Source organism: Dermacentor andersoni, chromosome 6, assembly GCF_023375885.2.
Source record: "Dermacentor andersoni chromosome 6, qqDerAnde1_hic_scaffold, whole genome shotgun sequence".
Taxonomy (NCBI): Eukaryota; Metazoa; Arthropoda; class Arachnida; order Ixodida; family Ixodidae; genus Dermacentor; species Dermacentor andersoni.
The window spans coordinates 54,498,243-54,615,000 of NC_092819.1; the positions used below are offsets into that span (position 1 = coordinate 54,498,243).

The window sequence follows — 116,758 nt, forward strand, 5'->3', positions numbered from 1 at the left end:
CAATGAAGTCAGTTGCTAGGCCGGTTCTTCTATATACCCATGGCTAGACACGTCGCTCTCCACGTCGCAAGCTGCCGTCGCCGCGGCAGCTTGCGCTACGGTAATGTTTACCGGGAAGCGTATGCGGAGAGCACTATATTGTTAGCAGGAGCGCGCCACCATGAGTTATGTGGGTCGGATGCTTGTTTTGTGACCTAGCGCGTCTTTCTCGTGCTGCGTGCTTTTTTATCGTTTTGTGCTTGTTTCTTATTGAAACGAATGCTGTTCTGCATGTTGTATGCGCGATTCCAAAGAATGTACGCCCGCTTCACCTCCGCCGAGAGTCGGCCCGGTGTTACACAACCACCGAGATCGACCCACATTTCGACCCACGCCCTAAGGGACCTACGGACGCGGACACGAAAAAGGCCGACCGACGAGAGGCTAACAGCGCCGCTGTAAAAAAAAATATATGTGTAAAAAAAAAATAAAAGCGCCTCCGATTCACGCTGTGAAGGTGGTTGGACCGTGAAGCTGTAAAGGACAAGTGGAACGATTACGCGTTACGATGTAGCTTGAAGTTATTTACGTGGCGACATTCACGTGCACTTTACTTGTTTATTAGCCTAAGACGTTTTAACGGCCTGCGACTTGGCTTGCGCCGCTAATTTATGCGCCTACGAAGAGTGAGTAAAAGAGAAATGCACTTAAACCACACTTTAGCTGTACCTCGTAGGCACGCTGCTCTTCAGGAATTCCCACTCTCTCTCTCTCTCTCTCTCTCTCTCTCTCTATATATATATATATATATATATATATATATATACATATATATATATATATATATATATATATATATATATATATATATATTTATGTATGTATGTATGCGCGGCCTTCCCATAGCACCGTCGCAACACAAATCAGTTACTAGGCGGGTTCTTCTTTTACATGCGAACGTGTAGTTACGTCACTCCCTGCTTCGTATGCTACATTTTTCGCTTCCCGGCAACTGCAACATATGCAACCGTAATTTTCACCGGAAACGCTTGTGGCGAAGGCTATACGGGAAGGCGAGCTTTCTGGTTCATTTTTTTTCTTTCCCCAGCACGGCCGGCGACGCCGCTGTCGTGCATGCGCAGAGGCGAGCGCCATCTGCTGGTGCTGCAAGGAACCCAGCAGTGCACGCGACGCGTCCCTCCCGAGTTTTGCCTACGGACACGACAGACCCATTGGGAGGTAGGGCTGTACAGATTTCGCTGTAAAATGGAAATCAGTGTCCTCTCTTTCGTTGTTTCCTGCCCACGTCCTTGCGCTATTCGTTTTATAGTTACGTCATTATTTTGATGTGATTTTTGTTTGTTTGTTTGTTTTGATGTAATGTATAATTATGCCTGTGCTGCTGTGAATCCTTGTAGTGGGGTCAGCGGGGCTTGTCAAGCTGCGGAAGGGCTCTTATTCGCCGCTGCTTTGTCTGTTTGTGAAATAGACGAAATAAAATTGATTGATTGAAACTACATTGCGTACCAACAGTCAAGAAACCAAACTTTGCACAATTACTGGTACTTAAAATCGTTTTCTCCAGAGAAGAGTCGGGGAGAAATGGTTCCTTCGATGCTTTGACATGAAATTGTATTATGAGCAACGGACCCATTGGGATAATTAGGTGAACCTCTGGTGTAGCTTACTTCGTTTGCGTTTGAAAAAAAAAAAAAAGACAGGCAGCGGTAGACTTGTCCGAAACTGCAGAATTACGATTCGATTTTCAGCGATGTCTTTAATGTGACTAGTGCCCCTTCAAACCACCTTGAACCTTGAGCAATCTCCAGGAAACGGCTCAAGCAGCTGCCAACAGGGATTGACCAGCGCTCAATGTGGTTAGTGAAAACCTAGTTCCGCTGACGACATTGCAGAAAATTTGGACGACGCTGAAACTTCACCTTTAAGAGCGGAACTCGATAGCATTCAAATTGATTCTCACGTTTCACAGCAGCTGCAGCTCATGTAAGCGTAATGTTTTCCTAGAAACGTGCGGGCGGCGAACGCAATGCACAAATGGCTAGCTTTCAGGGGCGCATCGATCCTACTAGGACAAACCTCAAATGGCAGCTGCAAAATTGGTTTGTGTTTGAGTTTCCGCGTGACAGAATTATGTTCTCTCGCGTATTCGAATTACAATCCGACGATATCATGTCTGGAGGTTGTGTGCAAGTCATACTTTACGAATCTTCTGACGTATCTTACTTTGAGAAATTCAATTAGTTCAGTAACGCCTCTGCGCCACGCGGAGGGCCTGCGTGGATCGGGATGCGTGGTTCGGGATGATTTTTCTCATACGGACAACGACGCCGACGCCGGATTTTCTGCGACGCGGGGCCTATAATGCAGTCGCGTTAAAATTGAATTGTAATCCTGCTAGGTCGCACTATAGCCTGATGCAGTTCATCGGATGATTTTAAGTGAAGTGCAGTACAGAGTCATGTTGGGAAGCCTTAAGGTTTAGTTTTCGCAAACCCTTTCGTTTGCTCCTTAACAGCGATGGGCTAATGAACCGAGAATAAATTCGGTCGTACGTTTTTGACACTCAAACTTGGTGTTGATGTACTTTGATATGCATCGGCTGCCGAGGGGTCACAGCGTGCTGCCCCTGCTTTTACACACATTACTGCTAACGAGTGCCGGCTGCGCATTGGCAATTTGTACCCCTACTGCGGTAATTCATGGACATTACCCGCGCGTTTTTAAACAGCCAGCAGACTACATCGGCTCTATGCCGGTACCCGATACGCTGAGTGCAGTGTTGACATCCGCCGACCGGAGCAATGCTTCACAAGCTAACATCTTTTCGCGTACACGAGATGGGTATCATAAAGTTCTCGTCGATTGCACAAATAGATGATGGTGCGCTTCCTAATAACAGCTGACATGTGTTGCGTCTACGCACTTTAGCGTGTCTTTAGTTTCAGTGCTGTGCTGTGCTCGCCCTAATGGTTTTCCACGCTCTCTTCTTTTGCCTTTTACCGCCATCTCTATCTTCTACAGTGCAGGGTAAGAAACCGGCATTGTCTATTTGGTTAACTTTTCTTCCTTTTTTTTTTATCCCATTTCTCTCTATCACAGAAAGCACCTCCAAGGAACTGCAAACCATCTTCGACATTTAGACCTCCCCAACATGATGAGGTGTGAATTTGTTTATGAAAAGTACCTTCAGCGCTACCCTCGTAACTTGAGTGCGGAAAAACATCGTTCAACGCCTTCGTGATTGTACGATACACTCCTGCGGTGCCACTGCCTCGAGAACTGTCCTATTAACTCGTTCCCGGCAGCGCGCGAAGTGAGCTATAAACAAGCCTACTGAGGCGCAGCATCAGCGTCGCAGAAAAGGAGAACTAGAAACAGAACAGCAAAGTTCAGTGGGGATATCCTGCTCTGCAGCCACAAGGAAGGTCCAGCGCAACGAGCAACAAAACCTGTCCCCATGACGCGGAGGTGAGACTCACCTCAGGGTATTGTTATTGAGAGCAAGAAAAGATGGTGGGAGGGCGTGAGTAGAGACGCCCAACATTTATAGAATGAGAATCCCATGGGGAAGCAAACGATGTGTGACATATAAGGAGCAGGTTTGTGCGTGAAATTCTCCAGAAATAGTGCTCGAGTTTAGTACGTTTGGCACCGTCAAGGGACAGAAAAATAAAACAGTGCCGTCATATTGTTTTGCATGCTATACAAAAGACTTTCTGGCGTTTTTTTCTTTCTTATATATATCAAGTTTGAGTAACTTTTTTCCTAGCTCATCATAGTTTACACACGAAGTGCCTAAACTACGACCAAGTGCTGGATTTCTCAGCTGCATTTAGCACTTCACTCTTGCATTATAACAATGGCAAGGGCAATGACACTTACCGTCGGGTCCGGCCATGTCGTTCAAGCAGCTCCGGAAAATTTCGAGCACACCAAGCACACGAGCTGTCGTTCAGGCAGATTTCTGGGAGGCTCGTTGTTCTGGCTGTTTTCGAAGGTGGTACATATATCGTGTGGGTCTAACTAAATCATAAGACGAGACGAAGCTGAACACCACACGACGAAGCTGAACACCACAGTGCTCTTGGGGAAATTAAAAAAAAAAATTGCCCTTTAGCTATTTTGCGAACGGTGAAAACATTGTGACTTCCTACTCTGGGCCGTTTGACATTGGCTGACTCATAACTGCAACAGGTGCGCTTTCGCGTACACGTTACGTGCGGTGGTTGTACAACTGCGTAAGCCGGTGACAAACGAATGCTTACAACTCTATGGAGTAGGAAACCAAGAAAGTTGTGTGGAATGGAACACACAAAAAAAGATGCCTTTACGTGTCAGACAGCTGTCCCATGGCGAGACGGAATAAAGCAGCAGGGCTTCGGCACGGACATTATTGTAGTTTCAATACTGCGGCACATGTGTTTACCACGAGCAGGTATGGTTGTTTCCGTTGGCGCCGATATTAATGCATGTAACCTTTGTAAATTTTATCTATCTCTCGCGGTTAAAGATTTGGCATCTCACAGAGAATGCACACTCGACGATGCACTTCAAGTCCCGCACAGATATTCCGTGGGAAGTTGTACAGTGCTCACGGATTGAAATAGGACACGGAGCATTTAGTACAACCCTACATATGTGCAAAGTACGCGAGAGCACAATGTCATGTCGCTAGGAATTTGATCACCAAAGGTGACGAGGGCTCCGATGTAAGTGTACGCGCCATAATTACGTCGATGTGACACGAACTGCAGCAGGTTGAAGCGAAAGTATGCGCATTACTTAGCCCTAAATTGACGCGTTTCATTCCGTGAGCACTGTACACGCGTCCAAGTAGGTAAGTCGATGCTCGTTTATTTAAACGCAGTTTTCTTCGTAAAACAAATTACACCACCAAAACCAACGTCATAATCTAACAAAATTGTTTTAGCAGCGCACGCAATGTACACGCCGCTGCGGTTGGGTGCGCAGCGTTGTAAGCGAACTGCGCATGGCTCTTGCGAACAACAAGGACGCGTGATAAAGATCGCGCGGCCTTTCATGCGACGTATAAGCCTCTGCGCTCGCCGGAAATCCTGATTCATGCGGTGCTATATTAAGGCCAAAGCCGCAGTCTCGAGCTCGTAAAGTCTGTTTCGCGGGTCGCTATCGTGAAGCCGCTAATAGTATTTTAGCAATCGCGATTACCTTGTGCCTTTGTCTCGCTTGCACGAGAGCAACATCAACAATAAAATAAAGGAAACAGCCTGCCTTTCTCATGCCGAGTACCTTTCCAGTCACCTATATACTGAAATCAGCGAAATGTAAACGCGCCAGTGTTTCACTATAGGCAATACCTTTTATGGGAAAGACGAAATAAGGAAGCCGCGGGAATCAATTAAAATAATTCGAGCTGAGTGGATGTGATGCGTGCGTTGACTGTTTTATATGTGAGGCTACATTCGTGAAGCTTGCTTCGCAAAAAAGAAAACCAAATTGTTAATCTGGCTTTAAAATTAAGCGCTCACCAGCTGAAGCTTCAATCCCGCGTGACGACACTTCTCAGCTTAGTCAACGTGCGCAATGACAGCTGGATGGCTCATGCATGTATCATTCGATCGTACGTAAGGATGTCGCGTAAGTAACGACATTGCAGAAAGTATTTTTTTTTTCAGAAGGCCAGATCTGTAATATAATCTTGTGATTCCACGGACTTCCAAGATAATAACGTCATTCTACAACATGTAGATCACCCAACAAGAGAGAGAGAAAGATAGAAAGGTCACCCAGACGACCGTCCGGTTTGATACCCTGCATGGTAACGGAAAGGGGGGAGTATATTGAGAGAAAGAGGGAGAGAAAGAGGGATTGAGCACCGTGAGCACACAACAGGACACACGTCAATGTTAAAATTGGTCAGTGAGACCGGCGTTCCTCAATAACAGCAGCATAGCGCCCGAATAGCTCTCTGCGTCATCGACGCATGCGGCCAGGGTTCAAGAATGTTTGTTTCAGAGATCAAGCGAGATTGAAGCTTCGCGCGGATCACGTGCGGTGAAAGGGGACGCTTGACCAGCAACCTTCAAACAGAAGGCCTCCGCTACGTCGATCCCTCAACGGCCTTAGCAGAGAGCGAGTTATTTGAACGGGGGGCGCTGTTGCGTCGATGTTCGAAGACCGCATACAGTTCCCGATATGTGTGACAGTGGTTTACGTGGGTCAAGAGACTCAAAGAAAGACTTGTACCTTAGAGAGTGCAGCAAGTTGATTCGACACTGGAACTTCTTTTGCGTGCGTCTCGCCTCCCTTAAGGTCGTGGATGGACCGTCGTTCTGCACTACTTGTGAATGGCTTGGAACCGCTGCCATGCCGCTTCTAATTCAGAAAATTTAGGAGTAGGTCTAAAACTTTCGTGGCTTTTTGAGCAGCGTCGTTAGTTATCTTATCGATCTTTGCAGTTATACAGTGTTGAGTTTTTTGACACATATTTTCCATGAGCGACGTGTATTTCGGCCAGTCGATGCGTTGAAGAACTATGCTAGACTGTGATTTGCCTATGCCTTCGATTTTACCACATGTTGAACCGTGATCCCTACCATGCGTTTAGCTGTCCGTAAACCCCTTCACACTGGTACTGAGAAATCATGAAGGAAAAGTTGTCCAAGCAGCTGCGGTATTTCAATCCCCACCGAAACATGCATGGACTACCATCATTTATCCAACAGAGTTCATGGTCCGAATCGAAGGATAGTACGCGTCTTCGTAGGAAATTCATATTTAAGCTTCCCCATAGCGGATGATGCGCATTGAAATCGTCGGTAAAAATGCATGGTCCAGGTTTCCCTGCTAAAATTGCACTTAGTCTTGCGTTGTTAAACCTGCTCGAAGGTAAAGTGTAGGCACCTACGAGCGTGAGTGGGACATTCTTGCATTTTACAGTCAGGCATACTTACTTGTTGTCGTCATCAGGTGTTAGTGGGTGTAAAACATAAGTGAAATCCCATCTGGCGTAAACGATGACATTGCTGCGGTCGCTACAGGCGGAAAACAAAAGAAGCTTCATAAGCTAATAGGCGGATGGCGCTCTCAATGTTCGGCTCAAAGAGGGCGATGATTGGAAATTTGTTCTTGAAAACTAAGAAACGAAAGTCCGAAATGCGGGATTTATGGCCTCAGGCATTGCACTGGAAGGTAGACGCTTCCGTGACTTTAATGAACGTGCGCAGAGGAGCAGCCATGGTCCTTCTCATGACATAGATTGTACCGGATTCAGGGCATACACTAGAGACGTTTAGCGTGTCCGGTATTCGGGCAAGCGCGGGCGGTTTTCCGGTTTAGCGGGGGCGTCCACGTGAGCGGCCAGATTGGTGGCGCCAGCTGGTGGCGCAAAGCTCAACCACACAAACACAGAGCTAATTACTATATTCTGCTTAGCTGCTGGCGTAAATGTTCGACAGTGGCGTAGCCGTGTTCACAAATACGTCGCTGCCAAAAATTTGCACGGGTGGCGAAGCAGGATATGGTGAGTTACTGCAGTTTTAGCTATGCGTTTGTCTGGTTGAGCTCTACAACACCAGGCGGCTTCACCGCTCACGTTTACGCCCCGACCATCCGGTAATCCGCCCAAACCGCTCCCGTTTACCGGAATAGCGTACAAGCTAAACGTCTCTACTATTTGAAGCGCGCCTCGAATAGCCGGGATGTGTATGGCAGTCAGTAGTACTCGGAGCATGTTTGTAAGTGACCTTATCATGGTGACAACTTGTTTGTCGTCGTTTTGGATGCTGTCTGAAGGTTAAGCATGATTCGGCGAGCGCGCTATATGCTGCTGCTCCGCTGGCTGGCTTATCATTTGCAATAGTGGCCACTCCTCGCGTGAGATAATGATCTTAGAGACTTTCTGCTTTGGATTCTTGCTGCTGTGGCTAGTTGTCTGTGGAAGTGTGCGAACTGTCAGTGGACGCGGTGCATCCTTAGCAATCGCAGGGGATTTCCTAGATCTCGCGCGTGGTTAACGCCGACGAGCCACACCTTAGCGGCGGCCTCCATGAGCGACGAACCATCCCTGGCCATGTTGCCTCAAGTCTCTCATCTCCTTTTTCACATGCGGGCAATTCCTTGAAGATGCATCGTGAGAGCCTTGACTATTGGCACATTTTTGTTTCTTTCTATACGACGATGTCGGCGGTGTGTGACCCAGAGCATGTCGTGAGTACACGGCTGTATATGTGCAAAAAGCACTAACGTGCACTATCCTTTGACGCTTCCGGCACTGAAGTGGCTTTGGTTGCAACAGTCCGCGCTATACTTGTCGGAAGTGACCGACCATGACGTGCGATGGTAAGCCGTCTCTTTTAAACATTAGCTTCACGCAGTGCGAATTCCCTAGACGATGGGCGTGCGCTATTACAACTACCGCTGTCGCCGGCGTGATGAGTATGGGCAAGTAAGCATCGCTGATGGAATCGTTTCTTGAAATAGCCTCTTGACGTATCTTGACGTATACGATTGCATCGGCGAACGTAGACAAGTTCACTAGAACAACATTCTGGTGAACCATAGGAATACAGCAAAGGGACGTGATTATATGATGTGATTTCCGAGGGAAAACTTAAGTGCATTGGCAATCTGCTCGTCAGACTGGTCCGCCCGTGTTGAGCTGTTTGCGCTGCCGTTTACACGGTCATACGAATTCAGGCTCTACTCGCATATTAGGATGTGCCCAGCTAGCACTAGCCCGCTAATCTTCGTAGATTCATATGTGTAGGAGTGGTATAAATGATAGGGCAAAATAGCGTGAAGTATCTATCTGTAAGATCACGTGAACGCAAATGCACACGCTGTAGCGTGTGAATGCAATTCGTTGCTTAAACGAAAAGCGCAAATTTTTAACGAGTGCCGAGGAGTGGTGGCGTCTGAACTTCTTGAGATCTGTCACATTTAAAAAGAACTCTTAATGCCTTAGTCATACTTCAGTAACCTTTATGAGAGCGATGGCTTAGCGAAGGTCAGCTTTTTTACAACCCACGAGGGGTCGGTTGAGTTATTTTTCAGAACAGAGTCTTGTGAGCGTCTTGGTACATGTTCAAGTGTGTGTATATTCATGTATCCGATCAAGACTAAGGGTTCACGGGAAGATGGACAGCTGAAATTACCAGCAGTGGCCGAACTAGGGAAAGCATCCGAGGTCTGCTTCGACAACGCTTCGACAAGTCTCCCTGCTGGAACTTTGGTTCCAGACTGAGGCTTTCTTTTGTTCGGGCACTATTAATGTTTACTTATTTATTTATGATACTCTAATTCACACGAGGGTATTCGGCACATGGGTTGCAAAACAAAACTTATTATGAAACATGCAAACATAAAACAAACGTAGGCTCAATTCGCGGCATAGAAAACAAAATAACGCTGTTCTAACAGACAAGAGAAAAAAAAAGAAACTTGGTGACGTTAGTTTGCAAACAAAAACGACAACCCCCTGCTGAAGGACATCATTATTAGTTTGCCATTTCTACTCGTTAACACCTCTGGAGCAATTAACACGCGTGCGAAAGGGAGTTATTGTCAACTCATGCCTTTGTCTAGTGGCTTATGCACATGGGAAACAGTGTTTTTTTTATATCGGGTTAGTAGCACCCTTTTGTGTTGCTTAAAATGAAACGTAGTTTCAGAGTGTCGCGTGTCTGGCCACATTAGCAAGGCTCTGATCTCGCATATTTACTAAGTCTGCAGTGCTACTTAGAAGCACTGCAGGAAGGCGACAAGGTTTCCTTCCCATTGTCCCAGTTTGTGCATGCTTCCGCGTGGTATCCTTTGTATCATGATGTCGTACGACTCTTCGGTCGTGACAGTGTATTCTTGCACGGTGTAACCAAAGTCTGAAATTAACTGAAATTAAATTAAACTAAAATTAAATTTAAGAAATTAACGTCGATGTTTTCTATCAATCAATACGCCTTGCAGCTCTGAAAGCTGTAGTTAACTGCAAACTGTGTTTACGCATTGCAGTCCAGTAGAAGTATGAAACAATAATGCGTTTAGAACTACGATTGTTCATATTGCGAAGAACGTCTGCGACGAACACAAGTTCGTGATGCTCAAGCTCTGATAAAGTCCATAAACGCAAGTGATTTAAGGTAGCCGGCAATGTTTAAAATCCACCGCATGTTGAGAGAACATTGCTGTTTATTACTCGTCGCATGTCAGGAACTTTCTTAAAAGTTTGGCATACTTATTTTCAATTTGAAGATTTTGAATTTTTATTTCCTGATCACGCGTGATTCTTGGTCGAGCTCTTCATTGGATACGTGTACCGCAGTTCCCGAGGTCATCAGTACCATCATGTCACTTTGGAAAGCAATTAGCAGCGGAGTATCAGACTGGTTAAAACATATGTTTTGAGAACTTAAAAAGATCATATGTTCCGATAAAGACAAGAACGTTTATGATTGTTCCCATAAATTCACCGAGTACTGAAGCAAGGATGACCTCGGTCTACATTTTTGGTCGCGCTTTAGGTTAAGGGCATAAAAAGACGACTGGAAAATAGGGAATTAGGGTTTGATTTATTTTACATTCGTAATGGGCAAAGGGTGCAATAGTCTGTTTCTTGATTGATGTATGCGGGTGACATAGTGCTATTAGCGGATATTGCAAGATATTTACAGGGACTTGCGAACATGTATGACAATGCAGTGACAAATCTAGGTCTTAAGTCTGGCACATAAATGTCAGGAATTACGATCTTTAACGAAGAGACGAGTAATAACGTAGTATCTATTCAAAACCAAGTCATGCTTACAGTCAAGCAATATAAATACCTAGGCGTATACATAAACTAAGAAAGAGTAACTCAAGCACCCATCAAGATAATCTGAAAATAAAGGGGAAGCTTAATTCCGTAAAAATGAAACACAGAACACTATGGGTCTAAAATAAATATGATGTGGTCCGTGGAATCTTGAAGCAGTGATGGTGCAAGCGCCAACGTTCGCAAATGCCATTGTGTGCCTAAAATCGCATATCTTGTCGGCGTTGCAACTTAAGGAAAGATGGGTAGGCCGGTTGGCTTTGGGAGCCCACGGTGAAACCACAAACCCGGCAGTTCAGGGTGGCATGGGTTGGGCCTATTTTTAAGTCGAAGAAGCACAAAGCAAAATTAGTTTGGAAATAAAAAATCTCGTGAACATTGACAATAAATAAGCGGCTAAACTGCACAGGTATATGTACCTGAAGAGCGTGGACACAGAATGGACGAAGAGGTCAAGGAAGTTGGCAACCATGTGCAGCGTAATTGAAAGGGTAATTCGACAGCCAGGGGTCATCAAAAAAGAATGTGAGAGAAACGGAGACAGTAAAGTGGATGCAAAGGATGATTAACAGAAAAAACCACGGAGATGTATACAAGAATGGGAAGAAAGAAATTAGAAGAGAAAATCTGTAGGATGGCACAAAGGGAAGTGCCTTGCTCTTTCAGACTCGAGCTGGTGGCCTAAGGACAGTAACATAGCGGAACAAATATTCACAACAAGATGGAGTATGTGCCCGCTGCAGCTAAATTACGGAGTCCACTCGGCACATCCTAATGGAATGCGAAGGAATTCGCCCAGTGAGACCCTTAAGTAACGTACGCCTTCCAGAAGCGCTTGCATTGAAGGTAGATTGAAGCATTAAATGATCAGCAGTCGAGATAAGCAAGAGACATTTAGAGTATTGGTGGCAGAAAAGCAGGGAAGAGATTGATGCGACAGGATCCGTTGCAGAGGTAGAGAGACAAAAGGGGAGGAAAGACAGGGAGGTTAGCCAGTGAAGTACCAGCTGGCTACCCTGTGCTGGGGAAAGGGGTGAAGCGAATAAAAGGAGAAAGAAGAAAAAAAAAAGCTGAGATAAATTCACACAGTAACGCAATGCTACGTGATACAACATTCAAAGACGGTCGCACAATTCGCATGCCCTTAAACACTTCAGCAAAGCCTTTAAAGTCTTGAGTTCAGAAACCCGTGGGGACCAGTGTCTTAGAACATTTTTTTCTGTGAAGGGGCGATTGTCCAATTTTTCGAGCGCGGTCACGAGCACTTTTCTTGGCACATTTTAACAGGGGCAGCCACAAAGGAGGTGCTTGATCGCCTCCTCGCAGCCGCAGGTGTCGCAACTAGGGCTGTCGGCCATTGCAATGCGAAATGAATAGGAGTTCTTGAATGCCACGCCGAGCCACAGGCGGCACAGAAGTGTTGCTTCCGCTCGTGGTAACCCTGGTTCAAGACGGAGTTGCAGATGTGGATCCAATCCGTGGAGACGTGCGTTCGTGAATTTATTGGTGCTCCACATATCATTCGTAAGATCGCGTGCGAGAGAGCGAAGACTTGTGGCTACATCTGTTCTTGGACAGTAAGACTTGTGGCTGCATCTGTTCTTGGACAGTAAGCGTCATCCGCACTGTGATTTCCTGAAATTCCCCAGAGACAGTATCCACTGGTAGGTGATGTTTTGCCCCTTGTTAATTGCGTGATGGTGGAGTAGTCGGATGTCTGCGACTAATTGCACATTAGGTGCGTGGTTGAAAGGGGACAGCAGACACTGAAGAGCTGCCTTCGAGTCACAAAAGATGAACGATGAATGTGATGATTTGTGACCAATAAACTTCAGAGCAGCACGGATAGCGGCGAGTTCTGCAGCCGTCAGTGAGGTAATTTGAGACGTCTTTAATTTGATGGTAACAGATTCTGCGGGAATTACCACTGCTCCAGCTGAACTTTTAGAGGACATATACGTTACAGACATACGTAGTGGCACAAGGGAGATATAGAAGTTTTGAGGGAAAAAAAAGAAATAAGGAGATGTACAAAAAGATGTTATAATAAAAAGCACGTATAACATACCTGATTAACTCAAGCAGGCTAGGTAGTCATTTGTCACCGCCCAGTTTCAAAGGGGTTTCCAATAAATCATCATGATCATCATCATCATCACCATGTACACGCGAAAAATGGCGTATAAGTCTCGAAATCCTGGCCATGTGACGCTGACATCAACCCGGCCATCAGGCCGGTCTGTCGTGGTCAATGGACCGTTGGGCGGGTATATCGGTTCTTGAGCAAGAGCTTGGCAAGAAACCTGTCTCGATGCACGCGCTTGTATATCTAATAGTGCTGAAAATCAATCTAAACTAGCATCTTCAACTTTCACGTAGGAGCTTCTACACTTCTCAAGTGCATACGTGCGCATTTTCGCCGATGTCGCCGTCTCGCTATAGCCACGACCACTGTGTTTGCGTGCGTGTAACTGCCGCGCTTCGGGGTTCCTTTTCACTTCATCGGTTGTCACGGTAGATTTTTGAAATAGGCTGTTTTTTTTTAGTTCGCGGATAGCACACGCAGAAGGCACTGCCCGCGCGCTGTCAGTTAGCGTCAATAAGAGCTTTCTCTCTGCTAATTACGAAGTACAAGTCCCTGCTAGGCATGAAGGTGTGAGAAATAAAATACACGCAGTCACAAAATAGACGACAAAAATACAAATGGACAATGACACACAGCCACTGTACATACACCAGCGTACAGGCGCAAGCTCCCACTAAAGCTAATCATGTAGTCTCGTTAAGCGCCATATGTAGGTTTCAAGAGTACTAAAATCGCCTTTGATGGCACAAGGAACCATCGATGCTTCTCCGCGGTTTAAAGCGTCCCGCAATTCAAACCTTGGATCACGCTGCACGTGCAACGCATGTTGGAGAGACACTATAGCTTTGTCTGACGGGTGAGGAAAACACGTGACTGCAGTTGCAGAAGCGGGAAGAGCAACTACACGACAATTTACTGGAAAACCATTACTTGCTAGGAATCGGGTGATTGGTTAAACAGCACGCGCTATTTCTTCGCGCTAATTAAAAAAAAAAAAGACCAGAGAAAAAGAAAGACCCCAAAAAAAAAAGAAAGATTGAGGCTTCGATAATCTAAACGTTGATGGTTCGAGATCTCCGTTTCGAGAAATGACGTGTAGTGCCTATGGTTTTTTTGTTTATTCGCCCGGAACCAAACAGGCCGTTCTTGTGTGACGTTAATGATATCCTGGCTCTCATTTGGCATTTTCAACACCGTTATTTAGCACACGCGATATGACTCGCGTTTTGCAATCCTGCGATGCTCGGCTTCGTAGCACCGGTGCAAAGCGTCGTTGTTTAATGATGGTATTGCGGGTTGTAGCGGAAATCTTCACCGTGTGCCTTAACGACATGGGCACTCAACTTGACATATTGCGCAGACAGCGCAGGAAATTATTTCCCCTTTTTGAAATAGCTGGCGCGGCGCCAAACCCTCCGCCCCACCTCCTGTCTAGCGCTTGTTTTTTTTTTTATTGTTTTATTCAGTCTGATAAAAGCCAGTATATTCGTCTTAGCATGTTCCCTTGTCTACCTCAGGTCACATATACCAAACATAATTTCGGGCATGGCAGCCCTGAACTGAAAAGTTCACCTGAACCACTAATGTGAAATGTCATTCATCATTCGCAGAAGGCCTTACGCAAATGGTTTGCGCCATGCTAAATTGAAATCGCGGCGTGGAATATGCGCCTTTGATCTACGTACTTCGCGCGCACTTACCTTCAGGATGAAATGATAGAACCTAAACTACGATGAGTTCCAGTTGTAGATTACTTGACCGGAAGTGGTAGAGTATTCGCATCACGACTCTGATGTATTTAGCGCACATGGCATGTGATGGAGTCTTATCGAAGAGAACCAACTTTGGAAAACAATGTTTGGAGCTGCAGAATGTGAGGTATATGCGAGTTATGCCTTTATTTCGTACAAATCGGATCATGCCTGGACTGGGTATGTAAACGGCGTCCCATCGCGAAAGCGCTAAAAGGATAGTTAATAAGCGCAAAAAAAAAAATATGAGTACTCGCAGACAGAAAGACAGTGAAAAGGAGCGCCTGTGAGCGCTTGCCGCAGTTCGTTGCCCTTGTAACTTCCAGTGGTAAGTCGCAAGATGCATCTCCAACGATTCAGACCTTTCTGAAAGCACCAATTTTGATTGGAGATTTCGAACACCCGGTGAAGCCACCGAGCAGGTAACTTATTATGATAGCAAAGACTGCAGCTGGCATGGAGCCTTAGGGCTAAGTCGGCCTCAACCAACTTTCTTTGCGCGTTCAAGCCAAATTATAGTTCGTTTGGTCCTCCTACAGAACGTTTCTTTTTTGCCCCACAGAACTTGCCCAGAAACTTTCCCGAGTCATTGTTCATTTCTATAGCTTTACAAAAACTTTGTTGGATTCCTTGTATTAGTGTAAATTCTATTTTTCACAGGCTCCCTCTATATGTATATTTCCATTTACTCTCACGTTCTGTTGTACTTGAAGTTTCGTTGTTATATACCGATTCTTTTTTGTATATCGCATATTGTGGAAGGCAGAGCTATAAAGCAGCGGGTCGCGCAAGTCGTCCAGATGGCACTTGGGTTTGATGCTTTTGATGAACTCTGTGCTTTCTGTTTTATTTCACACTTCCGTTCTCAGTCAAAATCTATGCTTGTGTTACCTGTGCTTTAAAAACGTACTTTTGGACGTTGCCAACGCTCTGCAATATGCACACGTATCGGGAGCTCTTCAACCTTGATATAGAGCCTTTTCTTTCAGCGTATTCCTTCCAGTTTTTTTTTTCCTAGACACGACGTATAACGCTCATTTAACCTGTAAAAATTTACCAGAAGCATTTTTATGGCGAAGGAATAGAGTTTCACGTATGACAAGTATTAAAGAAATGAGAGGGCTGAAGCGTAAAGCACGCATACATGCATGCCAAGCGAGATGAATAATGGGATCCAGGGGGCTAGAGTGTTTGCCAGTTACAAGCATATAAAAATACATAGAAAACAAGAAACTGGTGACAAATCTAGAACACGAAAGAAATATTCAAGGTAAAAGGCAGCGGGCGTATTATAAGTAGGATGACAACACAATATATAGCTGACAATACATAAAGGAAAGAAACTCGAAAGAACAGACAGAAAGGTTTCAAAGTTTCAACACCAAAGAAATATTGAGGATAGAACAAAGTGTCATTAGCAAGCCGCAAAGCGTTGCTTCTGCATATGATAAAAGTACCAAGGAAGAAAGATAGCAGTTCGTATTTTATAACATGGACAAACTACGAAAAAGGAAATTCCTCCTTAGCTTCATTTACCACCTTCACGAAATCAGAGGTAGATTGAAAGCATACACGCGCATTTTCATAAGCATTGACATTTCAGTAGATGTAAGGTATCATCCTGTACTTGACGACGGAACAGTACTCCTTCCAATGGCGGCCGTACTTCTCCGCGCACAGTTTCTCGAATCGGTACGTCGTGTGCACCAACATGCAAGCGTGAAAGACGGTGCTCAAGTACGGCACCAGGCTTTGTCCTCCCGCTGGCAGCACCCAGGACAAGTGCGTGAGGATCTCAAGTACGTAGTCGGGTCGACGGCAAAACGACCAGAATCCCGACAACAGCAGCACGTCGGTCTTTTCTTTGCCAGCGCTGTCCCGGTACGTTGCCCGGATTACCCTCGCTGGAGATCGCCAGGTGGAGCAGTTGCCCTGAGATTCCCTGACCAGCTGCTTCTGGCGGTTGCACAAGTACGTCGACAGGCTCACAACCAGTCCCAGGGCCGTTATAAAAATTGCCGGGACCAAGCTCATGTGTGGGCAGTGCTCCACCATGTAGAAGTTCGAAATTGCGTATATCGGGCCCATGAAGGCGATAAAGCCCCAAGATAAGTAGTATCCTGCGTAAAAGAAGTGGCAGACGCGTACGAATCAGTTGAACCCGTTGGTGGAAAAGAGCATGGGCATTCCTAACTCGTGAAAGAAAGATTTTCTTTCGAGGAGATATTTCCCAAACTGCATGTTCCACGTTTGTCTTTACGGACGCATTAAGAGGCCTGTTTCTTACGAGAAACTTCTGCTAATTATTGCAATGAAACCTAATATCCTCAACATGTTGATTAAAAAGCCGCCAGGTGCACTATGAATGGGGCCAGACCAGTGTTTCAATAATGAACGTGTCGATTATCGCTATTGCATTCGGTGGCTAAAGCACTTTAAGATATGTTACTTCCATGAATGTGTACTCCTTTATTGGTTTTAGACCATTTTTGGACAAGTTAGGTTCCACATCTGCCGCCCGTGTACACAGAACATTGCATAGATGGCAAACGTCTCGACGTTCGCAGTGATATGCTTTCCTCCTTATTATATTTTTCAGTAATAAGTGCAGTGAGGCGCTCATAAGGCAAACACTTTAGTTTCTCGAAATCTGCAGTAAGGTCACCGAGAACTTATATATACTATGTTGACTTTGTTAGAAAGGTGTTAGCTTAGTTTACTAAATTACGAGCCGCATGACGAGCTTGTAAGCTTTACAGATAAGTAGCGTGGCTGACTCTGTGCATTAAGGCTATCATGGTACTCTGGCCAAGACACATAGTATATACACTTTGCCATGGCTCTACGTCGAGATCTGGACATGAAACTAGCTTTACCACTCACCTGATCTGTCCACTACGACGTCCTCGAACTGCATGTAAGACTCCTCTCGCCAAAAGAACTTCGCCGCATGCGCAGTCTGCAGGAAGCACACCACCGCCATCGCCCAGTTCCAGCCCGTGGTCTCCACCTGGGCCTTCCAGCTGACCAGCACGAGAAGCTGCCACAGCATCATCCCGAATCGGCTGTTCGTCCACAGCTTGACGTCGAACCTCTTGCCCACGCGAGGGTACAGCTCGAGTCCCCAGTAGAAGTCGAACACGGCGCTTCCGGAGGGACCGTGTTCTCCTGGAGAGGGACTCGTCAATCCTTTCACGTAAAGAAGCACCGAAACGATAAAACCCTCGATGGTCAGCACCACGACCAAAGACGGTATGGCCTTGTAGATCGGGTAACCCGGCAAGTCTTTCTCGACCAGGAAGTAGCCGGCGATCAACATAGACAGGACGTAGTAAGTGAATCCCGAGTTTCGGTAGACGGGCCTGAATCCCGAGGAGGTCGGTGGGCCGCGGTATGCTTTTCCGGCTAGTAGCGAGATCGAGAGTGCGCTGTACAGCGTGAAGGAGACCGCGAATGTCCAAGCCTCCCACGTGCCGAAGCCTTGGTCTGTGCATGAGCTGTAAACGAATTGCCCGAAGCCTGACTGGAAGGCGATGGATGGAGATGACTTGTGAATGATCACGAAGGAGATGGCGCACATTAGTGTGACGGGCATGCTCAGGATCAGGACCAGCGGTACCACCGTGTACCAGAAGAAATTTGGTGGCAGCGGTTTAGCCGCCATGCTGACACCTGCGCAGATAGAAGCGTAAATTATATACGAATAGTAACAGACATGTTTAATGTAATTGTATAATCGTAACCATGTCGTCAACACTAGCGTGCTTTTTTGTATTGCAAGGACAGATGTTACAGGCATTATTCGGTGCTTCTGAACTAATACTACCTAAGAGCTGGGGCGAATCGGTGCTTTCTATGCTTTGATATGAAACTCCTTGCCTTCTTTCTTTCTTTCCTCCTCCTCCTTGATACGAAATTAGTGTATTATGAGCAATGGGCCCGTTGACCCCCCCCCCCCCCCCCCCATTCGTTTACATTAGAAAAAAAAATGGCAGTTCCGCCCGAAAGGCGAAGCACCGATTGCGATAGCAAATTTATAGCTGTACGAAGTAAGGATAGTAGTTTTATCGGCCGCATAAATTTGTAAACATTCGCTTACTATCTTAATTAACAATGATAGAATGTGTAAGCGTGCCTCAAAGAGGACGTAGAAAGAAACAGACGCACAGAGACAGCGCTGTCTTTGTCTGCTTCTTTCTACGTCCTTGTTCAGTCGCGCTTAGACATTTTATCATGGATTCAAACCAGCTAGCCCGCCAACGTATATTCACTGAATTAACCAGCACGGTGTTACACGCACGCACAGGTAAACATGAACACATCTCGCTCGATGAGCGCGAAAACTCGCTGTGAAAATTCTGGAGCGAAGAAGCACGGCAGCAGCAAGCGAATTGACCTTCACACATCTCTCGCTTCAACGCGAACGGAATGTCGAAAGCACAGCGTATACGAAGCTACGGGCACTACGCGCACTCTGCAAACATCGGAGATCGCTTTGAAGACGAGGCCCGCGCGGGCGCGCACTTTGGCCACGTCGCAGATCGCTTTCAAGACATACGAGCGTCCGCAACGCGTGCCTACGGCATCCGCGAAAGGCGTCTGCTACGGCGTCCACAATTTGCGTGGCCAACGCCATAGTAGACGCGGCGGTTGTCTCTGTACGGAGCGGCGGGCTAGGAGGACGTCGAGTTTTAACGCGACAGCGTTAAGGAGCTCGTGTCGCAGAAAAGCCGGTGTCGTCGGTGTCGGCGTCTGCGGCGTTGGCCGTGAGCGATAAATCCCAGCAGGCACTTCATGAATAAAAAACAACTTGCAAGATGGGCTGGGGGGGAATCGAACCAGGGTCTCCAGAGTGTGAGACGGAGACGCTACCACTCAGCCACGAGTTCGATGCTTCAACGCGGTACAAAAGCGCCTCTAGTGAATGCGGTGTTGCCTTAGAAACGAGCTGTTTCTGGGGCTCAGGCGTGCGTCGCTTGCTCAGGCGCACATTTCGTTGCCGCGCCGAACGCTGCGTTGCTCGACGCTCACCGCGTCCTATGCGGGGCGCGTAGTCGCTGCGCCGTAGCCCATTGTCTTACACCCCTTGGCGGGTGGACGGGAACGCTGTCGCGTTCCACTCTTGAAGGCGAAGCTTAAGCGTCCTCCAATTTTTTTTTTTTTATAGGAGCCGCCGAAGAATATTATATAGAAAACCATTCACTCTAAAAAAGATACTTGGCCCATGGCCAACTGCGGGCCTTCAAAACAGAGCGTTTCTTGCTCTGAAAAAGTTTTTAGAGGACACCAACATTTTGGGAAAATATTAGGTATCAGATGATCCGAATACGCTAAATGAGGAACACAAACGTTGTTCGTGGTTCATAATTGGTTTATGTGGTGATCGCAACATTTACGCAATATGTATAATTCTGTTCTGTACTTGCAGTGCATTGCATGTGTTGTGTCTTTTGGCTGTTCAAAACATCTGACTTTATATAAGCGTATGTGGACTGAACTAATGCACAGAACTTTGCGACTCATGTACTGTTGGAATGTATATTTTTTATTCATCCAGTGTTCTATTGAGTGCCATATTTCGTGTCGCTATTCTCCCTTTTTACGCAAATTTGGTTCCTTTGCCAAATGACAAGGAGTAGCCGGTGCCACCATAAAGGCGCCAACCTCTCCTAATATTCATTTGAATAATAAAAAAAGAAGAACGCCCCTCCTCTCTCGCCTGACCGTTCTGCATCGCGCGCGACAGGAGACGCCACGCGCACGCGAGATTGAACCGCGTTCTCCGGCTCACCCTCCCACGCTTTCACTCATACGGAACCTCACGGCGACGCCGACGGCAGAAATGCGCCTGGAGTGTCCATATAATTGTTACCGCAATAAAAAAGAGCGGCGGTATATTTGTGTGAACTGCAGAATTGCGATCTGATTTTCAGCGATGCATTCAACGTGATTAGTCCCCTCTCGAACCAATTTCAACGCTGAGCAGTCCCAAAGAAACACTTCAAGCAACTGCAATCGTGGATTGAGCAGCGTTCAGTGGGGTTATAGTGGAAACCTTCTCGTACTGGCGGAAATCGAATTGCAATCCTGCTAGTTAACAGCATAGTGCGATGCAGTGGATCGGATGATCCTAAAAGCTGTGCAGTTCAGTCACGTTACGAGGCTTGAAGACGTGTTTTTCATGAACCCTTCGCATGGCGTTTTCCTTCTTTTTTTGTATCAAATTTGAGTAGCTCATTTCCTAGCTTATCATAGTTTTCTCATGGAGGGCCTAAATCACGGCCAAGTGCTGGCTTTTTCAGTTGCGTTTACCCCTTAACACAGACACTACAATGCAATATGACACTTACCGTCGCGTCCGACCATGTTGCTCAGCCACGAAACTTTTCGTGCACACCAAACACGCCAGCGGACGTTCAGGCAGATTTCTGGGACGTTCGTTGTCTAAGCTGTTTTCAGAGGTTGCGCATGTGTCCCGCGGGTTGAGCTAAATCACATAAGACTGCAAAACACACAGAAACGAAGCCGAATACCGCAGCGCTATAGGCTTGTGAAATTGAAAAAAAAAAACACTTCGCTTGCGTTATTTTAGGAAAAGTGCACACGTTGTTTGACACAATCTGACGCGAACGAGAAAAGAGTGCCGCACACCATGCGACGTGCGCGCAACAGCTACAGGTGCTGTGTCAGTAACGCTGCGTACAGGTTGAACAGCTGCGGGGCTTATGAGAAGTGAATGCTTGAAATTCGACGAGACGAAAAACAAAACAAGACAGAAAGGAAGTTGGCTGGAATGCAGAAAAATAAACGCGCTTGACGGGTCAAAAAACTGTCCCTGTAAAGACAGAATGAAGCAGCAGAGCTTCGGCACGGACATTATTGCAGTTTCAATACTGCCGAAGATGTGTTTAGAACGAGCAGGTACGGTATAGTGCATTGTTCCTGTTGGTCTCGATATTAAGGAGGTGTAGCTTTATGTCTCAACCGCTGTCCCATATTTATTGCGAAATCTCGCATGTTGATTGAAAATGCTTTTGGCCTTCACTTGGTGCATTTTTTTTTCACCGCAGCCCTTTCTATTCTTTTTGTATGTGAGAACCGAATTTTAGGCTGGGGTGTTATATTTTTGGTGTATACCTTTTCTCAGACACGAAAAATAGTATGACCGTGAAATTTCGCACAATAATTCCACATGATAGTAACTTTAATCCGGACTTAAAAGAATTGGGTCTGTACATTCACATCACAATATATATATATATTGCCTTCACTTGTCACGTACCATAAGAGAGACTTTCCACTTAATTTTTTTTCCCGTATTATAACTCAAAAGGCTTTGCGAAATTTTAGGTTCAGACTATTTGCAACGAATTTGAGTACATTCTTGAGAAAATTTCAGCGTAATCGGTCGGATAGTTTCCCAGAAAAGGTACATCAAGGTTCGAAAAATGTAAAAACAAAGTGATTTTGAGAAAAAAAGCAATTTTATGTTTATTTAATAAAATACAAGAGGGCGCTGTTTCTGGCGCCATACTTAAATGGCTTCGAGCGCTCCTGCGCGATCGCCACTGCACGGTTTTGCTCCGCGCAGCGTGTATTGTTTGTTCGTATCGAAATCGAAAAATCGGTATGCACATATCATTTGCAAATTGTAATTGCTCTCGTGCGTTTAGCGCTGTGGCACTTTGCAGAGCTTGCAGGTTCGATCGCAGCCTTCAAATCCGCACAGATCTTCTGCTGGATGTATATGCACGCATCCAAATATGGAAGTCAAGGCTCGGATAAATAAAGCACGGTTACTTGGTAAAACCAATTGTAGCACCAAACGCGCCCGTCACGTATTTACGAAATTGTTGTAGTGGCGCGGAAATACACGCGTCGCAGCGGTTGGGTGCGCACATGCTGTAGCCGAACTGCACGTAGCTTCTTGCGAACGACAAGGACGCGTGATAAAGATCGCGCAACTTTTCGTGCGGCGTATACGCCTCTGTGCACAACACGCAAATCCCGATTTATGTGGCAGTACATCGAGGACAAAGTCACAGTACTATAGGCTCGTAAAGGCTGTTTCACTGGTCGGTCGCGTGAATACCGTTTACAGTATTTTCGCAGTCGCGATTGCCTCGTGCCTATTTCTTGCTTGGACGAGAGCAACATCAACAACAAGAAAACAAAAAGGTAATAGTCCGCCTTTCCTATGTCGAGTCCCTGCCCAGTATCCTACTGAAATCAGCGAAATGTAAAGACGTCAGTTCTCTTCGCTATAGGCGACAACTTACATTTTAAAGACGCAAGAATTAAGCCCAGTGAATCAATTAAGATAGTCAAATTGAGCTGAGTGTACGAGGCCGGCTCGCCGGCTGTCTTATATGAGGGGGCTACATTCGTGAAATCCGCTTTGCGAAAAAAAAATTGTAAATTCGGATTTGAAAGTAAGCGCTCACCCGCGGTAACTTCGATCCCGTATTAGGACGCTCCTCAATTTCGCCGACGTGCGCAACAACGGCTGGATAGTTCATGCTTGTCGCATTAATGTCGCGTAAGGAATGCCATTGCAGAGTCCAAACATTTTTGTTTTTTGTTTTTCAGAAGGCCAAATCTGTAATATAATCTTTCAATGCCGGGGACTTCCAAACGAGTAGTGTCATTCAGCAACGTGTTGATTACCCACCAAGATTAGATACGAATCATATGTCGTAAGACTCATTGGCAAGGGTCAAAGATGCTTTACTAAATTTAAATTATTCATATGAGCTACGAAAGAAAGCTTCCGCGTGGACCTTTTGTCCAGCGCATATGTGCTATAAATGGTTGAGGATTCTTGCACAATTAAAGCTCTGCGTTGACTCAGTGAGTCAGCTTCTCTCTTCCATAGTTAACGAAGACATTTAGGCTAGTTGATGCATTTTCAAAGGCTGAAACATACGCGCAAGAAAAACAACAGGCAGGAAGAAACAGTCTAGACAGAATGCTATACACGTTATCATCGTCTTTCTCTTCTTTTCTTTTTTCTGTTCGCCTCTCCCCTTAATCATTACCCTGAGCAGCTATCTATAATAACACACCAATTCATTCATATGGATCTCTGCCTTTTCCTTGCAATACACATATTTGCCCCCATCAGGGTGCATTTCTCCATGCAGTAATGGTGGTTTCACTCTTAATGCAATAGTGTGCTGGTAGCTCCATTAGGAGGGGCTATAAGTGTTTATCCCATATTTGACTCTCCTGTTCAAGGGACCGTTCTTCGCGATTGGGCGCGTTTACCGTTGGTCCTGTCGGAGCAAATGCACCCCAAGAAGGATGCAAGAACTCTCTTTAAAGAGGAGTCAAATTCGAGAGAAGCAGTTACTGCGGCAAGGAGGTGTTTCTAGCACTCCCTCTAATCTTAGGGCGTAACTTGTGTGTTTACTGAATGGCGGCATTGGGAATCTCGGAGGCAGTGAAATTCGTAGCATAGAGATTCAGGGACCTTGGAGGCTGTGCAACAATAGTGCGGCCTCGCTTTCTTTGAGCTACAAGGCCGAACCGGCTGTCATCATTACAGTAAAGGTCTATGGCATGCAGACAATAAGTATAGTGCGGGGCTGTTCGGTTTCAATGCCAAAGTAAACAAAATCAGAAGCTGCGTCCGAGCATTATGGCCATTTGTATGGCTCCTCGAGCACGTGCATCATTAACTGTAGACAGGAACGCCGCCTACCAGTCCGGAAATAAGAATGATCCTGCAATATTGTATTTCTCATGTTGTGCTGTGACTATCACCATCTTTATATTACTTGCAATAATATGTAGGGGGCGAAATAAATGTTGGGGATTTACGTGTCAAAATCGCGATCTGATTACGAGGCACGCCGTAGTGGGGGACTCCGAAATAATTTTGACCCCCTGGGGTTCTTTAATGTGCTCCCATTGCATGGTATACACGGACGTTCCTTGCATCTCGCCCCCGTCGAAAAGTGGCCGCCGCTGCTGGGATTCGATCCCGCGACCTCGTGCTTATAGCAGTGAAACGCCACAGCCACTAAGCGACCACGGCCAGGTAATACATAGGGTGTCTCACAAAACAGTTTGGCTATGACTGGTTTCGCTCTCCACACCTTCGATGCCTTATACAAATTCTCGCACATCTATGCCAATTTGTGGGAGAAATGTCGCTTGTCTCAAAGGCTTGATTGCATTAATTTTGCTGAAATAACAAAGATATCTATCAGGATCTTACGTGGGTGCTACAGGCGTGAGATTCATAAAGCGAGCGCAGTATAACCGCTATGCTGAACTTAGGCTTCCATGATAGGAGGTGCCACACTCATTAAATGCGCAAACTGTTGACACCCTGATTGCAACTATTTTCTGAATTCCAGAAAAAATTCCAGATGTAGTTAACGAATAAAAGCAATAAACAGAGCGAAGACGCCATGACATTGCAATAGTTTTTGCAGAATAAATCATTTAACTTAGGGTGCATGTCAACCATTCTTTCAGTATATGTTGAGAGCGTCGTGTGTAATTACGGATTGCTTCGTGTGTCCATGCTTCGCGCTCTAAGTAGGGTGTGTCAGGTCAAGGGGAATGAAAAAAATTAAATGGTTCTAACACTTCAATTGCTGAAGATGTGATTGAAGGCTCAATGCGATGGGCACATTAGTTTCGATTCTTCAACTCCATTTGTTGCTGGGCTATAATTTGTTTATATACTAAAGGAAAGATACAGCGCAACATTTAACTTAAGAAAAGTTCGTGCTTATTCCTTAGTTCTAGCCGTTAGGTACTGCGTCTTTTCTTCGGCCACACTTTCGATTTCCCCGAATTGAACGCAGCCATCGGACGGAGCACCATCCGACGCGTGCATACGTTTCGACACGTGTGCCACGAACAGGTATACAAGGATAATGGTTTAAAGAAAAGGACAAGGTTATATGGGCCCAAAACGACTGCACCATCACCCTTTCCACGCCCCGCGTCCGATGAGCCCAGCGGAATACAAACGAGCACAAAAGGGGTAACAGCGGCAGGCGCTGCTAAGCCTAAAGGCAGCGCAAACGCGCCGCAGTTGATTGCGCGGCCACAATGCACATAGCTACACACAGCGCCCGCGCACTTGGCACACTTTTCCAGCGCATCGATAAAGCGCCGTCTTGCCGGTTAGCAACCAGACGACATGAAAGTACAAGCAAAAAAAAAAAAATGCAAACAGCCTGTCAGTCGTCTTCGGAAGGAAAGAAAAAGCGGGTGGTAATGGCCTTGGCGAACACTGTCTCAAGTCAGGCAAAACAACGCAGAGTGAATGTATTTATATTGCTCCGAAACGACATAAAGACGGCCCCGTCGGCGCACAAATTGACACAGAAGCGATGCTTACACCGCAGCCGACGGTAACCTTGACGATTGTCTCCTTGCGGCGCGCCTACATGCCCCGCGGCACCCTTCCTAACTTCACGCGCGGGGTCGCTGCTATCGCATCGAGAGAGGGCCTCGCGTTATTCGCATCTCTCTAGCTTCTTTTCTTTTTCCCTCAACCTGCCTCTGCACGTGTCCTTTGCGTATAACGTGGTGGATAAACGGCACGTAGTGAGGAGGAAATAAAAACGGCTTCCGAGGTGATTTCGCCCCGGTATATACACCCTGGAGCGAAGAAAAAAACGGCACTCGCTCGCGATCGCCATGTGCTGGAGGGTCTTGGTCCTGTCGACGACGTGCTGCGCGCTCTTCTTGGGCGCTGGAGCGCAGGTCAACGTGAGAGACCCCGAGCTGGGAGAATTTCAGGACGACGGCAAAGTGAGTTTCGCGATAGCGGATAAGTATCACTGTCACAATGAATGTCTATATATATATATATATATATATACCTGGCAGTGGCGAGTGACGAATGAGTCACTTTTCAAAGGCATAAGCGTCTGCTTGCAGTTGGGAAAGGGTATGTGTATCCGAGTCAAATAGTCACGGGGGGGGGGGTAATGGGGGCAGGAACTATGAGGGGAAAGTCTGCAGATGAATAGTAATCTTAAAAAAAAAACGGGTTGGAAATTATTCGGAATGAACGTTTAAGTCAGGGATGGCAGCCTATACCGCCATCCTTGGAATGTATCGTTCAATGGTGTCAGAACTCCCGGCGCACAACAAAGAAACTTAAACTGAAGTTACATATAACACCGCCTAATGAGTGATAGAAAGGAAAACAATAGATGTACCGTTTACCCTAAAGAAAGAAAGAAAGAAAGAAAGAAAGAAAGAAAGAAAGAAAGAAGCAACTGTAAGCGTTATATATATAAGAGTATCTTTATTGCTTTTGGAGACTTCATTTCGTTTCACGAAGTTTCTTTTTGCTGCAACCCTGGTGCATGTAAATTTCAGGATGGGATGGCGTTCTGTGGTGGGTTCACCTAATGTGGTAACAGCTCCAAAAGGACACCGTCGCCATAGCAACTGTTTCGCACTGAATTAAGTGACCTGCCACGAACACTTACGCTTGAAATGGCGCGACTGTAGTGGAGCAACTCACAATCCTGCAGGTCACTTGCGGTGGCAGCAGTATAAGCCTTTCCATTTTCACTTTTTTCCCCCTGATTATTCTCTGCAATCTAAAATTGTTTATTCACACGAAAGGCCAAGTTACGAGAATACATCGCGCGCGAGGTGAGTGACCTTCGAACACCAAAGCAGTACGCAGGTGTGTGTGCGCTATGAACCGTCTGTCCTTGGCACCTCCCTTATACCAATGACGAAAGTTATGCCTCACCCCGCAGTGTTTCCCGTTGAAGCAGCCATGGTTCATGGTGTACCGTAACTACGAAGCGGACCCTTTTTTCGGCCTGGCTGCGAAGTGCGTCCGCGTCAGCGCTACGGACGTCCCGTACGTCGACAACGCCACGCACGTCAAGGTCGAGTTCGGCGACCACGACAGCCTGTGAGCATCTGCCATCATTTTACAAATTGTTAGATAGGCACTTTGATGCATCTGCTTTGTATCGAGGTGACGACAAGTGTTACCCGTAAAGAAGAGCCATGTGGAACTCTAAGATATTCATCGAGCTAGAACCGTACAGGAATAACGTCCACCTTCCAGAAGCGCTGAAGTTGAGATACGGTGGGAACGCTATCTGGTCAGCGGTAAAGATAAGCAGGGGATGATTGGAGTATGCTTGGAAAAAAAAAAATAAAACGAGGCGGGGAGGCAGTGATGGGTAGGGGTTCGCCAGAGACAGGGTTAACTTCAGGAGATAATGCAGAAGGGGCAGCACTTTAGATTACGGCATGCTAACACGTAAGCAGCTCACACAGACTAGTTGTATATGTGCGTGCGTTTGAAAATTTATGTGCTTTTTATGTGTCTATGTGATCACTGTGCATGTCATATTTGTCTCACAGCAACTGGAGCAGCCTGTCAGGCGATCAGACAGGCCAACATCTCCAGAATATCGTTAAAGCTTATATTTCTCTCTATCTCTCTCTCACAGACTAGGTGGCTAGTTGTCGCCGTCTCTACTCAATTGGGACGACATAAGCGACAATCATCATCCGCACATGCACCTTGTATTTCTTTCTCTGTTCCTAACATCTGTTGTACAGCCTTCCTCTACCAATTATGCAGGTTCTTTCTTTTTTTGCTCTATTTCTTATTGGCTGCTTTTAATGGCATATGGATCCCTGTGCTTGCCTTGCTTAAACGAGGTTTAAAGCAAGTACGCTGCATTCATATGTGCTCAATCGTTCCCTTGACTTGCTTGCAGCGGCGTCAAATGTTACCCACATTGTAAAACATTCTGTTGTAGCTGAGCTGCATGTCGAAGTGTAGTTTTATTAGACCCCGTGGCAAATAGTGCTCTGCAAGGTTGTGACTATTAACAAATATTATGCATTCTAGTGACAGCGTATGACAGCGTACACTCTAATGACAACTAAACAGTGAGAATAAAAAAAAATCTGTTTGATAATGATTAGGATGTTGGGCACCGTGGATAAATTCTGAGCACACTGAAAAGGACAACTTAATATGCGTCCCGTCAAGAAAGATCAGCCGCGCAGACCTTTTCCTGAAAAAAAAATGTGCTTCTCTGCCGATTTGCCATTGATGCCAGAGATATAGTTCAATACGAGCAACCTGATAACTCGCTACATGTAAAACATCGCATTTCTAGGGATCTATCTCCAGGTAGTGAGCACTGCTGCCAAAGCGTGTATGTAGCATCAGTAGTCACTGAGTTTTCTAGATGTGAGCGCTTATGTTAATGTGATGGCTTAGTCACCGAATATTCACTGACATCCGTTAGTGATGCCGACGCATAACTCCCTGCGGGCCAATACCGGAGACAGTGTGACAAAAGTAAAGGGTATACGCTGATCCTTATGCGAGTTCGCGACACACGTTCTCGCAAGGGTTGCAATGCGACAGAGACAACAAAGGTTGTCAAATTGGTTGTGGTGTCGCCGCTATGCTTTAATAGTGAGCAGCAGCTGGGAGTGTGAGACTCTATACATGCGCTTAACACGTCGAACTGCAGTCGCTGTGCTGTTGCACTACTTTCAACTACGGACAACGGTGCGCAATAACCACTGCGGTAGGTAAGTATATCAGACGATGCATGACAAGCACAGAGTCAATAAAATCGTATAGATCGTAAAGTCGTGAGGATCGGATAAGCAGTAGATTGAGATCTGAAAGAGTTGTTAGACAGCTTCATCGGATCATCGGGTTGTGATGGCTCGCGCATAACTGTAGAGGGGGAGCAGGAAGTTAACGCGAATGTCGCTGGGTGATCATCGAATGATAAGACGCCATCACGCTATCGCGTCACAGTCATCCAAGTGAAGCGTGAGGGCAGCTGAATTTTTAAGAAACACGGGGTTTACGAAGGCGCCTGTGTTGGATGATCGTTGAATTAATACAAACAGGTGTGCTCATTTTCATTCGGGAACGAACCTATTAGTTAAAAGGGGTTCGGAAATAAAGCTTCTTTGTTAACAGTTATTTGCCAAGTTTGGCAATATTTATGTGTTTTGCGAACATATGTGTTTTGCACTTATTCTTGAATAAGTTTGATTTGATCAGATTTATTTATTTATTTATTTTATAGCCAAACGTTTCGAGAAGGCGAGTTTGTCTTCGACACGGACTTTTCATCGGCTTGACCAAGTCACCGTGTCGAAACGTTAATTCTAGCCTGACGCATCCCACGTCCTTACATGCAGTAAGGCAGCTCAGAACCCTAGCTGTCATTCATTTGTATTATAATGCAAAAAAAAATCTATGAGAGATAGAGCGCGTATTCGCGTCAAAGAGAGACCCCGAAGCACCAGGAAGGCCCAATGCGAATTTTTTAATACGAGATTATCGATTGATAGAATGTCCTACGTGCTATCGCCTACACCTCCATCAGATAATGACAGGAGGACCTTCATATATATATATATATATATATATATATATATATATATATCAACGTCATCAAATGACCAATTTTGTTAGCATTCTTGGAGTAGTCGCATTTTAAGAAGAGCATAAAGGACGTCCTGCTAAGTTTTCCTGTTACAAAAGAATTCGATAAAGGCACACTTGTGATGAAGCAATAACGAGCAACAATTTGCAATGCACAATAGTGAAGAAAGGCTTGCGTGTATCTAATGCTACAGATAACTCAATAATATGCTTCTGGATTTCTTTTTTATTGCCCAGTGACCTGAGCGTTCAGCTGGTTCCCACCAGTGGTTATCGGCACCAAAATGCCCTCCGTGTATCGCCGACAGGAGGTAAGCCTTGCCCTTCGCTATAAACTTCTGATATTTCAAAAGAAGTAAAAGCCGTACAATCGCTTCAGCAGTACAACATTAAACATCTAGATATTTAATCAATTGGCGGTAGTCTATATATTACTTCTTCAATATCTATCCCGACGATGAAGGCGAAGAATATTATAGCTGCTAAAAATTTACACATCCCGAGCGGTTACATCTTTGTGTACGAGCTCGGTGTTTTCTGTCATACTGGTCACAAGTGACGTCACACTCTATGTGCGGAGAACCTGCTGGGATATCTTGTTAGCTCCGGCGTTATTCGGCTGTGCATGATGTCATCAGTTCGGTTCCCGAATATTGAGGCCTCACCTCGATTGTGGCAGGATGCAAAAAAAAAAAAAAAAAACTTGTGCGCTGTGTTTTGAATGCAGGGTGTGTGGCCGAATTTGATACAAGGCGCCGCCCCGCCCCCCGGCTCCGTGGGAGCGGTCTTCATAAGCTAAGGATGCGCAGATTTGCAGCTGGAAGAGTTAGCCCGATGTGAAACGCTAATGATGGTTTATGTGCTCCCTTAGGGAAGTGCTCGAAAGCACTGTACAATATCCGCAATGTTTTCCCAGTACCCTGAGAGAACGATACGTGGCACTGAGCTCACATGTCGTGGAAAGGGGAGGGTCCTGTTGAGGGTAATAGGAGGCGAATGTTTATTAGCGCTGCTCCTTTGGCAAGTGGGCATTTAATATGGTGCTGGGACGCGTTTCGAAGGCAAGGACATAATTAGGCACGCTGTAGCACATACGCGAGGTACAGTTTTAGCGTGTCCGAAATATTAGAGAGGCTTAGCTTGTCCGGTATTCCGGTAAAACGCAGGCGGACGGTGCGTAGGGTCGGAGGCGTAAACGTGAGCGGTCTGCATGGGGCAGCCACCTGGTGGCGTAGTGCTCAAACAGACAGAAACACCTAATATTGCATTAACCGAGCGTATTCTTCTTCGCTCCTGGTGTGAATTTTTGGCAGCAACACGATTACGCCAGTGCCGAAAATTAGAGACTTTTAGCCTGTCCGCTATTCCGGTAAACGGGAGCGGTTTGGGCGGATTACCGGATTTGCGGGGGCGTAGCTAGATCGCTGCAGCCGCCTGGTAGCGTAGAGTTCAACCAGACAAACACAGAGCTAAAACTGCAGTAACCCACTATATCCTGCTTCGCTAGTGGTGCAAATTTTTGGCAGCGGCGTAATTGTGAACACGATTACGCCACTGTCGAATATTTACACCAGCAGCTAAGCAGAATATAGTAATTAGCTCTGTCTTTGTGTGGTTGAGCTTTGCACCACCAGTTGGCGCCACAAATCTGGCCGCTCACGTTTACGCCCCCGCTATACCGGCAAACCGCCCGCACTTGCCCGAATACCGGACACGCTAAACGTCTCTATTGCCTGCGTTTTACCGGAATACCGGACAAGCTAAACCTCTCTGTTGCCATTTGCGGTTTGTCGGGTTACCGGAGAGGTGTACGGCACCAAGAACGCTGGCAGCGACATCTCGAGACGCTTCGTGCCTTCGATATGTTTTGTATGTGTGTGTGTTACGTGAGCGTAATCGTCGAAAAGAAGCAACGTTTTAAAAGGCAGCGTGTTCGCGATTACGCCGCTGCCTAGGATTGGCGCCAGCACTGAAATAGAATGCACTTCGTTGCTGCAATAATAGCTGTGTGTTTGTCTGGTTGAGCTCTGCGCCGCCAGGTGGAGCCACCAACCCAGCCATCACGTTTACGTCTCCGGTAACCCGGAAATACGCAAAGGGTAAGATGTCTGCGGACAAGCTAGAACTCGCTCGCTCTGTCAGTGTCTCCACACGCGCATCGGCACAGAATAGAGAGTTCTAGCGTGTCCAGTATCCCGGTAAACGCAAGCGGACTGGGTGTTTTATCGCATGAGCGGAGGCGCAAACATGACCGTCACGCACCCATGCAGCCGCCGTCATGCAGCCACCTGATGACGCAGAGCTGAATAAAACACACAGCTAATATTGCGGTAACCAAGTGTATTATATTTGGCTGCTGGCGTGAATTTTCGGCAGCAACACGATTACGCCACTGCTCTGTGTTTGTCTGGTTGAGTTGTGCGCCACCAGGTGTCTGCACTGTGCAGGACGTTCACGTTTGCGCATCCGCTCATCCGGTAAAACACCCAGTCCACTTGCGTTTACCGGGATACCGTACACGCTAAAATCTCAAATGTTTAATGTTTCTCGCGTAAATATAAGATCTCGAAATAATCATTAAATACCCGTTTTCTCCATATTTGGAGGTCTTATTTGAAATACCTAGCACTTTACCGCTGTCCTCGGAGAACGGTGAGCGGCGGTCCCGACTTCATATTGGCAAATGGGGAAGCGCATTACATCTGACGCAAGCGTCAAGTTTAATGCGTGTGCGCACGTGGGTTAATTACGGCTCATATTAAAAAAGTAAAAGAAACATTGTTCGCTGGTTTTTCTAGCGTCCTGAGGGAACGAAATTTGACACCGAGCTTTTGCGCAATATCGGGCCCATGTCAGGAGTCATATGCGGGCAAAGTGTGCGGTTTAGTAAAAAGTGAAATTCTTAACGCAGCTACTTGAAAGAAGCAGCTTCGCTTAAACTTGGGTTCCGATACTGCAAAGTCGCGCAAATATGTCGTACTTTTATTTGAGTTCTCATTTCTTTTTTCATAGAAAGTAAGAAGAATTGCAAAATTATTTAGAATAACAAAAATAAGCATTTTTAACACAATAAAGCTTGACCTAACATCTTCAATGCAGCACTGACAACCGATATCATATTTGTGCAAACAGCGCCGTTCACAAAAATTAAGCTGGAAAAAATTGAAATGCGGGACTTAAATTTATTGCAAGCATTTTTAAACTAAATATGTCCTGGGACAACTTGCAGACAAAGAAAATATCGCTTACTCGTAAATATAAATTTTCGAAATGTTCAATGACGAAGTAACAACACTGCATGCGTAAATTTCAAGATAATATGCTATACTTTACTAGTCGGGTTCAGCTGTTGTGGCAAAATAACTTTACTGAAAGGGCGGTGTCTAACTTCTTTTCCAAGATATGGAGACGTGAACTTGGACCATGAAGTCGAGAATCTGACAAAATCTCGTGTGATGGAGAAAAATCATAAACAGAACAGATGCCGACCAGGACGAAGTAATCAGTAAATACTTGAGGTTTCGGCGTCCATTCGGGAGCCTTGTTCACAAGCCGGCTACTGAGGGGCGGGGGGGGGGGGGGGGCATTTTAGTCTACGTCTTTATTTTTCCCTTCCTTTCTTTCTTTCTTTTTAATTTTGAAACTTGGTGCTTCAACGTCCCTCTATGTGTCCCATAGGTGCGCAGGTGGAGCTTGACCTGCCGATTGATTACGTGGACTGCAACTCCTGCAAGATCCTCAGACATCCATACGCAGGAAGTAAGTCTCAGACGAAATATGCTTTTTGAAATCCGAACGTAATTAACAAATTAGGCAAACCAAGGTAGGTGAAAGGTGTGTGTGTGAAGTGATTTTAGAAAAGGAGACGGAAGAGATGAGTGCAGCGCCGTAACTGTCTCTCACAGGAGGACACCTCGAAAGCACTGCACGGGGAAGGGGGAATGGGAAGAAAAAGATGAAGGAGACAAAGACAGGACGAACGTGGCAAACGCTTTAACTGGGGTCATAATCAATATATACAGGGTGCTCCGGTTAACTACAGAGAAGGTTTAAAAATATGCCGAAGCACTGTAGGAATGCGCGAGCAAACGCGTGCTGTTGGTTATTGTATGAAGCAACTCCTACCGTTTTTCGTACTTTCTTAATCGCGTAATTAGTCAAGATTATTCATTAATTAGTCAAGTCCGACACTCGAACCCGCGACCACCGCCTTTCCGGGCGGGCAGCCGCTCTACCATTTGGGCTAACCAGGTGGTTAGCAGATGGCAGGGTTAGTCACTTGGAACTACGAGGCTACGACTGGGTGATTCGCCCTGCCATCTGCTAGCCTCGTGGTTAGCCCAAACGGTGGAGCGGCTGCCACGGAAAGGCGATGGTCCCAGGTTCGAGTCCCGGACCAGGACGATTCTTTCTTCAACTGCGAGGCCTTTCTTTCGAGGAACCCGTATGGGTTCCCTCAATGGCAATTGCTACGATTGGGTGGATGTCTCATTTTTCCTTAATGAATTACTTCTCTCCACCTTGCGGGTTCCCGCAGAACCATTGTCAAATCTCTTGATCTCTGTCCTATTCTTTGCAGAGGCAGCGTGCAGTTTGATGGTCACAGGCGAGCACGTCGCAAATCCTCCCAGCGCCTGTCACTTTATCTACAGGCTGCTCTGCGGCGCTACGAAAATTCCCATCTACGATGAAAGCTGCAAGAAACACCACTGATCAATCGAATCTCTGCCACACCCCCCCGGCACTGCCACGTGCGTGCCGGCTGTTTCATTCGGAAATAATACAATATCACCTATGGCATATCAGTCAATTCTTCTGATGATCCGAAGACTAGTGAATTCTCAAGGAGCGTCAACGTTTATTATTATTAATAAATAACGATCAAGTAACCATATAGTCACACCACAAAGCGAGGAAGAAAAGCGGGCTAGCAACTGTCTCCTAGAAGGGACAGCAGTGGGGGAGGGGGGAGGGGTATTCTGTAAGAGTCCACCTAGTGCACTGTTCATTTCGGCCGCTGCTGATTGCATACAGCTATACGAGAGAGGAGGAGATGAGCGGCCCCAGCCAATCCACTGGACAGTCCACTAGGTGGACTCCTACGGAATACCTCCCCTGGCCCACCCGCTTGAACAGGAGAGAAAAAAAAAAGACAGAGAGAGAAAAGGGGAACGGGAAAAGAAAGCGAACCAGAATACTCCACATCATCCACTTTTAATGAATATTGAAGATAACAGTCGTTTTGAGGTTAGGAGCAGTCAGTCTTGGTAAAAAGTGCTGTTATTCCACGTAGATTTTTTTTTAGAAGTAATGGTTAGTGAAACTGAATTGAAGCACCAATGCTTTTCATTTCATATATTGCGAATGAATACCCTGGAACTGACGGCAACCTCACAATTACATTTAGGCGCATATTCCTTGCCAACTTTCTGGCTCCATCACGAAAAATAGAGAATTTTTCGTGCCTTTGCTTTTTCTCTCGGTTATTCTTTCCGTCTTTCATTTCCCCTTACCATTCCCTAAGTGCAAGGTAGCAAACGAGAATCTTCTCCAGTTAACGTCCCTGCCTTTCCCTCCCCGTTTATCTATCTCTCTCTCTGGCTCCATTCATAATAAACTGTAATATGCACTTTTAATTTATTACCTATGAAGTTAACTAGTAAATATTTATTTCATTAGTTGATTGCAGATTTTGATGTCTAGCGAAGGTCATGTTCACCTCTTCGTGTAATCCGGCCCGACAAGTAGAATTGTGCCATCTGCCGTAAGCGATTTCTAGGATTTCTTTTTAACATTGTGAAAAGATAAGAAAGGAACGCATGGCAGACACGGCCAAGCATTTTTTTCTAACTCGTACAAACAGTAGGTACTTGATACTGGAGCCGAAATATACAGACACCTTTCGTGGTTGCTTAGTGGCTATGGTGTTGAGCTGCTAAGCACGAGGTCGCGGGATGGAATATCGGTTACGGGGGCCGCATTTCGGTGGCGGCGAAATGCGGTACCTAGATTTAGGTGTACTAGAATGTACCTAGACTTAGGTGCACGTTCAATTACCCCAGGTGGTTCAAATTTCCGGGGTCCCTCACTACGGCATGCCTTAAATCAGAAAGTGGTTTTCGCACGTTAAACTCCATAATTTAATGTTTAAATATACAGACACCAAATAAACCGCGCAAGATTAAATGTGCCCCCGTTAGCGTTCCTACTTAGTAGCGGACCTGCGTGAGCGTGCTCTTGATTGCATCATCGACAAGAGCATGTCACCTTTGACATTTTCTTATTAAATCATTGTACGGTGCGCGAGCCTCTGAGGGTACCCGGGAAGATTCTTGCACAGAATTCTAGCCTGTTCGGTAATTATTACTGTTTACGGAACACCATAAACGACAAACGCACACTCTTTTCTTCATTTGCAAACGCATGAAGCGTGGAAGGTTGCTCAAGTCGCTACAGCGTTTGCCCGCTATGTGTCAAGCGATGTATGGAGCACACTCAACTATAACTGCAAGCACCATGTCCAGCTTAGATGCCGCTGTAAAAAATGTCGGTGGCCACAGTCACTGGCGTGTAGCGATTCTTTTCTCCAAGGATACTCATGCAAATACGAAAGTCACCAGATGATACCGCCAACGCTTCTGTCATTCACGACTCCGGCATTCTGTAAACGGAAATAGTCTACGCACGGGGCGTTGAAACGCTCTTGTGTAAGCGGGTTGGATAAAACCACTCTGGAGACAAGCCACTGTGCATTAAATGTGTATTAAATAGCACCGATTTTCAGTACCTGAGATTCTCTTGACACAGCAGATGGTGTTCAACAAGAAAATTTGAAATTTCATTCAAGAGACTGCGTTGCCGGATACCAACGCTTAATTTTTATTCCGACAAGTCTGGTTTGGCACCTTCTCTTCAAAGGTTTTGTTGCAATGAACCTGAAACTATGGAACATTTTTTTATATAGAGTGTCGTAGGTTCGACGCGCACAGAAGGAGACTTCTAGAAGGTCTCCTTCGCCAGCTTGGATTGGTCATTACGCTTCCTGTGATACTGTCTCTTGGGGCGTGGGCACTGGGACAGACGCTGAAATAGGAACGTATGTGATGCCATATTTAACTTTGCAATTGAAACAAAGAGACTTCAATATGAACACAAAGATATTAACTTAAAATTTTTGGAATAATACAGCCTGAAATATATCATTTCTAAATTACAAAATTCCGAACACAAATTTGCTAAGGCCAGTCAGCCTTACGACTCTTTAGAATGTAGTGTATAGTCTATTTTTTTACGATTAAAAGTGAACTAGACTCTAGAAGTGCCAGTCAAAATTCAGTGGCAATGACGCCGTGGACGTAACGAGTGCAAGTAACAGTGGCAATGACGTCGTGACGTTACGAGTGCATTGCTACTCGTGACGACATTGCCGCTGCTATTACGTCACGAGTGGCGTCACGGCGCGCTGGTGCGGCCGCGAAGTCGGCGTCGCCAGTTTGTGTCTTTTTCGGCGTGTCAAGACTGCGTAACAATGGCGACAGTGGCTTTCCCGGTATTGTAGAAGCATAGCCTACTAACACAACACATTTTGTTGTCTCTTCAGCGTCTTTGCATTCCATGTGTAGAATTGCACACGCTCATAGAGAGGCGGATAGAGAATAGTTTATTGCTTCTCAGTGGTAGTTGACGAGCGCGCGCCTTCAGTCCATGCCGCTGACGTAGACAGCGCCTCGCACAAGAACTCCGTTCGACTTGACCCGCGTCGACCTTTGTCAGTTACTGAGGGTCCGTGTCCATCAAGATCAGTGCACCGTCGAAGCAGTGAGTGCACTGCAACCGCTTGTTTATAAAAGAACTCCGGCGTAAGTGATGAACGTTGACTGCACATCAACGTGTGTAATTGTGTGTTTCATACGAGAGTATGCGTGAAACACTCTTGTGTTAATTTTGACATCAGCGGACTTCGTTTCAAAGGCAACTTCTCGCGAAAGACTCCCTCCATTGCGTCGCTAAATTTTCCTTTGTTTTATTTCAGTATACTTTAATGAAGATTTCATATCTGTATTTAGTTGTTTATTATTCCATAACTAAGCGAAAGGAAGCAGCCATGGCTATCATGAGGCGGCAATGAATTCTATAGTTATTGCTTATTTCCATAAAAGGAAGGCACCCCTCTCTCAGCAAACTTCAGAACGAATGTTATGCATGCTGCACGGCGTCAGGTGTTCCTGAACGGGGTTAGGGTAACTTTAAACTACCGCCAAAGAATAACACACGTATACAGTATACACGTAACAGTCTTTTGAAGTTGAGACTGCATTGTCATCAGTGTAGCTGACCACAGACGTCGGCGTCGGTGGTCAGGACCGACGTTGCCGATGTCCTGAGTATTCCGGACCAGAAGATATCTGCCTGAACAGAGTCAAGCTCCTCCGTATTGTCGGATCAGCCACCTTGTCAGTTCTAATTGGTTCGCGGGGCTACCAAGGGCTCTCTGATTGGCTGAAAATGCCAGCATGGCGGAACTGGACAATGCAGCATAGTTTGACACTGTTTAGAAGCCTGCGCACGGGCCCCTTGTCATACGGCCCCTTCGGGAGCACCGACGCAGACTGCGTTACTGGCCCTTGTTTGATTGGCATGCGGTTGGATGGATGTTATGAGCGTCCCCTTTGGAACGGGGCGGTGGGTTGCGCCCCGTTCCATACTGCCTCGACGCCGCGACCACAGCACCACACGCCGGCTGTCACTGCCACCGCACGAAATCCATTGTGAATCTCGAGTTGACAGCTTCCTGGAAGAAGGAAACCTCCCGCAAAGTTCGACACAAAAGAAACAGCACACGTAGTTCTTGGCTTTACCAAAATAAACTGTTTTCGACATGTTGCGCTGCTAGTCATGTAGTACGTATTACGGGAGCTCTGCGCGCTCCCAGCAGCAGGAACACTAGCTGCGTGGAATGGTGCACATCTTGCAGCAACATGCGTTTATTTCGCAACACCGCAGTCGGCAAGCGATTGAAAGAGTGATTTATGAGGATTAATGCATAGCCCAAGAACGCGATAATTGTGTAATCATGGCAGGTTGCGTCGTTCAGATGGAAAAAATGCAGTCTTTGAACCCCAGTCAACTGGGCCAGTTCGTTAACCTTACTTCTGACAAGTCCTTAGAATAGACTTGAACCTTAACCAATAGAAAACAGAGAGAGAGAGAGAGAGAGAGGATGAGAGAGCAACACTTTGTTCAGAAAGCACTGTCAAGCCCTGCAACCCGCGCTGGCGATATGTCACATAGGGAGCAGACTTGCTCCATCAACAAATATGAAAGAGAGCGAGAAGGATTAAGACTTGCGTTAGAGCTAGCTGGAATGACGTAATTAAATAACAGCGCTGCAGAAATTAAGACGCACACACAAAACGCGAACGCGAGCACAGACGATGAAGCGCTTCAATCAACTGATTTATGAGAAAAGAACACACGGGGAGTGAAATTGTGAGCAGAAGCGCCAATGCGCAAGGAAGTAGACGCAGTACATGAAAGAAGGACAAATCACAAAGGAAAAGAAGAAAAAAAAACGTTTGTAGACAAAAGTATGGCTGACTTACACGAGAGCGCAGGAAGCTATGCTTGACAGCTTGACGCGTGCGCCTTTATCAATTAGCGCCTTGCCCAGGCTCCACTCACTTGAACCGACTACTCCAACTGTACGAATGGTCCGGATTTTTTGTGTACGCCCAGAAAAGACAATTGCCTGTCGGGGGAACGCGATCAATGGCGAACTTACGCCATGCTTTCCCGAAAGCACAGTGTACGCTTCTACAACAATTCTTCTTTATTTCCGCATGCCACCATGGATGTGTCCTTGAAATTCGTGGTACATTTACCCCGTGAGCAACGGAGAGCAAGGTTCCCCTTCACTGCCACTGTTTTACATAATTCGTTATGAGCCTTGGCACTTATTGGAGCATTGCCGCCCTTGGAGCATTGACGTTTCTGCTCACAACTGCACTCCCCGTGTGTGTTTTTTGTTTCTCTAATTATTCGGTCGGTGTAGAAGCGCTTTATCGTCTGTGTACTCGTGGTTCACATTTTGCGAGTGTTAACTTTTGCAGCGCTCTTTTGTAATTAAGAGGGAAAACAAAAAGGACTCTGCTTGAAAAGGGCAGGGCTAATCAATGTACCATCAACATTCACCGTCGTGACGAACCGGCATGCGTCGGCCAACCACGACTCCGCGTTCCGCGCATGCGCACTGCTTCCTTGTCTGCGTGCAAGATCTTCCCGGCGCGCGACGCCCCGTCTAAGGTGCACACACCTCGAAGCTCATAGTGAACCTGGAAGCTGCGGCGAGTCGGTGTACGGCGGCGGCTCGTCGTCGTCCTTACAACAGTCGCCGAAAATTCTGTACTGGGTGTTTCCGCAGAGCAGCAGGTAGATGAACTCGCATTGTGGGGGAGGGGGCCTGTAGTTGGGTGTCACCACAGAAGCCGGCGCGAAGAGGCTGCAGGAGTGAGAATCTCCTGCGGCACCGGAAGGGAAAGGATCATCATCATCATCATCATCATCATCATGTCATTATTATTATTATTATGATTATTATTATTATTATTATTATTATTATTATTATTATTATTATTATTATTATTATTATTATTATTATTACCTATATCCTTCCCTATATGTTCTCCGTCTCAATTGTGTATTATTGTTGCGTTGTTCCGTCACGTAGCTGTTTATCCAGTTCTTTTTTGTTCTTGCCTTTCATTTTTGTGCACTATAGTACCCAGACCTTAGCGTTTTTTCTGGCACGTTACATTATTGATAGATAGATAGATTGATTGATTGCGGAACAGCTTAGTACTGAATCAACATGGGTGTATACCGGGCCGTCCAACAACGACAAACCTCGACACATTTATGACCAACGCATTCGGAAGCGGTGGAAAACAGGAGTCAACTGGGCATTGTTTACTATGACTTACGTAGGGCGTTTGATGTTGTCCGCAGTCATGCTCTGTCGCTCCCAAAAACCTACGAAGCCAGTGTTTCCGCACCTTTGATGCCTTTGCAGCAAGACTACCTTTCAGCCGGACAATATTCTGTGTCACGTCGAACGGACAGTTCTGCTAGCACGATACCAGTGGTGAGCCACAGGGTCCTGTCCTTGGACCGCTTATTTGCTGGCTATTTGTAAATGATGTGTATCCAAAGCCATAAATAGGGGACGGCATGGAGATATTCAAAGAAATTCGCTACCTTCGACACTGCATTATACTTCAACAAGACGCATCCGCTTTTGCCGCTCGCTGCGTGCAAAGCAAACTGGCGTTAAAAGACCGAAAGACGAAAGTGGCGCCATATATAGACGCAAGACAGATGAGTAACGTACGCTTCCCCTACCACCTGGATAAAATCACACTCTCTCGATAGTGCGAAGATACTGACCTTGGAATCATCTGTGATTCGAAGCACACCTTCTCGCCCCCGCATTTATCACTAAGCGTGGCCCACTCGTCCTGGGCGCAGAAAGCGGAATCTCGAGAGAGGTTCATAAATGCATGTGTACATTCTGTACACGTCCTTCTGATTACCTCTGCCTGAATGCGCCGCTGTCGTTTGGAACAATACATTTACCGGTCTAGCAAGGATCGAGTAGACAGAGTTGAGATAAAATTTGTCACTGTACCGCGATATCGGAGCTCCAGGCAGGTAACTGTGAACAACAGACTCGCTCTCAGTCGTCGCTTAGTCTGGAAGACCTGGACTGCAGGCGCACCAAACCTGACTTCCTTATTCAAGCTTGCAAATGGTCTCGTTACGTGTACAGTTAGCGTTAGTATAGCGGGTAGCGTTAGTATAATGATTCCAAAAGGAATAACTAAGGCGGGACCTTTTCGTGTGTGTAATCGATTCATGAAACTGTATATATATATATATATATATATATATATATATATATATATCCCGAATGGCGACAGCGCTTTCTAGCGTATCGATCTTCCGGCTCCGAGAAACGCACGCGATGGCGACGGGACTTTCCAGTGCCATTCTTCTTCCTTACAGCATATGCAGGGTGTTTCAGCTAACTTTAGCCAGAGTTTAAAAATGTGCCGATTCAATCTGAAACGACGCGATCAAATGTATGTAGCTCACTTTTGTATGTAGTGCGTCACGCTATTTTTGTATATATTGCTTAATTAAATAATTAGTCAAGATTAATTAACCAACTTCTGAGGCAACGAAGCTAGGAAAAAAAAAATTCCAGTTAGAAATTTGCAGAGCGGTTTGCAAAACGTCCGAATAAGCAGCTTGTGTCTTTCTATCTATTAGGTATTAGTGTTTTTCAGCTTACTGCGGATGCCAGCGAAATACAAAGAAAAAAAAAAAAGAACAGCACGTGTCATGCCCGCTTGCGCGTCGTTGTGACATGCCGGCTTCCGTGCACAAACGAACATAGCATTTAGCCGGGTGTGCATCTGCTTAGCGCTATCATGAACCGCCACGAGGGAAGCACATCGATGGCGTAAATCGCGCAGCCAAGGCGGCCTTCGTCACAGCCCTGTCACCTTTTGAGCAACAGCCCGCCCTGCTACTATGTTCGTTTCTACGCGGAAAATTTGGGAGCGCAGCAATCACGGCCTGCAAGCGGGTCACGTGGCATTTTTTTTTTGTATTTCGCGAGCATCCGCAGTAAGCTGAAAAACACTAATACCTAATAGATAAAAAGTTAGAAACTGTCTAATCGGACGTTTTGCAAAACGCTCTGCAAGTTTCTAATTGGAATTTTTTGCCTAATTTGGTTGCTTCAGAAGTTGGTTAATTAATCTTGACTCATGATCCAATTAAGCAAAGTAAAAAAGATATTGTGACACACTACATACATATTGCGATTAACATGCATTTGCTCGCGTCGTCTTAGAGTACATCGGCATATTTTTGAACCATTGCTAAAGTTAGCTTTGACTAAAGTTAGCGTTTCTTTTTTAGTTGGATTTTTTCAAGATCAACTGTGAATAAAAGATCGCAATTCGGTTTGTTTAGGTGGACTATATAGCTATATGAAGAGGCGCACTTTCACGGCGAATTGAAATGGCCATGTAGATAATTAGAAAGATGACCTTACGATACATATAAATATACGTTTGTCTTGCTGAGCCGCGGTGAAGTCATATCCGTGTAGCCGAAATCCCGATAATCTATAGAATCACTTTCGAAATATCCGTCCCCGAAATGTGCTAAGGCATGTATTCGCGTTGCAGTTATTATCGTTTGGAAACCTTAGAAAGAGGCTCCTGCGTAACTGTGACAAAGATCGCCAGTGTATGTTATACTACATTTTGGAGACACAGAGGTCAAAATTGGTACTGGCGTTGAAATTTCCGCTAAGCAGGCATGACATCATCACAACTGCTCAATTTCACAATTTCAACATGTAACATGACGGGAACACATCAAGTAAAATATTAGTGCATCTGTTCAATTACAGCCACCTGGAAATTGCGACTTACATTGCAAGTAATGTCCGCATCGTCAGATAACCTATCTGAACAGGTCGAATCGCGCTTTCAAAGTGACTTAAAAAAGAATCTTCACTTATTAAAAAATCACCGCCCAGGCACTCCGTACATATGGTTAACCAGCGAAGCTGAAAGGTGCGGCCCCGGTGTTTATCACTGGGTTAATCCCGACGGTTCATTAAACGACGGCTTGGTGGACTGCCGGATCCTCGGTACACTGTCGCTGCTTGCGCTCGGCTGCACGAGCCTGTTGTCGTGCCCGGGCTGCAGCATCGATACGGCGTAGACGAGCTCATTCCGGTTCTGCTCGCGGCGTTGCTGATCGAAAGCTGCCTGCTCTTTCGGAGTACGTATGACGCGTGGCCTAGAAATTTCGGAGCCGGAAAGAAACTGCTGCGCGCGCGCTCCGCTGCGACGGGGATCAACGACGTCACTACTGGCGCAGCCAATCGCGCGCCTCCCTCTCTCTCTTTTTTTTTTCGCGCATGCACATGGAGTTGCATGCCCACGGACGGACAAACCAGCTAGACATATATAACTTCGCTGTAAAAATGAACCAAATGCGCCTGAATGTGCTGGCTACACTGTAATATAATTTACAGCTTTAAAGCCGGAATAGGGTGCAAATCAATCCATAAGTTACACCCTTACACCCACAAAAGGTTAAGTCTGTGAGTTACACATCGATTGACACCCATTTTTGCATTCAAGGGTGTGAGTTGTTTAACAGTGCGTATGACTTTACACCTAAAAAAGGACTAAAGCGTTATAACGAAGACTGTAAAGACAAAGCGGTACCATATTTCTTCTTGTTACATTTTCCGCGCAGTTCTTTTCTTTTTGTCCCGGACCCGGTGTATCTATACGTTAGGCACGTATTTTCATCGTGCCGTGGGCCTTAGGTCTCAGCATATGTGAGCATTCCACAAAAGAAAAGCAAACATTGTTGTGCCAACGCTGCCGGAACTGTTCGACTATACATTCGCTATGGCGCTGGAGGCTAGATAACCTACGGGTACATGCGATAGCCCCACGCAAACATTGTCTTTTTTTTATTCTTCGTTATGTTTAATTTTTTAGCGAAGGTGAGCTGCGAGCCACAGTCACGTGAGCAATTATGCCACGTCACGCCGACTGCAGCGCCAGTCTTTCTAGTGGTGGAACTCGCCCCGAATAACGGGTGGTTTTCTTGCATTTTTTTAAAGAATATACCGAATTAATCGCCTGTGGTATGTAGCACAATTCGAATTCTTGAACTGGATTGCTCGAAGAGGCCGACTTGTAATAAATCGAAATGCATAACTGACTAACAAAAATATAATAACGCAGTTTCTTACAGATTACTTTGTGGTAATTCATTTGTGCCAATTACGTTGGGGCAATTACTTCGTGGCTTATATCGCACATTACGAATTGTAGCTGACAGGTTGGCAAGTCATGTACAGTTGGAATTAATGCTAAGGGTGACACCAATCTTGAGATATGCCCTCCCAAAGTTTGGGACGAAATTCGTCGGTGTTCCACTAATTATTGACCTTCAATGCATGAAGAGGCGTTTTGTTAAAAAAAGTAAGTAAGGAACAGCAGTGATTTTTACCGCAAGCTTGTCAGCGCATACGTTAAATGTGGTGCTAGTTGGTAGGAAAATCTGGTGAAAAATTCCTTGCAAGTGGATGCGCCCTGTTATATTACTGGCTTCGAATTGTGTCTGCCAATACGTGCGCTAAAGTAATTAGTTAAAATGTTCATTAGTGATATTTCGTTAATTACTGTAGCGATGTCTGCTTGAATTACTAAAGCAATGTCTGCCTCTTCGAGTAATCCAGCTTAGTGAGTGGTTAAGCGCTATATTCCACAGGCGATTAAAAATTTAATGTAAATAAAAAGAACACTCTATTATACGTGTATATCATCTGCAAGCACATTATGCATGCTCACTTACCACTGTCTACATGCTTGAGCACCATGCACTCGTCACAGTTAGAGTATATGACGGATATCGATTGTGAGACTCTATTATCTGAAACAAAAGAAAGAAAAGAATAGAAAGCTTGACAATGGCAAGAGCGACCAGAGATCAAATGCGAGCGACATAAGCCATCTCGCGCACGGAATGATTTCACTTGCCCAGTGGGCAGCAGATGTCAGTCGTCTGTCCTTCGTGGGGTAAATGTGTGGGTAAAGAAACATGTAACCGATAACTTGCCGGGTTCAAAATGCCTCAAAATGTAATCGAGTATTGTTAAAGCAAATTTAATGCCATGCGCACCTGAGCCAAGCCGTTTTATGTTCTTTTTTTCCTTCCTTTTTTTACGACTAGAAGTGTGGTGTCCGAAACCGGGCGTCTATGACTTATTTCTAGCTCCCGCTATGGCTTCCGCCGCATGCGACCAGCAAAAGCATAGCCTTCAAGATTCGCATCTCTCTATCCAGACGGCTTCACCGCTGGGAGAGTCTGCAGAATGGTTTCGCTGCCCTAATAAAAAGCCCTGTGCGCGCTTAGGCTGTATGGGTTCGCTTGAGCCATGGTCGTGCTTTAACTCGTGCAACAATTCAACATTGGAGCGCATCTGACAACGTGGCGAACGTCTTCGTTTGCCAGCGTTTCCCGTACCATAGAAATCAATCAATCAAATCCACTTACCGTCGTCAGCATAGGTAACTTGCATGCCGTTGGCTCGGTCGGACGTGGCAGAATGGCTCCTTTGGAAGCGGATATGTATGTCTCTGCAAGAAAATATGGAAAAGCATTTTTTGGGTTGTATACGATTATTAAAATTTTGCGAATCCAATACGAACATGCGAAAAAAAAAATGTATTTAAGAACAGGCTCTTCAACGCATTTCTTTTTCTTCTCAAACCTTTGAACATATTGGAATGAGTGATATGCTGTTAAATGAATATGGTATTCACCAAGTAATTTTTTGACAGTACCAACTAATGACGAATATATAAACAGCGCCATGTTCAGTTCCCCCATTCCCCCTCGACTGAACGTTTAACCTCAGCTGTGGCTTCTTGTATTTCGCCTTTCCCACTTTGATTGCGATAGCTATCATACGGACATTCCATGCGAATTTCTGCCGCCGTCGTCGTAGGCGTTGTATATATATATATATATATATATATATATATATATATTAATCAGCCTATTTTCTGTCCACTCCAGTACGAAAGCCTCTCCCTCCGATCTCCAATTACCCCTGACCTAAGCCAGCCGATTCCAAATGTATGCGGCCGCGAATTTCCTAATTTCATCGCCCCACCTAGTCTTCTGCCGTCCTCGATTGCGCTTCCCTTCTCTTGGCACCCATTCTGTAACCCTAATGGCCCACCGGTTATCTAACCTACTCATTACGTGACCTGCCCAGCTCCATTTTTTTTCTCCTAATGCCAATTAGAATATCGGCTATCCCCGTTTGCTCTCTGATACAAACCGCTCTCTTTCTGTCTCTCAACGTTACGCCTAGCAATCTTCGTCCCATCGCTCCTTGCGCGGTCCTTGTTCTCAAGCTTCTTTGTCAGTCCCCAAGTTTATGCCCATATGTCAACACCTGTAAAATGCACTGATTGTACACCTTCCTTTTCAATGATAACGGTAAGCTTCCGGTCAGGAGCTGACTTAATGTCTGCCGTACACGCTCCAACCCATTTTTATTCTTCTGTAATTTTCCTTCTCATGATCAGGGTCCCCTGTGAGTAATTGACCTAGGTAAACGTACTCCTTCACAGACTCTAGAGGCTGACTGGCGATCCTGAACTATTGTTCCCTTGCCCAGCTATTCATGATTATCTTTGTTTTCTGCATATTAATCTTCAACCCCACTCTTCCACTCCCTCTGTTAATGTCCTCAATCATTTGTTGTAACTTGTATCCGGTGTTGCTGAACAGGACAATGTGATCTGCGAACCGAAGGTTGCTGACATAGTCCCGTTGATCCTTACTTTTATGTCTTCTATGTTTAACAGCTTGAATACTTCTTCCAAGCACGCAGTTAATAGCATTGGAGAGATTGTGTCTACTTGCTTGACCCCTTTCTTGATAGGTATCTTCCTACTTTTCTTGTGGAGAATTAAGGTAGCTGTAGAATTTATGCAGATATTTTTCAGGATATTTACGTAAGCGGTCTGTACTCCTTGATTGCGTAGTGCCTCTATGACTGCTGGTATTTCTTTTGAACGAAATGCCTTTTCGTAATCTATGAAAGCCATATATAAAGACTGAGAACACTTTGCGAATTTCTCGATTACCTGATTGATGACATGGATGTGATCCATTGTAGAATATCGCTTCACACACACACACACACACACACACACACACACACACACACACACACACACATATATATATATATATATATATACATACATACATGACATATATGAAAGATGGATTGCTAAACTATTCAACTACAAAAGTTGCTCCAACTAAGCTTGCTTTCTTGACTAAATTATTCCTCAGGATTTTTAGAGAATTGCGCTCCGCAAACAAGTCTTACGATACATAACCATTTCGGTACATGGCTTTTATCTGATGTCTACCCAGGCTATTATATATCAAAATAATAAAACAATATCGGTGTTGCAAACCTAAGAGTAACGTATACACTGTAAACAAAAGTTAGCCGACATTGGGGTTTTTGCGGCTCATGAGCTTTGAAGACTACCTTGCACCAGAAAATTACTCTGGCATGAGGCAGTAAAATGCGTTACATTACATCGTTTTACTACCATCTCTGAGAAACGTAGTAAAAGGATGTCATGAGCCGGCTTTACGACGTACGGAGTTTTAGATCACGTGACCAAAAACCATCTATTGAGAGTTTAAAACCACGTGATCTGGAACCAACCTGAAGATCACGTGATTAAATACTACCACTTTACTCCCCAAGGTCTCGATCATTGCAAGCTCCGCCCAATCCAGTTAAGCCTATGCTCGGCGACAGGCACGGCCGCGGCAGAAATAGCAAAGATCGATGCCGTGGCGGTGCATCCACCAGCGGAACGGCAGAACGTTGGAAACTTGGAACGTATGTACGTCGCGTAAGAGGTGCCTCAAGTGGACGCGGCTTCCTGCCGGCGCGCCGCCCGTTGCACGACCGACGAGCCAATCGACTGCATTGCGTCAGTGCGAACTCATCGAAAAATAATGTTCCGATTCCGCTCTGCACGGCGAACCGGCGTGGCCATGCTCGCATTCAGCGACAAAAATCGCCTCAAGAATCGTTCCTGGACCGATCCTCTCTACGGCAGGTAAATATCTTGCCGTTCGCGAGGGATACCGCCATCGGCCGGCAGCCTACAAACGGCGAGTTGTCGCGTCTGCTGCTCCGGCCGGAAGCAAGCGTGTCGGTCAAAGTTCATTGCCAAGCACAAGCCCACTTTTTCATGCTTCTACGAGCTAGAAAACGACTGTCTCTTGTCCACTTTGAAGCTGTGAACGGAATCGTCACGACCCACTGTAGCACAAAATAAACAAAACGTTGGTAAGTTGTAGTGACAGTCAATGGAAAGCCTCACGCACTAGAAATAGATGCGATCATGTCGAGCGGTCTCACCAATTCAAGATGAGGGCATATAATCTCGTAAACACGACAGCTAGCGCTGTAGGAAGCGTGTATACGAGCGGTGATCATGAATTTGTGCTCAGTAGGCGTCAAAGAAGCCCGTAGGCCATCCACTATTGCAAGCAGACGGAGCTGCACGGACGGCGCGCTGATGGGCTCGTGTTCGCCAGCTAAAGCGGGAGACACACGGCCCGATTCGGTGTCCGATCCGGCGTCCGACGCGCCTGAACGGCAGCCGGAATCGAGGTGTTTTGCCGTGCCGAACCGCCGGATCGGACGTCCGGCGTGCGACAAACCGGGCAAATTTTCATCGTCTGATGTGTCCGACAACCGCACTGACCGCACCGTCGTTTGGCCGCAGCTAATGTGACGTTCTCTGACGTTCCCTCCACGGAGGCGGCGCTGGCAGGCCGGTTTCTCGCCGTCTTTTTTTTTCCTTGCCTGCTGCAGTTTGTTGCCGACACGAAATAGTTACCAGTTCAATAAAGTTATCTCGAACGTGTGCTTATTATGCAAAACAGCGCCTAGTACACTAGCACTAAGGTACCGTCGAAATCGGGAGCCGCGACGCGAGGGCCTTTCCGTGGGCAAACAGCACACACCGACCGTCTGAGCGAGGCTGCTCGCTTCGCTTGCACGTTTGCCCTTCGCAACGACTGCGTCGAGTAAACCAATTGTATTTAATTACGGGCTACCTAAGTGCACAGCGTTAATTGTTTTGGCAAAAATAAGCCCTCTTCATCGAGCTTGGGCTGAATCAAGCGCCGTCGGCCGCAGCGTCCGCCTAGCTATGCCTGCCGGCCGTATCGCTGGCTGTCACCGAAGCCGTCAGTGGACAACGCGCCGTCGTGAAGTGTTCTGTCATTTGCAGGGGCATAATTTTATTGACAGTGTTCACGTAAAGCGAAGCAGTGTTGTGCAGAGTTGTTTATATTGCGTTTCTCGACGTGAATATGTACTCAAGCGGGGGGGGGGGGGGGGGGGGGGGCTGGATCTGGGCGGAGCTTACGCGCCGCTCGACCGTTCGGATACACGCACGTTGGATCGGACGCCAAATCGTACCGTGTGTCCCCTGCTTAAAGCTCGCTCATGGTTCGGCGTAAGTCCCTGTATATTCTTTATAAATAAGGAAGCCTACCTAGGCACTGTAAACCCAACAATTGGGGCCTAAATGCCTGCCCTCCTCCCAGCTGCGGCTTCGTTTGAGCGACAAAGTCCGATTTCGAAGGCCGTGCTTTTGTAAACTGCATGCCACTGAAGCGGTTGCGAATCTTGAAGGCGACATCCGCTTCATTTTTTTTTTAATATATACAGTACATTTTCTTAAACTTCGTATAAAAAAGTGCATATTTATACAGAGTTAACACTTTTGGACCCAAGAAATTTGTTAAAGTGTCCCTACCGATTGTTGTTAGGAAAAAACACGTAATTTTCTCATTTACGATACATTTTTCTAAAAACCGTAGAGTGGCGCCACTGCAGTATTTGTTTGGTCGACATACCACGTTGGTTGTAGTGAATGCACCTTGCAGTAAGGCGGTATTTGAGTTATATTTTAGAAGTGCCTAGACAAAATCTGCTCCTTGTCGTGTGCAGTAACCATCGCAAACCCTCCGGACTTGTGTAACGCCGTTAGTTCGCCGTGTGTTTCGTGCGATCTACCAGTGTCGACAGTGAGTGTCTTACTACAGCGCCCGTCCGAGCTGCCTTTGTTCTGCCGAGCTGCCTGCCCGCGCTCTCGTGAAATGTCTGGTACTGGAGCTTCGAATCGTAGTGTATGGAAGACTGTTGAAGGTTGTGCTTTTGTGGAGCTGGAGTTCATCGGAAGTTCTACAGTGCTTGCGCCAGAAAAACGTCGGTGCCTCGGTACCTTTGAGACGAAGGAGCGTTGGCCAAGTCTTTTTGAAAGGTAAGCAAGTTTGGCCCTTGCGCGCATTCTTGAACTTATGATTTACGTAATGAACGTTGTGTAACTAGCTAGAGCAACGCGCTTTCTGATCGTAGGTTGGCCGTCTTGCTGTGCACATTTAGCAAACAATTTCACGAAGGCTTCCTCTGATGTTACAGCGTACTTGCATTCTGCTGTAAAATATATGCTACCCGCCTTGATTGCTATGCCTGAATGGGCACACAATTATGAAAACACTGAAAGTTGCTGTTCGTTCGGTAGTTTTCTGGCAAGAAGTTATTCGTTATATATGCATTCCCGCAAGTACAGTACATGTGTAATGTATCCGTCGATGTATCATGGGCTTCGCGCGTTGGCACACGATTCCTATGTTTGACGCTTAAGCAGATAGAAGCTTGTATGAAGATTTTTCTATGTATACAGTTTGGTTTGGATGACCACGTCGCGAGAACCTGTGTATTGTTTATGTTCTTGAGTGTCATCGCGTATTTGTCTTCTATGTTGCAGACCCGACATAGGCCGCTATTACAGTAACGAAGTTTATTTTTAATCGAGACATTTCAGAGACCGGCCTTTAAGAAAGACATAGACCAACCAATTCTTACGAACGGGATGCCAGCTCTTGCAATCGTAGGTTATACGGCAGTGCGTAATAAAGTAAGGACTGCGATTTTGTAGCGATACTTACCCCTCGATTTTATACCACTCTTGTCGCCCACCGCAAACGGCCGGCTGTTCCAGTACGTAGCACGGGCCGGGGCGACGGTCAAACCACTAACGAATAACGAAAAGGAATAGCATCGCTACAAAATCGCGATCTAGCTTTCAGAATGCTTTTCATGTGCTTAATATTTTTGTTTAATCCAATGCGCCACGTTTTACTGCATATTTGAGTTTTGTTTTTGATTGTCCTGGTAGCCTGTTGTTGCTGATTTCGTTCCTTCCTGAAACTTCGCTTGTTACAAAATATCAGTGTAACCTCCTTAGATATAACAAAGAGACATTTGTGCAACCAGACGCAAATTCATGCAGCTGGCTGTGTGAGGCTCTCTTTGCAATTCCACATGACACTGGTAAATCACAAATTCCCAGGTTCACAACACAATAAATTAAACATTTCTTACTTTTGAAGGCTATGCGGATTCTGGAGGCATCCCTACATCAAGCAGGAACCTGCTGCACTGCTGGAAGCTGGACAGCACGACAATAAAGCACGTGATCTGTGTGCTTTCTCAAAGGTGCGTACAAAACTGGCGCTGCCTTTCGAGTTGTAGGACCCATTTGTGTAATATGCAATCATTTTACTGTATTGCCATTTTCAGGATTTCTAGTGGCTGATCACGAATTTTATGTTTTGGTGGAGTGCCCTCAGTTTAATGAATTTACCTAAAGTAGCCTCCTCTGAGTTAAATATAATTGGACGCTTGAGTAATTATGCCTTATATACTCTATATAGACTATATTAATCTAGCCAAAATGCCTTTTTAAGAACCATGAATTGAGGTTTCGTGTCTCGAAAAATGCGTTGTACCGCCTAAAGACATGGTTTAGGCAAAAGTGCCTTAAGCAATGCTTTCGCACAAAAGTTGTATCATCAAGAGCTTCATAGAAGCCTGTGTGGTCGGTATGAAACATGACAAAGAAAGACATAGACCAACCAAATACAACATTAAAAGCAATACATTTTGGCTTCCATATGGAAGCCTTGTTCACAATAAGGCTAAAAAAAGTGGAAGTGCATATTTAATTAAGTTAGTTTTAGCATAAGATGGGCGTGGGCTCCTTGGTTTCAGATAAACGTGTGTCCTGTTGATTGCATCTCCAGGGAATCCGGGTACAGGCATGGCTTCCAATTTCTTTCCTGGCCGATTATGCTAGACACTATCCAGTCACTATTGTGTTTAGTCATTGCTGCATGCTCTGCCAAAGCATTTGATGCCACTCTTTTCTCATCCACGTAGTTCTGATGTTGGCGTAGCCATTGTTTAAAGTTGCCCATTGCGCTAATGTAGATTGTATTCATATACACATGTTATGTTTCAAAGGTCAGAATTCATGTCAGTAAAATTTTTGATACGGGTTGTTACTGGGATGGCTACCTCGTTGGTTTAGCATGGCTTGTCACTGGGATTGCTCTCTTGTTTGTTTAGCTTCTTGTCGGGTTCTTATGGATTTGATTTTGTGCACAATGAGATGTTACACACACACCTTGCATATACATGAAAAAAAGGTTTACAGCAGAGATAACATATATGCATGGGCATATATATGTGTCAATAAAATACCCAAGCCTCATTTCTGCCTACAGAAAAAGAAGTTATTTCTCCTCGAGGGCATGACTGCTTCCAATAATGAACCTCCAAGGGAAGGTTTTCTCTAATCCCCATTTTTGATATCTACATGCTTATGTGGCATGTACAAACTGGACGAGTGGTCTAAATGTTAAATTTGAGTAATAATTGCAATAAATAACTCATTTCACCTGTCTTCTAATGACTCTAAAATTCTATGCTTCTACCTTGCCAAACCTTTTATGAAATTAGTTTGATGAGGCCCAATATACAGGGCTTTCTAAATTGAAGGTATCAGTACCTATTAAAGACTGTGCTAACTATGAAAATGCTGCTTGTGTATGTGGTTTATTCATTTCTCAGACAAAAGCTTTACACCCAAGTGCAGTCAGTAAATCGAAAACAATTGCGTCTTGTTCAATAGTTCTCGAGCACTTGTGCGTCACTATAGTCGGATACAACTTTAGAAAAAAGGGGAGGCCCCGCCCAGATGACTGAAGCGCGACGTCCGATTGCCTCCGCGACTAAAATAATCCCGCTCAAAAAATCGTGCTTCGGAAACGCGCAATTCTCGGTATAAATAAAGACTTTGATGACTGGATTAGTAGAGCTCTCATGTGCTACAGCACATGCCAGATCGCGACAGAAAAATAACCCCGTGCCTTCCACAACGCTGCCCGTCATCTGCTCTTTAGCTTCATTGCAAGTGGCAAAAGTAGAAAGAGCAACTCTGCATGGCATTTGTGCTTGTTTACATGTACACGGCAAATTTGCTACTCCTGTTCCGAGCTTCAAATGAATCAGTTGCTACTGAACAAGTACTTATATAAAACAATGCATTTATCGCAACCATTACAAACCCAAGATGCTCAGTGTCAGCGAAAGCACCGGGTTAAAGGTGAGGAGGGAGGTCAAAGCTTCGCATATTTCGGGTGGCAAACTGTCGACACCCTCGTGAAAACGCCCACAAAATGTGGAGAAAAGAAGAAGCAGCACGAAGTAGGACACATGTGCGCTGAGGTCGTGTGCACGATTTCTTTCACCACAACGAGATACCGACGATCGAGAAGATCACTAACGAGTTCTCGAAGCGTATGTGGTGTTATGTTTGTGCCCTGGGATTTGCCTGACGGAAGGCCAATGCTATGGTTTGTCGACCGTGGAGGCAGCATTCATCCCTGCATGGTGCCTGCCTGCTTCGGACACGACTACGTGCACGGCTCGGGTTTCCTCGCGGCTGCACGGCATCCACGACGGAAGCAGCCACCGGATCACGGACTGCTTTTCGGCCCCTCCCCGTCCCGGCAGCAATGCAACCCCCCCTCCCCCTCGTTTGTCCGGCGGCGCCCGCACCGCAAACGACTCCCGCTGTGTTGGGGACAGTTTCCAAAGGAGGGCTGTGTTTCGACCCAGTGCCTTGCAGTTGGTTCCCTTTGTCCTATGCGGGCCATAAAACTTGACCGGCGCACCATTCTGACCGACCGCCAAATCGTCCCGACGCCGCAGCGCGGTTCAAGGAAGCGCCGGCCACCGAGAGCGGCATTAGGACACCGGAGGCTGCCCGGACCCTCTCTCTCTCGACCTTGTTTCGTCCTTGGGGACTGTCTGGGGGATCTTTGGACTAAGGGGTGTTATTTAAGCAGCTTGCAGCTGCTCTGTTGGTCTCTGTCCTGATAACGACGACAACATGTAAACATTGTATAAAGAATTATTCGCAGAGAAAACTCTCCTCGTCTCTGACTCTGCGTGAAGCGAGGTCCAGACCTCCTGCCAGCCACACATACCTCGGCAAACGCAACAATGGATCTCCCATCACTGAAGCGGTGTACTGTGTGTCAAGCACAGCAGCCAAGCATTCTCCCGTGGCCTCTCAAATAAATAAGCAGTTCATTTGATGATATATTCCTTTTAATGGAAGCCCAATTCTGAAAAAGCAACGTCCTGCACAGATCATGCTCAATATAAGCGTTGGCATGGAAACGTGCTGAAATGCCGGAAAATCTGAATGCAAATGCAGTTATTAATCCTGAATAACTATGTGGGGTCCGAAATGCTCATTCGGGCATCCACTGTCCAGCTTGACACGAAAAAGCAGTAGTCAATGTGAATGAAATTGACAGCCACTCTTAGCAGCCTGCACGCCAAAGCACATTGTGCTTTGCGTGCAGTTGTGCTGCCCCTACTGTTTTTTCCAGCCCGTTGAGATGAATAATGCCAATGTCAGAAGGCCCAATACTCTATTGGGCAGCCACCTATGAGCATGACGGGCCCTGTGATGAAATAACAGTCATCAGGGCACGCTTCAAAGGCACCTTTAGCAGTCTGCACGTCAAAGCCCAGTCAAGCCGTCACCGCTGTTGGTGAAACGGCAGCAATCAATGCGAGAATGACAGCCACTGTTGGCAGCTTGCATGCAAACACACATTCATGTGGTGGCATTGTTTATTTTGGTTACCTGGCCTAGGCAAGTAATGCGAATATGACAACAATTATCAAACATCATTAGCTTAGTTAGGCCCAATATACTCAGTTGGGTGGCTATTAATAGCAGTAGTCGAGGGCACGCTTGAAAGGCACCATTAGCAGTCTGCACGTCAAAGCGCAGTCAATCCGTCGCCACTTTTGGGTGAAATGGCAGCAATCAATGGAGAATGACAGCCACTGTTGGCAGCTTGCATGCAAACACACATTCATGTGGTGGCATTGTTTATTTTGGTTACCTGGCCCAGGCAAGTAATGCGAATAAGAGAACAATTATCAAACATCATTAGCTTAGTTAGGCCCAATATACCCAGGCGGGTAGCTATTAATAGCAGTAGTCAAGGGCACGCTCAAAAGGCACCATTAGCAGTCTGCATGTCAAATCACAGTCATACCGCAGCCATTGTTGTATTTGTTTATCTGACCGGGCAAGTAACACCAATGTAAGCACAATTATTCACCCTGAATAGCTCTGCTAGCATTGTGCTAAAAAATGCTGAGTGAAGTTGAATGTGTTTTATTGAGGCAATTATTTAATTCACAAGCCATCGGCATGTCGATCAACGGCCAGGTTCAGACAATGTCATTTGTGAAGTAATAAAGGGTGAAAGTTGCAAAAGCTCTTAGTGCACTGCTTTGCTGGGCTCCATTCACTGAATAATGTCTTTGCAACGGCGAAAGCGTCAGACAGAAATCACACCCCACTGCACATTGTTATTCGTGCTGAAAATTTTCACCATCATATGTGATAGGCAGTGAAACCGTTTGTTTACTAAGACTGCATGCATGAAAAATTCAACAGCATAGCAAGGTGTTTCACAATATGCAGCCTTTCATGTGCACTTCTGGCTAGCTGCCACATGCACTGACGCATAAACATGAACAAAGGTAAGAGGCAAAGTTACTGTGCAACCCACATGACGCTTTTAAGAAAATGTATCTCTAAACCTTTCTGTTTTGATAGGCGATCAAAATTTGTTTTGAGCAAGTTGGTTAGTCACATTGCAGCAACAGCACAAGAAACAAGGACAGAAAACGCAGCGAGTAGAAGACGAGGTAGACCAGCGAGAAAGGTTTTAATGAGATGGAAGAGGCCAGTTGTGCAGTGTACAGGAGATAGTGCTTTGAATGAGATTGGCTAATGAAAATGTGTAAAGACTTTGCTGAAAGAAAACTAGCAAAAACAAATGCTAATATAAAATAAAAGGACAAATATGAGTAAGTGCAAACACGCATGGAAGCAGGAACGCTGGCAACACAACTTATGCGTGACTGTGCCACAGCACGCATTCTACAGCTTGCGTGCGCGGTGAGCACTGGTGGAAAGAAATCAATCGACGGTGCTATACACAACGCTCGAACACCGCTGTTAGACGCTCGGCTATCTCACTGTTGACAACAATCATTCACGCTAAGTTGACGGCGACAAATCTTTGCATTGGAGGCTTCTTTTGCAAATATTTTCTGTTGAGACGCTCGTAGGTTTGTTTCACGCACGCACGCTTTTCTAATTTCTCCTCAGAATGGTTTTGCTCCATCACTTTACCCCGTCCGACGGAAAATGCAGCGACACGGTACACGAACTCACCCACAGCTGACAGCAGGCACCAGACTTTGGCAAACTTTTCTTGTCCTAACTTCACTCGGGAGCGAAATAAAAAACATGGAACAAACAGGCAGGATGTGTGTATGCAGCAGTCACCGAGACATCCTGTTTTCAGGCAAAGCATAGCGCAGCATCAGCAGTGCTCGCTGCAATGTTTCTTCGCCGGATCACGGCTTAGAATACACGCACGCAGCACAGATGCCGCATCGTAAGCTCGCAGTAATATTTCCGGCATGATAGACAATGACAAACTGTTTGGGAATTCACTGTGACGAGGCATTGACGCGCACAGCTGACGCGACTTGGCCTAGTTCGAAGCCCGGGCGGCCATCTTCTCCGACGGCGGGCCACCGGCCGTCCGGCGCATGACATCAGTCCAGAGTGCGCAACCATTAGTGGATGCTCGTGTGCATCCGCCTCGGAGGAGTAAACGCCTCTGTTTTTCTAAAGTTGTATCCGACTATAATCGAGCACAGCTTGACCCTTGGCCTAATACTAAATCAGGCTTGAAGCTTTCAATGTCTGCTAATCGCTAGAACAGCACCAGATCTCATTCTGTGCCAAGGGGTGGAATGCATTCGCTTAGAGCTAGGCAGATGAATGTCTTTCTTTCGCATTGAAGTTCCCAATACTTTCTAGTCTTAGGTGAAAGTACACAGCTCAGCACAACGCACGTATGGTATACGTAAGGGTACTTTGTTCTTTAAACCATATCAACAAGAAGCAGCTACTTCCGTTTTTGCACACCTTACCCTATTTCCTAACCTTTCCTTGATCAAAAGTGTAGAAAATTAATCTGTGCTTGTTCTATTGTTTCACAGGTAGACATCGGCGACGGTGTTTATGTTGAAAAGTGCCTGCTGAAGAGGCTGCGCCTGGATGCTAACAACTCAGGCTTTCAGTTCGCGGGGGGCCTCCTTAAGGCTCCTTTTACAAAAGAAGAGGTTGAAGGGAAGCGCTACACATGGATGCGCAGCGATTGTTTGTGACATCGTCATTGCTGGCAGGCCTGGCCTGCCTTTTCGCTTCGTTCTGGGTCTTCCACGTTATCTACTCGAAAAGGCCCACAGGGTTTTGACATTTATTGAGCACTGCTTTCTGGATTTGAGCTACACAAAGCTGCAGAAAAAGCATTGGATTTAGTCAATATTTACAAGAACTATTGCTAGGCAAACAAATTTTCAGATGCATATCCTCAAGAAAGTTTCTGTAAAAATTATTTTGCCTAACAAAAGCACTCGTGGGTTCTGTGGCTGGCAGCTTGCCCAAGCCATGTAGCACAGTGCTTGCTTTAAAGGGACACGAAAGGGAAAATTTATTTGAGCGTTATTAAATCATTTTTCTACAACACCGAAAAAACAACTCCCTCTATGAGAATTGGCTTGATAAGCCAGATAACTTGCAAAAACGAAAACTGGTGTCGCCACCACCACCTTATAATTCCTTCACCAGCTCGCTGTGATATGGAATTTGACGGTGTCTGTTCGGGTCTAGCTAATGTTCTACTGGCCAATATTGATGAATTCTGTTGTAAAGGTGTCAAAGAATATACTTAGTTGAAGTATGACTCCACACTGATGGATGAGACATGCGGGCACTGCATAAAACTTGAAAGTTAAATCTTCATTTTCTCATCTATTAATCCGCTTATTGCCACAATGTTCATGAATACAGTTCTGAAAGATTGTTTTATCAGTCTAAAATGATTTATTGTTTCTCTTTAGTATCTCTGTAATGGACCTTTAGCAACAAAATGTGTGTTAGTTTGCGACAGGTATTCTCAGCGGGGGCAAGAGCACCAGCAGCATGCTCAGTGATTCTGTACCAACTGATAATTTGAAGGATGTCCTGTGCCGCTAGGGTTAGGCCAACATGGCTCTGTGTTAATCACCACAAGTGTATTATGCAAAACTTAATGGCCCAGAAATTGGTAATTCAGGGGGGAGTTGAATTAGCTGTTTATTTTTTTTTCTTTATCATGGACTTCTCACATTACACTTTGTCACAATGCATTCACTTTAAAGTAACTGGAGAATAAGGTGGTTTGGTATTCAGACATGCCTTCTGTGTGTAAACAGTGTTAGATGAGCAATACAAAGATACACCATAGATGCTGACTGGCAACATGAAGGGGTTTGAGGGCAGCTACGAATATACATCCTTGTAGTCGTACCTATAGCACTATGTTCAATTTGTCACACAAGCATATGGCATCCATCACAACTGCATGCCTAGAAAAAGACAAGGGCAACACACTCAATTACCTTTTATTCTATCTAAGAAGCACTACAATATTTAGGCAACGAAATTGACATCTGGCTTGTACCCATAAGTACTGCAATACAGTTGTATAACATGTTCCTCTTGTGTGGAAAAAGGGCTGCATACGTTTTCTTTGAGCACAAGGGGGAGTGGTATCAGTTAAAGCCCCTCCATCCACGCGCCACTGCCGCTTTCTTAAGTAGCGACAACCTTTGTTGTACGCCGCCTTTTCCCCTGACATCAAATCCGGTTCCAGCATTTCCAGTTTCAAAGTTTCCGGTTCCGGCGTTACCGCTTCCTGGAGTTGTGCTGCGGGAATTTCCACTTTGACTGCCGATGGTGAGATGCCCACGCGTGCTTAGCAGAGCTGTGGTAGTCACCATGAGAAGAATGCAAAGGCGACAAGCTGTTGTATTCCGCTGAAGTAGTAATTCGCGGTCGCTGTTTTCTAAATGCACGAAAAATGGCAGTGGTCTCCAAGCGCCCAGGCACTACATTCCACTGTACGTTGTCTCGTGGCACAACCCGTCGCAGGTTGACGCGAAACAGCGAACACGATCAGATCGCTGGTTACAATAGGCGGTGGTACTTGGATGGAATCGCATTCACAGTTTAAACCGCAGCTGGTGCAATTAAAGCCTCTCCATCGACGCGAAAGTAAACAACGTTAAGAAAAACATAGCGTTACTTCCACTCGGAACAGGAAGCTGCAGCTACGGAAGTTCCGCTTGACGCCGGAAGCTAAGGGGGCGAGTGGCAGAGGAACGTGGAGGAAGAGGGTAGGTTGGCGGTACTTAACCTGGTCGGCGGAAACGTGTATGGAGGGGCTTTAGTATCAGTTAATGGCTGTTTTCACATATATGTTTTGTCGTGTGTATTAGCAATCACCACTTTCCTTATCTGAGTGAGGTCATTTTTTAGAAAGTTTGAAAGTTTATAGAACATGTTGCTCATGGTTGTTGCAGTTTTCTTCCTAACTATCCATTCATTGCACTGTGCACCCATGTCTTGGGCAACTAGCTGTTTGAAGGTCAGCATGCTATCGATGGGTCTAATGATAATCTCTAGTGCCCTCTCATTTGCTTGTTGCAATACTTAAGAGTTAGATTTTGTATATTGTGTCACTTGTTTATTTTCACTGTACTTTAGTTTCACTACATCTTGAATGTGTTGTGATAGTTTTTCTTTTGCAATGAAAGATATGGTGGGCAGTTGCCGACACTAATGTTTCGCTGGGCAGTAATGGTCATTAGCAGCAGATGCTAGCTGCCCTTAAGTGCAATGTTTTTATGTTGCATAGTATTGTTCATGATCCATTGAATGCACTGCACGCGCATGTTGTGGACAACTGCCTGTTTGAAGAAATTATCTGCATATTCAGTGGGTCTAATGTGAACATCTCTACTACTGACTTAGCTTCACTACATCTTGAATGTGTTGTGATAGTTTTTATTTTGCCGTGACAGATGTGGTGGGCAGTTGCCGGCACTAATGTGATAGTACGAATGCTTGCTGTATTTACCACATGGTTGTTTCATTTCGTCTGAGGCAGTAGTGGCCGTTAGCAGCAGATGTCATTTGGCCTTAAGTGCAATATTTTTATGTTGCATAGTTTTGTCCATAATCATCCATTGAATGCACTGCAGACCCATGTTCTGGACAACTGCCTGTTTGAAGGAATGATCTGCATATTCAGTGTGTCTAATGTGAACATCTCTAGTACTGCCTGTGTATTTGTGAGTTAGATTTTGTATTGTGTGTCATTTTGTTTTCGCTGTGCTTTAGTTTCACTACATCGTGAATGGGTTGATAGTTTTCCTTTTGCAGTGAGAGATATGATGGGCAGTGGCCGGCACTAATGTGATAGTACGAATGCTTGCTGTATTTACCACATGGTTGTTTCATTTTGTCTGGCGCAGTAATGGCCGTTAGCAGCAGATGCCATTTGGCCTTAAGTGCAATATTTTTATGTTGCATAGTTATGTTCATACTAATCCATTGGATGCACAGCACACCCATGTTCTGGACAACTGCCTGTTTGAAGGAATGACCTGCATATTCAGTGGGTTTAATGTGAACGTCTCTAGTACTGACTGTATATTTATCAGTTAGGTTTTATATTGTATGTTGCTTGTTTTCACTGTACTTTAGTGGGATTGCACATTGAATGTGTTGTGATGTATTTTATTTTGCTATGAGAGATCTAATGGGCAGTTACCAGCCCCCAGTCTGTGTATTAGTACAAATATTTATTATGCTTATCACAGCATTTTGTAAGGCTATAGTTTTGTGATGATTAACTCATGCCTGACTTTTTTATGAGAAACATGTCACAACTAATAAACAATCACTCATGCTTGGGGTCCATGAAATCATCCTTGTAATCTTTCAATTGTCTTCGAACTACTTCCACATCAGGCCCAAGAAACTCCAGAACGCGCTTGAAGAATTACTCTCGGAAAGAACCGAGAAAACCTGATGAATGAGGTAAAAAAATACTCCGAGATCAGCTCCAAGAAACCACAGAATGGGCTTGAAAATTTCTCTCAGGTAGAGCTACGAAACCTTGATAACGAGGTAAGAAAATACCCCGACATCAGTACCAACAAACTCGAGAATAGGCCTGAAAATAACTCCCAGGAATAGCCTAGAAAACTGGATGAATGATGTAAAAAAGTAATCCCACATCACCTCCAAAAAACTCCAGAATGGGCTTGAAAAATTACTATCAGATAAAGCTGAGAAAAGTTAATGAAGGAGGTAAAAAAATACTCTCACATCAGACCCAAGAAACTCGCGAATGGGCTTGAAAAATAACTCTCAGGAATAGCCGCTAGAACTTCGTGATGGGAGTAAAAATATAGTCGCACTATCGTCCCTAAAAACCTTCCCACAGATTAAAAAATTACTCTCGTTTCTACATGCAAAAAACTTGGTCAGCATGGTAGTAAATTTTTACCTCGACTGGTACGTAGTAAAAAAAACCCAGAAACGGGAATGCGATACAGGACGAGCGGTTTACTCCCGTTTCGCGTTATTTTTGTTTAGTGTGATATGTTTACTGGCACGAGTCCTTACGGCCAACGTAGTGGCGCCGCGGTGCACCAACTACATGGAACGTTTCTGACAGATGTTTCAGCGCCGGCTGACGTCAGTCGGTTTCATGCTTTGCTAGGGCGCGTCGACGCTGTGATCTGGCATGGACATACTTCGCGGCGTCGACCGCGTGTCACCCACAACGTCGTGTTGCTCTTTCGACGACGTCGGCCGACGCCGGAAATTTGTCGGAAATGTGTTCCATGTGGTTGGGGCTTTACGGTAACCCTTCAACGCTGGCGTCCGACAAAACTGCCCGGGAGCAATGAAGGAGCGGTAACAGGACGGGCGGGACGCGTAAACGAACGCCGTGTCCCCGTTTGCTATAAGGCATATTCGATTCAGCCAAGTTTTTCTGCACCTATTCACGGTGCGCTGCACCTATAGGCCTTCGATTCCCCGAGTTGGAGCGGTGCACCCTGCACCCCCGTGCAGAACCGCCGTGGTTGCTCAGTGGCTATGGTGTTGGGCTGCTGAGCACGAGGTCGCGTGATCGAATCCCGGCTACGGCGGCTGCATTTCGATGGGGGCGAAAGGCGAAAACACCCGTGTAGTTAGATTTAGGTGCACGTTAAAGAACCCCAGGTGGTAAAAATTTCCGGAGTCCTCCACTACGGCGTGCCTCATCATCAGAAAGTGGTTTTGGCACGTAAAATCCCATAATTAATTTCCCCCGTGCACGATTGAACGGGGTGCAAGGCAAGGTGCCGCCGTGGTTCAGTGCACCCTGCGAGTGGGTGCGGCCCGGCACACCATAACTGGCACCCCCTGCACCTTTTCGTTTGTGGTGCCGTGCACCTTTTTTTGAATCGAACAAACCTATGAACAGAAGATTCGAGGGGTGTAGACGCCGCGCGAAATCGCCCAATGGCTGACGCCTGTGGGCTGTCGCGCCGGCTATGAAATAATTGACGCTGACAAATGAGAGTATAGGCCTCGAAATCCACAGGAGAGAGCATGCGACCTATTGTGCGTTATGATGCGCTGTCTGCTGCATGGAGCGGAGTGATATTTGGCTCACAGTTTCACGGCAGCAGCCTGGAGGGTATACTTAGGGCAGTTAAAGTAATTTATTTATTCGAGTGCTCGAAAGCAAAGCTTTCTTAATAGCGTTGAAAAAGCGTTGTAGCGCCCCTCCAATATCAAATACCTAATGCTGTCTCAATTCTAAAAAAAAAAAAAGAAATATCAAAAAATAATTTGGACATTGTGGCCATAACTTGTGAAGGCTTTGCGCAAAAAAAAAAAGAAGTTTCTGAGCGCTTCAGTGCATATCACGTCATTCAAAACTGAGATACTGATCAACTTGAGGATTATCAAATAGAAGCAAGTGAGGTGATTACAGCTTGCGTGGTCATGTCAGTGCATGATTATAGGAACCGGACGCGCACGTCTTTCACACCGACACTGACCTGTGTCAGTCCAACGAGTGGGGGAATCGCATATTGTCAAAATGCTGCGCAATCACGGCGCCCTCTATAGCTTGAGTTTATCTCGAAGCAAGCGTTTCCACAACTGTGCATGCCGTATCGTTGGCCAGTCTGAAGCGCGCGTCCATGGCGTCTGGGCGGTCGCGGTATGTATTGCTACGGGGATGCATTACCGGTGTGTTACCGGTATGTTACCGGATGTTACCGGTATGTGTTACCGGCGGTATGTGCATACCGCCACGTCGGCTGCGGCGGCATGCGTTTGAACGCCGACGTAGATCGAGCAATGCTTGGCTAACGAGGTTTGAGCAAGCGTAAGGGTTCAAGCAAGGCATCAAAAACAAGAACGTGTCTGTCGCTGTTCAGAAAAATCGTCTCGTTTCCGTCGTATACCTCAAGCGGCTGGCGTCGGCAGATCTTGTGTATAGGAAGCTGGGACAGCCCCAAGACAATCTGGCCAGCGTCCGATGCCCATAGTAATATACATTTGCTCAGCGACTAAAGTGTTCTATTTCGCAATAAGTTCGAATCATTTATGTTTCTTCCTTCCCTGTGGCTGTTACTCATTTACTTCAACTATCGTGTAATAGCGTCCATGTAACTTGACTCTATAGTTATGGGAAACGTACTATTTCTGTCTATGTGACTGCTGTTTTTTTTTGTATACGCCATTTTAGTTTCTATTTGGGCTGTATTTTTGAACGCACGTTATTTGGCTGTTCGCTTAACTTTTATCTGGTCACTTTAATCATTACTCGTATATGTGACGTAATCACTGTGACATAATCACTGTGACGCGCTGTGCTGACAATTGTGTGTGGCCACGGGGCTTCCGCTATAGCTTCGGCTATTGGCCCAGCAGTGTGCTTGGGTATACCGAGTCTTTCTCGCGACCAAATAAAAACGAAATGAAATGGATCGTACCCGACTACAGCTGAGCTCCGCGGGAGTTGGCGCATATAACTCACGCTCGTTTGTCCTTGGAGTACGCCAGCTTGACGTCAATGCCGAGGTTTCGCATGGGACTCCTCGCTCGCGGGCCCATTCGTACGCACGTGTTGTTGCCGCCGAACATCTCGTTGTACTGGTTCGTCCGGTATAAGAGAAACCACGTTTGGTTCAGCGGGAAGCACTGCGGGTGAGTGGCGAGAAAGACGAAACGGTTAGCGGTTCCCGGGAGCATGGAAATCTTGCACCAAAATAATTACGCGTACTCCATGCACTGTGCGGAAATCGATGTTACGCGAAGCACGTACATATTGCAGGTATAGCCGAGGCTATACCCGGCACTGTTTTGGGTTTCCGCGAAGCGCTATACCGGGTGAAGCAACAACGCGTTTGCGTAAGGCAAGCAGTTGCGTGTGGGGCGACAGCAGTGAGGCGACGACTGTACGGCGACGACTATGTCGTATGATGGCAACGGCATGTTTTCTATGCTGGTAGATTACTGGTAACATGGTAGATTACTGCTCGGTGCCGCAGTGCCGAACGTATGCAACGGAGCCCGGTGTCAGCCTTATTTACACGGAGCCGCAGGACAAAAAGCTGCGTGAAGCTTGGCTCGCGAAACATAAAACCGGCAAACAGTCATCGACTACAACTCGGGTATGCAGCAAGCACAGACGCGAGGAAGATTTCTCCTACGGCGCCGGGTCTGCGATGTTCGGAAAACGCGTACTGAGACGCTCGCCCGAGTCCACTGCCCGACTAATGTAATGACGGTTTGGTCTATGAACTTGTCGGTGCTATAGATACTGGCAAGTTCACTGGAGTGGAAAGGGAGCGGTAAGAAGCGGATTAAAAAGAAGCATGGGATATGGTCATGTTTGTGTTATGAATTAATGCACTGGATTACAAAAAAGAAGCAGCGGGAAATCGCACGCTGAGAACGCCGATAGACATACAGTCCGACGCTACTCGAGAAATAATATTGAAACGTCCAAAGATTTAAAAGAAAAAAAAAAGATTGAATCGTCGCGACGGCACATCACAGTCCCCGTAGGCGTCGTAGTCTCTAGAATGAAATTATTTTTGAACAGCTCTGATAGCGCCCACGCAACAATGGTTGCTTGTATACTGTCAAATGCTCATATTCTGCGGCCTAAATCTCATGGCACGGTGCGAAAACGCGCACGCGGCGAAAGCGAAACAATGCGCGGACAAGCATGCAAGACGCGCAGTCGGTCGCTACGAATCTGTGTGATCGCTGCATTGAGGCTTCATTCTATCACGCTCCATTTAGTTATACAAAAACACTATAAGAACATATTTCACATAGTTTGCTCTCAGCGTTTACCTACCTTTCACGCAAGAAGCGGGTTCGGGAGACTCCATCGCGGCGACCGCGCGCAGTGGCTTTCACCGTACGTATTCGGTAAAGAGATAGCGTCTGTAAACGATTTTGTGCTTTCAGTTACATAGGAATACAACTAGCTATGGCTATGGTTGGATGTGAGTGGAAACACTATAGCAAAATGCCGGCGGTTGTAGCAGCATACGTCAGTTTGGGTATAAATTTCGCAGAAGCAGTGAGCCCGCATAGCGCGACCGTTGCTCGAAGAAAGATTCACGCGCTTCGACCGCGCTGCGAATATATAGTACATATACGTACGCACCAAGGCAGCGTCCTGATACTTCACGAGCTGGGAATACCCCTCCAAGGAGTCCATAATGCGGCTTTCAAAAGGAATGTCTACGTTTTGCCCGAGCGACGTACCAACGGCTGACACCAGCACCAATACCAGCGCCGCCGTCCGCATGGTCGCGAACAAGGGCGGGCCGGTCACGCTGCTGGGGAGGAGGCGTCGAACGAAGATTAACAGACGAGGATCGCGCGTCGCTTCGAGTTTTTGTTCTCCCCGCCCTTCCTCTCGGGTGGCATCACGTCGTTGGTACGTTGAGAGGAAGGGGGGAATCAGCAAAACGCCACTGTGTGTGCGTGCGTGTGTGTGTGCGTGCGTGCGTGTGCGTGCGTGCGTGCGTGCGTGCGTGCGTGTGTGTGTGTGTGTGTGTGTGTGCGCGTGTGCGTGTGCGTGCGTGCGTGCGTGTGTCGTCCTAGGCAAGATGGCCGAACACATGTGATTGAAGACGTGGAAGAAAGAGGAAATGACGTAACACGGCGTGACCTGTCCACAGCCAGGCACTGTACCACGACGCCGGCCTGCAGTCCATGTTTTCACTCGCCCAATGCAGATGCGGCGCGTTGAATCCTGGGAACACTACGCGACACGTTATTTCCAGACAAGTCGCAGCGCTCTTTGGTTCGTGGTAGGATTTAGCGCTGCTGACCGATCGTGTGGCTCCCTCCGCGTTCTGCGAACGCTGCCACTGGCTTTCTGATCGTCGCAGTTTAGGGTTCTAGTCGCCGTACGTTCGTTGAACGTTCGGAGAACGCAGGTTCGCGCTGTCAGCTGTGGGTTACATTTCAAAGTGACGTAGCACATAAGGAGATTGACGAACCCAGTGGAGACGCGTGGTGTGACTGTACAAACGACCGCTTGTCAATGAGAACGGCCGTATATATATATATATATATATATATATATATATATATATATATATATATATATATATATATATATATATATATATAGTTATCAAGGGAATGATAGCTACATGATGTATTCATCTAAACTTCGTCCGTCTGTCTTCAAACGGCTGTGTGACTTCGCTGACTGACCATTTGCAACCGCAATATGGCGTATATGGACGATACAATTTACAGCGATTGTGCACGGTCGCAGGATCATATAGCCTTGTGCGTTTAGAAAATAAAAATTGCTTCGAAATTTGGGCAAACTAGCGCAGATAAAGCGTAGTAAACAACTCCGCAAGAACATCCACAGTCGCAAACACGAAGGGCAGACAGATTAATTACTAATTACGTGTACTAATTAACTATCGTTCATGTGGGAGCTGGACGACCACACCGCCAGCGTTACGTCTAGTAATTTTTTGTAGGAAACTCTGTGGTTGATTGTGTCCAGCCTCATTGCTACCCTACGTCGAAAAATATTGTTCCGTGTCATGATGTCAGGGTAATGTGAATGGCGCCAGGTCCGGTGTTTGGAGACCAACATTAAGCTACAATTAAGGTACACATGTTTACCTAACTTCGAATACTTGCTATGTGACACTTTTGTGTCCTTTTTTCTTTTTTTAAACGAGCGAACCACGCGGCGGGGTTCGTGCAACTTCTCAGTATGCGTCAGTACTTCTTTGAGAAAGGCTGTTGGTCCTGCCTCACTTGCTTTTCGAGCTACTCCATCGTACGAGCAACTTCACTGTTCGACTTATATCCGTGCTGCAGAGATTCATTAATTGGTGGCTACCATATTCTCGTGAAAGCCGCTTGCAGTTATGGCCGGCCAGCACATCTTGTTAGGCATTCTAGTAAGAAATTTCTGGAAGGACACTACATGATTGCTTTTACGAGTACAGTGGACGTAATTCCTGTAATATCCAGGAATTCCGGACATTGACCCCTTTGGCCTTTTGTCGAACTTCGCCGCATTGCATCAGCGTACCTCATTGGGTTGCATTTTCGGAAAATAATATTGTTACACACGAGGTGTTTAATGCAGAACCAGATGAATCTGGTTGACAGGCGCGCCTCGAGAGTGGTTCGAAATATCGACCTAATTTTATCAACCTTCCGCTAGCAACGCGAAGAAAGTACTTCTTTCTGAGCGTGATACTCCGTGGACAGCACTGAACCGGCTGCACTAGATAATTTTGCGAAATGAACATCCTTGAACTATTACCGCATGCGTCAATGGCACACAAAGCCACGATAGCGTTATTACAGTACCTCAAGTAGGCAGGTCTTGGTGGCTGCTTGTAGCTCCGGCGTGTTCCTTCAAATGTGTGCGAAACTATGCCCCCCCTCTCTCTCTCTCTCTACATCCCTTTCTCCCAATGCTGGGTAGCAAACCGGACGTGCGTCTGGTTAAATTCCCTGCTTTCCCTCTCTTCTGTTGCTCTCTCTCTCTCTCTCTCTCTCCTGTTCAAATAGCATCATAAATGCGCATCTTACCCCACCACTGTCACCACCATCAGTGTGACGTCATGGATTTCAATATCTTGTATAGCTGTGCCATTATTGCGCTGTAAACGGTCTTGAAACTCGCAAAGTTCAGTCTTTGCATATTTCAGAATGCAATGTAGTCCGCACTCACCGAAAGAAAATTAACTATAGGCTCGAGCAGGCCAAAGTCCATGACGTCACGGCGATATGGCACGAGAACTTCAGGCGGCGTCTCCACCTGTCCTTCATTTTCTCTCTCTCTTTTTTTACATTGTGGAAGCGTGATCAAACGTTGGAACTGAACTTATTTTTTCTTTTTACTGTGTATGTAAGCATACCAGTGAGTTTTCAGCTGGGCACGTTAGGTTACATTATGTTGTTACACACACACACACACGCACACACACACACACACACACACACACACACACACACACACACACACACACACACACACACACACACACACACACACACACACACACACACGCACACGCACACACACACAAAAGAACGATATCATAAACACGCTCTCCGTACTACTGTGGAGGCGCTGGTGTTCATGCCGAAACTGTACGGCATGGTACACTCCTAAATGGAACGCCAAATTACCATTCTGCCAAGCATTCCTGTTATGATCCCTGATGGGATTACAGTATGAATAAATAAATAAATAAATAAATAAATAAATAAATAGATAACCTCAATAAGCCCTCGCTATATATAAATAAAGAAAGCATTTCATATGATAACATGATTTATTAGGTGGACATCCATCGACAAGAAGTCACTGTATATAGGCGCATTGCTTTCTTCTAATCTGAGTAGTAATCGGTGCTGGTATTTTAACTGGGCGTTTCCTTCGACAGTGCACTGTGCCGTGCACCCCTACCTCGTGTGTACAATGCGTGACGTTTAAGCAGGCGAGACGCCGTTTTGCGAGGATACGTGCATTCGCGCACGCAGAAAGACGCGCGCGCCGATCAGGTGGACACCACACCTGTGCGAAGTACATTACAGCTCACTTTGAGATTCAAAACGGCGAATCGGTCAAACGCGTATATTCTCACGCACCGCTTTCGGCGATAGGCGCTGCGAAACGTGCAAACCCTTGTATACATTTCCAGTTTACGTGCATTTTACAAAGAGCAAGAGTACACGGTCCCGGTGTCGGGTGCGGATTGGACGTGCGTTCTGACAACTGCCTTTGCACCTTTCGTTGGAGGGCCCGTACCAGGCTGCCAGTGCAGTACTGCTCACATTAAGAGGACATGTAGCGACTGTTTAATTTACGTGTTCAAATCCAGGCCTCGTATATGTAAAAAAAAAAAAAGATTGTTCTCACGCTGGACACATTATTAGTGAATGCGGCCAGCGAAAACCGAATTGCACTTATAAACAAAAAGGCCTGTGAATCCAGCCCCAGATTCGCTTGTTTCAAGTGGCGGACGAGCGCAGAGTTTAATAACGACTACGTTTACGAAGGCACAAATTTTCGCATTTTTTTTTACATAAGCTACGTTATCTTTCTTTTCCTTGAAGAACGGTGATATCATACAGCTCCCTACAAAGAACCACTTACCTTGCTTACTTACCCAAGTAACATGACTCAAACTATAATACCACACTGAACGAAATATCGAACTAAAAACCAACAGTTCTCAATGACCACGGATCAGCGCAAAAATTCACTGTCTCTGCGCGTTTAGAACAATGTGATTTCCTTGAATATCCAGAAAGACAAATCGTAATATACACGACCACATTTAAATAGATCCAATAAAGTTTTATCCATCCATCCATCCTACACAACAAGGCCTTTCGAAGCCACAAGCACGAAGATGCGACAATTCCATGCACTAATCATTACTGCCATTGTTGTTGTCGTAAAACTTGCTTTGTCTCTATTTACAGAGGTGCTACTATAGTTGTTGAATGATCGCAGCGCCCGCGATCCTTCTAGCGATTTTTGTTGGAAACTCTAGAGGAGGCAACCCAGCTTAGTTTGGTAAGTTCCGATATTTTGCGTCAAGCAAGAGGTTAAAAACCAGTCGCAATAAAATTTACTGAATCGAACCGTAGTTTTAAATGCACCGCCAAGTGCCATGGTACAGCGTTAATATCAATAATGAATGGTGGTGTTTGAATGAATGAATGGTGTTTTTTTTTTATTTCTTTTCACATTGAAAAAGAGGAGACAGGACTAAAAGCTGGGCTACAGCTTGACGAGGGTCCCGCCCCCTTATACGTTTGACAGCAGAGCACTGCAGGAACATCACAAAAAATGCAACACTTGCAACAAAGGAATATTGGAACCAAGTGCACTTTCAACAAAAGAAAAATCTTAGTATAAAATTACACAAAATACATACATACTTATATACACATACAATTTCGCATTTATGCATATATACACACCTGCAGATACATACTATATGCACAAGCAATGCGCACAGATCTATATATACACGTATGGACAGGTGTGCTAACATGCATTCATGACTGTAACATGTGAATAAAAATATGTCATTCTAGTTTATTTGGCATAACTGACAAAATGGTCTTATTTCATTATTGGAGTTGCATAAAGGATCAAAGTCTTTCTGTACGAGTTGATTAAGTAGAATGGGTACTGCAAGTGTTAATGATTGTTTATCGTAATTGGTCCGAGGTGTGCGTACGTGCCATTCCTCTTTATGCCTAGTATCGCGGATGCTACTGTTAGCTTTTTAATCAGCCATGGTAAACACAATAGAGTTATTAGACTTCAAGTATGACCTGCAGTTCAAGATTAAACGATAGTTGTATAAAGATAATACAGGCAAGATTTCAAACTTTTAGAACAGATTTGTCGTAGAAAATAAACGAGGGACATTGGACATAATAATGTGCGATGGGAAATAAAATATCAGATAAAAATCTGCGGTGGAAAATAGTGAAAGGCGATTTGGAGTTTTGGTAGCGAGAAAGCATGCGACGTATAATCTAGATATTTTAAGGCAGAGTATTTTCCTTAAAAAATCACTGCATTGTTAGCACGAACCGTGGGACCTAATTAAGACCGAAATTAGGCATCGAAGAAAGATAAGAGGTGACGAGCGTGGTGGTGTCCACGCTCGTCACGACCCCGTTTCACAAGGGGCGCTCGTAATATCCATCTATCCGACATGACGAGAGTCGCTGAAGTTAAAGAGTACATTGTCCCTATAAAATTTTGATAACGTCGAGGCTACTCACACAGATCCGACGAAAAGTAACCAAAACGCTTTGCCCCGTTCATATGCTGCCATTATTTAAGATTTAAACCTGCAGTGATGCAAAACATTTGTTCCAATTGACATCTTTAAATATCTGACTGCAGTATTACGCTATGGGGCTTCAAGGATATCGAGGACGCAAATAATTAAACCTCTTTAAGGACAAATTATTATTTACCTTTCAATGCCACCTGTTGAGTACGTGTGTCGGATGACGAAGCCACGCTGACACTTAATTACAGCCCACGAAAAGGGCTGTAATTAGGCATTTGTTGTGCTTTCGAGGAATCGAAGCTTCATGCCATAATTTTGAAGTCGACAGCCGCCCAAAAGAAACAAGAAAGCGGGACACAGTGTTTTCTTGTACGTATTCCCTTATTCAGAAGAGCGCTGGTGACCTGAAAAGTATTAAAATGTGTATATATGTAAAACCTTGGTTTTATATCTCGAGGGTAAGTGAGTGAAAATTATGGTTGAAGAGGTTCACATTCGTGTACAGCAATAAAAAAGGATTGATTGATTGATTGATTGATTGATTGATTGATTGATTGATTGATTGATTGATTGATTGATTGATTGATTGATTGATTGACAACGCACAAATATGTGGAATAAGAAGTGGCGTTGTCAGACTGCACTTCATTCACTCGATCCCAGAAGGTCGTCTTGGCGTGCCATTCGGAGTGCCACTCCGGGTTACCATTCTCTAAATTGTCAAATTCCACCATATTCTCAAATTCGTCATTTTGTAATTTATAATTGGCTCAGTGGGTTGCTTTCGCCGCGAGATTGAACTACAGGTGGGAGCACCGTCGCCGCGTTAATGTGGACATAGGCGGTCGTCAACTGCTACCGCTTCATTTGTATAAAACGAGCTAAAGTTTTTTTTTTGTGATGAAACACGACGCAATAATAAAATTCGTATGCTTGCAGCGATCGCAGGGCGCGGCAATCGCACATCGCGCGCTCTACACGGGTAGTCGTCGATCTTACGACAGAGCAAAGACGACCACGCAAGGTATACGTACACCGCGTCAAAAATGCGCAGACCAGCATTTACGACTGTGCTTCAACCACGGAGAAGAATGGTCGTTATAGATATTCTCGCCTACGCGCACATGTAAACACATAGTGCCTAGCAGACGACGCGCGGCGTAACCCACGCTATTCGTGGTTCAGCCAGTGCTCGTCAGGCGGCGACTCTGCTCGATCTCGTGGCCAGTACGCTTCTCTGATTGGCCCAAAATGCCAACACGGCAAAATTCGATAATACGGTATAATTTTACAGCGTCCAGACAAACACGATCGTTAAAGGAGGCCTAATGAGCCGCCCTGCATCGATCTGAGCAGCAATATTTGGATCCCGTGCTTGGCAAACAAGCAATGTGTCGTCTTCGGAGAGCAGGGCGTAAAGGTGATCCGTGTTTTGGAGTAATTGCATGAACATTGTTTCTGTTTCAAAACTAGTACATTGTCAGATTGAATAGTTAAGAACAGCACGGAATTTGGAAGCCGTAGTGGTGTCATGCACGATGTCAGTCATCACCACTTGGCTACAGAATATGGGGTTGTAAGCCGAATCCACGTAAACCTTGCCATTGAAGATCTTTGATAGCGCTTATAAAAAGAGAGAGAGAGAGATAAACTTAATGTTTTAACAACTCTTGCTCCGAGTCTTCGCTGCTGTAGTCCAGTTGGATACTCGGTCTTGGAGGTAAATTTAAGTGCCTGGACCTACTGACGTGTTTTACGTGAGCCACCAGATGTGGCCATATTGTAGGACGCAGCTTTTGCGGTGAAGCGGTCCAGCTCTCCCTGGTGTAGGGCCGGAAGGGAGGGCGGGATGTGCTTGAGTGAACTAAAAGGTGTCGGGAAGAGAGTGCTCAGAGGCATTTCCAGTAAGGCACGCATAATAGGAGTGTTGAATATTGTATTGAAGTAGACGAAGCACGCATCCTCCGGACAGGTGCCCATCGCCAGATTATTCATCGTTCTCCAAAAAAAGACATTACAAAACAGGTCCAGGGGCTTATTTGAAGGAGTCTTTATTGTGCTTTCTACGATACACCATAATGTGAAATTTGAGGGCAACAGTATACTTGTTTTCATTTTGTGATATAGTGAAGCATCGCACAGATCACCGCTCCGAGTGGCAGAGCTATACATACGGCACGCGGCGCTATGTATAGACCGGCCATACAATTGCCGCTTCCAAACAACTACAGCTTATGCAACCGTAATCTTTACCGGGAAACACTTGCGGTGAACGCTATGCGCGAAGACAATCTTCCTTGCTATATGCATGCTTCTTTCCTCCGCGCGGCCGGTGCCGCGGATGCACGAACGTGAGCGCCATCTGGTTGTGCTTCAAGGTGGCTTCCTCCGCTTTCCTCCTCGCGCTCTGTTCGTTCTCGCTGTATTTCATCCCCCGCTACGCTCCACGTTCGCTCTTTCATCGTTCGTTGTGCTCGTTCGCTCGGTTGAGGCGCCGAGTCACACCGACGCTCAACGCAGGAAAAGGTCACTAAGAGCTGCACTCTAAAAGCAGACAGAGAGGCACACGAGCCACAGAAAGGAAAAGAAAAATAACCTTAGCACCACATCGCGACCACTCGCTTCTCACTCACTCACTAGGAAGATCACGCATTCGTTCATACAAGCTGCGACTGAAAAAAAAAATTGTAGCATTTTCCTAGGCAGAAAAGTTTCATGACTCATCTCGCAATCTAGTTCACGCTGTGCAGCAGATTATTTGAAATGACAAAGAAACGCAGTTAACAAATACTACAGAAATGAACTAAGTCACCGCCGCATTGGTGCCGTTCCACTATTCCGCGCAATCTAAATGTAATAGCGCCAAATACACAATGGAACCCTTCAAACTACCACAAGTATTAACGCTTGCCCGTTTTATCTAGATTTCGCCGAAGTCCGCGCCTACGCGGATCCCAAGTGCTACCGTCGGCATCGTCGTTCCAAACAGGGCAGGGAGTCGTCACCGGTTGCTTCGGGCAGAACGCGTCTCGAAATTCCTTCAAGTCCAGTAGTGCGAGGTTCACGCGCATGCGCGGCGGCAGGCTCAATCGGTAGCGCATGTGTTCGCGGGCGTGCGTCGCCTCGCTTTTCGTGGCGCAAAATCCTGCCGCGTAGTTGATAAAGAACAGTTTCAACGCGGTAGGTTTCATGGCTGCGCGGCCCGGCACGAATGGGACTCCGTGCGAGAACTGCCGGAATGCCACCATGAGGGGCTTGATAACGGCGTTGTCCGCGAATATCTGCTCGAACAAGTCGTCCACGCTGTTCTTGGGCAGGGAGATGTTGGCCGCTTGCATGGCGCTCTTGTAGCGCTCCACGAGGCAGTTTCTGAGCGCGCCGAACCTGTCTCGACTCCAGCTGGACCAACGGGTTTCGTCCAGCGTGGACAGGAGCAGCGCCCTCGACACGTCGACGGACAGCAGAGGGTACAGCGTGGAAGGGAGATCGGCTCGCGTCACCAGCGACGCAGACGCCACGCCACTGGACTTAAGGTAGATCGTGAAATTCGACTCCAGAGACCGCATCCAAGCGGCGTCCAGGTCCGTCGAGCGGCCGTCGAATCGAGCGTCGTAGTTGGCACCGTCGTTGCTCGAGTCCCAGTACCTCTGAAGCGACGTGGCGAGAAGCCTGCCGTAGTAGCCGACGAGGTTGTCCGTGTAGTGGGTGGTGTTCGCGATCGCGTAGTACCTGTCGATATTTTTTCGGCTCTCCTTGCCAGCCAAGTAATCCACGCGCATAACCCTGAGCCACTTCAAGGTGTTGGAAAGATCTTCGCTCTCCATCCAGGAGGTACCCGTACGAAAGGTACGCGCCAGCGAGGACATCGCATGTCTCACCGTAGCGGCCCACTGGATGTCCAGGTCGGTGGTCTTTGCGACGATCTCTCGCAGAATCCACCGAAAGCCGTGTGGGAACAGTCGGTTGACAAGATGGAAGCAGCTCTGGGCCCTTGGGTCCATGGTGTGTTGGAAACTTGGGTAACCCACGCGGAGTAAGCCCTGTGGTAGTTTTGCCGGCGACAGTAGAGGAGCCACGTGCACGACAACTCGGAGACCAAGGAAGTTAAGGATCGTTTGGGGACTCGACTTACGCATTACGCTCGGAAGTTTATTGAAGTAGGATGGACGGAGGACCACTACGCTGTCGTAAGGCCTTCCGCGAAGGTGAAGGAGGTATGCATCTACGCGAAACATGGGCAACGGCGGGAAGTTTTTCACCGTCTGAAAAACCCTATCTTCCCACGCCCCGCTGTAGGGGGGCTTAGACGCCTCCAGGAGCTGAGCCTCGAATTGTACGACGTCTGTGGCCATAGCGTTACTTCGAGGCAACGTCTTCCATAGGGTTAGCGTGCGCCGCACGATCTCCTTGTAGGACAGAGACTCGGAACCCTTTTGTATCTCGTATTGCACGAGAAGGAATTCCCGCGGCGCATCGACGTGAAGCACGTAGGGACCGCTGTCTGAGACCTTCCGAAGCGACACGTAGACGATGGGAAAGACGGCCAGCTGTCGATCGATGAGCCTCAGGACATGGTCGAGCTGGAATGGCAGCGGCGAGTCGACGTACGGCCAGCCTTCGAGACCAACATCGCGAAGCATACCTTGAATGCTATCCCACATCGCGTCCCCCTTGGCAACCGTCTTTCCGAGGCAGAGGCTCAGCACGAGGCTCGAGTGATCGAGGAAGTTGTGCTCGCCGCGGCCGACGCTTTCTGCAACTGCTGTCCTCAGCGCGCGCATGTGATCCAAGAGATACCTGCGATGAAGGAAGCCGCGGTATAATCTCCTTGCCGAAATTCTTGCCATTATCGGACTACGTAATAGCATACTTAGGCACATGTTGTTACAGTTAAACATGCAGCCTGAAACAGTTCACTTCAGCTGCCGGTACTACTAGAAAGTTAATTCTAAAACGGCACTTTCTGTTGAGAAGCCACCACATCGCCGCCGTCGTTCTCACTTTTATAAGATCGCTAAATGTCGACATTATTACTGCAGCTCTTGTGTTATTGCAGCATTTTTCAAAGGTATACAAGCCGTTTGGAGCCGCCGTCATGGACGCAGTTTTCCTGTGCGGTTTTCGTAGCTCTGATACCACTCCAGGCTTCTGTATGGTGAGTACCGAGATTTATTTTCATTCCCTAGTGCGTTGGAATTTATGGCATATAACAGACACTTCCTTAACCTGACTTTAGTCAGCCATGCGGTCCCAGGCAGCGCATTCCGTATACTTTTGACAGAGTGTATGTACTGTATATGGGCAGCTAACCAAATGATATTTCTAACGTGTACGCAGACGGCCATTTTAAGATTAACTGTTTCCCAAATTTTTCACATCATAGAAACATAATTTCGAGGCCTACAGATTTTATGGGAGAGGACGGAAAGCCGGAGCGTTCATAATGCCATGAATAATTCCACCACAATGCTAACTGGTTTTTCATAATCGCTGAAATCAGACGCTGCCATGGGATCCTATTATTACACGATGCGACGAGGGATCCTTTCTCTGACTGCAATATTGCAATAACGTTTTGCCGAGTCCGGGGCATACCTGGTGACTTCCTTGATCAAGAATGCCTTTCCAGCGGCCCTGTACGGCAGGTCGCCGTGTAGCTCCCACGCCGGCGAGCAGACGTACGAGTAGAAGTCGACGCACGGGTTCACTGTGGCGTTGAGCTTTTCGTCCACGAGCCGTATCTGCCATCGGCACGCCTCGGTGTCGCAGTCATACGCCCCGGGCGACGTGAGCGGGTCGCCGGTCACCTTGGTCTCGTAGTCCTCGTAGTCCCTGAGGGGCAACGCCTTCCTGCGGGTCGTCGTCGACGATGCCGGCGACGAAGTCGCCACAGCCGCTGCCGCGCGTTCCTGCGCCACAACTCCGTCACTCTTCCCGTACACGGCGATCGCCTCTGTCGGCTGCTGGCTTTCGGAACCCCCACCGCGGTGGTGGTGGTCGCGCGTCTCTGGCAGCACCTCGACGACCATCATCGCCACGAAGCTGATGATCAGCGCTGAGACGACGGCCAGCATTACAGTCTGCGCGCTCATCTCTTTCACTCTGGGGTCCTTCCACTTTTTGAAAATGAGGGGAACCCAGCTCCTGCCGCTAAACCGCAGGGCGTCCTGGGACGTGGCCGCGGTCCTCTCGGTACCCCTCTCCGCACCGTCGTCGTCGTCTTCGCCGTCGTCCGAATCACCTTCGGTTGGCGAAGAGGAGCTGGGCGATCCGCTCAACGACCTCAGAGTCGAAGTGCTGCCGACTGGCGACGCTCCGCTCGCGCTGAACTTCTCCGCAAGGGCGGCAACACGGCCCGTCTTCAAGTCACTGAGCGGCCGCGCAACTTTTGAAGGCGCAGTCCGGATGGGGGAGGTCTTGGTGAACGGGACATTCGCAACTCGAATTCCAGCTGTCTGCGGCGCGGCGGCCACGCCATTGTCGACGGACGAGTGAGGAGGACTCGCGGCGGACAGCGCACTGGGCACGGTAGCTCTCGCCTCGCCTGGCGTGATCTCGGCACCGACCGCGCACCCTGGCTCTGGCAAGCGCTGGCCACTGGGCAACACGGCGCGTTCGAAGTTCCGGATCGGTATCGGCGTGTTCGGGCGCAGGTACGAGAAAGGCCTGTTGATGGTCCTGTTGTCCATTGCTGACGTCACTCAGCCTTTGCCACCAGCTTATGGACGACAGGAATGTAACGTAGTGCTCTTTTTCAGATGTCAGAACAGCAAGCGTCCAGAAGAACTGGGCAGATTGGACGGCGACAGGGGTCGGCGGTAGAGCACCCTTTCTATCCCGCTCTACCAGGAATGTGAATCCTCGCGGGAATCTCAGAACAACTCGGAGTGTGAGAGATCTCGGGCCTAGCTTTTCAGAGGCGCCGCGGCAGTAGGATCCTTGAAGGACAGCGAGGAATGGAACGATCTGAGGCCGTTAGCTCTCGTGCTGCGAGGGGAACGATGATGATGATTGTCGGCTGCGGCACGTTTGTTGATGGCACGTACCCACGAAGAAGATTCGCCAACCGTCGAGAAATAAAATCGCTAGCATTGAACGCCAAAATTCAACAAAAAAGTACAACAAAAGAAAGACAATAACTGATATGACAAGACTGCTCCTCTTCTGCCTCCTCGCATGTACCGCTGCCGGATAAAGTCAAGAAATCAAAGCCCTTTAATACCTGGTGTTAAAGATACAACGGTCATTCAGTCACCTATAGTTACCGGCGCCAACCGACTCTCATTGGTTCCCTGGTAAGTTAATACCAGTGGATGGTTCAGTTAGTTCTTTGTCATCGATGCTATTGACGCTATAAATTAAATGCAGTTGAAAAAAGACTCTGACTATCCCATCAATCTTAGGTCGTTGTCCGTCTTAGGTGGTGGTCATTCCGCTGGTCTTAGGAAAAGCTGAAACGTCGCAGAATTCCAAAAGCATGACATCCAGTAGACTGCTGCGTTCTCGAATTCTATGAAAAACGGTTTCCCGTCCGGATGTTCGTTGCAATGCTATGAAGTTGTACAGCGCGTTGTAAAAATCGAGCAAGGTGGCACCGCTGACATAACGCCACAAGATATTCTGGTCTTCACTGGGCATATACTTGTTTTGCGCACGGACCTGTCCGCGGATGAATTATCATCGGATAATCTGGTACCTCGTTCGCGGTCCCGCTCGCTCCCAGCGACCGTTGGCCGGGACTATCGCTGAAGAAATTCAGCCAATTTGCATGGGCCTCAGTTTCGGTTTCCGGCGCTTTGAACTGTACAGCCACATCGACAGTGACACCTGAGGTGCCGGGCTACGCCCCCCAGAGTTTTCAGCACCACTGGGCAAGGCGGCAACGCTATAGCATGGGTCCACGAAATAATCTGTTCTTTCCTACGCGGGGTAAAACACTTACTACCCAAAGCATACGCTACAAGTTTCTGATGCCTAGTGTTGTCGCTTTGCTCCAGGGCGTTTGCGAAAGTATAGCGGAATATTTTGATGTCACTTGTGTGCTAGTGCTGCTACTTAGCGCTGACATCGGACGAATCTTGGTCCCGACGAGTCTGTTATGCAAGAGTTGCTGAAAGCTCAAAAGGAAGACGACTACATCGCAGGCAAGGATGGTTTAATTCCTTCGAAGGTGAGCTGAAGCATTTTGGTGGAAATGTTACACAAATGGAGCATTGGTAGAAAGCCGTGGACAAGATATCGACTGGTATGATTGAATTTCTCGATAAGCTAGATCAACTTGTAAATCAACCGGCGGAATATTACGGTTATCTGAACTGCGCAAGGTTTTTATTGAACATGTGTTCAGCACTAAAATGAGCACGTTACCCTAACAAGTCTCCAAAGGCTTCATCGCCTTGAAAAGAAAACCACTGCGCGCGAACAAACCTCTCATTTTATGGCTGCATGGGTTAAAAAAGATGCAGTTATTTAATATGTATACGCAAGCTAAATGATTCCAGATAATCACTTAACGACGGCAATATTAAAAGGTACGAGATAAAAGGAAGCATTTATAGAAGTATGCGAGAAAAAAAAAAGAGCAGGGTTACCATGCATGTTGTCAAACTCTACGACAATCTAATTGTTGAATGCTTGGCATTTGCGTGGCGTTCCGACGCGCAGGACGTTGTGAGTGTAAGGCGTTCAGGACACCTTCAAAAGATAAAACTTCACCGTGTTCGTGATGTTGTTCTGCTTGTCACAAGCTGTCATATATCGGGACGAACAAAGTTGATAAGGTGTGCGCTCTAGTCATATCAATGGGCGATGACATAGTTATCCGGTCTGATTCTTAGCGCAACATCCAGCAAAAGGTTCATACTCCAAGTATTCCTGAGCTCTTCTGAAGTATATCGCAAGGACCAATCATTGCACTGAAGCGGTGTTTGTTTTCTTGAAGATTATCTCAAGAGACATATAATTGCTCTCGATAAAAACTCAACTAAATTATTTTGGTGCCGTGTAACTCGGTTCAAGCGTACTGTTCTTTCTTTTTTTTTATCGTCCTGATGGCATCAGGACCGAGTGTTATGCGCATGCTAAAAAAAAGTTAGTTGTGGTTCCTTGGAAGAGTGCGCCATTCTTGATGATGTTATTTTGCCCGCCATTACGGGGATTAACAACACGTGCGTTCTGAATTCAAATTCAGCATACTTAATAAAGGGAAAATCAGACATCCACCCGATCGTAGCAGTACTACGTCAAATTCAGCATACGTACTGTCAACTCAGAAGGTTGCCCGATTTCCGTGGTTTCCTTGTACAGCATATATTTGCCGACCCGTCTGAGGCGGTAACAGTCTTGATTTCTTATTACGCAATATTGAATATCAAACACCACTAAAGCGTGTGCGATCTCCGGTATAAGTGACCGCAACAGCTGATGTTTCTAAATTAGCTACAATTTCTACTAAACCACACATACGTGAGTCCAGGAGAGTTTTCCTCTTGACAATTAAAGTAAACTGGCATGAAACATCAACGTAACTGAAGATAAAATCAGTTCTTGTCGTTTATTTGTGTATAGTGCAGTTTGCGTAAGCGACCACTACTTATGGCCAGTATTTCAAGAGCGAATTACGTATCTCATTCAGCGTCATGTTCCGAGCGCCCTGAGGAGAAACTATAGTCGGATACAACTTCAGAAAAAAGGGGAGGCCCCGCCCAGATGACCGAAGCGCGACAGCCGATTGCCTCGGCGACTAAAATAGTCGCGCTCGAAACATCGCGCTCCTGAAACGCCTAATTCTCGTTATAAATAAAGACTTTTGCATTTTGATGACTGGTTTATTAGAGCTCTCATGTGCTACAGCACATGCCGGATAGCGGCAGAAAAATAACCCCGTGCCTTTCACAACGCTGCCCGTCGTCTGCTCTTTAGCTTCATTGTGTTACGTTTCGCCTACAACGCGTGGTAATGCCGGCGCGGATGCAACGGACGCCGGGGCTTTGTTCAAAGCGGCGGACATTTTGGCCCGTTCGACGCCGCCGCAACGCCTCCCCGCCAAGCGTGTCCAAGCGTGTTTCAGTGCCACGTGTCTTCGTGTGTGCGTGTGTGTGTGTGTGCCCACGCTTGTCAAAGCGCGGCAGCCGGGGAGCGGAGCTCCCCAAGTGAGGAGCCAGCAGGTCTGTCCGTCGGCGGGTTGGCGATGCGTCACTACACTCGGTTCAGCAGGTCTCTCGGCTCGACCGTGCGCGCCGTCGTGGGCTCATGCTCCGCCGTGTCGTGGGCTCATCCCGTGACCTTCCTTCTGGCCCGCGACGCCGAGAGTGTAAGAGCAGCTGCCCCCGGACGCCAGGAGAGAGGCTCCGATTTGTACTGTTGAGTTACGTGCTCTCCCGTCTCTCCACTTCGGTCGACCTGACCGGCCGCTCTTTTGCTATGTTAGAATAAACAAGTTGTTCTGTTACCAGTCTTCTCTTGCTTTGCCGGGACCTTCGGATGCTTCCAGTGCCCCAGGCCGCCAGGCCAACGCTACCCTTGGGGCTTGCGACCCATTGGCAATAACGGGCGTCAGCACCGAGACCCCAACAATTGCAAGTGACAAAAGTAGAAAGAGCAGCTCTGCAACGCTTTTGCGCTTGTTCACTTGTACACGGCGTATCTACTACTCGTTTCTCAAGCTTAAAATGAATCACTTGCTATTGAAAAAGTGCTTATATAAAACAATGCATTTATCGCAACCATTACAAACCTGGAGCGAGAATACGGTCGAGGCAGGAAGGCGAAAAAATGCTTCATTCATCGTTTTAAATAAATACTCTTGGTTTTAAATAGCATAAAATTTATATTTTTTTATTTTGTGTTTTCACAATTTCACAGCACGCATTCTACAGCTTGCGCGTGCAGTGAGAACTGGTGAACAGCAATCAATTGATGGTGCCACACAACGCTCGAACACCGTCGCTAGACACTCGGAATAGAGAGGTTTAGCTTTTCCGGTATTCCGGCAAAACGCAGGCGGACGGGGCATAGGGGTGTTGGGGAAGCAACACGATTATGCCAGTGCCGAAATTTTACACCAGCAGCGAAGAAGAATACGCTCGGTACGGAAGAAAAACAGGAAGAAGCCCAACTGCGAGTCGGCCTAGTTGGAACAGATTCATTTTAAAACTTTTTGTGCGCAAGAGTTTTATACAACACAAGGACGAGCGCTCGTCCTTGTGTTGCTCCTATTCTTCGTCTCTGTTCGTTCCCGCACAAAAAGTTTCAAGAAGAAGCCCTATATAATTGTCGCCTCATGACCTTATCGAACAACGAAATTAAGCGGGTGGGCTCGCTATGTCGTCAAAGTAGGTCCGCTCGTGCCTAACCTAACCTGAGAAAAGCTAGGAAAATATATTTTTAAGGCTTGAATTCTGACATTCGTAACACAATTAAGGGGGTTTGCAAGTGCACGAAACGCTGTGGCAGAGAGAAGACAATTAAGGCCACATAATTTACTTCGGGACAGTGATTGTTGCTAAATGTTTCGACAAAACTGCACGTTATAACTTCTTCAAGTCACTTCTTACAAGTGATGTACAAGGTACTGTGGAGTACCCATGAAGTATAGGTCGGGTTTTCTCTTAACAGTTAAATTGTTAAAGCAGGCTGGCGAAACTAAAGCCACAGGGCCTGGATGGTATTTCGCCTAGTGTTTAGAAAAAAAAAAAAAACTCTCTTCGAACACTGGCGCGTGACTTATGAGTATACTATTTTACAGAAAAATAGATGAGTACGCGATTCCCGGGAAATGGAAAGTTCACAACGGGGTGCTGTAGTTTTTGAAGAGTGGCTCTATAATTACGGTGTGTCCATTTACAGGCCTCTTATTGCGATAGCAGTTATACATGCGTGCTCGAAGCGCATTCACGGCGTTGATGCCGCCACCTTTCCAGGGGCGTGCCATAAATTACTTGCAATATTCACACACAAAGAAAATTTACTCGCCATCCCGGCCCTGCGACAGTGAATGTCCAGCGAAACTGTTGAAAACCACCACTACGACTGCTGAGGCGGGTATGCGATGCTTTATTGGTTTATAACGCCACCCCCTCACTCCCCCCCCGCCCCACCACAATTAGGTTTTGCTAGATTTGATATCTATTGAGGTAACAGTTCTTCCAGGGCAACGGGGTAACTTATTTGTTCGCAAAACACATTCATGAAGCTCCGGATAGCATACATGCGAAATTTTCTACAAATGTCGTAATTAGTCCCCTATCTTTAAAGTTTACCTACACATTGCCCATAACGCGCCCGCTACTTTCGACAAATATAAACAAAATGTCTTGTTCACGAGGACATCGCTGAAACTAAGGCGGGACGTGTTATGACGCCTGAATATAGGAAAAAAAAACGACGGCTCATTAATTATTTCCGACGCTTCTAACTGGACCAGGAACGTAAAAATTTGGTCGCACATTGCAGTTACCCTTTCCACCACATACAAACCTCTTGTAAGCTACATCTATGTACAGCTACGTGCAGCTATGTATAGATATATGTACAGCTATGTACAGCTATGTACAGCTATGTCAGGACACTGGGAAACATAGCTGACAGCAGCCATATCACGCGCTCTAACACTTTAGTAAGAATTTTTTTTACAAAGGCTGTGTTTGATCAAACCTCATTTAACTTGGCACAGAGTGTTCCCATAGTGTACCACCAATTTTCGCTAAATTTTGTCTTGGCGGCTTTTATAGTTCTGCCAGGGCAGGAGGCTAAATTCTTCCCCACTCGTTAGACGCGCTCAAACGCTCTGGAGTGCTTGCATACGTAACTTATTGCGCAATCCCCTATTGCCCATCCCATCCATATCAAAGTTCACTGAGCGCTTGGCAGCTTATCAATATTGCGTCTCTGATTACAAGCGTGAACTTGAAGCGACCAAGCGCAATTTCTTTTCGAGCACTCTCCCTTCGCTGCTTCGAAATAAACCCCCTAAATTTTGGGAAGTAGTTAGCGGTAAACCGAAACAATATATCCAAGTATTTGATGAAACGGGGAATGTCATACCATCTGCTATGTGCTGTGTTGCTCTGCATAACGTATTTAAATGTTCGTTTTCTGATTAGTAGTCCTTTTCATTACCCGTATTTAATAGCCCCTTGTCTTCCACGATGGATCCCATAATCATTGACTGGGTTGGAATAACAGTACTCATAGCCAATCTAAAGGTATCTGCACCCGGCCTTGATGAATTAACTGCTCAGTTTTTGAAATGCACTGTCCCACTCATCTATTTTATCTAAACTTTTGAAGCAATCCTTAGAATGCGGTGTACTGCCAAACGACTGGAAGTCGGGGAAGGTGGTGCCTATTCCAAAACAAGGTAACCCTTCATGCGCTATCAACTACAGACCCATCTCGTTAACCAGCACTCCCGGGAAACTTCTGGAACACATCATTTTCTGTAATTTCGTGCTTTTTCTTCAATTTAACAACTTTTTAGTAAATATCAGCATGGTTTCCAAAAGAATTTTTCATGTGAGACACAACTAGTTATGTTTACTAATGACCTGTTCTCATCTCTAGACCGAGGTTCTTGTATTGATTGTATCTTTTTAGACTTTGAAAAAGCTTTTGACACAGTATGTCATCGTCTCCTTCTTCTGAAATTAAGCAGACTTAACATTGACTCCTACATACTTAAATGGATTGAATGCTTTCTCGACAAACGAACTCAGTACGTATCTGCTAACAATTCCGTTTCACCAACCTGTTTCCTAACTTCTGGTGTTCCACAAGGCTCAGTCCTTGGGCTTCTCTTATTTCTTATTTACATTAACGATCTGCCGGAGAAATTGGCGTCTAAGATCCGTCTTTATGCTGATGACTGTGTTATTTATTGTGAAATAACTAACCCAGATGATTCCTTTTTACTTCAATCTGACTTTAACACCATTTCTTCGTGGTGCAACCAGTGGTTAATGAAATTAAATGTCAAGAAATGTAATATGATGAAATTTTCTCGCGGTAGTGCTGCTTCTACATCCTCATACAAAGTTAGCAACTCTGTTCTATCCTCTGTCACTTCCTATAAATATATAGGTGTTCACATTACTAACAATCGGTCATGGCAAACTCGCACTGAATACGTGAGAAACTCTGCCAATCAAACACTAGGTTTTTTACGTCGCAATTTTTCTCACGCGCCCTCTTCCCTAAAACTTACATTATATAAAACATTAGGAAAGCTCTAAACTAGAGTATGCTTCATCAATTTGGGATCCCTCTACAGCACAGCTAACATACTTACTTGAGCCATTCAGAGCCGCTCTGCACGTTTCATTGTGTGCAATTATTCCCGCAGTGCTAGTGTATCCGCCATCAAAACTAGCCTTCATCTGCCAGACCTATCATCAAGAAGAAAACTCGCCTGGTTATCGCTCTTTCATAAAATGTGCTATTTTAACCCGGAATTTAAAAAATGACCTTTTTATATCACCCCCTTGTATTTCGTCGCGAATCGACCACAACGTCAAAAAGCAAGTACCAAGTTGCAGCACAAACCTTTTCTTCAATTCATTTCTGCCCAAGACAGCAACCGAATGGAACCACCTCCCCGCCTCGGTTGCCAGCAATCCGGTTCATTCATCCTTTCAGACTGCTATATCTAACATTGTATAATGATTCACCACTCTTCTCTGTAACGCCATCAGGCATTGAGAGTATTCTACATAAATAAATAAATAAATAAATAAATAAATAAATAAATAAATAAATAAATAAATAAATAAAATAATAAATAAAATAATAGAATTTTAATAGTACCCAATTGTTTGAACAGTGCTTACAAGTTTACTTAGTGTGTCTTCTCCTGCTTCGGCCAGTGTAGCAGCCTGCAGTGTTTTTAATTAAATAAATTAACAGCGCATGCGGGCAGCGCAGCGCTGGTATTTTTTCCGTGCGCTCGTATTTCGTTTTTGCTCCCGGTGTTAACTTGTTTTATCCGAGCAGCGGCTTCCGCATATGTCTTGTGCCTGGGCAAGCCCACAGCGGGTGGCGTGTACGTCGGCGTTTTGTAATCATCATCGTCATCATCATATTCATCGTGCCAGGATTGAGTCAGGGTCGAATATTTGTGGCAGATGGTGTTGCCCTCCTTGAATCCATCCCACTTGTACATAACAGAAGGCGTGAGCTGCCGAGCCCTCATCTTCTGCGCGGAGACTTTCTCCGTATACTTGTTGTCTTCCGCGGACATACGAGCAGAGCGGTGGACCACTATCGTCGCCATCTGCACCACCACCATCGATGTAGTGTGGACACCACTTGTTGTTAACTAACGTTACAGAACTTGGCAGTGCAGGCGGTTCATGCGAGAGTCTTGGAGTACATCATCAGCTTTTATCACTCGCTTTTTCCAGCGAAGCTGCATGTGGCTAACGGATTCTTCCGTCCGTCCATCGGTCCGTCCGTCTGCCGGTCGGTCGCCTGTACGCCGAAAGCTCCTCCGGCGCAACCGCATGCGCTTGGGCAAAAGGAAAAAAAAAACAAGAGAGGCGCGCGATTAGCCAGCACCGCCTAGATAGCACAAGGCTTATTTACTCCGATCCATGACATCACGATACCTGGCCAAAAATTTCAATTGACAAGGCTGCCGTGATGAAAGTGGGGACGTCAAAATCACTGTTGCCTACTCGGGAGCATCCCCATTAGATTCCATGGCAGACGGGCCAGGTAACATGACGTCATGGATCGGAGTGACAAGACCCTGGTCTAAGATCTAGGTGGTGTTGGAATAGCTGCTACAGTAGTGACGTCGCTGTGCTCTGTCGCAGCCGAGCGCGCGCGAGGCATTTTCTGTCTGGCTCCGAAATGAGCAGGCCACGCGTCATACGTGTACCTTAGGAGCAGGCAGCTTTCGATCAGCAACGCCGCGAGCTGAAACGCGAACGAGCTCGTCTACGCTGTGAAGACGCTGCAGTCCGTTCACAAGAACTACCTCGTGCAGCCGAGCGCAAGCAGCAACTGCGTACCGAGGATCCAGCAGCCTACCAAGGCGTGATTTAATGAACCGTCAGGATTAACACAGTGATAAACGCCGGGGCCGCACGTTTCAGCTTCGCTGGTTAACCATCTGTACGGAGTGCTTGGGCGGTGATTTTTTTTTGTACCCTGTCCTTCTTCCCCTGCGAAGAGTAGCAGGCCAGAACCTACTCTCTCACGCGGACCTCACCGCCTTCTCTGTAATAGTTTGTGTAACAAAGCACGTGCTAAAACAAAGAACACCTACCCCTTCTACATATATGTACGCTGTCCGCTCCGAATGAACTTTAGTTGTGAGTTCACGCTTGTCTCATCTGCATATCTGTGTGCCTGTTAAACTTGAAAGCAGGGTATTGAACCGCAACTCAACCGAAAGCAGAAACAAAGCATCGTGAGGAAGAAGACGACGAACCTGCTGCTAGCCTGTATGAGTAGCTCTGCCTACATTTATCGTTATTTTCGTTATTTTCTGGTAATATTACTGGTCAGAACGGTTCAAGACGTCTGTCGACTCGAAAAGGTACCTTTTCGACGGGTGCTGCGCCACCCGCCGCCTCACAAGGTGCTAGAAGGAACCAAGCTGGCACCGACGAGCACCCCGCCATGACCTCCCAAGGGCTGACACCGGGTCAGAAACGCCAGCTGGTTTGTACAAGCCAGCCTGACTGCAAACGACAAGACACTGGTGAATCTGAAGACGAGTCAACTATCATCGAGGACGACAACGTGGCGAACCCTTCAGACCTAGACATGGACGAGGGTGATTTCCGAATTGTGCGCCATCGTAAAGAGAGGGCGGAGGGCATTCCAGTGTTAATCACTGCAACATCCAAAAGAGATGATTTAAGGCAAGTAAACCCTATTGTCCTATATTCTGAGCTTGAAACGATTCTCGGTGGAGCACCAGTGAAGAGCCACTTCACAGCACAGGGAGCATTGCTCTTAGATGTAGAGACAGAAGGACAAGCCAACGTCCTTCTAGAGACCAAGAATATCGGCGGCATGGTCATATCTGCCCGTGTCCCACATAGTTATATGAAAAACACGTGCATTGTTAGAGGAGTCCCTAAATGGTACTCGGATGAAGAGCTGCTCACCTACCCGAGACCTCAGGGAGTATTCCATGCAAGAAGAATCATCCGTCGGTTCCAAACCTCGTCATCTGAATGGGAGTCCAGGCGCACTAACTCGGTGGTTCTCACATTTGCTCCAAATTCTGAACGCCCGGAGAAGATCAACCTTGGTTTCACCAGACACGAGCTTGTCGACTACGTGGAGACACCACCACGCTGTTTTAAGTGTCAGCGCTTCAGACATATCGCTAAGTACTGTCGTGAAGAACAGAGGTGCAAGTGCTGTGGGGGACCTCATGACTTTAAGACGTGTGCAAGTAAAGACAACTTTGTGTGTGCAAATTGCGGTGATGACCATCCTGCTAGCTACGGTCGATGCCCTGCGCGGACAGCTGCTCAGCGAAGAAATAAGTTTGTTCTGGGTCCAAAGAGTGCAAGCGCACCATCGAACACGAAGAAGACGTCCAGAGCGCCACAACTAACTGGTTTGGAAGCAGAGTACGCGTCTCATTTCCCGCGTCTCACACCGATAAACGAAGTTATTGAGCCAACGCAAACGGTCTCAGCGGCTGAGAAACCTGTTCGAAAAGAGTCCGAAAAACGCACCTATGCGGCCGCAGTAAACCGACCTCAAGTACCACTTGGCAACAGTCAGCAAGAAAACTGCCAGCATGTGATACGCGCTTTGTTCACGGTGCTACGTTCCCACGTCGCGAAGATGCCTGCTAGTTCAACGAAGGATATGCTGGAAGCAGTGCTGGCTCTTGAGTCAGTAATACTCTGCTCTACTTCCACATACACTCAGTAGCATAATGGCAATGTCTCGCCCACTTGGTCCATTCCGTCGGCCAAAAGTGACCTTAATAATGCAATGGAACTGCGCCGGTATTCTACAGCGTCTTTCTGAACTCAGCCTTTTCCTTCGAGACATACCTATACCAATTCTAGCACTCTCGGAGGCCGGTCTCCCAAATGGAAGGACGATCCCAGGGTACATCAGACATGGAAATCCGAGTATACCATCATTTGCAAATGGAAGTGCGATGATATACATCAGGCGAGAAATACCTCACGTCACCTTACCAGTGCAAGACCTTTGTTCTACCTTCTTGGAAGTCGCCACTGTGCAAGTGTGCCTAGGAAAACGAAAACTCAGTGTGGTGTCGGTGTATATAAGTCCGCGCAGGAAGGTCTCCACGGAGGCGTTCATAAAGGACCTTTGCATTCGTTGCCCCTCTCCTATAATAATCTGTGGCGACTTTAACGCACATCATACGCTTTGGGGAGATAAGACTGCAGATTCCCGAGGCAAGGAACTTGTCACAGCCGCGGATGCTGCTGACTTATGTATCGCGAACGATGGCAAACCGACTTTCTTCAGACCACCAGATTCATGGAGTGCCATAGATCTCGTGATCCATTCTACAGACCTTGTCGTATCGTCAACAACGGCCCCAGACAGGATGGGCAGTGACCACTTTCCAATCTTCACCAACATCACCGGATTTCACACTGCTGGGCGACAATGCTGTGCTGTGACCCGCTGGGACACATACAGAGAAGCGTTGGACGAATCCCCTGGTGAGCTGTTCGCAGATATGCTGCGGAGCAAAAGAGTGGCTACCTCAATGTTGAAACTGCCAGATCATTTCCCTGCTCCTGATTTGAAACTAAAGAACCTCTGCGCAGCGCGTTGGAGAGCGGAGCGAAAACTAATGAGAAAAACGGGAAATCCATCTGCGAAAACTGAATACAACAGGATAAACGCTGTCATCCGTCGTCACACAAAAAGGTTAAGACGAGTTCAATGGGCTGCTTTCTGCGAGAGTTTATCGGCGTTTACTCCCATGAGAAGGATATGGGGAGTAATGAATAGCCTATCCGGAAAGATTCGCCTGCACAGGCCATTCGAAGCACTCGCTTTAAAGCAAGGAAAAGATTTGCAAACCCTTGCAGAAGATTTTCTCGAAACTGGCATCATCCTGTAGAATAATATCAAATAAATACGTCTTGCAACTTCACCGCCTACAGTTTGCACAGATCTATATTAGTACAGTAAATAATTATGAAATTATTTATGCTTCATTAATTAGGTTAGCATGTGTTCAGATTTCTCGTGCTGGTAATGTCCTCCTCTTCGAGTAATCCAGCTCAAGAACAATAATTATGCTATCTGCCAAACGCGATTTTTCAAAATTCCGGAAAACTTAAAAATGATCACCCCGTGCAATACAAGCAGAATCTATAAACGCACATCTCGGGCCTTTACAGAACTTAGGACAGGTGACGCTGTTCTTGTTGTGCGCCCTTATTAGGATGGCTGAAGAAATCTGCTCGAGTTTTCCTTATAGTGTCCATTTATTGTTGTTCCACGCGGTTTGGTGCCGTTACAAGAGTGCATCGCAGTATAGTGAGTTAGTCGCCATGCTTCGTCCGTGGTTTCACAAGTACTGATACATGAAGTTTTCTCTGTCGCAGCAGTCGTAGATCCATTTCTTTTCTGTGCCGCATAACATGTTGTATATGTACTCGCAGTGGCCAGCAATTCTCGATCCCCTCGCGTCCTCAAGTGGGGCCAACATGTTGCAGGCGTACGCTTGTTCGGTGGGAGGAAAAAACAAACAAAATCACAATACCGTTAGCAAAATTGCTTAATTGAACACTTAAATGATTACTGACATAATTTCGATTTTTTTCTCTCCCCCTAAATGAAGTCCCTGGAACTGGAAACTGCAAACAAAACATGATAGCGTGCCCTTCAGAATTCTCCTAATAATTTACTATGATAACTTTTCTGAACCAGCTTCGGCGTCGCTTCCTGGCTCGTGTGCGGGTCGTGACGTCACAGCACAGAAGGTGGTAATCATGAGAGCAGAAGCTCGTGACGTTGTTGCACTCGTTCCAGCTCACTGCTTTCTGTTACTCGTTGTACACACCCACGTATGCACCTTCTGCGTCGTGACGTCATTACATGCGTACTACCTGGGAAACAGAACCGGATCTGGAAAAGCTAATACAGTTAAATTATTAAGAGCGTTCTGAATGGCACTCCCCTCTTTTTCCTTGAGCTTTAGAGTTGCAAGCCAAGGTATTTCGAGTTGCTTTTTTGGAGACGCGCAAGAAGTTGTCTGCAAGAAAGCGGAAGTCATCTGCAAGAAAGCAGAAGTAGTCTGCAAGAAAGCAGCTCGAGAGAGGCCGTCGAAAGCCGTCTGCAATAAATTTGTGCCAGGGCGAGGTCATCCGCGCACACGGTGAACCCAAATTCTGTGACAGCCAATAATGAAACGATATGCCAGCTGCGCTGAATGAAACCAGATGCCAGCTGCTCTTTCAGCCTCCATTCAGCCTCTGAACAAGTAATTTAGCCATTTTTTTACTAGTAACACGTTAGAGCAATATGTTCCGTCACTACGTGACGTTCTTTTCCACGCAAGATACCGCAGTCATTCATCTCATAAATGTTAGCAGCGACCTCAATAATTAACACTGTCGTCTACCAGTAACTCTACTTCGGCATTCCAGCCTGTTTCACAAGCAAACATACTGTTTTTTTCCCTGGATTAAATTGACTGGCGCTTGGGTTAAAGGTGCTACCGTTAGGATTAAACATCTTGGCACTTGGATTAAGTTCGCCGGTGTGCGGTCTATTTGTACCGGCGCTGGGTTGACGCTATAGGATTAAATAATCTGGTGCTCAGATTGTTTCTGCGAAACTCGGATTATTTCAGATGGCGCTTCGATGAAAGTCAGCTCAAAAACGGGTGAATAACGGCAGCGCGCTCCGGCGTGCAACTGCGGCACTTTTTGCAGTTTGTATAGGTTTAGCCAAAGCCTTGGATTTCAGGTGACCCGCGACCTCTCGTGCGCGCGCCACCTGATCTCGGAGGCCATGCTTTAGACGGCTTCCTCCCTACTAATCGCACTCGCGCGTCGTCTGCTACTGTCGCTACTGCACCTTATCACGGCAGACGCTGTGTCATTTTATTTATTTATTTATTTATTTATTTATTTATTTATTTATTTATTTATTTATAGGTAGATAGATACTGCGATATTATACAAGATCTTAGCAGCGTGGTACACGAATAAGTACAAAAGAAACAATAAATACAAAACAATGGTAAAGTGCACTCAAGTTTCTTCTCACAAGCGCTAAAAATAAATAACCAACAAGAAAAAAAAGTCAAGCAATGCAGTTCCGCAATTTTTCAATCGTACAGTCAAACAGTAACACCAAAACAATCGCAGCAAGCGCAGAATGCTTTTCATAAAAGTTATGTCTCGAAAAGGGATTATGAGACCTGTGTTACAGTTTTATCGGCCAGTTTACTCCAATCTTCTATGGTTCTAGGAAAGAATGAATACTTGAAGCAATTGACACCCGTAGTAAATAGAGTTACAGCTAGTGAGTGTCTGTGTCTGTTAGCGTAGCCTGCCGTATAGATGAGAAGGTGACACGTGCCGATGTTGTAGTGACCATTTATTAGCTGGAAAAAAGAATCTTGAACGACATGCACGTCAGGCGCGTTAGCGTTTAATGGCAGTCTGGAAACAGATTGTAGCAGACGACATGTCAGTGGGGTCAGCGGCTGTATTCATTGAGGCGCACCTTGTATATATATATATATATAATATGCGTGTGTGTGTGTGGTCAATTACCGATAATGTGACCCTTTCAGGACCGCGAGATTGGGTAGAAGTGTCCGAACGGTCGTATTACCGAATGGCAAAATGAAATAACTCGTATCTTTTTTTTCTGCATTTGTTTCTTGGTCTTCAAGCGCGATGCAACCAGCGTACGGCAAAGAGTGCCGACATTTTTAAAAGTTGCTACACGACATGATACAAGCTCCAACGAAGTACTTCAGTGCATGGTAGAAGGAGCTTCGGCAGCTAAAGGACAAAAATAAGTTTAAATAAAACAGCTTCATGTTCAGGAATTCGAGTAGGCAGGGTCTGCCGAATTTCTGGTTTTCAAGCATTTAGTGGCCTTATGGTTGCCATACTGCGACTGGATAGAATAAAAAAGGAGGGAACACCAATCGGGCTGTTGCATCAACGTAGCTATACCTACTCGCCCAATTTTCCATTCTATTTTAGTAGCCATTACCCGCAAGAGAAGCCACCAGTGGGGTTGAACAAATCCCGGAGCGGTATGCTTTCGAACTTAACGAGTTTTTCTTCCATAGCAATATATGGTATTTCGGTGGAGCTTCCAAGTGCTTTCGTATTCAACAAAGAGTCAAATTCACGGAAACTGATTTAATGGGAATGAAATGTTTGCGGGTGCGTGTATATATATATATATATATATATATATATATATATATATATATATATATATATATATTGCAGTGGTGCCTTGACTGTTTTATGTCGTAACGTTCTTTTTTATGATCCTTTCCGTTCACCCGTTCCTTTTTGTTGCATAATGTCAAGCCGGACTTCCCTCTATTCCAATTTCTCTTTCTGTATTTCTATTTTTTTTATTCTGTCGTAATGCAAACTTTGTTGACCGAACGTACCTGATATAAGTCACTGGAAGGGTGAACAGTCCTGCTACCACGGGTGTAAAGCAGAATACTTGACTATTTGCATCACGCACGCACACACACGGACACACATCACTTGTTAATAGACAAGCAGCAGCTCGCCGTCAGGGCGGTTGTAATGTTCTACTTACTGTCCATGTATTCGAGGTTGAATATGATGCAGTGCATGCAGTCAGCGTAGAGGACCCTTATCGCCTTCCCCTCATCGTACGGGTCTGGAAAGTGTAGAGGCATACGAGAAATTACCCGATTTCAACAAGCGGTCTCCGGATTGTAATTACGCCTCACAAATGATTTGGCATTCCACACACCGTCCCACACGACCCATAGTCCCTCTGACTGCACCCACATGGTATAGCGAAATCCGCGCGACTCGTCTCATTAAACCCGCTGAACGATGAGGAGAAAAGTTCGCCCATTGTCCACCATAAATCCGCTTGTGCGAGACGCCAGCATAAACGGAAGTATTTTGGGAGGACTGTAGAGGATGACGAAGTGCTTCTTCTGTGGAACACAACGTGCCCATCTCTCTGCTTTTGTGGGCTTTTTTTTTTCACTGCCGTTGTCGGGTCTGCCGCCCTACATCTCGTGGTGAGGGACGTGCAAATTCCGAGGCCTCGTCCGGTTCTTCAGGCGGAATCGCTTCGAGGAAGCGAGGAAATACATCTAGCGACAGCGAGGACACTGAGCTCTACTCCGCATCAGCTGACGAGCCATCGCGAGATGGTTTTGAGCCTGTCTCGCTGCGCAAAGCCAAGTGAAGGATCGTCATAGATCGTCGGTGTCAAGTCCATTAAACGCAAGAAATGCGCCTCATCGATGGCCTCATATCTAGAGATGTAAAATTTCATGAAAGTTTGAGGGGCGTGAAAAAAATAACTCGTTTCCCTCATGTCATTTTTTGAGAAATATACGAAAAATTGAACAAGAAAGACTATTGCACGCAGAGTTACGAAAAACCCGACACATGTATTTCTCTAACTCTGAAAAGAATATCATTCCTACATTATTGCATCACGAAAGTCCCAGCAGAGCTTCTTGGTTCAAAATCTTCGCACGATTTCACGTCAATGTAGTGATTTCACACTAAAGCGACAAGACCGACATTTGTATCAATCTGTCCGATTCATTTTCGCTTGACGTGTCAACGCTTCGCTGTGTACTGGACGAAGCCTTCCGGACATTGAGGCTCGAGTGCATGTACACAAGTTTTTGCACACGATCTCCTGTGAACTTGTTGCATAGCTTGAAGTGCACATTTCCAAACTCGGACCAGTTTCTTTCACATGCCGCAGAAGAAAGGGGAATCTGCAGTACGCGACAGGCGAGGGGGTTCAAGGGTTGGTGAAGCAAAGTCCTTGCCACCACGTGGATGGATCCAGGTACATCGCAGACTCCCAAACTCCTCCTTTTGACCAAACTTTTAAATACGTCGGAATTTTTATTTACTGATACGCAGCATTCTATTTCATTTGCTTGTTTGACTTGAATATAAATTATTGTCGGCACCTTTCTTGTATTTGATTATCTGCTTCACTAACTTCGTGCAATGTGATGTCTGTCACTGCTATGTGGCCATAATGTATTAATTACTATATTGTTAAATTACTAATAGGAGGTCCCCTTGACAGCTTTTGTAACTCTGGAACCTCCTCCTGTACAAATGATGAGTGATGAAATAAATGAAGGAGTCGCATCGCAACAGAAGAATTCTGCGGGGAAGCTCTGTTTCTTTTTTTTCAATTTTACCCTGGTTGAAAGAAAATGAAGAAAAAACTGGGTTTTTTTTTTCAAAATTTTCAATGTTTTTTTTACCACTTACATCTTTACTCATACCATCCTGTTTGTATCACGGAACTCGACTGACAATCTGAATGTCCTCTAAAGGCAAGCACTGTCCTTGTTTCTTGAAAACATTGTTTCAAACGAGACCAAGTACATGAAGCTAAAAACACGGGAAAAAATCTTGGCCATTGACGTGATGGCCACGAGTACGCTGAGCCCTCTGCACCGTACAAGGCAACTGGGCAACATAAGGGTTCGATACATTGTCCCAGCGGATGATACCACCATTGTAGGAGTCATTTATGAGATTGATATTCCCGATGCAGACATTCCAGTGCTCATAAAACCAGCGAGTGAGAACAACGTTGTGCTCGCCGGCCGTCTTCGTAAGACACGTTGTGTGAAATTAACATTCAAGGGTGACTGCCCTCCCTCTTACGTGAAGGTTGACCACTTCCGCCACCTGGTTCGACCATTTGTACCAAAACCGCTGCGATGTTATAACTGCCGGCGGATCGGCCATGTGAAGGGCGTGTGCACAAATTCTGCCAAGGATCCCCGATGCGCCGAGCCCCATTCAGAACAAAACTGTAGTGCGAGTGTGTTGAAGCGCTATAACTGTCAAGGCGCCCATAAACCTTCTTCCAAAGACTGACCGAAGATTAGGAACGGCTTTTCTGGGCTTACACAAATTGTTAGGGACAATTCAACCCACAAGGAGGCCGCTGAAACAGCGCGAGGTAGACGACGTCACCGTAGACGGTCCTCAAATAGGAGTGCGACTGCTTCGAAAAATTCGTTACTTCTTCAAGTAACGACGTCACCTGCAGTTACCAGCACAGCAAACGCTGACGCCGGATAGCAGAAAACTCCGAAACGGGAATTGCCATCGCTTCCAACTACGCCACCTATAGAAGAGAAACTGCAGGTGCCGCATCCAGTACAGCATGTGCTCCATCGGATGATGTGCGCTATGCAGATCAGCAAGTGGTATTGCTACTGCGATTCTAAATGAATGCCATTCGCGTGTTGCTGAGCAACGTGCACACTACGTCAGCCAGAAGTACACTGAAAGTACTGGACACATCAAGTCCGGTGCTGGCAGCCCTTGAGGAAACTATGGCTCACCAGCAACTATCTTTTTGGGAGGAGGTCCAAAAAAGCACAGATTTTCCAGTGGAATACCCGGGGCTCCGATCGCGCATCGCCAATTTCCGACGATTCGTGTACGCCAACAAGTTACCCGTCATCATCACCTGCGAGCAGAACTTGTCGAACTCAATCATGCTATCCGGCTATGAATCATTTATCTCGCCAACTGTTGGTGAAAACAGCAAGGTTATGGTGTTTATTCGCCATGACCTCACTAACATTCTTCAGCCTGTACCGCCTCGTGACGGAAACCAATACGTATGCTTAAAAGTAAAGACTTACTGTTTCTGTTGTGGGTGCCTAGCTATCACCATCAAGTACATCTGATTACAAAAGATTACGAGACATCCTGTCAACATCTCCTTCTTCATGGATTATCATCGGGTACTTCAACGCTCATCATACACACTGGGGAAGTACTAAAATCAACGCGAAAGGTAGAGACTTGTCATCTTTCGCCTCCGATAGCGAACTATGGGCTTTGAATGGCAGCAGTCCTACATTTCTACTCGGCTCCACACACAGCAGCTGTCTTGACTTGGCCTTCGTCTCACTAAGTCTCGTCAGGCGTACTGGATGGTTTACGGATATTGAAACGCAAGGGAGCGACCATATTCCCACGTATGTCAAGATCAGAGGACTGCCCTCTCCAAACTGAAGTGATATAATCCAAAAAGTAGACAGGCCGAAATCCCAATCTGTTATGGAAGACCTCTGTCAGAGTAATTTACTACATAATTTGGAAGACACTACCAGTAGCACAGTGAAAAACAATACGCGTACGCTAATGTTCTCTTCGAAATCCACTGAATTTGATATAAATTTAGAGCGATTTCGAGCAATCCGGCGACTTGCCGAACGTACATAGCGACGAACGAAGTCAGTGGATGATCTACGGACTGCTAGACGCCTAAAAAGGAAGATCCAGCGCCGGTTAGATAAACTAGAGTCAAGACACTGGACTGCTTTCTGTGAATCACTAGACTCTCGTAAGCCCCTACCGCACTTATGGAGGACGGTGCGAGGGCTTAAGACACCACCCGTACAGTGGTCCCCATTCAAGCCTCTAGCCCTCGTCCAACAGAGACCAGATATTGATGTCTCATAAGACTTCTATGCCAGATTATCCACGCGACTCGCAGCTTATCGGTCGTGCTTAGGAGCAAGAGCTTCTGTCAGGCCACATGGCCTTCAGCTCTTCTTTCCCTTTTCTGTAGCAAACAAAGAAAAATAAGATAAATTTCAAACTTCGAACAACTTATCACATTACATCAGCTTCCCGCCACCAAGTGATCCCCGCATGGATCTACCTTTTTCCATCCATGACCTTGTCAGAGCTAATGCGAGGAAGAACCAATGCGGGCAGCGTTATGTTTTGAACTGTTCTTTTTATTTTTTTACGTCGCACTGCGCACGCTGCGCGGCCGGTAGCTAACTTCCCCCCCCCCCCCCCTTGACTGGAGCTGCACGCGGAGTGAAGTGTGGCCTGAGGCCCGAGCCTGAGGCAAGGGGCGCTACAAACTCAAGGCAGCGCTAGCTTTGTGCAGACCCACGTCTTCACCAGGACCTGAGGGAATTTCTTACAGAGCTCTGTGCCCCCCGGGTGAGCGGGCGAGGAGTGTTTTGCTCGAAATATATAATCAATCCTGACTAACTGGCCCACTTTTCCCAAGCCGGAAGACTAGTCGCGTAGTTCCGCTACTGAAGCCTGGCAAGTCGGTCCGTTGGAACTTTCATCGTATCGCCCGATTGCATTGGCGAGCTGTGTGGGCAAAGTGCTGGAGAGGATAAACCTCGGACTCCTGGAGTGGTACTTGGAACACCACAACGTCTACGCAGATGCCATGATAGACTTCCGACGTGGCCGCTCGTCGATTGATAACGTCGTCGACCTGGTCACCTGCGTTCAGCACCAAAAACGATGTAAACGTCTCTGCGCTTCTTTGTTCCTCGACATCAAAGGGGCGTACGACAATGTTACACATTAAGCCATCGTCGTCGATCTCGAAAAAATAGGCCTCAGTGGTCGGATGTTTCGATGGATACATAGTTACCTCTCTATGCTATCTTTCTTTGTGAACACCGAGGACGGCCACATTTCTATACACTGCACCTACTGTGGCGTCCCCGATTGTGGCGTACTGAGTCCTACGTTGTTTAACCTCACGCTGATTGGTCTCCTTGAAAAGTTTACAAACACAGTGAAATTATCTATGTACGCGGACGACATATGCGTTTGGGCGTCCGAAGTGACATGCTTACAGCTGCGCGCAAGGCTCCAAATAGCTGCCACTCAGACTACGCTCTACCTCCGCAATCAAGGCCTGGAAATTTCATCGGATAAATGTGCACTTCTGGCAGTTAGCGTAAGCCCATGACGCACTACAGTGTGTTATTCTATGGGCAGATGGTACCATTTGTACTGTCTTACAAATTCTTGGGTGACATAATTGACAGAGATATCTCATGGAGCACACATGTATTGTACGTGAAGAAGCTGTTGACAGGCATCTGTCACCTTCTGAAGTTCTTCGCTGGAAAGACCTGGGGAATGTCCACAAGCGCTATGCTGCAAATATATAGGATACTTTTTCTCGGCTTTTTCCGGTACAGCTCGCCAGTGTTGACTATCGCATGTAAAACAAACCTACGTACTATTCAACGTGTCTAGGTCTTTCTCGATGTGCGTTAACGGCGGCAGCTATTGCAATCGTCAGAGGCCATCTCATCAAGACTCACATCGCAGTTGAAGCACTAAGAGTGCACGTAAGGCACCTTGCCCGCACCTCTTGCTACCATCTGGTGCCTCTACTTGCGTAGAGACAACGTGCCTCGTTCTACCGAACGGTATCCGCACATTGTGAGGCTATACCACCTTGCTTCACACCTGCCGCGAGATCTTTGACTCCTCCTCAGTGCCTCATTCAACCGAAGATCAACGTGACAATACCTGGCGTCGGGAAAAAAGTGGATATGTCCTCCCCGGCTCTTATACAGCTTACCTTACTTCTAATAATGAGAAATACGGGAATTACACACAAATATGTGCCGACGACTCCTTCCTGCCGAAGAGCTCTTCCGCAGCTGTCGTCACTCCAGCAAAAGCCACCACTATCAAGTTGAAAACATCTCACTTGACAACGTCGACGGCAGCAGAACTCGCAGCGCAACATTCGCCCTACACTTGACGAATGACGAACCAACGCACCAATGGTCGATTTTCTGCAACTCGAACACGGCACTAGAGTGTTTGTCAGCCTTACGGCGCGGTCCGCATGCACAGTTCGTACTTGAAATCATAGACTTCACATACCACATGACTGAGAAAGGATGTGAAATAATTTTTTACTCACTGCCAAATCACTGTGGTATGATCGAATATGAACGTGCCGATCAAGCTGCTCGTTCAGCCCTGTTCAGCTCATGTAGAAGACAACCGCCTATCGATCCCACTGTCTAGGACATATCCTGCAAGGATGCTCCACCTACTTGCACGCCAGTGCACTACAACAGAGTGGAATGAACCACATTGAACTCTCACTGCAATAAATATTGCAGCCGACAGGGAAACCTAATCCTTCGAAGCATTGTTCTGCTTCATCATCATTACAATAAAAAAGGGATAAGAAAAATTAGGCAGGTTGGCCATCGTCATCAGCCTAGTTTTGTCTACTATACAGGACGAAGGCCTCTCCCAGCGATCTCCTATTACTCGTTATTTTTTCGTGCCAGCGGACCCCATCTCTCGCGCCTGCAAATTTACTGAGTTCATTACACTTCGTAATTCACTAGGGTCCTCAACCGCGGTTCCCTTATCGCGCAACACATTTTGTAACTGGAAGACGACCGATTATCTGCCCTACTATTGCTTTCTAATCCGTGCTGCTGCCTTGCTGTCTCTTAACGTTATACGCCTATCATTTATTGTTGTATCGCTTCGTTGCGGACTTCTTCACTTCGCAAGCTTTTTCTTTCTTTACGTCCATCCTTCTGCCTCATATGCTTTCGAAATATGCAACCTTAAAATATGCTACGAAATACATTGGCCTTCCGGTAAAGTTTCCCAAAAGCATAGCTCTAACAGTTCGGGACGATCCTACCTGGAATGCCGAGTCATGCTTATTTTTTTCAGCACATATCGATGGTGGGTATCTCGACAATGGTGCTAGTTTTAGGGTGTTTTGTTAAGCAGACGCACAGGCGAGGGCTCCGGGGCCCGAGCCCCTTCCGGAGTTTTCCTGAGGGGGCAGAGCTCCCCTCCATCCCCCCACCAGCGATGTCGAAGACTAACCTGCCCCCCACGCGCACACACCTAAAATGTCATTACTGGCGTTTTTTCACCCACATCAGTTGAGGCTATTTTTTTTTCACTTGCCTCGACCTTCTCACTTAAAAATTTATTGTGGCTAATGGCTTTCTGCTTAATTGTTGGCGCGGACGTGCACGGCTTTTAATTCATAATAGCTTTCGTTTTATTTCTACAAATCCTGACAATAGGGGGACAAGCGCATTAGAACACTAGTGGCGGCTGCCTCGTCCATATTTTCTTACTTCAACATTGTTTTAGATTTCCAGTGTAAGCACCACGTACATATATATTTACATATATACACAGGCAAAAGTTTATTATATTTTTGAAAGAGAAGGAGGTAGCCAGTTATCATTTACTTCGAAAGGTGTCGATGGCCTATGCTTAGCGAATGAATATGCTGCTGTATGTTTACCTCGCTTCAAATTTCTTTGCTTGCTTTCTCGACACTGAAAAAAACCTGCAGACTTCAGTGACCCCTTCGGCACTCTTTCGTCAAAGGCATGTGAAATGCATCTGAATGATATCTGTCCCAGTATTGCTTCTCTTTCCAGTAAGTAATGATAACGACTCATGAAAAAAAAAACTCTTCTAATAGTTTACAACATTTATTAGGAATCGAACCATCGTCACTTGCATTCAGAGGTCATAAATTTGTGCAGGGTGTCCCAATTAACTGTCATGCACCAAGACTTAAAGAAAGATCAATTGCATTACTCGAAGAAAACCCAGGGCATATTGTTTCGAGTACAGTGAAGTAGCCGCCAGTAATTTTTTCGTTACTGAGATTTAAGTAGGTAACTACCTACTTAACGAAGTAGGTAGCTTGAGACGTGCAGTCTTATTTATCAAAGTGTCAATGAGGTTAGAAGGAACTTGTAGGCACATCCAAGGGACATCTGATTGCAATGTCTTCAGCGACGTACTAATTGCGTACTAAATTTCTTCGACTAATAATAAATCCCGCGAAATACGAAAAATACGTGACTGCGCTTCCATCCGCATCATATAGCAGTGCCCTCGAACAAGCTCGCTCTGAGTTAGCCAGAACTAAATAAAGAAGAAGAAAAAAAGCATCGTGATCGAGCAAGTTCCTTATCTGCCGCGCCCCGCCAAAAGTAACACAGAAGTGTTTGGTGTTCGTTGGAAACAAGATGTGACAGCTGTTGTCTTAGCGTAGACAGAGTGCAGGGATGTGTTTTTCTTTCTTTTTTGCCACAAAACCTATCACCGCGAAAGCGAATCGACAACGTCAGTGCGATGGTTTGAAGCTGCGTTTTGTTTCGTCCCAGTCGCCGTGTCTTTCTCTAACGAGCAGATGGAAAACATGAACCTTGCCTTGGGAGCGGCAAATGGAAACAAGAGGAAGGTCGCAAATATATCTATCAGTCATGGATGTGTGGCAGTAGACCAGACGCATCGACTATCATAAAAAAAATTATGCAAAACTGAGACAAACCGGCAGGTTCAAGAAACAGCGGCGGATGGGTTCCATCTCTGAGTCGTAGCCCTTGCACGGATGTTCCCGCATTTATGGCCACAAAATCCTCATGCTAGCGTGCGGGGACGTGGCCGCCCAGGTACCAACTTCCAAGTCATCAGTTTGGACTATTCTAAATGACGGCCTTTTCACCCGTACCACCTTAGCATCATAAACCCTTATCCTCACAAAAGCCGATGAGTCACCGGACTTTTTTGAGCAACACCATCTGCACAGGTGAAGTCAACTTTTGCAGAAATGGCCAGGCAAATTTGCACAATGCACGCTACTGGAGTGACTCCAATCCACAATGGGCAAAGCGCGCTCGGCACCAGTACCAGTGGTCGTTCAAGGTGTGGTTCCGAATTAACGCCGTTGCTATTATTGGTCCCATCTTCTTCGATCACACACTGAACATGGACAGCGTTACGTGGACGAAATCTTTCGAGGAGTGGTGGATGAGTTCCCAGCCAAGTCCCGCTGTCACGTCTTCCCCTTCTGCGGTATCAGCAAGATGGCGCACCCGCACACAGCAGCAGCCGAGCACGAAACTGACTGGATGCGACTTCTAATGCGCAATGGATTGGAAGGCACGGTCCTGTAAAGTGGCCGGCTAGGTCACGTCACCTCTCTCCGCTCGATTTATTTCTTTGGGCCTACGTGCGAGGTCGTGTTAACATGACCGAGAAGGACGTCAGATGAGTGCAAGTCAAGTATAACGGATGTCTGCCGTAGAATCCCAGCGTCAGTCATCGGGAAAGCCACAGAAGATGTGATAAAGCGGACTCATTATTGCGTCGCTGCAGAAGGAGAGGAGGAGGAGTAGATTTTAATGGAGAGAAAGGAGGAGAGGTCGGCCTGAAGAGCGTGTCTCTAGGCTGCTACTCCTCACTGGGGAATGGGGAAGTGGGAGATACAGGGAAAGGTAGGTGGCGGATGATTATGATATGGTACAATGAGATACTATATACACGTTGTCCAACATGCGGATGCGCACTGGAGACGCAATACACTAAGAGTAATCTTGTCCATACAAAAAGTAATCTTGCCACAAAAAGTTTTTGCGCAAACACATTTCGCACTGACTACACGTCTCACAGCTTCTATAGGCGATCATCTAAACCAGTCTCACTTAAAAAGTTCGAAAGTGCTTTTATGGCACGTTGGGCACAGTCAACACTCCTCCACGCGCCCAAAAGCTTTTCTGCTGAAAAGGGGCGGGAGTCCAAGCTGTCAACTGTAGATTTGAGTTTTCTTCGTTCGGCCGCATATTGAGGGCACACGCAAAGTACGTGAGCTATTGTCTAGAGAGTGTGACAGACGCTACATTCAGGGTCCCGTGTTTGTCCAATCTTGTGAAGGTATCGGTTGGTGTATGCCACACCCAGCCGTAATCGATGAATGAGCGTTTCCTGGCTTCTCCGCAACCGAAGTGGATGCCGGAATTGTAATCCAGCGTCAAGTCTATGGAGGCACTCTTGTCGATGTTCGGGGTTGTCCCAATGTTGCGCCGTAGAAGTTTTAAGGGAGTTATGGAGCAAGGCGTTAATGTCATACCGGGAAAAATTAATTTTTATAATAGTTCCGTCAGTGTGCGCCTGTTTTGCTTCTGCGTCAGCCTGTTCGTTTCCAGCTATTCCACAATGGCCGGGAATCCACTGCAGCACGATGGTATGTCCGGAATGAGAAGGAGACCTATCCGAACACGGCAGCAGCTGGTGTTCAATGGCGCTTACAAATTCGTGGATAATAAGGGCACACTGAAATCTGATGATTTTAAATGCGTAGGCATTTCTATCCTTACCCAATGAAAAAACCGTCTCTCTTTCCGTCCCGTAACACGATCGCTTTCAATATAGCGCTCGCAGCAGCGAGGGAATTCGCCAGCGTGCTGCTTCCCGGTCTGTTTATTTCACTTTTATTTTTTGCCACTAACCTGTTTTGGCAGCATCTATACACTCTAATGAAAAATTAAACCGTCACATGAATTTGGCTTAGGACCGAAGCAAGCTTCTGGCGTGAAACATAGCTTCGCGCGCACTCTTTGGATGCGTCTCGACCAGAGCCGGGACGTTGAAACATTCCATGCCTATTCCGTTCCTTTTCGCATTTCGTGCGAGGTCAGGGAAGTGCTTCGGCCGCGTTATCAGGAGGCTTTTGTCATCAATGTGATCGGTCGGCCTTGAGAGACGGACAATAAGTGCGACGTAGAATTGAGAGGAAGGAATAGCTGCGAAGCGGCGAAACCTGCGGTTGGTGCTCCTTCCGTACCATTACCAAGGTGATGCGCTGTCTCTCCGCGTTTGCGACAAGCAAAGCAGTTGCTTCTAACCAGCTTATTTGAGGGCGCTGCTTCATGATGTGGGTGGGAGCGCAGTCACGTGGCATTTTTCATTTTTCGTGGGATTTCTTTATCAGCCAAAAAAAAAAAAAAAAATTACGCAATTAGTACGTCGCTGAAAACATCGCAGTTAGATGTCATTTGGGGTGCCTGCAAATGCCTCATTGACACTTTGATAATTACGGCGGTACTTCTAGAGTTGGCTAATTAATTTCAATTACCCAATTAAATCTCAGTAACCAAGAAATTACTAGCGGCTACTCCCCTCTACGGAAACAATATGCACTAGGTTTTCCTCGAGTAGCGCAATTGCTCTTTTTTTTTTTTGGAAGTCTTGGTGCATGATAGTTGGGACACCCTCTATAATTCACTCAGTAACCGAAATGAGACCAAGCCGGATTCACTTGAAATCACAATCAACAGCACTCATCCGCGGACTCATGCGCAGACTTGGACTCACAGTAAGAGAGAGAGAGAGATACTGCAGTTTCTCCGGACATGCGAATTCAGTATAGCGATAGCGTAGTATCAAACAATTTCACAAAGGAAGATTATATCACCGAGAGAGGCTAGATTGTTGGCGGTGCGAGAGGACTCACGGCTGTGAAATTAAACTGTCTCCTACTATGAAGTCTCGTATACTCTCATGTAAGGCCGTCACTTCAGTGAACAATTCTTGGAGGTCACGCGAAGTCTCTTCGAGTGAAACTGTTACTAAATGGTACATATGTAATTTGGGGTTCCGAAAGCTGGTCACCCCCCCCCCTCCCCCCCCGGAAAAATTAACTTTCCGCCTATGAGTAGACGTGACTTCACTACACCTGGGCTTCAATTTCGCGATTACAGCATATCCCTTATAGTAGTAGCCTGTCTGCAGAAATGGCAGTAGCCTAGACAAAAACATTGTTTCGTTTTTTAATGTTCCGCATAAGAAGCACCTGCATGGTATTCGTGGTGTACCGCGTAACTTTTGCCAAGAATTCTTAACGCTGTGCGAGTGCCACGTAGCTGGACAAAACTACGGCAATACAAAGCGACGGCAAAGAACATTACGTTGGTTCTGTCCAATTACGTGTTACTCGCATGTATTTAAATTTTGGGGCAAGTTACGTGGGACAACCTCTGTATGTCCCATAAACGGACAGCCCAAGCTCAGCATGTATTGGTGAGTCGTTGTGGCAGGCTGCCGTTGCAAGATGGGTTGCACAGCACAAAGGTTCCTCTTGCACTGTATTCAGCCCCATTCGTTGACAAAGAGCGCCACCGCAGTTCCCTGTTAAGCATGGTCAAGAAATGGCTTCCCGTTTAAATTTTTTGTTTAAACAGATGCAGAAACTTGCCTGCGGCAGTAGTAACCTTGAAACCGGTGGCCGTTGAGCGCCCTTCGTATGTCTGCAGTTCGAAAATATAGTCCCTGAAAAAAAAAATAACACATTTCTGATGCTCAGCTGGCGGGAGAATACTAACGCCAAGACCACGACTCCCAGATTTCAGGTTGAAATTGCAGGTTTCCTTATTTCCAACGACATTGCTGGGGGTAACCAGGGCGAAAAGGATGTAATGTGGGTGTCACATGGCGCACTTTCAATGGCGATATTCTTATCGGGGTCGAATTTCTCGGTCGCGATTGGTTCCTTTGAGCAAGACCTCCCTCTCCTTGTCTGTGCGTACGTGCTTTATTTATTTATCTTTCTCTCTCCCGGTATCTCTTCCCCTGTGCAGGGTAGAAAATTGGATATGTTTTCCGGTAAACCTCCCTACCTTTCGCATATAATTGCTATCTCTCTCTCTCTCTCTCTCTGTGTGTGTGAAAGGGAGCCGATCGCGGTCGAGAAGTTCGATCCGGATCGGAATCGATCGCGATCGAAAGTGCCCGCGTCACCGGTATTAGAAACAGCTTGGTTTGTCTGCAGGGGTGCCTTTCTCAACGGCAGCGGACTCATATTCCAGGAACATGCATAAGCAGGTGTGCAAATATATTACAATAAAGTCCAGCCTGAGACACAAAGCAGACTACGAGACAATTAAGCAGATAATGCACAGTCAATCCTACTACACAATTATGCGTGCAGAGCACGGGTGCGTGGTCTCTGAGCTCATGCTACGACTATATAGTTTCTTACAATATGATCTTGAAGGGAACCTGCCGCCACCGTCTATGTGGTTTTCCTAAGCGGCACTGTTACGCCATTAAAAATGCCGAAAAGGCGGGTGTGCAAGGCTAGTCTCCACTGTAGCTTGGCTTAAAACATGTTTGTTTCTGCACGAATAGGTGGTGCCCAAAAGATGGCGGCCATCACGTGTTCCAGTATGCTGCAATCGTTTCCGGAGCATGCTACCAACAAAAAAAGCAGCCTTCTAGACTAACGTTCGTTACTCAGAGGCAGCGGTCGCTTAGGCGTGGATTTCGACACCACCCGCAATGCTTTAATTTGTTTGCCCGTAATGCATGACTTCGTTCATGTTTACTCTAATTCGACGCGAGTAAGTTAAGGAAGCAAGAACGGACGATTGAGACTGATAAACAGCGAAGAACGTGGACATTGTAGTTATTGTGGTGCCTATACGCGTTGCGCGTCTCTGGCGGCCTTCTAAACAGTGACAGCACGACGGCGCCGGCGTCGACGGCGCAAACGAGTCTCGAGCGTCCGTATCATTGCTATCGCAACAAAATCTAACCAGGTAGCTTAACGTATCAAAGCAACCCATGGGGTTTTAAGAAACGCCGTAGTGGGGGCTCCGGATTCATTTCGACCACGTGTTGGTTTTTTTTAACGTCCACCTAAATCTGGTGACTTAAGCGTTCTTGCATTCCGCCAGCGTCGTAATATTATAACATGGCATCGTAAACCTTATAAGAAACGTGAGAAGTTGAAAATGTCGTCTTTAAGGTAGGAGCATGGGGCTATGGTGTTGGGCTGCCAAGCGCGAGGTCGTGGGACCGAATCCCGGCCACGGCGGCCGCATTTCGATGGGGGCGAAATGCGAAAACACCCGTGTGCTTAAAGTTAGGTGAACGTCAAAAAAGCCCAGGTGGACCAAATTTCAGGAGTCACCAACTACGGCGTTCCTCGTAATCATAAAGTGGTTGCGGCACGTAAAACCCCATAATTTAATTTTTTAAGATAGGCGCATGTTCCCACGTTTGCGTGGGATCTGCGTATTTCTTCTTTTTCTTTTTCCCTGATTGGCTGTGTGGAACTTACTTTTGGCCGTAAGTGTCCGCGATGGTGACGTTGATCTTGCCGTCGACGAATCTCATGTCAGTCAGCATGTGCGCACACTTGCCGTCATCCGAAGGATCGAAGACCTCGTCCTTTTGGTCCTTGTTCCGGTACATCACGAACCACCTGTCGTTGAACGGAATGCACTGCATGCGAAAAAGCATGCTAAACTTTCAATATAACATTTCAGGACCTGACTGCACGCATATTACCGTCAACAAGGGTCATCACTATGATGATGATGATGATGATGATGATGATGATTTTGTAATCGCATTGAGGTGAATCATGGGCGGTCGCGGCGCATGCCCACTGTGGATATGCTCCGCGACCACTCAGGTCAGTAAGCGCAGCAGTGCCTTTTAAATCGGTGCGGCCAGAAATAGTCCCAACGAGCCTCTGTAAGCCACATACTTCCTACGCGATCGTAAATTATAGGGCATACCGAATCAGCTTTGTCTCGTAAGGTTGTCTAAGCCTCTAACAATCCCTCCTCCATCATTTCCCTATTTTTAAAGGGAAGCTTTTTTTGGCTACCCTCCCGAGTTAACTGTGACTGCTGCTGTTGATGTGTTAATTGTCTGCTGTCTGCTGCTGGGTCGGTCGGTATCTAGGCGGATGCGTTTGTGGGTACCTCATCATCATCATCAGCAGCAGCAGCAACCTATCTGTATGTCCACTGCAGGACCGAAATTGATCTCCAATTACCCCTGCCTGGTTCCAACTCGCGCCTGCAAATTTCTAGTTTTCTGCCGTCCTCGAGTGCGCTTCCATTACGTTGAAACCATTCTGTGTCTCTAATGGCCGAGCCATCGGTTATCTGTCCTACGCAATACGTCTGCTGCCCAGCTCCATTTCTTTCTCTTAATGTCAACTAGAATATGGGATATCTCCGTTTGCTTTCTGATCCACACCGCTCTCTACCTGTATCTCAATGCTACGCCTAACATTTCTCGTTCCATGTAGGGTGATGACAATAGGAAACTTGCAGGCACAAGTTGGAAACAGCTGCCGCAAGACTGGAACATTTGGAGATTATGGGGAGAGACCTCGGTGCGACAGTGGACATAAATATATGATGATAATGATGATAATAATAATAATTACTACTACTACTACTACTACTACTACTATATGTACTCTGAATGGCTAGTGTCAAGAAGCAATCTCACGTAACTCCTGTATAATGGCTGACCAACAAAGTAATACCACTAAGCGCTCCTGAGTGCAGTATATTAAAAATTAACTCCTAATAAAACCTGAACATGTAATGTTGGCTCAAAGGTATCTATAAAGCACATACAGCGACCTCAAGGGAATAGTGTATTCATCGGATTATCTCGGTTAATTGCTTTTATCTGATTTAGCCATTCAGCGTGTTCAACTGGGTATTTGCCCATCCTTGGCAAATAGTCCAGAATGGTTACGTGGTTATGCGACATGAGGTATACTTAACCCTTAAATGTAGCTACATTTGCATCGCACTTCTCTGTGTACACACCTGGGATCACCCGTCTTCCCTCATCAAGCTTCATGTGTCACCTTCCTACCAAAGGCCTTTCACTTTATTCATTCGTCTGATTTGGCTAACGATAATGAGATTAACGTTGCGACCTTTGTGGTGGATAAACATAAGCGTAAACAGATTGATACAAGCAAATTTATTTATTTATTTAGTTAGTTAGTTAGTTAGTTAGTTAGTTAGTTAGTTAGTTAGTTAGTTAGTTAGTTAGTTAGTTAGTTAGTTAGTTAGTTAGTTAGTTAGTTAGTTAACAATACATGATTGCCGTGATGCTTAGAGCAAACAGTGATATCGAGTGGAAAGGTGGAATTGTGCTCATTGCCGCTGCATATCCGTTTTAATCGACACCGCTTGACTGGGCCGGTTCGCTTGACATGTATTCCAACGTGAGACTCCAACACGTGCGTTGGAAGTGCATAATTCTCCTTAACAATACGTCAGCCATCTCTTGTTTAACTCGACCACTGACCGACTTAGGCTCCTATCAGATTTGAACTCTAGAACTTCTGGAATACACTTCTGGCTGGATGATTATCGTGATACTTTCTTACAATGTGCCTAATTGCTTTTTGATTAGTTTCTGTTCGTTTCTGCAGTAGACGCATGCCTCACCGTCTTGCGGATGTTTGCTCGGGCTTGTTTTTATCCTCAGGCAGTCAGCTTGGTCCTAAAAAAAATTTCGGCAAAACCCATCTCATGTATTGACTGTCGGCGGTATTTCGCTTAGCTTTGAATCATTATAACGACGCAACGTACTGTCACCATCGAAAACGATTTATGCATGGCGCGTGCACTGCAGCGGGACTACTATTTTGCGCTTCCCTGGGAAGCATATCTAGCGCCGCAACAGCGAAGCCTGGGCGTGGCCTCCGAAATGCGCGTCACACCGGTGCGTATGAACGCTTAGAAACTCGTCGCGCCCAACCGGGCTCCTTTCCCGAGGTTACTTCTACACCCGCTGTGCCATCTAGTGGCGCTGCCAAGAAGTCCAAGCGCCGCCTCAGAGACCCAAGTTAGTCCGATAGCTGGTTTCGTACCCCTGTTCCTTCAGTGCGGCAGCCCGATGCTCTACCCATTCGACCATGGACCACCCAATGACCCATGTAGGCGGGAAAACGGGTACATACATACATACATACATACATACATACATACATACATACATACATACATACATACATACATACATACATACATACATACATGCGTACATACATACATACATACATACATACATACATGCGTACGTACATACATGCGTACACACATGCGTACATACATGCGTACATACATACATACATACATACATACATACATACATACATAGCATCCGAAAGTGCGTGGAACACACTGAGACTGCTAATGCGTTAATAGATAAAATGACCTGACCTGTCTGCCATCCAGGCGCCGATGGCCGAATGGAACAACCGCGAAATGAGCAGCGGCGCAACAGTGGGCGAGCCAGCCGCCCATTCGCCCCTATTCTCTCAGGAGATGCAGACGGCTCTCGTTGCTGATTGGCTAAGCACGTGTTGGCCTCAGCTGCCCTACGCGTGTATTCGGTAGGAAAGCACAGTCTTAATATCGCTTCACACAAGTTACACAGAGTTGTAGGTGGCACACTTTTGCATGTGTGCCACCTACACCTTAGAACTTATGTGGTCTGAGGTGAAGATGTTTCAATGAAATTAGAGAACCTTCTCCGAAACAAAATTAAGAGGGATATATGTATATGCAGTAGCAGTGGCAAGAAGCTCCACCGACGATAGAGCCGCCGCTCAAGGACCATTCGTTCCACTTAGGTGCCACTTAAAACTGGATCGTACTTGTGAGAATTCGCCACCTACTGTATGTGTAACCTATGTGGATGCAGATTAAAAGTGTGCACCGAAGATACGGCGAAGGGACTACGCAAGGCCATGCAGGCATGGTCCAGAGTGACCACTGCAAGCGTTTACCACGTATACGTACTCTGTTAACGTCCTGGTATGTTTCGAAGTCGGAGTAACCGATTAGCTTGTCGATGAGTTCGGGGTTGGGCGGCACTTGTGTTTCATCGGCGGTGGTCACGGTGGACAGTATAGTGGGCAAGAGAAGAACGCCGTAGACCGTAATTGTTGAGAGCATGCCGTCGGCGGCATACAGTCTGCGAATCTGAACACAGCAGCGGAGCCCCACTCGGCTGCTGCACTTACACTCTCGCTCTTATAGGTCGCGTGATGCGGCATGACGCACACTTCTAAAACGAGGCGTAAAACAGAGAGAGAGAGAGAGAGGGGTGGAAGGCACGCCCTAAATGTTAAAGGGAAAGAGAAACGCCGCTAACGCACCTTACATGGGAGAAACCGTGTGTTTATACTGTGCTGGTGCGAACACTTTCTGTAGTTCCCGTAACACGCATGTGCGTCTGTTTCTGCAGGCTGGCTTGCTGCACATTCGTGTGTGTTCGCGCGTGTTTGTGTGCGAGGAAATGTGCGTGTGTGCGCGTGTGTGTGTGTGTCGGACAGAAGGAGTGCTTGAGAGAGGTGCATAGAAAGTGTGTGTGTGTGTGTGTGCGTGTGTGTGTGTGTGAGAGAGAGAGAGAGAGTTTAAGCGTCGGAGAGTGTTAGTGAGAGAGTGTTATTGTGTGCGTGTGTGCATGAGAGCGTGTGTGCGTATGTGTGTTAGAGTGGATGTGCGAGACAGTGTTTCTGTTGTTATGTGAGAGAGTGAGCGTGTGTGAGGCGGGTGCTCGTTTCTGAGAGACGATCCAGGTCGCGGCCGGCCACCGCATTCTGCTGGTGAGAGAACGCAAAAACGCTCGAATGCCGCGCATTGGGCGCGTGTTAATTAAAGAGCCCCACAACCGGCCCCATTGCAAATTTTAACACGATAGCCTTAACGTGTCGCAGAGAATTCGGCGTCCAGCGTCGGACGGCGCTTCGACAAGCAGAACTTCGAACCAAATTTCGGACCACGCATACCCAACCACTCTTCAACCACCAAAGTTGTTCATACCTCTATTTTTTTTTTTTTAGAAAATAATTCCTCGGAATTTTTAGAATGGCAGCCCACAAACAAATGTGATAGAAAAAAACACCGACAGCGCATAGCTTTTGTGTTGGCCCTTATGAGGCTGAAATATTAAAACTGCGAAACAAAAACAGGAGATCGACCCACACAAGAGGCCGCGTTTCTACGAGAAAGCTTGCCTTCGTGCATAGCATTCGCTGCCAGCGTTTCCCGGTAAACGTTACGCTTACATGAGCTGCAGTTGCCGGGAAGCATGAAAAGCAGCCAGGGGCCTCTGAATCCTATCGCGTTCCACTCACAAAGGAGAAGCTTAAGCGTCCTCCAAGTTCTTGGTTATACACAGGACGTTGTAATACACCGTCTGAGGAGCGTTCTACCGAGAGATGCATATATCTTTAAGTCGGTTCGTTATTGGCGAAGCTAGAACCAAATTACGGGCCTGTTACCTGGCCGTCGGCAGGCGAGCGTCACTGCCGCCGGATAGAGCGCTTCGATGCCCGAGCACGAACGGAGACGTAACTCGCCCTTCGTCTTGACTAGCGCCCGCTAACGCCGTTCCTTCCCTGCCTTCTCCAATACCGGAGCCGAGGTACCGCGTCAAGTTCGCGCGTCAAGTTTCGGCTCTTCTTTCTTTTCTTTTTGATGCTAAGCTTTCTTTGTCTTTTGCTTCGACTTTTGCGCCGTTGCTGCTGATTCTTCTTGCACGCCGCATCGGGTTGCGCTCGGAGCCTGCAACCAGGGGCGCCACTGAAAGCCGCGTAGCGGCGGCCGTTGGAACCGCAGGCGGTACTCGTGCCGGAGGCGCCTGCTTCCACTGCAGGCATGCCTGAAGTGTGTGCGTGCTGTTTGCCGCTTGTGCGCGTCCCAGATAGTTACTTCTGCGGTGTCAGTGTGCGCAAGGAAATCGCACTGTACAACAGGGGACGTGGGTCCGACTTCACGGCTGTCTGGAACGACATTGTCTCTTTAAGAGCCAAATGTTTGCCGCAGATGAGCATCAACAAGCTTGCCTCGCCAGTATGCCGCTTTCACTATAACGCACCGGCCGCTAATGGCTTCATTTGTTGGCCCGTGAACCAATGTTGTTTGGGCGCACACTTGCTTCGTTTACATGCCGTGTTTTTTTTTATATATATATAGTAGGTTAAGGGAACGCCATCGCGCCTGCAAATGGTTCGTAAAGGTGCGGCCACGTGAGAAGTCAGCGACGGTAAAGCTTGCAAAGCAGCGTGATGAGCTTGAGAAAATAGTACATGTAGGACTCCGGAAACAGTTAAGGGTTGATTGTTTTTATGCTTGCGTCTTACCACCGTCTGCACAGCATGGATTTCACACGTTCCAGTGTTAAACAAGCAGGACGTTTTGGTGATTTCACGGCAGCATGCGAGTGAGATATCGGAAGACGCCATAGCTGAAAATTTGCCTCCCTGGTCAGTCAAGAGCATATTGCTTTTATACCTTGTGTTATTTTTTAATGTTACCACCATCTTTACTAGTAACACCCTCGCACCCATATGTAGAATTAAACCGCATGTTGTATCGCCTGTTGTAGTCCCCCAAATCTGAATAGCCATTGCAGTGCTTTTTAATTAGTTAGAATAGTACGCTGGCACAATATCAACACTTTGAAAGCAAATACAAAGCATGGCAATAAATAATTCTTGTAAACCACGTGCTACATTGAAATCATTTTCAAAGCGGAGATAACTACAGTGAAGCAACATGAACGTATATTGACCCATTTCATGCAAAAGAACAAAAAGCGAACAAGCATTCGCTACCATCACTAGCAAGAAAAACACAAAAAAAGAAACATGAAGGTTTCCGAATTGGCCACAACGCATGACACACCTGGCGTAGAGTGAATATACATTAGTTGCAGACATGAGGGCTTCGAAGTTCGGGCGTTTCCTATTACCACGAAGTGACATTAAGAGGCATTGAAAATGAGGTTGGATGCTCTGTCAAAAGCCTTTAATGTTCGCAGAAGCCAGGTTGTACAGTCAACATGCAGATAGCTGAGGCGAACGTACACATAACGTTGTACGCCGCAGGTCGCATTGCAATGCCATCGATAGGTAGAGAAACAGCCGATTCCGTGCAATGCATGGGTGATTGCGTTACGTTTTTTTTTTTTTTTTTGAAGGCGCCGTTACCTGCTTTTTAACACGGAGCTCTTTGTTCAAAGCCTCTAAACACAATGAGCGCTTCACAGCTTCGCTCCGCATTCGCTCCGTTCGCGAAGCAGCACCGGAAACTAAGTGCGCGATTGACGAGCCTTCATACGTGTTAAGGCGCCGAACTACGCAACAGTTGCTTCAAGACATCGCTGAAGGCTAACAGAAGCGTTAAATTACGATCAAGAACGCAAACACGACAGCACGCGCATAGGCGTTAACGGGAACAGTGCTCGCCAGAGCCCGCCTACGCTTCGCAGCCTTGGCGACAGGAGGCGTTGTCGGCGTTTTGCTCATGGCGCATAGAAGGAGCGTGGCGGAGAGGCAAGCCGACGCGAGAAATTCGTTTGGACCTTTGTATCGCTGGAGGCAGGGATAGATGCATTGATAGAAGCTATGAGCGCCCCCTTTGGAGCGGGGCTGGCGGCTTGCGCCACCAAGCTCTTATACCAAACTTTTTGAACCCCTCTTAGGACCAGCATGGCATGTGCACAATGCCCTGTAGAGCTCCCTGCGTGGCGCTACATGAGCCTCTTGACAGCTGTAATTATCCGTGACGCCCCTTAAAAGCATTGCGGAAACTGCAGCACTTGCATTTCGACTAAGGTGCAAT

The 116,758-nt window shown here is 46.4% G+C and overlaps 4 protein-coding genes and 1 long non-coding RNA gene across 8 annotated transcripts; 2 read left to right on the top strand and 3 right to left on the bottom strand.

Annotated features, from left to right (window-relative positions):
- Positions 1-1,090: 1,090 nt before the first annotated feature.
- LOC126522861 (uncharacterized) lies at positions 1,091-34,862 on the top strand. 2 transcript variants are annotated; one of them, XM_072288742.1, is made up of 6 exons: positions 1,091-1,218; positions 3,100-3,159; positions 27,373-27,533; positions 30,300-30,373; positions 33,741-33,821; positions 34,642-34,862. In XM_072288742.1, the coding sequence occupies exons 1-6, from the start codon at positions 1,114-1,116 to the stop codon at positions 34,773-34,775; spliced, it is 615 nt and encodes a 204-aa protein (XP_072144843.1). In that variant the 5' UTR covers positions 1,091-1,113; the 3' UTR covers positions 34,776-34,862. The 2 variants fall into 2 exon arrangements, with proteins under 2 accessions (XP_072144843.1, XP_050027658.2); XM_050171701.3 differs by lacking the exons at positions 1,091-1,218; positions 3,100-3,159 and adding an exon at positions 26,219-26,404.
- LOC126522863 (uncharacterized) lies at positions 16,140-18,262 on the bottom strand. The gene is made up of 2 exons (XM_055066677.2): positions 17,510-18,262; positions 16,140-16,746 (listed from the first exon to the last, which is right to left on the bottom strand). The coding sequence occupies exons 1-2, from the start codon at positions 18,219-18,221 to the stop codon at positions 16,226-16,228; spliced, it is 1,233 nt and encodes a 410-aa protein (XP_054922652.2). The 5' UTR covers positions 18,222-18,262; the 3' UTR covers positions 16,140-16,225.
- Positions 34,863-35,797: 935 nt separating the features above from the next.
- LOC129382513 (uncharacterized) lies at positions 35,798-67,054 on the bottom strand. 3 transcript variants are annotated; one of them, XM_055066596.2, is made up of 6 exons: positions 66,837-67,052; positions 65,190-65,353; positions 46,221-46,303; positions 45,519-45,596; positions 40,375-40,579; positions 35,798-37,145 (listed from the first exon to the last, which is right to left on the bottom strand). In XM_055066596.2, exons 1-5 carry the CDS (start codon positions 66,978-66,980, stop codon positions 40,383-40,385), a joined length of 666 nt encoding a protein of 221 aa, XP_054922571.2. In that variant the 5' UTR covers positions 66,981-67,052; the 3' UTR covers positions 35,798-37,145; positions 40,375-40,382. The 3 variants fall into 3 exon arrangements, with proteins under 3 accessions (XP_054922571.2, XP_054922572.2, XP_054922570.2); XM_055066597.2 differs by lacking the exon at positions 40,375-40,579 and having other exon boundaries at positions 66,837-67,054; XM_055066595.2 differs by lacking the exon at positions 35,798-37,145 and having other exon boundaries at positions 38,908-40,579.
- LOC140218742 (uncharacterized) lies at positions 50,464-58,380 on the top strand. The gene is made up of 3 exons (XR_011894915.1): positions 50,464-51,055; positions 52,188-52,293; positions 58,255-58,380. It is a non-coding gene; the product is annotated as an uncharacterized lncRNA (long non-coding RNA).
- A 24,877-nt stretch (positions 67,055-91,931) lies between the features above and the next one.
- LOC129382511 (uncharacterized) lies at positions 91,932-113,128 on the bottom strand. Its single transcript, XM_055066592.2, has 5 exons — positions 112,928-113,128; positions 109,417-109,580; positions 107,551-107,624; positions 95,275-95,358; positions 91,932-92,187 (listed from the first exon to the last, which is right to left on the bottom strand). The coding sequence occupies exons 1-5, from the start codon at positions 113,081-113,083 to the stop codon at positions 92,033-92,035; spliced, it is 633 nt and encodes a 210-aa protein (XP_054922567.2). The 5' UTR covers positions 113,084-113,128; the 3' UTR covers positions 91,932-92,032.
- Positions 113,129-116,758: the final 3,630 nt, after the last annotated feature.

Bases quoted from the DNA above. Each gene is read 5' to 3' on its own strand.
- LOC126522861 (XM_072288742.1), top strand. From the start codon at position 1,114: ATGCGCAGAGGCGAGCGCCATCTGCTGGTGCTGCAAGGAACCCAGCAG. The intron at 27,534-30,299 runs GTGAGCATCTGC...TTTATTGCCCAG, and splicing joins TTCGGCGACCACGACAGCCT to TGACCTGAGCGTTCAGCTGG. The intron at 33,822-34,641 runs GTAAGTCTCAGA...TATTCTTTGCAG, and splicing joins CAGACATCCATACGCAGGAA to AGGCAGCGTGCAGTTTGATG.
- LOC126522863 (XM_055066677.2), bottom strand. From the start codon at position 18,221: ATGCCCGTCACACTAATGTGCGCCATCTCCTTCGTGATCATTCACAAG. The intron at 16,747-17,509 runs GTGAGTGGTAAA...TCTTTTACGCAG, and splicing joins CGTCGTAGTGGACAGATCAG to GATACTACTTATCTTGGGGC.
- LOC129382513 (XM_055066596.2), bottom strand. From the start codon at position 66,980: ATGCGGACGGCGGCGCTGGTATTGGTGCTGGTGTCAGCCGTTGGTACG. The intron at 46,304-65,189 runs GTGAGTTATATG...ATTTTCTTGCAG, and splicing joins TACTCCAAGGACAAACGAGC to AGACATACATATCCGCTTCC. The intron at 40,580-45,518 runs GTAAGTGAGCAT...CCGGTGCCGCAG, and splicing joins GCTCAAGCATGTAGACAGTG to GAGATTCTCACTCCTGCAGC.
- LOC129382511 (XM_055066592.2), bottom strand. From the start codon at position 113,083: ATGCTCTCAACAATTACGGTCTACGGCGTTCTTCTCTTGCCCACTATA. The intron at 109,581-112,927 runs GTACGTATACGT...TTTCGCATGCAG, and splicing joins CATACCAGGACGTTAACAGA to TGCATTCCGTTCAACGACAG. The intron at 95,359-107,550 runs GCAAGTTTCTGC...TACACTTTCCAG, and splicing joins CAAGGTTACTACTGCCGCAG to ACCCGTACGATGAGGGGAAG.